Source organism: Pantherophis guttatus, chromosome 2, assembly GCF_059756535.1.
Source record: "Pantherophis guttatus breed Tessera chromosome 2, ASM5975653v1, whole genome shotgun sequence".
In the NCBI taxonomy this organism is placed as follows: Eukaryota; Metazoa; Chordata; class Lepidosauria; order Squamata; family Colubridae; genus Pantherophis; species Pantherophis guttatus.
The window spans coordinates 214,445,962-214,590,140 of NC_142064.1; the positions used below are offsets into that span (position 1 = coordinate 214,445,962).

At 37.1% G+C, this 144,179-nt stretch overlaps 1 protein-coding gene, 1 long non-coding RNA gene and 1 other non-coding gene across 4 annotated transcripts; 2 read left to right on the forward strand and 1 right to left on the reverse strand.

Moving 5' to 3' along the window:
• Positions 1 to 34,311: 34,311 nt before the first annotated feature.
• IARS1 (isoleucyl-tRNA synthetase 1) lies at positions 34,312 to 113,244 on the forward strand. 2 transcript variants are annotated; one of them, XM_034438539.2, is made up of 34 exons: positions 34,312 to 34,823; positions 36,938 to 37,063; positions 37,401 to 37,557; positions 39,149 to 39,268; positions 39,908 to 39,990; positions 42,358 to 42,475; positions 46,275 to 46,422; positions 48,860 to 48,947; positions 50,426 to 50,486; positions 50,695 to 50,790; positions 52,647 to 52,769; positions 53,309 to 53,400; positions 57,574 to 57,672; positions 66,863 to 66,989; positions 67,804 to 67,877; positions 69,780 to 69,974; positions 72,292 to 72,378; positions 73,201 to 73,284; positions 74,152 to 74,299; positions 77,223 to 77,343; positions 78,694 to 78,785; positions 79,004 to 79,081; positions 80,460 to 80,581; positions 82,718 to 82,820; positions 82,955 to 83,038; positions 86,573 to 86,747; positions 89,433 to 89,545; positions 91,049 to 91,144; positions 95,058 to 95,234; positions 98,382 to 98,493; positions 101,279 to 101,404; positions 105,588 to 105,728; positions 106,751 to 106,903; positions 112,761 to 113,244. In XM_034438539.2, the coding sequence occupies exons 2-34, from the start codon at positions 36,945 to 36,947 to the stop codon at positions 112,841 to 112,843; spliced, it is 3,795 nt and encodes a 1,264-aa protein (XP_034294430.1). In that variant the 5' UTR covers positions 34,312 to 34,823; positions 36,938 to 36,944; the 3' UTR covers positions 112,844 to 113,244. The 2 variants fall into 2 exon arrangements, with proteins under 2 accessions (XP_034294430.1, XP_034294439.1); XM_034438548.3 differs by having other exon boundaries at positions 34,455 to 34,722.
• Positions 35,556 to 35,689, forward strand: LOC117660642 (small nucleolar RNA SNORA84). The gene has a single exon (XR_004589755.1). It is a non-coding gene; the product is annotated as a small nucleolar RNA SNORA84 (small nucleolar RNA).
• Positions 113,245 to 138,901: 25,657 nt separating the features above from the next.
• On the reverse strand, positions 138,902 to 141,056 carry LOC117660551 (uncharacterized). Its single transcript, XR_004589692.3, has 2 exons — positions 140,887 to 141,056; positions 138,902 to 139,118 (listed from the first exon to the last, which is right to left on the reverse strand). It is a non-coding gene; the product is annotated as an uncharacterized LOC117660551 (long non-coding RNA).
• Positions 141,057 to 144,179: the final 3,123 nt, after the last annotated feature.

The window sequence follows — 144,179 nt, forward strand, 5'->3', positions numbered from 1 at the left end:
AAGTAATGGAATGTTTACAGGAGATGGAAAAATATTTGGTCAACTCTTAAGGCATGTAAATACTGATACAACAGGAAGTGGGTAACACGGGAATTGAACATATATCAAAAGAAGCAAAAAATGGTAATGTGATAGAGCATATTTCTGCCCCAGTTCTATGGAAATGAGAGTTAGTATGTCAAGAAATGCCTAAAGTGCAGTGTACAAGTAGTCCTCAACTTACAATAGTTCATTTGGTGATAGTTCAAAGTTCCAGCGGCACTGAAAAAAGTGACTTACAACCAGCGGTGGGGTTCAAGTAATTTAACAACCGGTTCTCTGCCCTAATGATTTCTTCCAACAACCAGTTTGCCAAACTGCTCAGAAAGTTAACAACCGGTTCTCCCGAAGTGGTGCGAACTGGCTGAATCCCACCATTGCTTACGACCGTTTTTTACAACCATTGTAGCATCCCCATGGTCACTTGATCAAAATCCATATGCTTGGTAACTGATTCATATTTATGACGGTTGCAGTGTCCCTGGGGTCACATGACCACCTTTTGTGACCTTCTGACGTTGCAAAATGAATGGGGAAGTCAGATTCACTTAACAACCATGTTACTTCTGTAAGTTAACAAATGCAATGATTCACTTAACAACTATGGCAAGAAAAGCCATAAAATGGGGCAAAACTCATTTAACAAATGTTTCACTTAGCAACATACATTTGGAGCTCAATTATACTTGTAACCTGAGGACTACCTCTTTACGAGAAAATACTAAGGTACTGTGTATGGTAATCCAAGGAGAAGTAAGATCAAGAATGAATGTCTGATAAATGAATATGGATTGAATTCAAAGATGAGGATGTGAAAGTATGTTGAGAGGAGATTTTGGCTATGTAAACAACATGAATGAAGAACGGATCTTAAAATAAATGTATTGTTACGCTTCACCCAGATTAAAAGAGTTGCAAGCAGAAATTCAAGGCCATCGTTCTGATAAATGTAGATACTAGAAATGCCTCTAATAATAACAGCATTGCAATTTGCAGGCCATAGCCTTTTGGTTATGATGGATATAATCATTACATCTTTTCTGCCTCTTCATATATAGGGCTCAGGCTTAACACCAAAGGCAACTGAAATGTATTAATGGAAGAAATGGAGTAGAACTAGTGTGGCTGGAAAGAGGTTTCAGGAATCCCTGAAGAATGAACATCTTGTGGTATAAAATAAAGATAAAACAAGCACCAAGTTCCCTGGGTTTTGTTTGTGCTGAAGTGCCACTTAAACACATCTGCTACTATAATGAGAAACTATTAAAGTGAATAGCCATGGTTAATGAAGTTGAGGCGATTAAAGGAATGGAAAGTGCCTCTTACGTTCCTGGCAAATTCAAACTACTGAAAAGGCTTTTTTTTTTTCTTCCATGTCAAAGGCCATAATGGGTTACAAAAAAAAAAAAGCAATTAAATGATAGAATGTCCTTTAAAATGCATTTTTGTTAAGTTATATGAACCCAGCTTGCTTGGTTATTGAGTATGTGTATGTGTATACAGAGTCCTTTTATAAGTGAGGTTGGTTGTTAATTGAGTTGTGCCTAATAATATGATCTTTTTTATGCCATGCCATGGGAGTTAAGCAGATCACTGCAGTTGTTAAATGAATGTTCTGAGGGGGGCAGAACCAGTTCGGTAACATCATATTGTCACCGCTACCGGCTTGGGAGAACTGGGCCGAACCGAGAGAAACCCACCACTGCACCCATCTCACTATCCAAAGTGACTGTATATCTTTTCATGTGTATTGTGGCACATGTAAAAAAGGGGTGGGGCCTTAAAATTCTTTTTGTTTATTTATTGTATATGACATCCACCTCCCTGTCCAACAACTTGGTTGATTGCATGAGTGGGTCTGCTATCTTGACTTTTTGATCTCCTTCCTGCAGACAATTTTGGATGATGTCATTTATAAAGCACTTGGAAGGAGGATGTTGGGCATGACACTGTATGCAAAAAGGGGCACTTGCCATCTTGACTGGTTAACCATCCCTGCAAATCCCCTTGAGTAAGTGGCAGATTAAGGCTTGCAAGTTTGTCAGGGGATGGAGAATCATAAGACAAAATGAATATTTTGACCTCAGGCCACTTTTTTTTATTTTTTTAAAAAAATAATCTTTATTTATATTTGTCATTAAAAAAGAAGACAACACACCAGATAAATGACAAATAAAACAACAAAACAAATAACATACATGCCTATAAGTAGTACCTTAATAACTTAATATTCAGTAATATTTCTTTTAATATTATTTTTTATTATTATTATTATTATTATTATTATTATTATTATTATTATTATTATTATTTAATAAACTTTTAATACCTTGAAATACAGAGCTGACTCCCAAATAACTATGAAGGGGATAGCAGCTCTATTTGTAAAATTTATTGTGAGTTTTCACTCTTTACGTGTGTATGTGCCTTTGAGCCAGTGTTAACTTCTGCTGATTGCTTGGATTAATCCCTGAAGTTTTCTTGCAAGATTTTTTGGGAAGTGGTTTGGTCTTACCTCCTTCCTAATGCTGAGAGAGAGAGAGAGAGAGAGAAAGAAACTGGAAACGAAGTCATCCAGCTGGCTTTGTGCCAAAGCATGATTAGAACTCGTGATCTCCCTTGAGGTTTCTAGCCTGATACATTAACTAGTACACCAAGCTAGTGGTTTGCCTATTATGCCTGCTTTTTTAAAATAGGGATTTAATCAGAATGGTAGCTTGCATGACTATAAAAAAATTATAGGATAAAAATATAGAACATCTTAGCCTGTGACTATGGAATTTCCTTGCAGTCGTCGCTGGGAGAAATACAGGTAATCCTTGACTTACGACCACAATTGAGCCCAAAATTTCTCTTGCTAAGTGATTTTGAAGGCATTTTGAACCTTTTTGTAACCTTTCTTGCCACAGTTGTTAAGTGAAACACTGCAGTTGTTAAATTAGCACACAAATGTTAAGTAAATCTGGTTTCCCCATTGACTTTGCTTGTCAGAAAGTTGCACAATGAGATCACATGACTCTTGGACATTGCAACAGTCATAAATCTAAGTCAGTTGGCAAGTGTCTGAATTTTGATCACATCACCATGGGGATGCTGCAACGGTGATAAGTGTGAAAAACAGTCATAAGTCCCTTTTTTCAGTGCCATTATAACTTTCGATGGTCACTAAATGAACTGTTGTAAATTGAGGACTATCTGTATACTGCTAGGATGTTTTATTAGACTTGATAAAGTTTAATTCCATAAAATATGTGATAACTCCTATTACTGGCAAGCATTTTGTATAGTTCAGTGAAGAATATTAGTAACTTCAGACCCACTTGTAAAGTATATTAGGGATGGAAAATACAAAATTATGATGAGGAGGGGAAGATTTATTTCCTTAAATGTGTGTTAAAGGCAAGAAATAGACTTCTGTGCAATAAACATATTTCATATTTCTTTACTTTCTTTTTGGCATGTAAGCAATAGTTTGCAAGTACGTACAGCATCAAAGTCTTAAAGTCTTTCCTTGTGAAAATAGGGTACTTCCTATTTAGATAGGAAATAAAGCTTCCACTATCTTCTGTTGCAATAATGTTCATGCCTGTTTCTTCTTCTTGGAAGGTTTTTCTTGTGCCATTCCTCATGACCCTCTATAAAATATTAAAATTTATACACAGTTATCTCCTTGCAAATGATACACATGAAACACATTTAAGGTCTCTAAAAGTCAGTTTAATAATGGCAGTATGCCAGCGGTGAAATCCAGCCGGATCTATCTGGCTCGCGAACCGGTAGCGCTGGCGGTGGGAGGCTCACCCACCCGCTGGAACGTCATTACACTCTGTTTTTGACTCTCTGCACATGCGCAGAAGGCTCTGTGCATGCGCAGAAAAGGCGCGCATGCTCAAACTCCTGAACCAGTAGCAAAGGTAAGTGCATTTCACCGCTGCAGTATGCCTTATATGCGACTAAGGTATTATGTCTATGAAATGGTACACTTTACATGAACTAAAGTCAATTATTGTGTGAAAAAGTGTTTGATAATTATGTATGTTTCCTAAAGCAATAATTTGAATTGGCTAGGAGGGAAACTTTCTGCCACCCTAGGAAGGACAAAGGAGATTGTTAAAGAAACTTTTTAAAACTAAGAAGTTTTATGTGCTTTACTCTTGGTTCAAAAATTTGTATTAGGAGAAATACAGCGGGGCTCATAAAATCTTGCTTATGGTCCACATACAGCAATAAGTCCTGCAAAGTCAGGGCGCCCTAAAAATAGATGAGTTAGAAATTCTGTCCTAGATGATGAAAGCGTTGTGGCATGTACTATGTGCCGACCACTGCATTTTGCACCAGGGAGCAAAGGTCTGTCTATTCTACGTTAGTCATTTCAAAGTAATAGCAAGGTACAAAATTCAGCTGTAAGGACTGATATACAACACTAATGCCTTAAAATTGGCATTGTGTTGTAAATGTATTGGACAAATCGTGGGGTAATCTTTCACTTTAGGCATTTTCTATTAGGAAGAAGTCACGTCACATTAGGTTTATATCTGCTTCTGCAAAGGATTTTTCAAAATAGATCACAGAGTATTAAAAAAAAATTAAAATTATCAAGCGCAATTCAAAAAGAAAAAGGGAGGAAAGAAAGAGAAACACGTTTGTAATAATTGGACAGTTCTTTTAGAGTCACACATTTCTAAATCTTGGCAGGGAGCACTGGACTGGATTAGGGCCACATGACAAAGTAGTGGGAGTAATTCTTTTTCTTGATTATTTTGCTTAGGAAAATATTCTTCAAACTGTCTTGGAAGCTGCTATTACCATGAAATGACAAATTTCATACTGTGGAAGCCAGTGTAGCTTTCCCAGGGTAGCTTTTCAGAGGTTCACTCTGAATCCTACTGGAGGAAAAAAAATAAACCTTTTGCAATGCTCTCCTGGATAAATTTGCTTGCCTAGATATTCCAGGTAAGGTATAGCATGCCAGAAACTTTTTTTTTTTGTAAAAAAGCCTCATGGCCAAATGGATGTAAACAAAATCTGTTCTGACTGGAATGAATGCTGCCACCATTCACTGAGATATGTAGCTAGCTTTTGAACCATCTGTTTGAATATTAAGTGAAGCAAACACCCTAAGGGAAAAATTAATATATGTTCCTTTTTTTCTATACACTTGGGCATTTGGTTGCTCTGACAAAGCAAATAATGAAATGTGTATACATTCTCACAAGATGACAATGCCGCGTTACTTCCATTCAGAAGGTATTCTTGAATAAGTAAAGCATCACATGGAAGCAACATTATGGCATGTCCTTGTACCATTCACAAAATCTATGTTTGTGCAAGGCCAGCCACTAACGTCTCTAGAGACGTTAGAGGCTGGCCTTGCACAAACATAGATTTTCTGGGTCATTATCACAAACAGTATAGAAGCTCACTGAATGCAGGAGCCCCTTTATATACCTTTTATAGCTGTGAATATGTTTGATAGGAACCATGCCTCAGTGGTCATTCTCAGCAGGACCTTCTACCAGTGGAGTTGAGCTGATGCTTGATAGTAACCTCTGGGCAGTTGAAATTGAATGTCATTCCCCTAAAGTCAGAAATGTCTTGGATAGCTTGTACAGCTGAAAACTAAGGTTTCTTGAACACCATGGAATTTCTAGAATACCCCACCGTATTATCAGATTACTATGATCAAAGGCATCCTGTGGGCAACTTTAATAATTATTGGAATGGAGGCAAGGTATACTGTGATTGTTCATCTTAGTCATGGAGAAACACGTCACCTAGGGAAAACAATGGTTTGCTTTGGTGCATAAAGGTGGCACTATGCATTAGCTGCTATATGGAACAGTCTGCTGTGAGCGTCCCTCAGCTGCTGAGAAATGTCTTGAACCTTGGTAAGATGAAGTATTTACTTGTAAGATAATTACCATATTTTTCAGAATATAAGATGCACCTTTCCCCCCCAAAAAAGCGGGTGAAAAGCGGGTGAAAATTATACTCCAAATGTAGCCCCGTCCAGCTTCTCAAACGGAGGTTTCAGAGGCATCAGAAATGAAGCTTCAGAAAAGAAGCCCCCAAACAGAGCTTCAGAGGTGTTTTTTTCTGAAGCTCTGTTTCGGAGGCTTTCAGAGGCAGAAAAAAAAAGTTTTTTCTGAAACAGAGTTTCAGAAGTTTCAGAGGCAAAAAAAAAAAAAAAAAAGCTAAGGCACAGAGCTCAAAACCAAGGAACTTGTTGCTAAAATTCACTTCTGGGAACAGCTGATTGGGGGGGTATTCTGGGAGACCGATCCACCTGCCAATCAGCTTTTTTCTTATTTTCCTCCCCAAAAACTAAGCTGCGTCTTATACTCCGAAAAATATGGTATATGCTGATACAAAAGTACAATTTCAGATATATTGTGAGAACCCATAAATATATTGCTACAAAACAGATGCTCCAAGCACTGTACATGTTCCGAATTGTAGCAGTTGGAATATCCAGGGTATTGGATCAAATTCTACCATGTTTTGTATATAATGGACCAATAGTACTGCAAAAGAGACTCAAAAGCTCTCAAAACTTTGAAAAGCAGAAGTGTAGAGGTAGGTCAAAGTTCGTAGTGCCTGCTAAGAGCAACACAACGCCTTAGCTCATGCTCTGTGAATCTTGCCTGCTTACCTCCTTTTGGCTCGGATATGGATTATCTCATCTCACCTTCAGAGAGGATGGCATCTTGAGAGGGGGGTGAATAGTTCTACCAATTAGGATGCTGTTGCTGTCCTTCCTTTTTATCTGCCTGTGTAAAACTGTATAAAAAATAAAGCTCTCTGCGAGAGCGGGAAAAACATCTTCGCACAGAGCAAAAGCCTGGACCTCTGATTTACTACACAGAAGGAGTGTTGTGGTCCGCTGGCAACCTGCGGACCTGGCAGCAGAGTCAGACAGTGAGGAGTTTGGGGTGGAACATGGGCCAGTCCTGGAGTCTGGGGAAGGCTCAGACGACAGCTCTGCATTGGAGGCAGAGAAAGGGCCATCTGGGATGTACGTGCTGCCTCCGGAGCCTCCAGAGTCAGACCTCAGTGAGGCAGAGAAACAGGGAGAGCCAGTTCCCAGTGCGTGCATGCGCAGAGCTGCCAGAAGGCAAGAACAGTTAAAACAAAAGGGATGACTCGGGAGTAGGGCTTGGAGATGATTGGCCCCTCCCATAAGACTTAAAAGTGGAACAAAGGCACATGGGCCTTTACAGGAAGCAACATTGTTCAGTTTAAAGCCTGAAGCTCTGTTTGATTCTGGACTCTGTGTGGCTTTGCCAAATAGGTCTTTCGCAGCGTGTCAAGGGAGATAAAGGTGGGTGATTATCAGCCTTATCCCGAAGGACTCTTTACAACTATTTGGGACTCATCTGTGAATGAACAGAATTCACAGCTGTTGCAATAAAAGTAGTTTTGGAACTACTCATGTGTTTTACTGACTCAGGAAGCCTAGGTCAGAACATCCAGACTCTTGATATGGAATGATCTCTCAACAAATGCCCATTATTAAATTAATTAATATCCCATCTTTATTATTTTTACAAATAACTTAAGGTGGTGAACAAACCCAACACAACTTCCTCCTCCTATTTTCCCCACAACAACAAGCCTGTGAAGTGAATTGGACTGAGAGAGAGTGACTGGCCCAAGGTCATCCACTGGCTTTCATGACTAAGGCAAGTCTAGATCTCATGATCTCCTGATTTCTAGCCTGGTCTCTTAGCCACTAAACCAAACTGACTCTCTTAGCCTTGAATAGTGTGTTATTCAAATGACTACATGCTTATGAATAATTATTTAGTTAGAAGCCAGACTTGCAACCGAAAAGCTGACATTTGACACCATGGTCAAGAATTCAAAGGCCATATGATGACAATGCAATCTCCTTGCATCCTTGAATCTAGATGGACATCTATGCACAGTAAGATGATTTTAGAGGTTATTCCAGGGGTGAAATCTAAACATTTTCGCTACTGGTTCTGTGGGCATGTGGTCAGGTGACTGAGTGGGCGTGGCTTGTTGGTCAGGTGGGCGTGGCCAAGTCGACACTTCTTTGCCCTTTTTTAACCTACAAAACACAGCACAATACAACTGGCTCACCCACAATGTAAAAACAGCTGTGCTAGACCCAAAATGGCCCCTGCAACAAGCAGGAACCTCACAAAGCCACAAAAAGCCCAAAAAACCAACTTTCACACTTTACATACACACAACACAACACAACACAACTGGCTCACCCACAATGTAAAAGCAGCTGTGCTAGACCCAAAATGGCCCCTGCAAGAAGCAGGAACCTCACACAGCCACAAAAAGCCCAAAAAACCAACTCTCACACTTTACACACACACAACACAACTGGCTCACCCACAATGTAAAAGCAGGGGCAAAATGGCCCCTGCAACAAGCAGGAACCTCACACAGCCACAAAAAAATCCAAAAAACCAACTTTCACACTTTACACATACAAAATTCCACATACAGCTTTGTGAGATTTTGTGTTTTTGTGTAGTTAGAGTGAAACACTACAGAAACACACAAAATCTCAGAAAGCTGCACAAATATTATTTTATTTTATTTTTATTTTTATATAAAAGCAGCTAAATTTAAAACTTCCTAAACTTTAAATGGCTAGGTCTAAAAAAAGAACAACTAAAAAAAAACCCAATTAATTATTTTTTTTAAAGCTCCCAAAGGGGAAAAAAACTTACCCAATTGAAGGAACAAGGCAAGCAGGCAGGCAGGCAGATAGAGCTGCTCACCGATGAGTTTGATTGCAGGCAGGAAGATTCAGTTGCTTGCTGATGCAATGGATTGCAAGGATTACAGCAAGCGAAGCAAGGTAGGCATGCGAAGGTAAGCAAGCTGGACGCTGGGGGGGGAAAGGGATTTTTGCTACCGGTTCTCCGAACTGCCCGCCGCCATCACTACCTACTCGCCCGAGCCAGTCCGAACCGGGAGCATTTCACCCCTGGGTTATTCCACCCTTCTGAACAAGTTTTCAAGAGTTGAACATGGTGGAAGGAGAAAAGGATTGTGGTGGGGGCCAGTAATAGCCAGTTGTTCATGTAGAGCAGGGATGTCAAACTGGTGGCCTGCAGGCTGCATACATCATGCGCACCCCAGTTCTGGAAAGGGGAAAAAAACATCGCAAAATGTCACGTGACGGAAACGTGACACCACGAGTTTGACACCAGTGGTGTACAGCATAATGATATAAAGCAGATAAAGATGTGCAATGATTACTGTCATACATTTAATAAACGTTCATGAGTCAGTGGAAAGGTGCAAAGTATCTGCACATTGGAGGGATCAATCGTGCTATGATCAAACTAGGCATCTTAAGGTTCTTCTCAGGGAAAATCAAACTCTTAGTGGAATAAGTACAAGAGTGTCCATCTTGAACTTCTACCTTCGATCGTAACAACAAACCACTTATCTCACAACATCCCACTATTGGTCTATGGAATAGCAAAATATCAAAAATAAAAGATATTCTCTTGGGATGTTGAATTGGGTTCAGTCACCTCCTTGAAGAGTAAGACTATGACTTTTTCCAATTGCTGGGGATAAATAATATTCTATGTTTATATACTCGATGCCAAAGTACATATTAGGAAAAAAATACAAATGAAAATTGTATGATGACCCTAGAAAAGAATCAGATAACTAAACCTAGGTCATTGTCTTTTCTATGGTGGATGGGAAGTCCATCTATAGATAAAATAAAGGACATTTTAAATGTTATAAGGTGCTAGTATCACTAGAAAGGGTGTGCTTGGGATTTCTTTAGATTCTAAAATTTAGAAGAACAGAAGATAGAAACAGTGGGTCAGCCTGTAATAAGGGCACCCAGTGTAGCTGTTATCAGATCCTTCATTCCTGCAGTAAAGGACATGCTGTAATTTACACTGCTTTTGTAAGTCTTGTTATCATTTCCAGATATATATACCTATACCATTGTGGGCTTTGGAGCAATTCTATATTCCTTTGGCAAGGAGCTCAGTAAACACTGTACTTGTGCATGCAAATAAAAGATACTTTCTTGCATCTGTCTCCCAATGTTTTGTCTCCTTATGGTTAAGGATTTGTGTAAAATGTATGCCTTTTACATGCCTGATTTGGTGAGCCCTCCTCTGACTCAAATCTTGCATATCATCTTAAAACAGACTCTATCATGATGCACCCATGGGTTTTGATTATAATAAGCTGGGGATATATGACAGGATTTGTCAGCCCTTCAAGGTAGACCAGATAAGGAAACCAAGTCATGTTGTAGACCAATACTACTTTTATTGTAAAATTATAGTGCAGAATCTTGCAAGTCTGAAAGTGGCTCTTCCCTTTTACTCTTTATCTTTGTGTGAATTAGGAAAGAGTTTGTCTGACACAACAGTTCTGCCCTGGACTAATATTCATTTTATCTCATTGCTCATGGCTCTTACTTCTGTCTCTCAGGGCCATTCCCCCTGTCTTCTACAGGATCACGTTTAAAGTATCTGGGCTAGTTATTAGTAAGCTTCTGAATTAACTTAAAACTGCTGGTTCCATGAGACATATGTCACAAATTGCGAACAAAGAGAAATTTATTGTAAAAGACTTATTGGAAATAATGTCAATTTTGCCATTAATTCTAACAGGAGATGATTAATGTTGCCATTCAGTTTCATATAAAACTTAAAAACGTGCAATTTAGTTGAGGAGAACTACAAGTACTCCTATTTGTGTGTCAGTCAATTTTACTCTTAGTCTAAACCAACTTTGTTCAACTGGGTGTATTTGGATTGCGAAGTTTACAAAACTTCCAATTAATATGGCCACAGTTGTTTGAAAGTTCTGGGTTCTGTAATCCAATATATCCTGATGGATTAAGTTAAAGAAATGTGTTGTAGACAAACAGGGAATGGCCATGCTTAGTAGGATTAGTCATACAGTTAAGGCATTATGAGGGCTCATTTAAGTATAGTGGTTACAGCACCACGTTAGAAAGTAGGAGGATCTGTCTTCCTTTTTTTAAAAAAAAAATATTAAATTGATATGCCACCCATCTTGCAGTTTGAGGTGTCTCTGAGGGGTTTGTATTAGGCACAAAGCCATCTGGGTGACTTTGGGGCAGTCACTCTCTCTCTCTCTCAGTGCTAGGAAGGCAAACTGCTTTTGAAAAAAAATGTCAAGAAAACTTCATGGACTGTCCAGGTGTTTGGAATCAAGACTAATTTGAAGGCATACATGCACAAAAAAAGGCACCATGCTTAAATAATTGATCATTGATCATTTAGAAAGTTAAATATGCTTAGAAAGGGACCCAAACTGCTTTTTTATTTAAAATTATTTGAACTTCTTTATTAATTTAGCAATTTGCTGAGAGCTGGCAAATATGCTTAGAAAGAGACCCAAACTGCTTTTGTTCAGGTCTCAGGTTTCACTCAGCTCTTGAGAAATAATAACATTAATGACAATTCTAAGCAAGGGAACAGAGAAAAATTCCTTCCCACACAAGACTTCCCAAGTTTTATACAATGACTTAATTAATGGTTTAAAACCATTGAAATGATTTCTCTTTTTTTGAATTTCCCAATTACAGTGAGGGGTCTTTCAGATAATTGGAGCGCTACTAGCTTTATTCTAAGAGGAAGTGATAAAAGCAATGAATTATCAAGTTAAATCTATCTTGAGTTTGTAGATGAGTGAATATCTGATTTCCAGTTCATAAAAAAAAATTATATGTGCAGAGATCTTGTACAGGTAGTCCTTGACTTACAACCCTAATTGAGCCCAGAATTACAGTTATAAATTGTGCCAGTTGTTAAGTGGGCCACATGACCATGCCTGATTTTATGACTCTTTTTGTGGCAGTCAAGTGAAAGTTGTGGCTGTAAGAGCCATGGGCAATAAGCGAATGCAGCAGCCATTAAATGAACCCATTGTACCCAACAGGCATTTTTTTTCGTTTGAAACCAGAAGTAAACAAATGTTTCCAGGGGAAAAAAATGTAAATTATGGTCATGTGACTGCGGGATATTGCAAACAGCCATAAGTACAGGCTGATGGCTAAGGGCCCAAAATGTGATTACAGTATGTGATTGTTGGGTGGGGAGAGGCTGTCAGATCTTTGAAACTGAGTCATAAACTCTTGACTTGTGACAACAATTGAGCCCAAAATTTCTGTTGCTAAGTGAGACATTTGTTAAGTGACTTTCATCCCATTTTACAATCTTTCTTGCCACAGTTGTTAAGTGAATCGCTGCACTTGACACAATTGTTAAATGAATGTGGCTTCCCCATTGACTTTGCTTATCAGAAGGTCGCATGACTCTAGGATACCACAACTGTCATTAATATGGGCCAGTTGTTACGCATCTGAATTTTGCTCAGGTGACCATAGGGATGCTGTAACGGTCATAAGTGTGAAAAACGGTCATAAATCCCTTTTTTCAGTGTTGTAACTTCAAACGGTCAGTAAATGAACTGTTGTAAGTCGAGGACTACCTATAAATGTGGGGAAGTTTTTTGTAACTTCAAATGGTCACTAAGCAACTAGTTGAAAGTCAAGGACTGTCTGTATGATGTGCTTACTCTTTCTGAAAAAGTTTGTCTGGTGTTAATCCCTGCTTATCTGGGTGTTGACTGCTGATGTACTTTGATCTTTTTTGTCTCATTAGCTTTTTGTTGTCTCTCTTGAATGATGTGTAAATGCAATATTCCTTGACATAGAACCACAATTTTGGTTGTAAGATGTGTTCATAAATTGAGTCATCATAGGACTGGACTTGGAATTTATGAGTATTTTACTATGTCAATAAGAGCATCATGCCGTCATTAAGCCAATCACTTGAGTGTAACTCCAAATCCAGCTTATCCAACGTTTTTTGCTGGAAAATGGGAAAACAAATCACCGGTGACCATGAGACACTGCAACTGGTCAGAAGTGCAAGCCAGTTGCTAAGTGTCAAAAATGTGATCATATAATCACAGGAGCAACATGGCAGTTGTAACTTTAAGGAAGGATTTTTTTGGAGTCCTTTGAATCCATTATAAGTTGAGGGCTACCTGTATGGTTTATTTCTATTTGTTTTTTGATGGCTAATTTGTCTAGATTCCAGGAATTCCCTAGTGTTTTTTGATTTGGCTTCAACTAGGATGCCAAGTTCACCACTTTTATTGACACCTGATGTTATTAGGCTCAGAATCTGAATGCTGAAGAATACTGAATAATTATGAAAACAAAAGCTCAATTTCAGAGTCAATGGCTTCAATATTGCTTTGCTGCTTGCCAGCCTGTCAAGTAACAGGAAATTATGCAGTACTGGAGAAATACTGGAGGAAAAGGTTATTTGGAAGATGATGTATGCATAAGGCAAGGTAAAGAGGCTCCATTAATTTTAGTGAGATTTGTTAGAACTACACTGCTCAAAAAAATAAAGGGAACACAAAAATAAGACATCCTAGATCTGAATGAATGAAATATTCGTAGTAAATACTTTGTTCATTACATAGTTGAATGTGCTGACAACAAAATCACACAAAAATTATCAATGGAAATCAAATTTATCAACCCATGGAGGTCTGGATTTGGAGTTACACTCAAAATTAAAGTGGAAAAAAACACTACAGGCTGATCCAACTTTGATGTAATGTCCTTAAAACAAGTCAAAATGAGGCTCAGTAGTGTGTGTGGCCTCCACGTGCCTGTATGACCTCCCTACAATGCCTGGGCATGCTCCTGATGAGGTGGTGGATGGTCTCCTGAGGGATCTCCTCCCACACCTGGACTAAAGCATTCCCCAACTCTTGGACAGTCTGTGGTGCAACATGGCGTTGGTGGATGGAGCAAGACATGATGTCCCAGATGTGCCCAATTGGATTCAGGTCTGGGGCCAATCCTTTGTCTTGCAGGAACTGCTGACACACTCCAGCCACATGAGATCTAGCATTGTCGTGCATTAGGAGGAACCCAGGGCCAACCGCACCAGCATATGGTCTCACAAGGGGTCTGAGGATCTCATCTCGGTACCTAATGGCAGTCAGGCTACCTCTGGTGAGCACATGGAGGGCTGTGCGGCCCCCCAAAGAAATGCCACCCCACACCATTACTGACCCACTGCCAAACCGGTCATGCTGGAGGATGTTGCAGGCAGCAGAACGTTCTCCACGGCGTCTCCAGACCCTGTCACGTCTGTCACATGTGCTCCGTGTGAACCTGCTTTCATCTGTGAAGAGCACAGGGCGAAGTTGCCAATCTTGGTGTTCTCTGGCAAATGCCAAACGTCCTGCATGGTGTTGGGCTGTAAGCACAACCCCCACCTGTGGACGTTGGGCCCTCATACCACCCTCATGGAGTCTGTTTCTGACTGTTTGAGCAGCCACATGCACATTTGTGGCCCGCTGGAGGTCATTTTGCAGGGCTCTGGCAGTGCTCCTCCTGTCCCTCCTTGCACAAAGGCGGAGGTAGCGGTCCTGATGCTGGGTTGTTGCCCTCTTAAGGCCTCCTCCACGTCTCCTGATGTACTGGCCTGTCTCCTGGTAGCGCCTCCATGCTCTGGACACTACGCTGACAGGCACAGCAAACCTTCTTGCCACAGCTCGCATTGATGTGCCATCCTGGATGAGCTGCACCACCTGAGCCACTTGTGTGGGTTGTAGACTCCGTCTCATGCTACCACTAGAGTGACAGCACCGCCAGCATTCAAAAGTGACCAAACCATCAGCCAGAAAGCATAGGAACTGAGAAGTGGTCTGTGGTCACCACCTGCAGAACCACTCCTTTATTGGGGATGTCTTGCTCACTGCCTATGCTTTCCACCTGTTGTCTATTCCATTTGCACAGCAGCATGTGAAATTGATTGTCAATCAGTGTTGCTACCTAAGTGGACAGTTTGATTTCACAGAAGTGTGATTGACTTGGAGTTACATTGTGTTGTTTTAAGTGTTCCCTTTATTTTTTTGAGCAGTGTATTTTCTTTACCCTTCCTTGCTCCATTCCAGAATTTGCAACACATATTTTGGCAGACTGTCAGCCCTATTATTTTTCATTCATATCACCTCCCCTTCTCTGTTTATAAAACGATTAAAACATTCCTCATGTAGATATTAAAAAACTAACTTCATTTTCTTTGATATTTTCATTCATTTGTAAGAAGCAACATTTTAATTACTTTGTGTTTTAAGTGTGGCTATTTAAAAACTTAAAAAAATATATTTTACACTGAAAACAAAAGTATGCATCAGAGGTAGAGTTCACTGCTATTTGTCAGTGTGTTTGCTAATATGTGTTTATTGTTGATAATTTGTATTTTTTTCCCTTGGATCTTGGCATGCTGGGTTTTGTTTTGTCCTTTTCATTATATCAACAGGGCTCCATATAAACCATGGTTATAAAAATGGCCACATACAATAAGGCTATTTTCAATCTGAATTAGATCACTTTCTCTAGCATAACATGTGGCATATAAGTGGTTTTATATACTTTTTTTTTAAAAAAGCAGGCTTTCCTTTCTGTACCCAACACCAGTGCATTTACTTGAGTCAATACCACCATTTTCTTTGTTCTTGACTGTCAACATTAATCCTTTTACATCAAGCCCTCATATGCAGCCACATTCCACTGTCAGCTATTGTAGCTTTTATCTTACAGGAGCAGGCACTTAAGTGGTCTATTCTATACTCCTGTGCCAATTTTATTGCTCCACATTGTATACAACCTCCATTCTGATAGTGAAGTTTCTTGTATCTTATTTTAAGGAGTTATCCCTTATTGACATAGCAACAGAACTTTGGAAATGCCCAATTTCCAACATATAATTCCTTCAATATATATATATATATAATGAATCTTGCAGCTTTGGCAATTTTTGCCTACATTTTTATAGTTGTTACAAAAATATTTCAGTCTACATGCTCAAGTCATGGATTTTCCCACAGAAAATAAATCACAAAACATTCATAACCAATTTGCTTTTATTTTTCTTTACATTCATTTTTAAAGAATTTGCATATCAAATGACCTGGCCTCATTTGACAAAAATGCAAAGAGGTAGCAGGCAAGTCTATTTTAACTGCCCCAATAGAGCCTTTTCCAACCATTACTCCCCAACTCAGGCATTTGGGAGTTAAAAGGTAAATGGCATATAGGTGCATTTTTCCTGATTATCTTAAAAAAAACAATCCAAATAATAAAGACCATAATAGTTTAGACTGTTTAACTTCACATGTCAAACGTTGCTCTTTTTAATACAAAACAAATGCAGGTGTTCCAAGTACAGCATTAAATTATGAATTCATAATGGGTCAAATGCACAAAATCTGAGCTTCAGTTCATTCTCCACATCCTTCCCTCTTTTTCAAAATTTAATTTTTTTAAAAATTAATGGTTACAGTTATATCTCACCTTTTCATTTCAGGAGTTCAAATATTTGGTCACCATATTCATTATTTTTTAAAAGATGGCAACTCATTGCAGACATTTAACGGAACTGGGATCAATCAGAACGAACGCCACTTTTTGGCAACTAAACCATAGCCCACAAAATATTCATAGCGATATTCTTTTGCCTTCACAGGAATAACAGGAGATGGAAGATCAGGCAGACAGCCTGTACAAATGGATAGGGGATACGTCCTTTTAATTAACTTGTTGGTAGGGATCATAAGACAATCCTTATGTATTTACATAGAAGCTGTCATCTCACCACTGGTACCGCCCCCTTCTACCATTTAAAATGCAAGGAAATTCAAGGGGGCGTTTTTAAAATCCAGCAGGATTCAGTCTTACAGATCCACTCTCTCCAACGGCGTTCCAACAGTTCCCCACATCCATTCGAAACAAGGAATTAAGGGGCAAAGTAAAAAAAATAAAATAAAAAAAAAATCACATATGATTCAACCACCCACCCACCCCCGCCCGTGTGGGTCAGGCGACTGTCCTACAAAACTCGTGGAAGTCCCTCTCCATGAAGATCTCGCTCTCGATGACATCGTCTTCCGAGGGAAAATACTGCAAGCTGTCCTCTTGGAGGACGCCGGCTTCCCCGCAGCCTCCGAAAAAGCGCAGTCCGGGCGCCTGCTTGGAGGGGTCGGCGGGAAAGGGAGAAAGGGGCAAAGCGGGCGGCGACGGCGATTCCCCGGCGCCCGGACAGTCCATCAGCGCCCCGCGCGCGTTCTCCAACACCCCCAAGTACGAATCCATATCCAGCGGGTCCATCTCGCAGTCCGAGCCGCCGCTTTCCGTGCCCAACGAGTCGGAGCGGAGGTGCATGAGCTGGTACTTCTCGCGCATCAGGAACTGGTTGGTGTTGCGAGGCGCCCGCATGCCCATCATGTTGACGGGGCGGAGGGAAAGCAGCACTCTGGACCGGGTGGGCCGATAGCAGCGGGACCAAGTCGCTTGCTGCCTCTGTTGCTGGTGGGCGCAGTGCTGGCGGCAGTGCGGCCGGGCGAAGTTGGGGTTCCTGCCCCGCCTCCTGGGATGCCCGTTGGAACGTCCTCGGCCGCTTCCGAAAACCCTCTTGGGCGGCTGTCCGTCCTTTAGCTGCTGAGCCCGGTGGTACGCCCCTTCGGAGCCCTCTGGGTCTCTCCTAAGCGGGCTAGTCTCCCAGCGGCGGGTGCCGAGGGCTCCTTGGCCACACATGAGCAGCTCTTCCCTTCTCAGCATAGCAAGGGCTCGCTGTTCACATACTCCGGGCAGCCCGGGCAAGACAGCTGTCAAAAGGACTCCGATGCCAAAACCTTCCGAACTTTTTCCGCGCTGTCCTCCTACCTTCCTTCCTTCCTTCCTTCCTTCTCCGGCTCTCTTTCCTTCTCGGGAGCTTAGAGCCCCTCGGGCAAAATCCCCAAAGCCAGCGGGCTTTTCACCTGTCTCCTTCTACCTTTTCACAATCGGCTCCGATTTTTTCTTGACCAGCGCTTTTTTACAGCGCATAGCCCGACGGAGAGGCAGCTTGATCAGCTTCAGGCTGCCTGGTTTCCGAGAGCTTTCTCTCCCCTTCTCCTGGCGGTTTTATTACTTAGGACCCAAACCCTGTTTGCAAGAATTGGCTTAAAATGGGGTTTGTGCCCAAGATGCGGGGGAGGGAAGGGGGGGGGGGAGAAGAGGGAGAAAGGAGAATAGAGAAGAAAAAGATCAAGACGTCACTGAATTGTGCCTCTCCACTGTTCCACAGACAATTCCTCCACCACCTCCTGCTTGTGACTATTCAACGCGAGGCCTCGCCCACTTACATATATACCATTGGGAGAAACCATTATTGGTTTCTGAGGAGGGGCGGGTCGTTTGCTCTAAAATCAATCCTTTTCCCATTCTTTGAGCCGAATTAAACTAACCAAACAACCCAAGCCATGCCAACGGAAGCTGTAGTTAGTATGAAGGCGGTGCAAGCTCTCTTTTTTAGATCTGGATTGGCGTCAAATATTGGTTTGAGCACATTGTCAGACAAGTGGTTTTTACGGGAGCTCCTATTCACAAACCACCTTTACGACAGCGCTCTGTCCTGAAAGTATTTTTTTTTTCCAGCTCCCCCCCCCCCCATCACACTTAACCGACGGTACAAGCGCAAACAAGTACCGTAAAGTGGGCGGGTAACGTGGGTCGGAGGGGGTGGTGTTCGGCAGAGGGAGAGACCCCAAGGGGCTCCCCGAAAGTTCACCAATTCATCCCGGCAGCCGAGAAGCAGCGGGCACTAAAAAGGGGCGGCCAGTAGAGCCTCGTCTGTGAAACGAGATAGCTGGTTCGCGAAGTCAGTAACTTTCGGGGACAGGATCGTGAATCCGGTATTAAGTCCGAACCCCAATTCTCCTCCTTGCCTCTTGTGCGAAGAAGAGCTGGGGGGGGGGAGGCGGTTGCGCCCTTGCTACGGAATAAAAATGGTGGGTTGTGTTTTTTCATGGCAGACATATTTGCTGGGCTGTTTTCACCCGATCCTATGGACAGGGACGCGCAGCCTTCTTCATTTCACCCCTTAAACGTTTAAATAGGGTGTAAAATGGCGGCATTCTCGGTTCAGAGAATGAAATGCAAGCATGGTTAATTCAAATGCAATCCTTCCCCCACGTTTCTCCGGTTGTTCTTTCCAACAACAGGTAGCCTTTCCCATAGATTGCAAGGATCCTTATACTCCTAAAGCAGAGTAAGCCTACTCTGTAAGTCTATGCAATGGGGGTTTCTCCAGCGAAGCCAAGTCATTTACGTTGCAGGCCTTGGGATTGGTATTTTGGGGGGAATCGTCCAATTGCGTTTAAAGGACGGAAAATGGGCTTCGCTGCTTTCGCCTGGTTAGACAAAAGAGACGTGTCCTTTTTAAAGATCACTGCTCGCCTGTAATGGCGCTAGCAGCGAAAGGCTGCGGAATAGAAGCATCCGCGTTCAGACTAGAGGCCGGGCGAACCCGAGCGGACGTGAGCCTCGACAAGTCTTGTCTGTGTTTATACCCATCACGTGCTGCCCTTCTTGCATACAACCTCCCCCCCCGCCCCCAAAAGAGGAATAAACAAACTGAAGGACCTCGCAGGAGATTGCAGAGTTAGGAAGGCAACCGGGCAGGTTTGCCTTTGCTTCGCTCTGCTGCCCCGCGCTGCTTCTGTGGAGTTCTAAGCATGACATTTCCCACTCCCCCACCGTAGGGACTTCGTATGAAGATTTTGCACATTCTACTACGAAGTCTTCCAAAACATTTTTAAAAATAATTGTATTTGTTGCTGAGTGTTCTGGTAAGTGGCTCGCTTGTTTTAGGATCCTACTGTAGTGATGTTGATAGTTTTTGGAAGATTTTGGGATAGAGAAAGGAGAATAAACCTTTTCCTCAATCTGATTCCTTCCTTCCAATTCCTTATTTTTAAAATAAATGTATTGAAACAAACATAACATTTATTGGGTATGTACATGCACCCTTTTTTTGTACACTAACTCAAAGCCTCATATTGTGCTCGCTCATATTTTTCCCCAGAACGACACTGAATGTGCACTTTGATCAATATTAATATCATAGTAAAACCTTCTTCCCCTTTTTAAGACACATAACTATAATAACAAATTCCTAATTAATTTCATAATATAAATACATAACTTTAAAATGAACTTTTTAAATTAATCCACTGCTTTTGGAATTGTCTGCATTTTGTATGCAATTGCATTAAAAGCTAACAATGGTGCAGACCATAGGTTTTTTTATAAGCTTCGAAGCAAGCATAATTTTATACATTGGGGTCATCTAAATCTCAGGAGAATGCTATTCCCTAGGGGAGACATGGCAACAGAGAAGTCATGTTTCTTGGGTCTTGCCAGATATCACTGTTTAAGTGATTGTTGCCAGACAATGGCAACTCTATCAGACTTTAGGGCAGTGATGGTTAACCTTTTTGCCACCGAGTGCTGAAACTGGAGCATGCGTTGGAGCACTGGAATCCAGAAGAGAGCAGCTGGCCGGTGTGTATGTGCACAGCGGCCAGTTCCTCTTCTGGGCTCCATCACGTGCATGCGTGCCGGCCAGCTGCTCTCTTCCGGGTTCCGGTACACGCATGCGCACCAGCCAGCTGGTCCAAAGACCAGCTGGCACGCTGGAACCCAGAAGAGAGCAGTGGATCGGTGCACAACAGAACCCGGAAGAGCAGTTGGTGATGGCATGTGTGCCCCCAGAGAGGGCTCTGCGTGCCACCTCTGGCACATGTGCCATAGGTTTGCCATCACGGCCTTAGAAGATGGGCAGAGGTAATCAGTGGCAGGTGGTCCTGCAAGTAGCTTGCTGCCATGAGAACCTGTACAGTGACAACCAGCACTTTGAAGTGTACCTGGAATCTGTTGGCAACTAACAGAGTTTACAAACTAGCAGTGTTATGTGGGCTTATTGAAGTGTACCCCATAACTTGTGTCACTACATTCTGGACCAGGTGTAGCTTTTAAATGGTCTTCCAAAGCAAGATGTGCTCTCTGCAGTAATCCAGACAAGAAGTGACCAATGCATAAGTCACCACGAGTAAGGCTCCTTACCCAGAAATGGGTGCAATTGTCTCACAAGATGGGTTTGCATCAAGGCCCTCCAAATCTCAGCTGTAACGGGCACTTTAAACAGGAGCTAGGAAAACTTGGCTCTGTTGGAGCAGTATGGCCGTAATTATTTTTTCCAAGACTAAAAGAAAGAAAACTAAGAGTAAAAGAAATTAGTTAAAAGTTTGTGTGTGTTTTGTGAGATTTACAGGAATTAAACCAGAAAAAACTGCGGTATGGTATGCTTTTACTATTAATTATAAAAGAGTAAATTTGGTCTTTTAGTTAGATTGGAAATTACTGGTAGGAGATTGTGAGTTCTAGTATTAATTTAGGCATGAAAGCCAACTGGGAAACTTTGACCCAGTCATTCTCAGCCCAGGATGTCTCAGACAACAAACTAGTCTGTCAATTCCTATCACTACCAATGGATTAACAAATATTCTTTCTCCTCCATTCTCCCCCCCCCCAATTGTTGGTATTCTCCTCCCAGTAAGTATATTTACCATTTGGGAGAGAATAAAGTGACCTTCAGAAATTGTTTTTCTAGAGATGTTATTATTTATTGTTCCAATTGGAGACAGTGAAACAGGCAAAAGGGAGTGGTATCTTTCTGCCCTATTTATCTGTGCTGGCTATGAGTCAGCTCTCTTAGTGATGGCCTCCTCTGACGCTGTACCTAGACTGCCCTCTTTCTGGGTGTCTGAAGAGCCATGAAAGCATATATAGCTTTTTAGGGAATTCTTTGGAGATGAGAGGTGAGGACTGAGCTACCCCAGTGAATGGTACCTTTAGGTGATACTATTTGATGATCATTATTGTATTTGAATGTTTTTGTTGCTTGATGTAAGAACTATTTGGCATAGAGTGGTATGCACTGCCACAGAAAATCACCTGAAGAAATGATGGATTTGTCAACTGGGGTAGTGTTTTTAGAAGAAAGGGAAAGCTGCTTCTAGACATGAAAGGAAATTTCAACTCTCTAATGTCTCCAAGAGTGGGCAGTTGCCCTTGCATCTAAAATCCTAAAACAGAAAATACAATCTTCGGAACATATGTTGTAGGTGCAAAATGCTAGCTGACTGTGAGAAAGACATCTTTCTTTCTTCTTGTGGAAAGGGTATGTTTTTATACAGTAGGGACCAATAACTGGTCCTTTAATGCCTATTTCTAGGTAGCCTGAAAGGCATCATGTGTACATAAAAAGTGAGGGAAGTTGAGTAAAACTCAAGGCTTGCAAACATAGAAAATCCTGGGGGAAAAAAGTAGAGGGAGTACCTTCTCAAAATAGATGAGTGAAAACTTATTGCATAAGAAAATAGATGATGAAAGGGGATACTATAAGTAATAATAATTGTATAATTGATATGGCAATACCAAGAGAAGACAAAGAATTGGAGATCACAAAGTATCAAGATCTGAAAATCAAAGTTGAAGGATTATCGCAAAAAACGACAATGGTGGTCCCAGTGGTTATTAGCACACTGAATGCCATACCAAAAAGCCTGGAATGACCCTTAGAAAATCTGCACATTGACAAAATTTCCATCTGTCAATTACAAAAGGTCACACTGCTTGGATCAGTACAAATAGTACTATATGCTACGCTGATACATTATGACACCCTAGGTTCTTGGGAAGAACTCAGTATGTGTGAAGGCCAACACCATTAAAGAACTGGCAGCTGTGATTTCATACTGTCGTAAACAGATAATAGTGATAGTGATAACAATAATGAATAAAATGCCAAATCCAGTCTAAGCATCTGGTTTACTGTATGACCTACCATAATAATAATATAGAGATTGATGGCCGCATAAGTGACTTATTTGCTGAAAAAGTGAATGCATTATGCCCCCAAAACATCTTTTATGATGCTCTGATAAGATTATTCTTATAGAAGAGTATATAAAGGTCTTTAAATACCCAATTACTTACTGTGGTGGAAGGTTCAAAGCTCCAATTGCTGTGTCAAATGCATATTAAAAATTATGAAGATTGTGGTTCTGCCTTAGTATCTGGTGCTAAAAATAACAACTGGAAGGGAAAGTAAACTACAAAGAAAGCAACATGGGGTAAAATGAATTTTGCATCAGGGACTCATAATCAACATCTTGCATATGTGAATAAGCCATCATATAAATAACTTATCACTTCAATCACATTGTTTGTCAATAGCTAGTTCACAACACAGCTTCTCATAAATCAAATATATATTAAAAAAAAACAAATGTGAGAACCAGCACTCAGTTACAAAGGGAGGAAGTTTTATGCACACAAAAAGACCATACCCCATTTGCTCTCAATACTAGTATTTAATAAACGTTTCAGTACTAAACTTAAAGTCAGTCCTAGCAATAATTCAGGTCTGCCTTGTATTATAGAAATCGATTTATCATTTTCAGGAGGCCCATTCTGAACGACACCTGTGCCAAGGCAAGAAGTGGGACTTTTCAATGGTAGTATTCTCATGTATAGCTGACACTGTTTTTAACTTTTGACAGGCACGCAAAGATATCTTTATTTTTCTTGGCATTCTGAGAAATTAACGTCTTCTTTTTAAAACAGGTGGGGAACTACGGCCCCTTTATGACCTGCAGACTTCAACTCCCAGAATTGTTCATGGCTGGCTCAGGAATTCTGGGAGTTGAAGTCCACAGGTCATAAAGGGGCCATAGTTCCCCATTCCTGTTTTAAAACATATCTGCTAGTTAGAAACTTTTAAACTGCTCTGACTCCTGATTTATTATTTTTACTGTTTTATTACTTCAGTGGAAAATGTTTTGTATATTTTACTTCTGCAGGTTATTTTTAGTAATGTGAATGTATTGTAAGTTTCCTTGAAGAAATCTCGTTTAGAATGAATGCATACAGATTTTAAGCATAAATTTTTATATGATATAAGCAAAGATATCACTACTTGCTGTGTATATTTGGATCAGCTATCTAAGATTTCCTGTTCAAATAGATGGCATTCAAATGTTATGCCTCATTTTTAAGGCATATTTACATTAAGATTCTAGAGATCATTTTCATGTTTGAGTAATTTGACCAACATATACTATGATTTAAAAGCAGGGTATTAACCTCAAGCTTAATGCATTCTTGGTTTCAAATATTTTATTTGTACAATCCATTATTGTAAATCACATTTTTAAGGATTCTTTTTCTGACATCAACATTGAATAATAAATAGCATTCCTGCTGAGAAAAAGTAGGGCTTTTTCCATAAAAAGTGTTTAGTTGAAATCCTGAAAAGGAATATGCATGAGAGCATGTTCAGATTATTTTATACATTGCTTATCATGGAGCTCTCCCTTAATATATCTTCTAAAGCTAAGTACAAACTTCAAGTAACCTTGACTTCTGTATGACACTTTTTGCAAGTCTAAATTCAGGGAATTTCAGGAGAATTCTTTTTTACTTTCAATATACAACTCCCTCTCCTTTTGTAATAATGCTTAAAACTATCACTTGAATAGTAATAGCATTATTGGAAGACTAATGTTCTTACTGCAAGAATTTGACCAATCTATAGATTTGCTGACAATGCTACCTATGTATTCTGTACATGTATTCTGTATAATATTACAGTTGCTTGCATTCCACATATTCTGTAGATATAAGGTGATTTACAACATTTGAACAAGTATAATATCTTACAACCATAAACACTTCATTAAAAACACAAACATCTAATATTTTGCAAACCCTATGACGTTATGTGATACAGCTTGGCTTTTCCAAAACATGCATTCATATTAATCTCTTTAGAGATGCTGCAACAACTTTCTGCTTCTTGAAATAACAGCAGCTAATATTCTCACAAGCTTTTGTCAGGAAGCAGGAATTATATTTTCCCTAGGGAGCATATTAACATACAGTAATTCCCCATAGATGTGGGTGGGTGAAGAGAACTTTCTGCATTATGGTGTGAGATCCTTTTGTAATTCTGAGTGAGTGCTAGGCTACCAGAATAGAGCAAACATAGTGAAGTATTTCAAACACTGCACATTTGCTATCAAGGCAAGTATCCATCAGTAGGCAAAAATATGATAATTAGCTGTATTATCACTAGTCAGTGCATTTGGGAGTTATATTAAATTAAAAATTCTGCAACACATGTGTTCATAAAATGAAACTATTTGTATAATTGTATAATTTGTATGGTTAGATAATGGGTTTCAAACTATATTACTTGAAAGTGTTTCTGGAAATGTATAAACTTCATTTTAAAATTGGTAGGTTCTAGGAAAAAACATACAGTAATAACAGTTCTGCCTATAATTTGTATAGGATGTGAAAATCATTATTAAAAATTATGAAACTAATTAATTCTACACAGCTCCAGAAATTTTATAAACTGTAAAGCTTAAGTGCTAGATATTTGTCAGAAAGGAAAAAAAATGCTTGTAAACACTGCAATTCAATACCAAATTGAAATGAATATAAAACCTGCATACAAATTGTACTCTTTTTGGGGGGAGGTTAAGTAATATTACAGTATACAAAGGGAAGAAAAAAGATGGAGAAATATTGCCTAAAGTTGTTAGAGGTAGGCAAAAGACATAAGGAAATATAGTTTACACCAGTAGTGGGATTCAAATCCTGTCGCTACCGGTTTGCTCGTGGGCACGCTCGTGGGCATACACAACACTTCTGCACATGCTCAGAAGCTTCTGCGCATGCACAGAGACGTCTGGGCAGGTGGGCAGAGCCTCCCACTGCCACCGCTACAGTTTGCCCAATCTGGGGCAAACCGGTAGGAACCCACCACTGGTTTACACCTAGGTTTTTACTAAACTCCCTAAACTGTTCTGATCTTGCAAATTTATTCCTTTTTCAGGTTCACCAGTGGTGGGTTGCCCCCAGTTCGGACCGGTTCTCAAGAACCGGTAGTAAAACCGGCGGGAGGCCCCGCCCACTGCCCCAGTTGTCATCATCAGCGATCTGCGCATGCGAACCGGGGGTAAAGATAAGTAGAACCCACCCCTGAGGTTCACCATCACTTTCTTGTATGTTTCTCTTAATATAACCAAAGTGGGAGGCACATGGATGATCTTAGAAAGCAACTATACAATAAATACAAACTTACATTTTATATTATTACACAATAGATACAAACTTAAGATAAACCGCTCCAAACTCGATTGCAGAAAATACGACTTCAGCACTACCTGACTTGGTGGTTTCATCCACAAACTCCCATAACTTTAACTTTAGACTGTCTGCTGTTGACCTCACCCCATTCCTAAGAGGTCTGTAAGGGGTGTGCATAAGCACACCAACATGCCTACTGTCCTTGTCCTACTGTCCCCATTTTTTGTATCCTTTTCCTGTATTCATAATCATACTTATATTTATACTTATATCTGTTATCTTATTCATGCTTGACAAATAAATAAATAAATAAATAAAACTAGATTCTTTTGATGCACATTTATTTCTTCTATAGGCTTTAAGCAGTTGTTCCAGGGGTGGGTTCTAAATTTTTTTACTACCGGTTCTGTGGGCGTGGCTTATTTTGTGGGTGTGGCTTGATGGTCATGTGACAATTATTTAGGATTTAGCAGAGGTACTGGTCTACCAGGCTTTTAACTGTTTGCAGAGCTGTACCGATCTACCATTTATTTTTGCAGGCACTGATCTACTCATGTATTTTTGCAGGCACCAGTCTACTCATTTGTTTTCTTTTAACATTGATCAGCTGTAGGGCAGCCCTTTGAAGCCCCGCCGCAAGAGTTTAAACAGTTTTTTCCCCTCTAGCCATCAGCTGGGACTCAGGAGGCAGCAATAGATTGGGGGTGGGGCCAAATAAAAGGTAAAAATAATGCAGGGGGTGGGGGTGTGTGGGGGGGCCAGAACTGGTTCGGTGACATCATATCGTCACTGCTTACCGGCTCGGTGGAACCAGGAGGAACCCACCACTCAGTTGTTCCCATTTTCTCTGTCACAAATTATGTGAAAAAGTATATTTCATTGAACATTTTTGTCCTTTACAACATATTTCAACATACAGATATTTGATTTTCATATCAACTCCATGATAAAGGAAACATAACTGCACCACTCAATTTTTATAATCCATTGTGTAATTTAAATAAACAGAGAAGCAAATTTTGCATGTTGGAAAGGTTAAGTACAGCCCTGCATTTATTACTACCTCAAATATCTAAAATTTGAATCTGGTGTGCCAGATCAGAGGCAAATAATTAGAAAATTGTTGGAGTGGATCCAGCAGGAATCTGTCTATTAAAACCTCAGAAATTTTGTTTGATTTTCTGTTTGTTGTTGAAGTGTATGTTCTATTGTGCCTAAATCAAAAGAGCTCTCTGATGCTTTAGAAAGAAGGCTAGAGAGACCTATGAGTCTGGGAAGGAATTTAAAAAGATCATCAAACAATTGTATATCATTGATTCTACTGCCTGGAAGATCATCCACAAGTGCAGAAGATTTATAACTACTGCCAACTCTCAGTGGCCAGGTCTAGCAAATTCAGCCCAAGAGCAGAATGCAAGATGCTGAAAGAAGAACCCCAGAATTTCATTATGTCACCTATAAGTAGCTCTCACCAGTAATCATATAAAAATGCCTGAGTCTACTATTGGTAAGAAGCCGCACAAATTAAATGTACATGGGAGGTGTGTCAAGATGAAACCTTTGATGACCATAAAGAATATCAAGGCAAGATTAAAGTGCCCATCAACACTTAGGAAGAGTCCAGGACTTGTGGAATGATGTTCTCTGGCCAGATAAGACAAAGGTATCATTTGGCCACACTACCAGAAGACCTATTTGATGAAAACCAAAGATAGTGTTTCATCAGAAGAGCTTGATACTAAATATAAGGCATGGTGGTGAAAATATTATAGTTTGGGGTTGCTTGGCTGCATCAGGATCTGGACAGCTTACCATGGAAGAATCCACTATGAATTCCTCATTGTACCAGAGGATGCTCGAGGATAATGTGATACCATCTATCAGAAGACTGAAGTTCAACTGAAGATTGAAACTTACAGACCTGGTAATGTGACAATGATGCCAAACATTCCAGTAAATCTTATGGTGAGATAGGTAGCATATACATTTAATAAATAGATGAATAAATAAATACACATAACTCTGGGTAGTCTACAAAAATTTCAACATTAATCTTAATTATACAGTCACATCAAGGAAAAAAAAATCAAGAACACATAAAAGATGCTTGTTTTCTTTTGCCATAATTGGAGCATATCATACAACTATTATCTTTCATCAAATTTATTACTTTCCTCTTTTAGTTTCACAAACATAGAGTAAGTTACTTCCCCCCCCCACTGCATTTAATAAGCCATGCTCTAGCACACAGGTGTCAAACACATGGACTGCAGGCCAGATGTGTCACGTGCTGGCCACACCCACATCTGGTTTAGTGAAGGGGAAAAAAGGTGTGATATGTCACGTGACGATGACATGATGACACGAGTTTGACACCCCTGCTCTAGCATGACTCTTTTTTCATTCCATCTTTCCACTTGATTATAAATTTTAGCTTGCAACAAATAGTGTCTGTATGCATAGAATCAAAATGGATTCTTACTGAGCTTGTGGCCTAATGACCAACATTTTTCAAAACTGTCAGGAGCTACCCTCCAACATTAGCCTGGAATGTTACAATTACCATGTGTATCTCTATCTTTGGTAACTTACTTTACTCATTTCTAATCTTACTAAATGGCAAATAGATAACAAATTTAGCCTTCAAAAGACTAGCGAGAAAAAATATCTAGTCAAAGTTTAATAATTTTCCCCTGAAGATATTGCCCTCTGCTGGTTTTTCTTTTTTCTTTAGAACAGACATGTTTTAATAACTCTTAACATTGCAGAATGGCTTAATCAGTTTTATTGCAAGGGGACAAAATACTTTATGAAATTTTTGAAACTGTTAAATTAATGAACTTTCTAGTAACACTAACATCCTTTCTCCCGTGTTTTGATTTGTTTAGGATGTTACATTAAAGTACCTCCATGTTTCACTTATGCTCTAAAGTTATGATGACAATTGGGACTGAGAACTCCATTACTAAGCAATATAATTATAAAATGTGGTCACATGACTGCATCGTGTAGCAATTCCAGCAAGATCAGTTGCTATTGTTAAACAAGGACCCTGCAGATAATTAAGGAAGAACCTCATGTGATTGCAACTTCCAAAACCATGGTCATGTTGCCTGGAACTGCTATCACATGATCAAGGGAACACTATATCAGCTGGAACTCTGAGAATCCTAACTAACCCTAACCTTAACCAGGTGTATTGAGTAGCAAGGAAGATGCTAATTATCTCATTGTAGAAAATACTTTTCTGTGAATTCAGAGAGAGATTTCAAAGCGAATTCTATTGGAAGGTTCTCAATCTTAGGGCTGAACTGAGTAAATGGAAGACTCAGAAGAAGCAAGTTGCATTTTCATTTCAAATGGTTTTGTACATTTTTTTTCAATGGTGTCTTGATAATTATATTTATTATAGGTACTAATTGGGTAATGCAATGAATATAGATCAGTTACTCAACAGTGTCATAAAATTGGGTTGATCCTTAAAAATGACAAAGATAGACTTTTTGTAGGATGATCTGTTCTGAACCTAGTCCTTCAGATCTTCCAAAGATGTATCGATCACTCCTGTAATCACATCTATCCACCTGACTGGCCGTCCTCTTCTTTTTCCTTTTACCTTTTCCGGTATTAGTACCTTGACCAGAAAAACTAGGGTTTGCATAAGGCAGGGGTGTCAAACTTGTGGCCTGCGGGCCGGATGCATCACATGCTGGCTCCACCCCTGCCCAGGTTTAGCGAAGGGGGGAGCCTTGCTGGTGCAGCAGACTAAAGTGCTGTTAAGTAGCACTGAGCTGCCAGCTGCCTGCAATTACTGCAAGTTCAAATCTCACCAGGCTCAAGGTTGACTCAGCCTTCCATCCTTCCGAGGTAGGTAAAATGAGAAACCGGATTGTGGGGGCAATAAACTGACTTTGTATTAAAAAGAACACCGCTTGGGGGGGGGGCAAAAGCCCTACTAAGCAGGTATATACAAAAGTATGAAGGCTATTGCTTAATGCATTGTAAGCCGCCCTGAGTCTCTGGAGAAGGGCGGCATATAAATCGAACCAATAAATAAATAAATAAATAAAAGTCCTGATATGTCACATGACACTGCCGTGACGACACGAGTTTGACACGCCTGGTATAAGGCATCTGAAGTATGATAATTTGAGCCTGGTCATTTGTGCCTTGAATGAGAACTTTGGGTTGAATTGTTTGATGATCTATATGTTTTCTTAGCTAGATTAGTCATGTGAATGTTATTTAAACAATGAAAAATAATGGGCTCAAAAATTGCTTTCAGGAGCCAGGAGCCCTAGTGGTGCAATGGTTAGAATACAGTATTGCAGGCAAACTCTGTCCACAGCTTGGAGTTCGAGCCTGACAGGGCTCAAGGTTGACTCAGCCTACCATTCTTCTGAGGTTGGTAAAACGAGGACCCAAATTGTTGGAGGCACTATATATTGACATTGTAAACCTCCTAGTTGTGTAAAGCATTATGGGGCTGTATATAAGCCTAAATGCTATAGCTATTCTGTCTTAAGCCTCCACTCACATTTATAAATCCTTCCCCAGAGTTCACCACTGTACTCTTTATCAGAAAGAGACTGGAAATTAAAATTTGGAAGGCCTTTTATGTAACAAAGCAGCTTTCAGCATTTTCCAAAAACTTAATGTTTCCTGCTGTGCTCTTACAATTATATACCTATGTACCTAAATTATATGGCCCTGTGCAAAATGTTAAGTCCCTTTATTTATCAATCAGAAAGTGGAGAATCAAGTATATGCCTTCCGTCCCCATCTCCTACTGAGAGATGTCTTCAAACTGGTTGAATCTAAAGTATGCACTGCCACGAAAGACTGCTTATGCTATTTTATTTTGTACATTATCTATACTGTATCTCAAAATACATGGACAGAATGAACCACAAGCAAAGAAGTTGTTTCAGGGTTGCATTCTTCATGATTTAACTTTCTGCTGCTTGCAGGAAGAAGTTAACAATGATTAAAACATGTGACTGCTTGCTTCATATTCAGTGACTCCTCTTGTTTTTATTACATCACTGCTTTAACAGTTCACTTACATACCTGACGTTTTTAAGTACATTGCCAACTTCTCTTGAGATTACTCTTCTAAGATCTTAGATATATTTATTTTTAAACCACTTATAAGGCAAGAAGTATCCTCTCTTTTTATTGAACCAGTTCTACCACAGATTAAAACAAGCAAAACTTGCATCAAAAAAATTAAATTTAGCATGGTGCATTTGCACCATTGGCTTGGGAGGTATAGTAGTTAAGGTATAGTCTTGAGTGTCATATTAAACCATTTTGGTTGGACAGCAATCTGAACGAAGAAAGGGAGCATGGAGCACTTGAGTACACTCCCATAGCACCTTACAGAAATTGCATCTTTTCCTGCAGCAGCTTAGGAAAAGCCAAATTTAATATATACCTGCTGATAGGCATATGTTGTGCCAAATGCTCCACCTTACCATTAAAATGTTAATCATGCCCATCTCTATTAATCACCCTTTTGCCATTCCTTGAAGGAGACAATTTTTTTTAGTAAAAATGTGCTCATTTTTACCTCATTGTGTTTGAATTGTGATGATAGCATTTGAAACAAAAATATTTTTAGAAGAGCTAAATATTTTGAAAATATTGCAAATGGAAATAATTCTATGATTTCAAGACTTCCTTGTCCTGAAATGAGAAATGATGATCAGGAAGTGCTGAGATAAATAAGGGTATGGCAGGTAAATAATATAGTCAAATGTTAACTCTTAAGATGAGTGACAGTAGCACATAGCAACTCTTCAGAACACACCCTCTATTGGTAGTTCCATGTATGTGCAAGCACACAGGAAAAAAAATGCTCTAATGGTGATACTAGACACACATCCAGTAATGCAGTTTACTTTTAAATCTTTTAATATGTCACCTAATCCTGATAAAAGAAAAATTTAGAGCAATCAGCAGAGGTGTAGTGCAGGGAGGGAGATATAAATTCTGAAGTTTATTTCGGAACAACTCCAAGTGCCAATTTAACATATAGACTGTTTGCTCCAGCAAGTAAAGTAAAATCAGGAAAAGGTAGCAAATGTATCCAAGTAAAAGCATGGTTTAAAGGATGTCAGATGAATTATAAAAATAAGGAAGGCTAGATTTATTTTTTATTTGACAAGGTTCCTCCAGTACTTCATGCTGATAGTTAAATTCTCTACAATATTGTTTGCATTCCCAATCAAATAAGTGTTATATTCCAGGACAGATTTCCCCCCCCCTAAATCTCAGTATAGTACTTTAAAAACAAAAACAAACTGAGCTTTTATGGTTAGAAGTAAACATTGACACTAAGTAAAGGAAACACTAAGAGAAGCTTATTTGGCTACTTTATGATTCAAGATAGTATGCTAGCCTAAAACTGGGTTAGTTGAAACAAACTATAGTTAAGAACCCTAGATAAGTGTGTGATGCAATGAACTTCTTGACCCAAGTAATCACACCAAAGGAAAGACAAGAATTGTGTTCTTTTCACAATTTTTGGTGAAACAAAATTCACCAAAATGGTAATTCAAACAAAAGTTTTGAATAGTTAAATGTTTTGAAAATTGGTACAAAGGAAAATGCAGCCTCCCTGTATCTTCTATATGGCAGATTCCCTCTTAATATTATTTTCTTGGGATTATGGTGTGTGGTTTTTTTTTTTTTTTTGCTTTAATTTATATGCCGCCCTTCTCCGGAGACTCAGGGCGGCTTACAATGCGTTAAGCAATAGCCTTCATACTTTTGTATATTTATACAAAGTCAGCTTATTGCCTCCACAATCTGGGTCCTCATTTCGCCTACCTTTGAAAGGATGGAAGGCTGAGTCAACCTTGAGCCTGGTGAGATTTGAATCTGCTGTAATTGCAAGCAGCAGTTGTTAATAACAGTGTTTTAGTCCACTGTACTACAGGCTCTTCTCTGAATACCGAACAGAAAATTGACACCTTATACAAGTGGTCCTTGATTTATGACGACAAATGAGCCCCAGATTTCTGTTAAGTGAACTTTGCCCCATTTTACGACCTTTCTTGCCACAGTTATGTGAATCACTTCAGTTGTTAAATTAGTAACAAGGATGTTAAGTGAATCTGGATTTCCCATTGACTTTGTCAGGTCACAAAAAGGGACCACGTCGCCCTGGGACACCGCCACTATCATCAATATGAGCCAGTTGCCAAATATCTGAATTTCTATCACGTGTCCGTGCAGATGCCATAACAGTTGTAAGCAATGGTTGGATTCAAATAATTTAACAACCGGTTCTCTGCCTGTAGTGGAATGGAAGGACTAAAAAACATTCCCAGGCCAGTCAGAGACAGCTTTATTGCGCAAGGTTCAGAGCCAGATTTGTACCTGAAGCTTTGAACAAAGAAAGAACTCTGATACAATGGTTTTTATACATTTCTAAGACAAAGGATTCAGTGAGATCATACATTTTCCATATATGGTTAATCATGAGATCATACATCCGATTTTCCTTCTATGGTTACATACACTGTATAATAAGTTCATCTAATTACTTAAAGCATTAATCTTAGTTTACAAAATTATCTTAGCCACACAACTTTTCTTAAGTGCTCAGAGTTGCTAATGGGAGAGTTACTACTGTCCTTGGGTAAATTCATTGGATTAAGTAACTCTTTGTAACATATAGGTCTTTGTGTCATTCACAGTCAGGTCACTCAGATGTTTTTCCATATAGCAGTCCTTTCCGTGACATCTAGGTCTCAGAAGATATATTACCACTTAAAGGGGTTTAACTGTTTGTTAATGTAATTTCCAACAAGCACTTTCCTCTCTTATAATAATGTGAATAGATAGGGTCTCTCAGAGTTCATGTATCCAAGCACGTCTTCCCCTTATAATAATGTGAATAGAGAGGGTCCCCCAGAGCCCATATATCTGACTCTGTATGATTCCTATTTTATTCACATTATTTCTTTTATCTACATTATTCTTTATTTGCTATTTACCTCATGCCCTAATGATTTCTTCCAACAACCAGTTCACCAAACTGCTCAGAAAGTTAACAACCGGTTCTTCCAAAATGGTGCGAACTGGCTGAATCCCACCACTGGTTGTAAGTGTGAAAAATGGTCATAGGTCACTTTTTTCAGTACCGCGGTAACTTCAAACGGTCACTAAATGAACTCTTGTAAGTCGAGGCTTCTCCGGTGAGCTGCAAATACTTTTATTTTATTTTTTCTCCCTTGGAGGCATTCGGGATACATCTCAGAATTTAAGACTTATCCCTGGATCACTGGTAATCGGGATTCCGAAAGGATCGTAACCGAACGTTCGGAATTGTCTCCAGGTTCCATTCGCCACATTCTACGCCTCTAACGCGGCCTCCTCCGCGCCTCCTCTTCAACGCCAACCGGTTTTCCGCGGCGAGCAAAACGGAAAGAGCAGCCGACGCCTTTTAGGTGCGAAGCCGCCGCTTGACGCCCTTCTCCCTCTTGGCTGAGAGGAGTTAACAGTTGCTCGGGGCCGGCGTGTCCTACCCAATCCGGGGCCGCCTTGTTTGCAGCCTATGGACGGGAGAGATGGGAGCAGCCGCGAGTGGATAGGCGGTGGGTTTCTTTTTCGACTTCCTGTCATGCTTTCTCTTGCTCTGGAGTTGCATCATTTTTCTAGCCGGTCGCCGGGTTGCAGCTGCTGGGCCTAGAAGCAGGTGAGGCGATCGGTGTCTTAATGGAAGAGCGTTTGGGGGAAGCAGAAAGAGAGAGGGGTTGGCGGGGAAAAGGGGCGGCGGCGCCGGCTTTCTTTATTTTGTGCCGTCTATTAGGAAAAACCCCTAGTCGAAAGGTAGGTGGAGAACTGCTGATGAGGATCGAGAATTTTAGAAAAATTCGAACACTCCTTTTGAAGAAAAGCTGAAATGTCATTCCTTCTTCAGAATCCAATACAGCGATAACCTTCGGCGCTCTTCAACCGGCTCCTGATTCTATAATCGTGCTGATTGAAAATTGTGGGAATTAAATTCTGACGCATCAGATCGGGCAAAAGTGGCGCAAGGGTGTTAAATGGATACAGGGACAGCCACGCTCATCCACGCCCATGCATAAAACGTCAAGTGAAATATTCCGCTAAAATACATGCAAAATAGTTGCCTCTGAACTTACGGTTTTTTATTGCATTGTCTTAATATTTATTATATACTGCTCAAACAAATAAAGGGAACACAAGCAGAAGACATCCGAGATCGGAATGAATGAAATAGCCTTATTAAATACTTTGTTCTTTACATGCAGTAGTTTACACACTGCTCAAACAACTAAAGGGAACACAAAACTACTGTATGTAACGAACAAAGTATTTAATAAGGCTATTTCATTCATTCCGATCTCGGATGTCTTCTGCTTGTGTTCCCTTTATTTGTTTGAGCAGTGTATTTAAAATACGTGCCCTGTGGTTCCTGAATACTGTTGTCTCAGTGCAGTGTTTCAGGTGGTAGAAATGGGCCAAAAATAAATACTCTGGCATATGCATGGAGTCTGATATTTTAGCAGCCTCCATAGCCCGGTCATTGTTACATTGCTTTCTTGCTACAGGTGCAGTTCTTTACTGCAGCAAGAATAGTGAATCACTTAAGAGCGGTGCCTGTGTGTGCTTGGTTGTTTTTTTTTTCCAGGAGGGGAAAAATATCCTTTCAGTAAGCAATACGGGGATATTTGAGACCAAACCAGTATATCTAAAAATTATAATGAAGGGGTGCGGTGGGAAGAATATCTACATCGTGTTTGCTTTGCAAATAGGCAAGTGTGCTTTGGCATGCCAAATGATTGCCTCTGTTTGGTGTGTCTTTTGCTGATGGTACTTAAATAAAACAGGGAATTTCCATTGCCGGTTTGGGATACGTTTGGCATTCAACTTAAATCCTTGGCTTATTTGTTTTCTAAGAAGTTGGAATGTGAAGTCAGCCTTTGGCTTTTGCTTCCAATTTCTGGCCAGTGACAGGCTTGGAATTCTAGTTTGTATGACATAATTTTTTTTAAGAAAATAAGTGCTTAAGATTTCCTGGTTTTATTTAGTGAAATGTGCAGCTGATGCCTGGACTTGTTTTTGTTTGGGGGAGGGGGTTGGGCATCATGTAGAAGTGGATGAACCTAGCTAATTTTCAGCATGTGCTGTCATATTACATTCATACATACATACATTCATTTGGGGGGGGGGAATCTATGACAGCAACCTATCTGAACATGTTGGTGTTGAATGGTGGAAAATTATTTAAGCATCTAGTAATACATGAGGGTGGAGCTCTAGAGCTTCATAAAATCATTAGATGGGCAGAGCATTGTGCCTAGGTTGCGTTCCTAGACAAGCCAAGTTGGAGAGACATGCAGCATGCAACAGTACACTTGTTCATTCATAACAAGTACAGATTCTGAATGGAATGGTGCATATTTACAATGAATAACGCTGGCTTTGTATTACAGTACATGCAAATAGATTGCCAGCAGAGTCCTTGTAACATACAACCAGCATTGTTGTCTTAAGTACTCATGCTTTTTTGCTTATAATATTTAATCAGAAAGCTATTAACTGCTAGCTGTATATTAGCTCATTTTGCCCACTTTAGGAATTACAGTCCTAAACATTAAGGAGAAAGATAATTGAGCAAATAGTCAATAATTAATTCCATATATATTAGGACTCATTTCTGACTAGACATGTTCTGTGATGCAGCAGTTTTAAATACACGTCTGAATTATTGTCAATTTACTTGACATGCAGAAATTATATAATGATATTTTAACCTTTTGAGTATTGCTTTGTTTCGGGTAGGAAGAGGATGATTCAGCAAGTCCCAGAGAACATAAACTTTCCAGAGGAAGAAGAGAAAATACTGCAGCTTTGGAACACACTTAATTGCTTTCAAGAATGTCTCAAGCAGTCAAAAAATAGACCTAGGTAAGAAAGTACATTCCCAGGAATGTAATAATTCTTATAAACAGATGACAGTTATTATCCTTATTCATAGATCTTTTCTTTTGAAGCTTGATATCTGAATTGTGTACTATAACATTTCTCTCTCTCTCTCTCTCTCTCTCTCTCTCTCTCTCTCTCTCCCTCTCCCTCCCTCCCTCCCTCCGTGTGTGTGTGTGTTTATATCTGCCTGCCTGTCTGCCTGCCCGCTCATCCCCCCCCACTCTCAATAAAAACCAAAAACTTCAAATAATCAAAAAGCTGATTATAATGTGAAGGATGTTGTGCTTTTAAATTCTATGCATTTTTTTTTGTTTCCTAGGTTTACATTCTATGATGGTCCTCCATTTGCCACAGGGCTTCCGCATTATGGCCACATACTTGCAGGAACCATTAAAGACATAGTAACTAGATTTGCTCATCAGAGTGGGTTTCACGTTGACAGAAGATTTGGCTGGGATTGCCATGGTTTGCCTGTGGTATGTTTAACAAACACATATCTTTGTTTCAATATATTATTGTTTTGGTTATCCGCTGTCAATCGATTGAAGCTTTGCAACTACACTGATAGAGATCACTGATCCGAATTGCTTTCATCACAAAAAGGGTGACTTAATTGCTTTGATGTCAGTTCAATCTATAAAAATAGCAAAGGCAACCCAACAAACTGGAGCCAGTTCAATCAGAGTTTGATTCTTCATTCAAATAATAATTTTGTAGGTTGGAAAAAATAAACCCTTTAAAGGACTTCTTTGGAATTTGTTTACAATTAGTGCTTCAATCTGTGTCTCGAAAAATAACCTCTGAAGGATCAGCTACATCCAATGCTTCATAATTGGGCTTTTATAACTTTGTGGAGTTGTTGGTGCTCTTTGAGCTTGTTTGCTTGCAGACATTTAATTACTAGAGTGGGTAACATTTTCCACTGCTTTTGTGACCTTAATATTTCTTTACATTATCCTCCTACCCACTATGCCTAGGTGTTACTATCTATGCCTGAGACTTTACCTACATATATGTATACACACGCACACACACACAAGTTGTACATATAATTATGTAAATAATATATAGAGGTGACATGAAGAGGGTGATTTGTTGCCAAGCTCTGCAGACAGTCCTCGCTTAACAATAATTGAAACTGGAATTTCTGTTGCTAAGCAATATGATCATAAAAGGCAATGTCACATGGCTGCCCTTAGCATAAGCAATCCCAGTAGTTCCTATTGTTGTCATTAAGTGAGGATCATGGGATCTCCTTGCAACTTTGCCAACTTCCAACAACAAATCATGGAGAAGATGGCTTGGGGCCTGGATATTTGCTTATATTCAAGTCTGCCTATTTCCGATAGAATCTGCCCACCTAATGCATACAGAAGGATATCTGTATTACCCAGAAGCGAGCTCCCTTTGTAGAAGAATTTGGCCTCATCTCCCATTTTGAAACCTTGTAAATACCTGATTGTTCTGGAAGGCCTCTGAAGATTAGTGGAATGACTGCTGAATAAGATACTGCATGTTGAATTTCATATTGTCGGTTGGTGTACCATTGTATCTATGGTACTAGATTAAGTTTATTAGTGTTACGGTATACTGTGTTTGCATTTATATGTTGTTGACTAGAGGCAATTTTAAAATTAATCTGATTGAAGTAATATACCTTTGTTAATAAATGAAGTACAAAATTTAATAATTTAATTTAATAATTTAATAATCTAGAAACCGTAAACATGAAAACCCATTTTAGGACATTGTTATATTTGTTATTAGAGTGTAAAGATTACTTTTAAAGGTCTTTGGATTGCAAAATCAAATGTTACTGATTTTGTAGTTATTTCAACTTTGTAGAACTGTGCAATCTGAACTTAGCTTAGTCTTTTATAAAAGTTATGTGCCAGATGGCCTGTGTATTTACAGCCTTTTTTTTTTTGCAAAAAGCAGTAAAAACATTTTGCTTATACTTACCAGTTTTTACTGTCTGTCAGACATCTCCCTCTCCCTCCCTCACCTCTATTAATTCTGTCTGTGCCTATCTGATTATTCTGTCTGTCATGTTTTTGATTTCCTTAGGAATATGAAATTGACAAAGCACTAGGCATCAAAGGACCAGAAGATGTTGCAAAAATGGGGATTGCAGAATATAATCGCAACTGTCGAGGAATTGTGATGAGATATTCCCAAGAATGGAGAGTAAGTAAGAAAAAATATTGCTGGTTCATGCTTTTTATTGCAGATTTCCCCCCCTATTCTTTACACTATTTTAGATGTTTATTAGCTGATTCAAAAAGCATGGCTTGTTAATGTTGAATAGGAGATTGATTACTTCTGTAGTTCTCCTTGCTTTCAAACGTGGCTAACTGTAAGCTGCTAAATTTTAAACATTGTGCAGGCACACACGCCTGCACGTGCGCACACGCACGCACACACACACACAGAGAGAAACCAAAACCTCTGGTTGCATAGAATTATCCAGTTGTTAAAAATCCATTTTCAGTTTCATTGAGGTCTGATTGTTGGGTATTAATTATTATGGCATCAGAATGCTATTTGCAATAGTTTCAGTGGGATAAGAGCATGGGCACCATTCTGTTCCTCTGTCAAGAATTATGCTGTAATAAAGCACAATTCTGCAAACACTGCATACTATGTGAATTTATTTTTTAACATTTCAAAACAAAGTTGTTCCTGAAAATATTTTTATTTTACCACCAAGGAAAATTGGTCTCCCCCTTTTTCTTCAACAGAAACAAACAAACAAACAATTAATTGTACATGCTGTGTCCATGCTATGTTGAGCTGTAATGTATGTTGTATTTAATGTCTTTTCAGACCAGTGTTACAAGACTTGGGCGGTGGATTGATTTTGACAATGATTATAAAACTCTTTATCCAGAATTCATGGAGTCTGTCTGGTAGGCATTCTTTAACTTCTTGAACTGTTTATGTTGTATTTATGTGCCTTTTAAAGCCAAATTCCTCCATCAGCTATGTTCTGGGGCTGGTTGCTTGATGGTTTTTCCTTTAAGGGGGAATAATATTAGCAGAAGAGTCCAATTCAATGATGTTAGTCATTTCCTATAAAGCCCTATATGGCATAGGGCCAGCTTACCTACGGAACCAGCTTTGCCCCATTACATCAGTCCGTCCCACTCGTTCAGGCAGGGAAGGCATGCTACAGACCCTGTCAGTCAAAGAATTCAGACTGGCAGGGTCAAGGAAGCCGTTGCCCCTGCTTTGTAGAACATCTTGCTCTCAGATACGAGGAAGGCCCCAAATCTCTTGGCCTTCTGTAAAAGGGTCAAAACTTGGCTGTGTAGTCTTGCCTGGGGGCCACAGGGGCCACACAGTCATGGGGCTATTTGGCCCCATGAGACCCTCCCCCTGTCTGTATTTACAACTCGGTCTCCTCATCTTGGATATCTCCATCTCTTGCAATTTTATAATGTTACTTTACCCTTTAAACATTTTTAATCTTAAATTATTCGGTTTTCAATGTTTTATTGTATTGATTAAATAGTGCAACTCCCAGAGCCTCTCTGTGTGGAAGTTGGCTAGTTAAGTTTAATATATAAACAAACAAATAAATTACTTGTAAATTGAAACAAATAAGAAGGCAGTGGCAAACTTCCAAAAATGCTGCCAAGAAAACTGCAGGGATAGGCACAAATATGTGTGTCCCCCTTTGAGTCTTTGTTGATTCCTGCTGCCTGCCTGGACAAGTCCCTTTTTAGCAAGATATTGGAAATGGTTTGCCTTTGCTTCATTCCTAGGACAGTGTCTGGTCCAAATTCACCAACCTGTCTTGGGCCTAAGATGGAACTAGAGGGCACAGTTTCCTAATTTCTAGCCTGCTGCTTTAATTACATTAAACTGGCTCACATATCTCTTTTTAGAGATATGCCAGAGTTATGCAAAACGCAAGCTTATTTTTGCAAATCTGACTTTATTCTGGTATTGTTATACGTATATACAGTATTACAAGTGAGTTCAAATGTTAAAATAATTGAAAAAGGTTGGTGTGGAATTTCATGTTCTTGTACTTGGAAAAAATTCCACAAGAGGGACTAGTTGGTTTAAATTCATGCGTTGCTAAGGGTTCAGTCTGTGAGTGTCCTATTATATTATGCCTTTATTTTCACCCGATTAGCCATTTATTCTTCGGAAAAGGGACATAAAATCACCTTCATATTTCATAAATGCATATTGAACTATGCTGATTATATTGCTTTGGCATGGTAATTTACTGCTGCAGAGTGTGATTAACCAAATATAAAACAGGTAAGTGTGCTTTTAGGGGGAAGCATTTTAAATGCAAATAGCATTAAACAGTAGGAGGCTTATCATTATTTGGATTACAACAGGTATGGAAAGGGGATTTAATTTCTCCAGCTATGGTCCTAAGGGGAAAAAAAATGAAACAGAATTTGAGTTTGTAAGATCTTTATTTTTGGGAGCATTACACCTGGAGAAGAAACAGTCGAATTACCTTTCTATGGTTGGCAGTCATCATCATCATTATCAGCTCTGTGTAATTAAATAAAATCTATATAATAAATGCAAAGAAATGTTTAATCTAGTGCTAAAAGTGGTTTATGCAGATTCTATCTTCATTTTTATGTGTGCCAGCAATAAAAGCCACATTTCCAGCTTACCTCACATACAGTAGCTTTAAACTGGAGGCCTATTAACAATGTGCTCTGCTGCCTTAAATTTGGCCAGGTTATCTTTACGATTAATTCATTCTAGGATGGCTGCAGAGTGCAGATGGGAATACGCTTTTCTATTTAAGAAGAACAAGGCAAAAGATGAAAAAGTAGCAGAAAACAAATTATAAGGGTGAAATGAACGTTCAGATATGGATGGCAGAGCAATTCTGCAAAGGGATGTGATAGGACTCATGTTGAGGTATGAAGAAAATTGAAATAGGCATGGACTTGACAACACTTTTATCCAAGGCTACAGAATTAGCTCAGAAGAATGAGGAAAAGCTTTTACGTTCCTAGTCCAATGCCTTCTCTACTATACCAACCTGGCTCTTATATACCCAATATCATGATTGTTCTTTCTGGGAAGATATGGTACTGAAGATACCATATATATACTGCTCTGAAGATACTGAACTGAAAGATGCAGTTTTAAAGAAAATCTTCACATTAAAATCTATTGAGAAAGAAACTTTTTCTTGGAAGAGATTATGAATTTGCCTTCTGTATGTTCTCTTTTATTTCTTTTAAGCTAACAAGTCTATTTTTGAATACTTCAATTATGTTGTTTTGTAGGTGGGTTTTCAAACAGCTGTATGACAAAGGATTGGTATACCGAGGAGTTAAAGTTATGCCCTTCTCAACTGCATGTAATACACCCCTTTCCAACTTTGAGTCTCACCAGAATTATAAGGTACAGTGCTTTATATCTTGGATGGAACTGTATAGTGGCAAAATTACATATAAGTTTGAAAATATTAAATAGCCTTTTAAGGATGGAGAATATATTCATTCCTATTTAACAGACTTGTGAAAGCATTGTGCCTGACTTTAAAAAAAAATTGAACGGGAATACAGGTATGGCGTATTCAAACCAAAATGCCAATGTTTATTTAACATTAATACACCTTTATTTAAAACAATGCCTTGGGGTTCCTTACCGACCCCAGAGGCTTTATTAGAGAACATTATTAAAGTGCTGCAGTCCAGTGATTTGTTTAGAAGTATGCCTATTCATTTATGAAGAAAAAAAGAAAGATAAATAGAAGGTGAAGAGAAAGAGTATAACAAGCGAAAACAGGTACTAGGAAACAAGCTTTACAACTGTGGTTGTGAGAAGCTACCTGTCATGACAGCCATTTTGTAAATCCTCTCACAGTAGCTGTAAATATCTGCCTTTCTTCACATGGAAGTTGTGTGCAAATATTCATAACACGCATATCTGGAACTTCAAGGGCTGATTGTAAGCATTACTTGTTCAGTTCTGTCATAACTTCAAATCGTCACCGAACAAGTGGTCAGTAAGCGAGGACTATACCAACCAAAGTTTGTTTAATGTAAGATTTCCTGTGAACTATTCCTATATGACTCAAGTGTTTGAACTGAATATCTTAAACATTTTTTTTTCAATTAATTTTGGGAGGGAAAAAGAAATATTTTATTTGCTTAAAAAAGATGCTCAACATATCCTTCTGACATAACCATCTCCAGCCTTTGGAGGGCTTTTCTTGTAATAACTGGAGAACAGGCTGAATTAGTCCAGCTAATTCAGCAAGTCCTGGAGGGAAAGAAAAGAAAAAAAAAGGGGGGAAGAAAGGGTTCACCTGATTGCTGCCAGGTTTTTCTTCCATGAAATGAGTTATTCAACAAGCTTGTGATGTCTTTGACCTTCCCAAAATGAGTTATTCAATGCCTTCTTGGGTTTTTTCCCCCCTCAAAATGGCTTTTGTTGCAATATAATGTGCACAAATGACTATTGTCTTATTTTGACACACTCTGTGTTCTTGAAAACTGGCTTATTCTGGAAGGAGACATGCAAAGAGAAAAATACTGTAGCTCATAGATATTGCTACAAAAGTGGCATTTATTGTGCAGTATGCCCAACAAATGCCCAACTATACTTGGTGTTTCCTAAATCAATCGAGTGCTGGCAGTTTACAACATTGCTGAGAAGCCCATGCAATTGGAAATCATATAACAACCAGAAAAGTGTATTGGCATCTTGGTTGTTGATTTTGCTTTGAGTTCACAGAAACCTCTTAAGGAAGTCCTCAACTCTGCCATGAATAGATTCAGTGTCAAATAAAAGTTACTTAAAGTTAACACACACACACACACACACACACACACACACACACACACACATATATTTATATTTATATTTATATTTATATTTATATTTATATTTATATTTATATTTATATTTATATTTATATTTATATTTATATTTATATTTATATTTATATTTATGGAGAGCTTGTTTGGTATAGTGGTTAAGGTACCAGTCTAGAAACTAGGAGATGTGAGTTCTAGTCCTGCATAGGCATAAAAGCCGGCTGAGTGACTCTCTCATCCCAACTTACCTCACAGGGTTGTTGTCAGGAAAATAGGAGGAAGGAGGAGTATTAGGTATATTCACTACCTTGGCTTAGTTATAAAAATCAAGGTGAGATTAAAATATGTATATCCAGAATCAGGAAGAATCAGCAAGATGACTACATTCAAAGGAGAAAAGGACTTCTTCATTTTTTTAAAGTGTAGAAGAAGGAATTTCGGCAACAGCTGTTGACGTGCCTATTTTTCAAAAACCATTGCAAATGCAGAAGTTGAAGCCATGATGTAACTTGCTTGCCGTTCCCTTAATATCATGTGTGAATATGATGCTTATTCCTTGTTTGGTAAATGTTTTAAAAAAGCCATGGCTTGTTGCAACCAAATGCATTTGCCTTAGATATTTTTTATTTTTTTATTATTAAATTTATTTGCTTTCTATCTCACGGTCCAAGGTGACTCTGAGCAGCCAGCCTGATAACTGCAGCTTGCAAGCCTGAGAAAAGTCACAGCTGCTTAAAGGAGTTGCAGACAAGTGATAGATTTACATTTTGCATGCAATGAAACATTTTTGCCTTTGTAAAGCTCCAGTGCTTATATTTTGGCCACAGTTAAGATCTGATATAAATGATAGAGATGCTGGACAAATTTGGATTTTTGGCCAAATGTTTTTTCCTCCGCCAATTTTACTTGTTGGCAGATTTTAGTTTGAAGAATTTTGAATTATTGTGATTAAATGATATTAAATTAAATTTATCTTTTAGGAGAAACATACACTTGATTTCTTAGTGTTACATTAGATCAAGGATAACAGAAAACACATGCAGTTTGGAAAAGGGGAACATTGTTGCTTTTGTAATGAATGTATTCCCTTATTTATAAATACATTTATATGTTTATATGCCACCTGCTTTGAAACACTTGAGTCAGATTATAAGGAAAGAAGGAAATACAAATATATAAACAACATATATACAACTAATAACAAAAATCTATAAGAAAGGCCTACCACATAAGATTGCAAATATTGTTATACTAGCTAATCTCTTGGCAAGAAATAGGAAAGGAGCATTTCTTAATTCTTTTCTTGATCTATTATGGGATTTATGGGATAAAAAACCTGGTGGATTTACAGCTCAATTTGGGAATTTAAAAATAAAAATAAAATGTGTGAAAGGAATAGAATAGAATAGAATAGAATAGAATAGAATAGAATAGAATAGAAACAGAAACGAAACAGAAACAGAAACAGAAACAGAAACGAAACAGAGTTGGAAGGGACCTTGGAGGTCTTCTAGTCCAACCCCCTGCTTAGGCAGGAGGTTTACACCACTTTACACCACTTCAGACAAAAGGTTATCCAACATCATTTAAAAAATTTCCAGTGTTGGAACATTCACAACTTCTGGAGGCAAGTTGTTCCACTGATTAATTGTTCTAACTGTCAAGAAATTTCTCCTTAGTTCTAAGTTACTTCTCTCCTTGATTAGTTTCCACCCATTGTTTCTTTTCCTACCCTCAAATAATAAATGTATTAGAAAACATAGAAGACCCTCAAAATAAGAGTTGGGATTTTATTAGATCTTGGTATATGACATCTATATACATTTTGAGGTGCTTATATGCTTTCTTGACATTTTAGGATTTCAGAAAATGTTTTCCAAACCTCAATTCTAATTGCTAGGGACTCGGCAAAAGTAGAATTATTTACATAATTATTTGAAGAATAGTGGATCAGTTTTTGATTAAGGATTAAACACAACAATTGTTTGTAAAATATATTTTAGATACATTGGATTTTAAAACTGCATTAAGATTTCTTGGGTTTATGTTGTCGGTCAGAATTAAATCAATGCAAACTTCTGTGCCTGTAACTTAAATTATTATTTTTGCTTCCAATTTGAAAATTCTATCAATATTTAGATAATTAACATAGAAAGTTTTTATTTTACCACAGGGCCATCAGTTTAATGCAGTTTTAAAAACTTTGTTTGCCTTTGATGTGATTCATAAATAGTCATAAATAATGACTATAATTATATAGTATAATAATGAAATATTATTGGTTGTAACAATACTATTTCTTGATTATTTCTGTAAGTGTAAAATAACTTTAATTTTTTTCTGTTTGACTTCACCTTTCCCAAATTTTTATATTGAAGGATGTTCAAGATCCCTCAGTTATTATCACCTTTCCATTGGAAGATGATGAAAGTATATCTCTTGTTGCTTGGACAACAACTCCATGGACTCTGCCTAGCAATTTAGCCTTGTGTGTTAATCCAGATTTGCAGTATGTGAAAGTGAAAGGCAAGTGTAAAACATGAGATGGCATATAATTATTGGTTTTGTCTGGTATATGCAAATGATTTTTTAATTTGAAAAAATATCCTACTTAGTTCAATGGATGTTGCTCATCAAGTAAGAGAATATAAGATTCTAGATACTGTATTAAGGACAGTAATTTAATAATCCAGTCATGTGGAATTTTGAAATATCTTGCATTTAAAATCCACAAGATAGTTGTTTCAAGTTTGAAATGGACTGTTCCAACCTTAACCAGCACTCAGATGCTATGCTGACTATTCTGGAAGTGTTTTAAACTAGAAATGGTCCTGTTTCTAATTTGATTCAGGTATTTCAAGCTTAAAATATGGTTGTTTTGAGCTCGGAACAGCTGGAATAATTGGAACAGCCCTGGAATACTTCTAATACAGTCAGTATTGCTATTTAAATCCCTTGATTTTAAAATATTTTTCATCCTTTCTTCCATGGGTAGCTGTATTCCATGAATGAATAGTTACTGTTTGGCAGGAGGACAGGCTGTCTATAGGCACATGAACAAGTAGCTAACTTCAAGGCTGATTGTATATTTGTTTTGTCATCTTCATTTAACACCCTTTCTCCCAAGAACTTCTAGCTAATGCCATAATAAACCTTACGAAGAGTAGAAAATTAGTAATAGTTATATAAAGTGCTTTCTTTTCACACCTTCTGATTAACCTATACATGATGATTCAGATGGCATTGTAATGACACAAAGATGACTATTTGTAGGAAGCAAAGAACTTTGACTTCTTGTCAAGTACAGTTGTTTTTTTGTCCACTAAATGTCGTGAGCAAAAGAGTGAACAGCTGCTATTCAACATTTTCCTTTGCTAAATCCTATCATTCATTTCATTTCACTTTAAGTACTCGGAAATTATAGAACAGGAATAAGCAAAATAGAATTACCTCCCATAATCGGACTTAGAATGCATATAATTGAGTCTAGACATATGAGTGGTAAGGACACTTGAATTTGCAAAAATGAGAAAAGGTGTTAGATATTTGAGGAGCAATGTTTGTATTGCAGAAATTTAAAGCATTTTACTTTTAAGCTTTCTCATATTGGCTAAGCTTAAGGCCACTCTCCTGTTCTTCTATCCTTGGAGGAAATATCACCAATTTCTACAGGTGAAAACCCCTAATCAACCTTGGCTGATCTTGAAAGCTAAGCAGAGTCCAGTCTGGTTAATACTTGGATGGGTGACCACCAGAGGGCCAGAAGAAGATTTCTAAAAATATTTCAGAGGAAACATAGCAAATCATTTCTCTCCTTTTGCCAATTATTGCATGAAAGGAAACTAAGAATATAGTAAAACATTCTCAGCAAATAATTAAAAAATTATTCAGTTTTCAGATCAGCTGTTACCTTTGCTTTCTTGAGTTTACATCTGAAATTCTCTTGCCCAACTTTTGTTTACTGCTTGTATCCACTAGTAAACTGGCCTTCTTAATTCCTAACTCTTCATTGTTCTTCACATCCTACATCAAGCACTCCTTGGAAGTGTTAATGTACTTTCGATTTGTTTAAAGCAATGTATTTCAAACTTAGCAATTTTAAGATGTGTGGACTCAGCATTCTGGTTAGGTAATTCTGAGAGTTCAAGTTCACACCTTAAAATTGCCAAATTTGAAAAATGCTGGTTTAAAGGGAATAGCTTTTCCTGATAAATACATGCTTAGTGATTTCAATGCACGGCATTGAATTCAGAGTGTTGCTATACCTTGACTTCTATCCAGAGGTTTTCTGAAGGGAAGTAACAACAAGGTGTCAATCCTGGTTAATGAGTTAAAGAAGCCACCAACAAAAATCTCATTCATGTGCTGCAAGCATGTAGAGAAAGCCATTCATTAAGTCAGGTGTCAAGGCTGGTTATATCTGCCCGAAATAATAGTTTTTGATTAAGGAATAGCTAATAAATCAGTCACAGCTTTTAATATCATACTATATCACAGTAATTTTCTTTTTCCAAAACTGTCTGCATTGATTGTATTTAGTCAACAATATACCAAAGATGTTGCTACTTTTTAGCAACAAATCTGAATTTGAAAACATGTGTTACTCATTTTAACTATGACATACAGAAATATCTTGGCTCATTTCTGCTTTTTTAGTGGTCCTAGCCAACTTTTCAGTTCCTAGAAGTGAAGACAAGAGTAGCTAAAAATAAAAGAAAAACAAACTCATTCTTTGAATGAGCATGACAAGCTTAAAGTTTTTGTTCATACCTGAAATAGAATAAAGGTAAATTATTGCTTAAACTTAGATATAAATATAGTCCTGATGTTAGTATTTACACTTTCATTTTTTTTGGCCACTCTGGGATTTAACAGTATTCCATTATTAAAACTAACATTGCATATTTATATTGCTATTTCTATTACAGTGCAGAAACTGAATCTTAACATTATTTTTTTTCAGACCAAAATACTGGGAAAAAATTCATATTGATGGAAGCTAGACTGGCATCTCTCTACAAATCTGAAAGTGAATATGAAGTACTTGACAGGCAAGTCAATAGAGTATTGTGTGCTTTTTTAATCATGTAATTTATAAATAATTGCTATGGAAAAGACAAGAAAAGCAAAAAGTAATGATTCATCTGCTCTGTAGATTGACATATGAAAGTACATGCATGTTCTATACTCTCAAAGGCTTGTTTGATACTCAGAATTGAGGGTTGCATTAAGTTGGAAATGTTATCTGTAGCAAAGTGCTGACTTCACTTTATTTATTTGTTAAAGTGTTGAAATTTCTTTTGGAAACGAAATAGGAACTGTATTGTCTGCAGCAGCAATTAAACTTTTTGCTTTCATCAAATCCTGATGCTTGCTCTTACAAATGGATTTCAGCATGTGACAATCTCTGTCATTTTGAACCATCTTCTTCCCCCTTCCTCATTAGATGTTGCTGAAGAACAATATTGCTGAGCACATTGTAAGCCGCCCTGAGTCTTCGGAGAAGGGCGGCATATAAATCAAATTTAAAAAAAAAAAAAATCTACAATTTTGATTCTATCTTCAATAATACTTTTGTGGATCTATCTTGTTCCTTTGAGGCAACATTTCTTTTAATGAAGGAGTCTTAGGTACTATCTATCAAACCAAAGTGAGGCTCCCCCTGCTTGTAAAGAATAACAGCAGCACTATTTATTTGTCCTTCCCAGTTATGTTAAAGCGCACGTGCGCGCGCGCACACACACACACACACACACACATGAACAAACAATATTTTGCAACAACTGTAAATTTCACTAATCTGTCAACTTTGTGGGATAGTTTCTTCCAGCATGGATCTGATTCATGTTTATTTGCTTTTCCTGATAACCGTTTTCTCTGGTATTTATAAGACAAAATTGGGATGTAGTCTCATTTTAAAAAAAGGAAAAAAGAATAAAAAAAACCTGCATCAAACAGACCTCTGGGTTTCCTCTTTCTGCCATCTTTGTGCTTTTTTTGTTTCGTGTTGTTTTCTTGTTTAAATGTTTTTAGCACTCGTTAACTACTCAGAGTTACGGGCAGTTATACCGAGAACATATCAATTTAATAACTAAATAAGTAAATGTTAAAAAAACACTATTTAAGTTGTCTGCTACAAGTTCTGAGTTCATATTTAATTGTTTGGATTTCACAAATATCTCAATCTGAGCTAAAGAGCAGTCATTTTACTTTAAAGCATGTACCTGTTTTTATTAAGAAACTATATAGTTTAATTTTTCCACGAGCTTTCAGAAACTTTTCTATAATTTTATGAGCCATTAACTAATCCATATGTTGCTGCTTCAGTAATTAGACATTAATGTTATTGAATTTAAATGTATTAAGACATATACTGTACATGTATATATGTATATATATAAATGTCTATTTTATTATAATTTTTATTATCTGATGGTTTTGGTGATCTCTTGTTGCAGAAAAGCATTTATAAATAATGGAAAGACTTAAAAGTTGTAAACGACAACTAATTTGACATACTGTATTTCAGGTTTCCTGGTGTTACACTAAAAGGGAAGAAATACAAGCCTCTTTTCAATTACTTTATAAAGGTAAAACACTTTGATGTTTAATCATTTGCTATTTCTAATGACATAGCTAAATATATAGAAGAGTTCATATTGGAAAAAAACTAGAATTACATTTGCAGCAAGGAAGGGAGAGATGGAGAAATCCAGATCTTAACTTTCTGTGATATTTTTATATCTTTTCCATATTATTATTTTCTGCATTTTGAAAATTCCTGTATTTTTCTTCCAGTGCAGAGAAAATGGTGCTTTTTCTGTAGTGACTGACAACTATGTGAAGGAAGAAGAAGGTACAGGAGTTGTACATCAAGCTCCTTACTTTGGTGCTGTAAGTTTAGAACTGCTGATGACTTTATTGTAGCTCTCCTTCTGGTACTTCCTTATTGAGATTCAGAATTTCTTTCTGAACTACTAATTTCTAACCTGTTCTGTCCGACTCTTTTCTATCTTGTACTGATACTGTACAAAAAGTACCCATATTTATCTTAGCTCTATAGATATATGCTTATATGTCATTGAGACTCGGCCTCTTTTAAGAAAACTTGTGGTTAGCACTTTATGAATGATTCCGGATCTATTCCCTGTTGATTACAAGAAACCATGTAGCAATGGGATGTGTAAAATAATAGGGTGGATCTAATCCTGGAAGGAGGGAAGGAAAGAGAAGAGGACAGCTAACAGCATAGTGAATAGATTCAGTTGCAGTGCTAATTGGTGCACAATTGGAATATCTGAAGGACCAGATCATCAGAAAATCTATGTGGTTGCAAGGAATCAAAAGCTACTTGAAGATATTTAATCAAAACAGCCAGTTAAATCAATTTTGTATTACCTGGTACATGTCAAGGGTAGATTTTTGGCGGAAGGGCATTTGCATAGAATAGTGTAGAATGTGGTTGTTGATCTGACATGTATTTTAAATTATAATGGTCAAATGCTATACTCTATATGCTTTACATGTGCATGTCAAGAAGGATAAACATGCATGGGACATCTAGAAGGAATGTTTCTTATTCTCTTGATACATAGAAAGGTAGTTTAAATTAAGTTAGTATATCTAGTTTTATCACTGGATAATCTGATTCTTAAATAGTGCTGGGAACCCAGTTCAGCTTTGTTATTAACCCATTCCAGAATATAGGAAGCTGAACATCATAAACATCTCAGGATTGTTTAATGAGTTCTTTGAATAACTACCGTGTTTCTCAGAAAATTAGACTGAGTCTTATTTTCTTTTAGACTTGAAAATAAGCACTTGGGCTTATTTTTGAGGTGGTCTTAGTTTTTTTGACGGGCGGCAGGCCAGACTCGGTGAGCTGGACGCACCGTGGACACACCACCGCCTCCATTCTGAACCTTCAGTGTTCGGAATGGAGGCTTTTTGGCGAACGGGAGGAAAATGGGAAGGGGAATTTTCCTGTCTGTCACCCATTCCTCAAGCTCAGCACAGACTGAGGGAAGGATGGCAGGCAGGAAAATCCCCCTCCCCATTTTCCTCCCATTCGCCAAAAAGCCTCCCGTTTCCCTCCCAAAAAGAGGGAAGAAGCAAAGCTGCTGGCTGCGGAGCTGCTGACTTCAGCTCCAACAAGCAGAAGCGCTGTGCCCAGAAAGAGAAGGGAAAAAGTGCTATTTGCGCTGCCCCAAGGGGCCAGCAGGCTGCAGCTGCAGCTGCAGCCGGATAGTTGCCCCCCCCCACTGCCACTCGTGCTGGCCATGCCCATCCCTCCAGGCTTATTTTTGGGGTAGGGGTAATATTAGGGCCACCCCCCCAAATTAGGGTTGGCCTTATTATTGGGGTGGGTCGTGTTTTCGGAGTAACACAGTATGATGTTTTTACATAGTAAGGTAAAACCAAGCAAATCATAAAATGTTTCACTGTATTATGTTCAAACAGTTGTGGCTTCATTGTGATAAGTTACTGACACATCCAAGTCACCAGTTGATACTGTACCCCAAAAGCAATAAATGTGCATGTTGAATCAATTCTTGGTATGATTAAATATTGGATATATAGAACAGAATTTTCACAAAAAATATTTTGATTCTACAAAAGCATTTCATAATGTAAAGAAAATATTATCCATGATTGTATTAGATAATTTAGTTAGTATTCTGAACTGTAAAAGTCTTATCTCAAAAGCCAAAACAAAAAAGCTCAGTTATTTTGTATTTCTTTACTCATAGGATGATTACAGGGTCTGCATGGATTTTAATATTATTCAGAAGGATTCAGTACCTGTTTGTCCTGTTGATGCTTCAGGATGTTTCACAGCAGAAGTGACAGACTTCTCTGGACAGTACGTCAAGGTTAGTGGTCCTGAATAAGCTAGGAATTTTGCTTGAAAAATTCATCTATAATCTTCTGTGCTGTTATCTATTCTGTGTTTTCATATTTAGGTTCCATATCCTAGTTCCAGTCTAAATGACCAGGTCTTTAAGTCTCTTACTCTTGAGACAAACTACCGCTATGCAACAATAGCTTCATAAATGACCCTTTACATTCACTGAATTTGCACATAATGTTTCTTTTTGGTCTACTGGGGTATTTAAATTCATTCACAGTAATGATGTTGACTTTATTCAACCTAAAATAAACCATTAAGTATGAACCCAAGTACTTTGTGAGGAAATAGCTGGGTGAGGTATTGTGCAGTTTACCTCCGTTCAAGAACTTTAAATTGGCTTTAAAGTGTCTATTTTTCAGAATTTTGTTTTTTAAAATACAGTATTACTTTTCAATAAGTTTCAGGTATATTGTGTATTACAGTGGAAATGGCTACCAATTTACAAATTTTCTCTGTGAGATATTTTGGTTTAATGTTAAACTTAACAACTTGTTTTGTTAGGATGCCGATAAAAATATAATCAAAGCACTAAAGGAACGAGGAAGATTGGTCCAAATCAGCACTTTTAAGCACAACTATCCTTTCTGCTGGAGGTAAGAGGTTTTAATGCAACACAAGTTTAAAATGAGTGCCCTGCTTAATCACATATTTTTGAAAAAAACATACTACTTTATTCTTATTCAAAAATTAAAAATTGTATTCAAATATATGTACCCGTCTACAAGTAAGATACTAGTATAGGTGCACATGAAATGGAAAGTGAGTTATCTCAATAGGGGATGGGGAAAATACCTTTCAGCCAGTATTGGCTCCTGGCTGGATGAATCCCTACAGTTTTCTTGACAAGGTTTTTCAGAAGTGGTTTGCCATTGCCTGCTTCCTAGACTGAGAGTGAGGCCAGGGTTACCCAACTAGCCTGATGCCTTAACTACTACATCCAACTGGCTTTCTTCCACTTTTATCTCAAATTGGCTACAAAATATTGCATTTCAGAGGTGCCAACTTGTTTTGGGCTAACCATAGTCTCGGCAGAGGTAAACCTAGAATGATTTGTTTATTCTTGCTTCAGCTGAAACAAAACATCAATCAGTTTGGAATTCCCATTTCCTATATGAAACATAACCTTGGCTGCAAAAAACTGGATGATCACAAGATAGAAGCAGAGGTACCAAAAAAAGTCAATACTTTCCAGCCATTTAATGGTCATCTGGAATTTTACAGCCAGTTGATTTTTAAAAACTGGAGATGGGATCATTCAATAAAGCAAAGATCATGTAAATTCTTGAAATCAAAGAATATCATCTAAGCATACAATTATGTAAGTCTTCTTATACATTTAAAGTTAGATCTTTTTTTAAAAGCTGCTTTCGGTCTAAACATTATGTATATTGTTGGGTTCTCATCCTGCTTCAGCTTTCAAAATACTTCGAAAATAGTAAACTTTCTGAATTTAATGTCATAGAAATATTGAAATGAGATCCTGATGAATAGGGCAGAGACACCATCCCCACCTGCAAACTAAACACACGGAATCTAATTTTTTTACATCCCAAATCTGATAGTGTTTGCAGTAGACCAACCAGGGAAATACAGATATAATAACTGAAAGGACTGTGAGGAGAGGACAGATAAACTGGCTCTGTGTTTTTGATTTCTAAAACAAGAGATAACCTTTTCAATCGGTTACCTTCTCCAAGGCATGAAGTTTTCCTGGGAAAAAGCATTACATTAATCCCAGTTATTAAAATGTAATTTTAATAAATGGTAAAAATAAAACAAACTTCCTCTTCTAAAACTATGCTTAAAGCTAACCTTATAAATAGTCAGGAATATGCTGTCTCCCTCTACCATTCTATTTAAGGATTTTTCATTTTATCCTTGTTGACTGCCAACCCTCCCCCCCTCAAAAAAAATCCTGCAGTTTCTTCCTCCTGGTACAATAGAAAAAAAACCTGCTTATGCCTAAGAGAGAAGAGGTCCTGAGAAAATAAAATAAAAAAATTATTACTCCCTCCCCTCATGGCTTCCAGCATTGATGTTCTAAATGTAAATTGCATGTACGTCCTCAATACTCGGTGGCATACCCGGGAAAAGAGTAGTGATGAGTCATGCACGGACTCTTGCTGATCAAAACAACTCTTCTTTTTCTATTTGCACTGCTAAAGAAAACTGCAGCAAACAGAATCGGGGGGGAAAAAACCCCCACAGTTCCTTTCTAGTCTTTGTAGCACTGTGCTCCATAGAATGCCACAGCGAACCCACCGAGATCAGCAGGATAACTGGTATAGACTCTGACATTTTTAAATTTATTCTGATTCTGCCACAAAAGAGCAAAATGTACATAATGAAAACAGATGAACAGAGACATTTTAACGTCAAACATAAAGTACCATATTTATTGTGTTAATGATGGGTTAGTCAATGTAGGTGTACATGGGTAGCTAGTGCCTCTGAAGGTTACCTCACAGAGTATCTGTGAAGGTTACCTCACAGGTCACCTCACAGATATCCTGAATTTCAGCATCAAAAGTAAAACAAGACTGTGCATCTGCACTGCGCAAATGCTGTAAACCAACAGACTAACCAAATCAACAGAGGGTGTTACTTTTGCGATTGCATCACACAACAAACACAAAAACTTTTAATGTAATGTTGAACTCCTTGGGCTTCATATTTAACATTAACATGAAATCGTTGGGTGAGATCATCTGTCAACATGGGGTCAAGTATCATTAGCATAATATCTCAGGTCTGGTTCTCAAGTGATGCCATTGAGGCATTTTTCTCCGGTGTCTAGACCCTATTATGTGGGTCTGGATATGGAAGAATCCAACTGACAAGTCTGATTAGCTGTGAGTTTTAATGTGTGGTGTCGTTTCCATTCCCCCTTCCCCAAATATCTAACGATTTTTCATCATTGATTCTGAAGGGGGTATCAATCCTGCAGGGAGAGTTGGTGTGCTATTTGGGTATTGTCCTGGATATGCGATTTCTGTTCACAACAGCCATGGCTAGGAAACTATTTGTAATTGTAGCTTTGTTTTGCCTTCCGTGTTTCCCCGAAAATAAGACCTTGTCTTTTTGAACCCTGAAATAAGTGCTTGGCCTTATTGCCATGTGCTTAAAAGCCAGATTGGGCTTATTATCAGGGGATGTCTTATTTTGGGGGAAACGGGGTAGATCAGGAGGTACTGCTCATGGTCAGTCAAGCATTTGTCACCTCTCATTTGGGCTATTGTCACATATTCTACATGGGTCTGCCCTTGAAGAGCATTTGGAGGATTCAGCTGGTCTAGCGTGCAGTGAAATGTGCCATATAGGGCACCTATGAACTGCACTGGCTTCCAAAGGGGTTCTGGGTGCACTGCACAGTCCTGGTTGTCATGGGTGCCCTTTAATGGCTCTACTTGAAATGGGGCTATCTTCCCCTGATAGTTTCTGCCCATCACGCTAAATCAGGCAGAATGGGCATGCTGTAGATCCCATCAGGGAAGTTGTATTAGCATCCTAGGTGGAGCCTAGGAAGCATGCTTTCTCTGTCATGGCACCTATTTTGTGGAACCACTTCCTCCCTGAGATACAAATAGGCCAATCCTGTTGGCCTCCTTGAAAACTGTGAAGATCTGGGCATTCTCCCAGATTGTCAGATCTGCAACCTGGCATTGGGGCCAGGTTGCAGATGGAGCTCTGATTTGATTGCAGGTGTAGCTGTTATACTGCTAGTGAAATAATTAAGGGCATGTTTAATATTTTTAAGGACAGATTATTATATTGTTCTATCATCTGTTTGCTGTCCAGAATTCTTTTGAGGAAGGGTGTCTGTATAAATATGCTAAAAGAATAAATATTTGCTTTGGAGGTGTGTGCACTATTGGTGTATCTGGGCCACCACTATCACTGTATGCCATGGACTTCTTGCCCTCAATTTTTGGACTGCTAAACAGAGGGAAATGGTCTGACTGCCTGAAGTGTCAACATGATGCTTGCTTGCTTGCTTGCTTACCAACTCTTCTCCCCAGCGCTAGCCCTTTCTCTTATCCTTAGGCAGACACAAAATGATTATCAGAATGACTTCAGAGCCAGTTTGAACAATCAAACTGATTGTTGATGAATGAAATAGAATGCAAAGTTAAATATTCCAATAATGTGGAAGTGAAAGAAGGACAGGAAAGACTGTGGTTTCTTCTAACTCATTCCAAAGTTAACATTCATTTTTTTTTTCTTTATAAGGTTCGTTCTTTTGCCTGCAATATTTACTGCTTCTGCCTCCAGTATGCAAGTTCCATTACTGATTTTAAAAGGTTTAGAATTATTCATGAAACAAGTGGCAATTTAAGAGCTTTTTGTCATTCATGCCCATCTAGTAATAACATGTAGCAATGCGAATGGAACTGAAGATAATCATGGGCAAGACATAGAAAAGTGGGGAACTGGAGTGTGTTGGTTTATGTGTGGTAATAAAATTAAGTCAGCTGTAGCTAAATACATTTGGTTGCAAGATATAAAAACTCATGAATATTTCTAAGGTTGGCATAATGAATCTAGCCCTTTGATAGATTTCATTAAAAAAGTATATGATGATGTACTAAAACGTTTATATAAGCAATTTAGTTAGATTTGGGTGCAACAGGTACAATAATATTCCACTCAAAATCACTTGGAATCTATCCAGTAACTTTTAGATGGAAACCAAACACGGTCATTCAAACTTTGCAGGATAGTTAAAAAAACAACAACATTTTTTCTGTCTGTTCAATTTCTTTCAGGTCAGATACACCTCTGATATACAAAGCAGTTCCAAGCTGGTTTGTTCGTGTGGAACACATGGTGGAAAAGTTGCTGGAAAACAATTCTCTATGTTATTGGTACTGTGATCTGCTCTTTTTTTCATGTTTAACAATGAATTGCTTAAATATCTAGTTAAATCTAAAGTCTGGTTGCAATCAGATGCCTTTTTAAAAGATGCATTGCCGGTGGTTCATTATGATCAGCTCACAAAGTACCCAGATGTCATTCTTTGGTTTTTAGCTCATGTTTTATCTCCTTTCATCTTGTTTTTCTGTCTTAATTAGTATAATGTGCTTTGAGTCATAAAGATCGCTAACAAAATCACCGTTCTCCAAAGGTGCTGATGTTACATCATGCTTTATTCTTTTAAGATCTGAAGATAGTTCTGTGTTCATTGATTCCCCTTTGTTCATTGATTGCCCCCCCCTCCAATATTCTTATGAGTGTGCTTCTTAATAGTTTTAGCAGGAATTTTAAAAGGGTTTAAGTGTTGCATTTTGGCATCGGTTCTCTGTCCTTCTTTCCTTTTAAATTTCCCCTGTAGATTAGAAATAATATTTTCTATATCTACAGACTTAACAATATAGCCATCAACATGTATTATTTATTTTTTTAAAAAACAATGTATTGACAAAACTGATTCCAAAGAAGGAAAGAGGTGCATTAATCAATAGGTAACGCTTAGTTCATAAAGGCCAACCTGTTGCTCTTCAAAGATGATTCCTGTGACAGATTGTGGGGAGACTAGAGAAAGACTGGATCTAAAGATGAACAAAAGAATTGGTTAGAAATATTTAGCCCACACAGTTTTGTAATATCACCTTGATATTCTTGTGAATGCTGGGATGTTAAGAGTTGCCTTATAGTGTGATGGATGGCATATACATTTAATGAATAGTCATATAGATATTCCCCAAAATAAATAGGCATTTGACATTTCTGACGTCAATCTTATTAGAAAGGAATCAGAATGAGTTTCAGGACTAGACAACATCTAAGGTAAAGATAAAGGTTTCCCCTGAGCAGCCATGTACAACTCTTAGGGGGTGGTGCTCATCTTTGTTTCATACCTGGGGTGAATTTGCATTGTCCAAAGACTTTTCTGTAGTCATGTGGCCAGCATGACTATACGCCAAAGTGCACGGGACAGCTGTTACCTTCCCACCAAAGTGGTGCCTATTTACTTGCATTTGGCATGCTTTCAAACCCCTAGGTTGGTGGGAGCTGGGGCAAGTAATGAGAGCTCACCCCATTACACGGCACTTGGATGTTAAACCCAGGCTAGCAGCTTCCCAGCTGACAAGCTCAGCGACTTTAACCACTGAGCCATCATGGTCCCAGACAACATCTACAACACTATAAACCACTTTCTGTACTGGAAGATTTCATGTTTTGGAAATTAAGGAACCATCCCCCAAAAAGCCAAATAGGAACATTATGGGAGAAAAAAACAAAATGTTCTAAGGAATGCTGGGACATTCTGAGTCTGCAATCTGCATACAATAAATCAGCATTCATGCATTCAGTTAATAGGGAGGGGTTTTTAACCCTTTAAAAATACTTTCATGATATTGCATCTTATAGAACTATATAAAGCTTGCTGCCTTTATCTCCCCTTTTTTTTTTAACGTGAGTGGCATGGGAATGTGATATGTGTATTTTGCCAAGTGAACTTAAACTTTGCCTTATTTTAATTTTGTGCAGTTGAATTCTTGGTAAAGCCCAGTAGGATGTCTTTTACCAAACTTGGGAACCATAATCTTTGTTTTGACAATTCATAATCTAATAAAAACAAAAACTATTTATCAAGAATATAAGAAATAAATATAGGCAATAGTCTTATTGAATAGAACTTGTTCAGTGATATCTTGCTGTTCAAATCTTTTAGCAAAATGCTTGTTTTGGATCTGGAAAGATAATCAATTTAATGCAAGAGGATCAAATTGCAGTTTATGCATCATGACATTAAGGATGAAGTTTTTTTTTTTAATCTAAAAGTTCATCTGTGGATGAGGATAGCATCTTATAATGATAGAAACTTTATTCAGCTAAATGTAAACAAATCCTTTGTGTCAGATTCTACTCACTGGCTTATGATAAGCAGATGGATGAATTTAAGATTTTATAAAGAGTCTATAGAAAGTAAACTTTATATTTACTGCAGTGCTAATATGCTAACGGGAAAAGTAACAGTATTAAACTATCTTGTATGTTAATTGGCATCGATACCATGCTTGAAGGTATAAAAATATTCTGTGATAGCAAATAATATTTTTGCCATTAAGGCCTTAATTGATGAGCATCTATTTATATGAGGAATATATACAATTATATGTATTTGGTTATGATTTGCAGGCTACTTTGATCAGAAAAGACTTATTTTGACACTTTAATACGGTATTTTTAAATGTGTTTTATGTTTACATGGTCATTTTAAATGTGTATATATTGATATTTGGACTATATGCCATAAAATTTTTTGTAGATGTTCAAAATATCTACAGTTTGTTCCACTTTGGCACCATGTAAAGGTACAAGGCCATTGTCTGTTAATTCAGTCAAGACTCTTGAGGAATTTGCTATGTTCTAAGTATAAAAACTCTGGACAACCAAAGACTTCTGAATTCTATAAAACCTTTGGAATTTATTGTGATGCTTGCACTGAGTAGAATAATTGCTGATTGATAGGACTTAATGTCTCTTAGGAATCCTTTTTATTCCTTATAGGTATTTTCTGTGATGAAATAGATTGAATATGATTTGGCAAATTTTATAACATAATTGAATAGCTAATTAGTTTTTAATGAGATAATAGCTTAATACTAATGTATTTTTGAACTGACATATTTTAAGATTTAAGAATAGCTGATCTTAAACTATGACGAACTATGATCTTACTGATCATTCAAAAATGAATAACCATAAGTTCTAGTAATAAACTACAGCAGCATCATAAAATTTGTGTTTTTTAATATTGATTTCCCCCCTAAATTATATTTAGGAATTTACTAACTAAAAATTGAGATTCCAATTAACTACTAACTAGAACAATGATGGCTAACCTTTTTGCCGTCGCGTGCTAAAAGCAGGGGTAGTGGGGGGGATTGCACGTGCGCGTGCCCACACCCATAATTCAATGCGCCCCTCCCCCCATGCATGCATGCGTGACCCGCCCACCCTCCCCCTGCTTTTGGTACACAATGGCACGGTGGGCCCGGTAGGCCCATTTTTCTCCTCCCCAGGCTCCAGAGCCTTTCTAGGAGCCACTGGAGGCCCTCTGGAGGCCCTGAAACAGCTCGTTTCCCGACTTCCAGTGGGCCCGGAAGGCCCAAAAATCAGCTGGCCAGCACACACATGCGTGCTGGACTGAGGTAGGGCAACACTCCCGTGCGCACAGATACGGCTCCGTGTGCTACCTGTGGCACCCGTGCCGTAGGTTCGCCATCACGGAACTAGAAGGAACAAAGTACAACTAGTCTGTAATCTTAAATTAAATGGAACTGTCATTTCTTTAAAATGGCGAGTTTAAACAATCTGAATAAACAAATTGGAATACATAAAATGAGAAATGACATACAAATGCTTTACATAAATAGTGTTTATTTTATAAATGACGCATCTCTGAAGTTCTGTTTCCTTATCCATAAGAGCAACTGTGCCTACAATTCTAAAATTCTTTAGAAAGTATTAAGGTGGACATTGATGGAGCAAGGCAACAAATTTGGGTTAAGTTCATACAAAGATAGAGATTTATGAAACAACTAAGATTCACATTCCCTAATTCACAAAAAGATGAAAGAAAGAGAAAGAAAAATAGATGGCTATTAGATTAGACATCTAATAAGAATAATTTTAGGTCTATGCAGCATCTTGTTTCTTGATCTTGTCTACCTTGAAGGACTGAGATATTCCCTGAGTGGTGTCCATGGGCTATCTCAATAACCAACAGTATGGCTGCCCACTTTCATTTTAAAAAATTCCTTCTAATTTTTTTCTTAAAATGAAGCTATCCTCCTCCAGAGCAAAGTGTCATCTCCAGTATTTTTCTCTCCAAAAAGGCTTGTGAGCTAATAGTTATACTTAGAAAACAAAAATGGAAACTGGTAGCAATTTACTCCTTTACTTGGGATTGCTCCTCTCCTCCCAGAAAAGAGAGACAAACATAAGTTGAGGAGGTCAAAGCGGTTTAAAAAGAAAAAGAAAAGGGACAGGCACGCCTCATCAATTGTCCTGCTGATTAATGGGCGTTTTTCCATTGGACATGTGTCCATTACAGTCATTTGGTGAAAGGGCAAATTTCTCCAATGGCACCAGTTTTGGAGAGTTGTTATAAAATGTTTTCGGCTTCCCAGATATGCCATTATCTAAGAAAGGTTGGAGTTCTGTACTGTGATTTAACTTAGCAAGGATTCCTAAACTTTACGCCATCACACCTCCCATTAGTGCAGTCTAAATGTATGTACCTCCTCTAAATTTCCAAAGAACAAAACGAACCAGGAAAACAATACAATGAAACTTTGGGAAAAGTGGATTTATTATACCAACGTACAGCTAAAATGTTCTGTTGGCACCTCCCTAAGGGAGATACGCCTCACAGTTTGGGACACTCTGGTCCAAAGCAAGTTGTAAGTGGTGAGTTGACAAATAGGGATCCCATCAACTGAGTGCAGATTGAACTAGTCAGGTTTTATGGTCTAATACTTCAGAACTGATTATAATTTTCCCAAAGAACAAGCCATAACAAGACGGTAAAACTAGATGGCAGTATATAATAATTGCTTTTCTAAAGTATCTCCTGGTGGGATATAAAACCAGAAGTGCATATAAATTCCTGATGTATGTCCCTGTAGGGCTAAGCAACTTGCAAAATTTGTATAGTTAAATACAAATTCCTTTTTAAAACTTTTTATTTTCTTGTTTGGTTGACTGGTTATTATTAAGAACAAAGTATACACTAACCACAGTTATTTGGTAAGGTACAAAATTTTGTTTAGTCTTTTATGTTCTGTATAAATGAGTCTCATCTTTCATTATACTTGTCTATACAAAGTCTGTGTCTAAAAGCAATATGCTCGTGAGTGGCAACTACAATCAGGTCTTCAAGCCATTGAATAAATGGAGCCATACATTTATCTTTCCAGTCACAATGTCAGACTTTTATTCATAGTAAGGGCACAGAAAATCAATTTATGTTGCCCAGTTGTCAAATTTCATATATTAGGTGTATAGTTTTTTTAAAAAAAATCCTCTGAATATTGTAACTTTTGTAACTTTTGTTGCATAACCATGTTTATATAATCCATAACTTTCTCACAAAACTTGGTAAGGACATTGTAGAAACATGTTTTATTTTTATTTTTTTTTATAAATTTATAAACTTTATTAATACAGATAAAGAAAAAAACACAGTAAACACAAATGACAAAAAACAAAATATACATTATAAAATAAACAGTTATAAATAGTTAATCATGTTTATGTTTTAAAGAAGCATTATCCTTATTACATTTCCAACAAAGTGCTGCTTTTGATAGTCCTTTCTATATAAACATAATTGCGTACCATCCATCTAAAAGACTCTGGGCAGTTTACAAATAAAATAATAAAAATACAATTGACAAACAGATAAAAGCAAGGATAAAAGGTAAGTTAAAAGGCAGAGGGAGCAATCTCAGGCCACCAACCGCCCCAGGGTTGCGTGCCCATCTTTCATCCTCGCATGAGTTGGCAGAGTTAGGTCTTCATGTTCTTCTAGAAGGCCCAGGAGACCAGGGGCCAGTTTTGCATCTGGGGGCAAGATATTGAAATGGAGTCCAATAAATGTATTAGGAATGTATATGTATTTGAATAGTATTTACATTAGACAAGTGTATATATCATTGATGGCGAATCTATGGCACGTGTGCCGGAAGTGGCATGCAGAGCCATCTCTCCGGGCACACCAGCCATCACCCATTGTTCTTCCGGGTTCCAGTGCGCCAGCCAGCTGCTCTTCATGTACGCTAGAAACCGGAAAACCAGGTGACCAGTGCACATACACATGCTGGAAATTGGAAGCTCAGCATGTGTGCGCCGGGGAGCTGCTGTTCCGGTTCCTGGCGCTCCTGCTTGTGCACACCAGGGAGCTGTTCTTCCGGTTTCTGGCACTCCCCTGTGCGCGCGCACTCCCTTTTTGGCACTTGGTGCCGAAAAGGTTCGCTAACACTGCTATATATAGAATTCTAAGTGTTTATGTTATAATGACACATATTTTTACTTTGTCATATTTCTTTCACTTTTTTGTTAAAGCACTTTTTTGTATTTTTTCTCTTTTTGTTATTAATTAAAATAACAAGAAATATAAAGGTAGTATTCTGAAAATAAGAAGAGCATATAAAACTTTGGCCAAGATACAGATAAGTATAAAAGGGGGAAAATGATTCTAATGAAGGCGGCAGAAGTCCATATGGCTTTTTCTGTTTCTGTCTGTCTGTCTGTCCCTCCCTCCCTCCCTCCCTCCCTCCCTCTCCTTCCCCCTCCCTCTCCATCCATCCATCTACATTTTTTCTTGGGCTGCCTCTCAGACTCCCATTTCAGGTTTACTAAAAGGAAACAAATAGGAAAAACTTCCAGCTTTAAAAGGTAGATAGGAATGTCTGCACCAGAGGCAGTGACCTGCACTTCACTGGGTGGCACTCTTGCATCGAATGCCAGAAAAGGAACTATTGCTATATTATGAAAAAAACTGTTGTGAGCTTCCAAGCAAATCTGATTCGTGGCAGATTTACAACTGGGTAAGACTTTGAGATTTCCCAGAGTTCTTGTCAGTTACGATCCTTCTGGGATTTCTTGTTGAAGTCTCAGGAGCTTGTTGTTTTAAGACCCAAAGGGAGAAGAGATATAAAAAAGAAATGAACGTCTGTCAATGTCAGGCTTGTATGCAGGGATTCTCTTGCTCATTATTGTAAGGGTTTACCTGCCTGTCCATTTCTCCCATGCCTTCTGAAACATTTTTTGCCCATACGTGTTATATATTAGAGGTTGCTCAGAGTTGAACTAGTGAGTTCTGGGCTTAGTTATTTTCCTGCAGTTATTTCATTATTAGGCTAGGTAACACTTCGTATCAGAAGAGTTTTGTCTCATGCTAGTTGCTTCTAACATTGTTTGATCTAGCCCTTAGAGTCAAGGTAATATTCCTGAGTATGGGGAGAGAGAGATGAAAGAATATATTCAGTGAGTTAGTAGGCGGCTGAGTTCATGGAACTTGTTAAAACAGGTTAACAAAATACAGTGGCCACATTCATGTAACATGCTGTGCCCAAACAAAACCACGTTACTACTATTAATAGCCATGATAGATGGCCAGGTTCACATCATGCCATCATACCAGTGGTGGGTTGCCCTCTGTTCAGACCGGTTCTATAGAACCGGTAGTAAAACCGGAGGGAGGCTCCGCCCACCGACCCCAACATCATCAGAACACTTCGTGTGCGTATGCGTGGCTCCGTTCCGAACCGGTAGTAAAAGTAAGTAGACCCCATCCCTGCATCACACCACACTGCACTGCAAACTACCCAGCGTCATTTCAGTATGTAGTGGATGAAGGAGATGGAAATTATCCATGTGATTTCATTACATCTGAGAATAACTAATGGAAGTTACTCTAATAATTGTATAAACCAAAGTTTATAGGTAAGAATACCACATGTGACATGCAGGCTATAGAATTCCTGGATGATACCCACTGTACTTCTTTTTCTCATTAAGCCTAGCTATGGCAGTGGATATATGAATCAGTAATTTGAAATTGGTAATAGACTAGATGACAGCCCATAGACCAAGTGATAATCAACCTCTATTGAATGATACAACCCTATGTCTTAAAGCACAGTTGATTTTTTAAAAAGCTTTCTTAAGATAGACCCATGTTCTAAGTGGGCCCTTTGGGACAAAGGCAAGTTGCATTTTGAAAATGCTCTAGAAACTTCAGCTGGCTCAAAATGAGTCTGAAAAAATAATTAGCTGGGAAAGGCTCTAGTAATTATGTCATGGTGTGGATTTGAATTTTTTTTTAATGCTGGTGGGACTTTGTATCTTTATTGTTGTTACATGGGGGCAGAGATGTTGCCCAGGCATGTCTTTGTATATTAATAGTTACTGTACATTCAGCATCCTTTCTCTTTTGATTGTTTCTAGAGAACAGCCTATGTGGTTGCTAGGAGTTGAAAACAGCTTGATGACACATAATCAATTGATCAATCAGAGAATAGCAATCTATTCTCTACAGTGTCTTATGGGAAATTTCTCTATTTCTCTATATTTATATAGAGATATTGCAGCTGTTCAGAAGTTTTCTCTTTGAGCAGGGAATACAATTGCTATATATTTTGCTTTTAATATTTTTGTGTTGTATTCAATGCTTGATTTAAAAAATATGGATGTTCAAACTCTGAAAAAATATAAAGCATGTTGTGAAATAATATATAATTTTGCTTATATTGTTTCCTTTCTGAATTTCTACTTAACAAATTAAATTGGAATATATTTTTCTATACTCAAAAAGGAAGATACCACCCATCCATATCTTGAAGCAGAAAGCTACTGTATCAAATAGCAAGGTTGCAAAGTTAATTTTTCACATTAACAGTGTGCTCAATTACTCTTTTATCTTAATTCAGTATTCCATTTATGATTTTAAAGTTTCTCCTAAGATCAACATTAAGAGTGCAATTTAATAAGTTCATATTCTAAAATATTAGAAAAGAATTACATGGGCATCAAAATGAATATGGTCAAAACCTGATTTTTTAATATGAACCCTTATTTTATAAAGTGAAATGTGGAATGAATTTCTGTTTTGACTGATTCTTGTCCAAGAAAACTAAATATTACTATTTAATATTCTTTGATTAACCATTGAAAAATGGGGGCTTTCAAGAGATAAAAATAAACACTCAGGCATGCATTAAGAATCTTGCATAGGGCCACAGAATAGAACAAGATGCCGCTTACCACTGAGTAGCCCAATGAAAAAATGAAATGTAAAAGAACAACAAATAGTGCACTGGGTGAGGGATAATGTTCCTTATGGGCCAGTGCTAAGAATTAAGGTTAGTAGAAATGTAAATCTTAATGGCTGAGGCAGCTGGGATGAGATTTCATTAGGAGTAGGAGAGAAGATTTCTCCTGACAGTTAACTATGGTTAAATGAACAGAAAATGTCAATCAACCCAGTAGAGAATGTACGCATAACAGTGCATAATTAAGAATCTTTTTAAAAATGATTAGGGTTCCTGACTTCGTGAGAGAGAAGCGGTTTGGCAACTGGTTGAGAGATGCACGGGATTGGGCTATTTCACGAAACCGTTATTGGGGAACACCGATTCCATTGTGGGTCAGTGATGATTTTGAAGAGGTAGGTAAAGAAAGGCGATATGAGAATGAACTTTGTAATGATTTGTATCATAATTCTTATGAACTAAATAACTTTTTTTTTTTTCCAATTTGATTTATATGCCGCCCTTCTCCGAAGACTCAGGGCGGCTTACAATGTGCTCAGCAATAGCCTTCATCCTTTTTGTATATTTATACAAAGTCAGCTTATTGCCCCCACAACTGGGTCCTCAATTTACCTACCTTAGAAAGGATGGAAGGCTGAGTCAACCTTGAGCCTTGGCGAGATTCGAACCCTGCAGTAATTGCAGGCAGCTGGTCTTAATAACCAGCTTAATAACAGGGTGCCTTAAACCACTGTACTACCAAGGCTTATAGCTTATATTTTATATTATGTTTTATATAAATATATTTTGTATTTCTTGCTCATGTTCAGATATGAGGTTCTTGCTGATTTGTATTAACCTAAATTGTTTTATAAAGATAAGCAACCCTACTACAAGTAGCTTTTTGGGCCCTTAATTTCTGAGTCTTGTCTGAAAAAAGGCTCATTTGCAATGAATATGGCATCCATAGGCTAACTTCTGCATGTAATATCTTAGCCAGCCTTTGTCACTGCAGACTATATAGTCCTCATTAAAAGGTTACAGTATTTGATTTTGAAAAATGATGTTTTCACATTTAAAATTAAACACACATTTAAAACATACTGGTTAAACCCACAATATCAGTTCCTATTTTTCAATCACTGCTTCTACTTTAAATTTAGAGAAATGTTTATTATTATTATTATTATTATTAATCAATAAATATGCAAACATATTGAATGTTGACAGGTGGTTTGTATTGGGTCCGTAGCAGAACTGGAAGAACTGTCAGGAGTGAAAATCACTGATCTCCACAGAGAAAGGTTTGTGATTATTCTAGAAGCAAGTAAAGATTCATCAAGCTTATTATTTGTCCACTTTGAATCTTTATTTAACACCCCCCCCCCAAAAAAAAACTTCATTTTAGAACATATATGGGCCATCATGTGTGAATTACCCTGGGTGTGTTCTTTTATCAGTTTGGATATACTGGTGGAAAAAGTGTTTGAAATGTTTGAAAAGAATCTTCTTCGTGCTCTTGTTCAGTACAAATGAATAAGGAGATGGGCAAGATTAAAAACTTTCCCCCTTCCTCCAGAAGTTATGATTGCACTGCTTCTGTCTTGCTAATTACAATCTTTCCTATGTTGGAATTGCTGCTGTCACTTTGAAGAAAAGTCATTAACTGTATCAATGGAGGAAAGTGAAGATTTAGTCTCCCTTTCCATAGGTTTTCCACAAACTGGCATTATGGGAGGAAGCAGCAGCTTTTGTCTACTCCCATGGTAATTTGATAATAAGAGATGAAGAAAAGCAAGTTTATAGGTTCCAATGGCAACTGTATGCTGTGATCTCATTTACCAGTGCTTCCTCTTATGTGGTCCTTGTTACCAACCATTCAGAGGGGACAGTATGGCCTTCCTTCCAAAAATGATTGCCTGCTCCTGTTTTAGATCCTACAGTTCGGCCGAGTCAATATTGGCTGGTATTCATAGTAATTAACTGCTGCAGTAGTGGATTCCCTCCCTGGGCAGTGGATGAGACTAGATCATCGGTAAAGTACCTTCTAAACCCTTGCACTCTATGGTTAATTCATTGCCAGTCTACAACACTTGCATTAAGTCTGGTGTTACCTTCAAATAAATTCAGATAATTAAAGTTAAGAGAAATGCTTATAATTGCATCTTAAAAATGGATATTTTAGTTTTTGGCAATTTTTCTGGCAAAAAAACCAAAACATTCTAACCTGTATTATAATAATATCCTGATCGTGGACCACTGTGACAATTTTTATTTGATGATACAGATTGATTCTGGGCTGAGTTGAACTGTGTAAGATTGCATAAGAGGGAAGTTCTCATGTAATATAAAATATATATGATTCAGTGAAAAACGTTTATTTCTAATATGAATGAGCCAGCATGATACCTTTCAGCGATCATTCCTGTTCAAGGCTCACAAGGAGGAATGAATTGGTGTGTTGGTTTTAAGGGCTTTATTAGTTTAGCTGTGGATCAGTTCAATGTGAAATAGAGATGACACTTGGGCTGAAGATTGTAAAGGGGACTAGGGCATCCGTACAGCAAAAGTCATATTAAGAGAATTTTTGCCTGCAGACTGGAACAGAGAGTAAGTCAGTAGGTGAATTTATAATGGGAGATAAAGCCTGAAAGTCTGAAATTTCAGAAACTGAAATGGCACATAGTCTAAGGATTGAAAGCTGGGGATAAATCCATAGCTCAGAAAGTCAAAAGGAACTAAGATCTTGAAGATCTTGACAATACAGATCAGGAAAAAAAGAGAATTGTTTCTGACAAAGCAGGCCTTCAAGGAATTCTCCTCCTACAAGAAGCCCTGGCTTTGATTGATTAAAGAAGTTGGTGCTTTTTCCTCTTAAGGAGTCCCAAAAACTCCACTGCTCAGCTTTATCAAGTGCCGTCTTGCGTTAGGGCTGACTTTAGGGATTGCCATGCCATTATTTATTTATTTATTAAAATTAAATAACACAGATTTCAATTAATTGGTTCACAGCAGTTTTCCGCAAAAGCAAACATCAACAGTATGAATAATACAATATCTACATTAATTGAAACGATAAAACCACCGAAACTGATGGTGTCTATACACTAGGGAAAAATATTATGAGAAAGCTTTAGTGAGGGCTACATTACCACTTCTGAAATAAATATTCAGTATCAGTTACTGGACTTTTTTTCTCTCTTTAGTGTTGATCATATAACTATCCCTTCATGCTGTGGCAAAGGTGTCTTACATCGTGTTTCAGAAGTGTTTGACTGCTGGTTTGAAAGTGGAAGTATGCCTTATGCCCAAGTCCATTATCCGTTTGAGAATAAGAAAGAATTTGAAGATGCTTTTCCTGCTGATTTCATAGCTGAAGGCATTGACCAAACCAGAGGATGGTAACAGTTTTATTATTTATTCCATGCAAGACTATCAATGTAGCTGTGTGCTAAGAATTCTTATCTTAAAATAGTGCTGCTTTTTATCCAAAAGGGAGATCCCGAATCTAAGACAATATTTTCAAAAGGATGTATAAATAATAGTATCAAAATATCTGTGTCTTAAATACTGTATTGCCAAACTCACCAATTAATTGCAAAAAGCAGCTTTGCAGCTGAACATCTTGCAACAATATATTTAAAACCATCACACAACATCTACCTTTCCCAGGTCCTTGTGAAGGACTAAGTAAAAATGAATAAAAATGTCAAATCCAGTCTGAACATTTGTTTGATTGTGTGATCTACACAATCTACACACCTATACAAACCAAATCCTGCATATTGCTTTTAACTTAGCAAATTCCAACTGAAAGCAATCCTTAACCCAGTGAATGTGTCTTTGTAACAGACTTGTAAATGTGTAGATATTAGTATTATGAACATGTACTACATATATATCTGCCTGAAACCACAGTACCCAAAAGGACAAGGATAATACAAAATTAATTAATTAATTGTATTTTGTCTCAATATTAATTGCTTGTAAAATAAAATACATATAATGAATTGGTTTCACATCTGTCTTTATCAGCTATACTCGTGATGGCGAACCTATGGCACGCGTGCCACAGGTGGCACGCAGAGCCATATTAGTGGGCACGCCAGCTCAGCTCTGGGGCGCATGCGCGCGCCGGACAGCTGATTTTTGGGCCTTCTGGGCCCACCAGAAGTAGGGAAACAGGCTGTTTCCTGTCTCTGGAGGGCCTGGGGGTGGGTGGGGAAGGCCCGTTTTTCTTTCTTACCTGGCTCCAGATCCTTTCTATGGATCTGGGAAGGGCGAAAACAGCCTTTCCCACTCCCTCAGAGGCCCTACTGAGGCTGAAAGGGCCCATTTCCCGCTGAAAGGGCCCATTTCCCGACTCCCGGTGGCACAGGAAGTGATGTTTTTTTCTGTCCCCAGCCTCCAGAGACTCCTGGAGAGGCTCCTACAGACTCCTAGAAAGGCTCCTAGAGACTCCTAGAGAGGTTCTGGAGGCTGGGGACAGCAAAAAACATCACTTCCTGTCGCACCGAGAGTTGGGAAATGGGCTCTTTCAGCCTCCGTAGGGCCTCCAAGGGAGTGGGAAAGGCTGTTTTTGCCCTTCCCAAATACACAGAGAGGATCTGGAACCAGGTAAGAAAGAAAAACGGGCCTACCAGGCCATCATGTGCCAGGAGCGTGTGGGGGAAGGGTTGTGTGCGCATGCGCGTGGGCACGTGCATGCGCGACCCTCCCCCCGCCCCCTCTCTCCTGGCACGCGATGGCAAAAAGGTTAGCCATCACTGAGCTATACTATAAGAAAAACCTTTCTCCTTCCAACAGAAACAGGAAAAGAGAAGAAAAGAAAAGGAAAACATGCGATGGATTAGATACACTGATAGAAAAAAGAGGAAAATAAAATTGAAGATGAGAGTAGGGGAAGAGATAAGAAGACAAGTATTGAAAATAAAAATAGAAACCATACCTAGATATTACAAAGGTTAGATTTAACTAGGCAAGCAACAAGAATTAATTTCACCCATCACAAGTTGGCTGGTTACACAGGCACCATTGTTCAGATCATTTACATTTCCCACTAATTTGTTTCTTTAAAAAAAAGCATCTTCTTTCTGAGCCAAAGTAGGACAGCCTGCATCAGTCGTAGTATTATGGCGGGTAAGGATTATTGATTTACACTTGATAGGCTGTCTGACTCTCAATAATTCTGGGCAGTTTACAATTAAAAGTATAAAAGAAAAAAATTGTGAATGGCCCGCAAAACAACACATAGCTAAAGAAATCCAACAGGCTGAACTTCACTTTGGCTCTAGAGCTAGGAGAATATGATAGTTAGGGTTTTACTAGCTTCCTGCATAGCATCAGTGGCATCAGGATGAAGTCATCTGGATCTCTGGGTGAATATAATTCCAGAGAGCAGACAAGCTTCCTGGGTCACACAAGTTGGGTAAAATACAATGGTTTAAATATTTAAATATTATTTATAGTCAGCACATAACTACAAATGTTTCAGACACGTATATTGTAAGCCAGTAATTCGAAGATAATAATTCAAGTTCATATTTTCCAGAAGTTTCTGTAATTTTGGGAAATGGAGAGTTCTTAATATCTCCATGCTTTCAAATGTACTATAAAGAATTGGCTTGGTTTAATTAAAAATTATAAGTTTACAAGAATGTAAGTATATTATTTTAACAACAACCAGCCTAGAGTCATCTGGTATCATTTCCCCCTCAGGTTTTACACTTTGCTGGTGTTATCGTCAGCTCTCTTTGGAAAGCCTCCTTTCAAAAATGTAATTGTAAATGGCCTCGTTCTTGCCAGGCAAGTATAATAATATTTTATTCCTTATTAAATTTCTCCTGTCTATATTGAAAATTTTTCTATGGGTAATCCGTGGTGTCATTATTATTATTTATTAAATTAGTTTCTGCCCATCTGACTGCAAGGCGATTCTGACCGGCTTACAACATCTGTAAATAAATTAAAACTGTAAATAAATAAATAAATAAATAAATAAATAAATAAATAAATAAATAAATAAATAAATAAATAAATAAATAAATAAATAAATAAATAAATAAATAAATAAATAAATATACAAATGTATAAAGTCCAATAAAATTGTAATGAAAACACAAATTATAACTAAAACTAAAAGGTAATAGTAGTATGAATGTGTACAAAAGGAGTAGAATGTACACTGGACATGGTTAATATGGGAACTGCTGTTAGTTGATCAATCATCTACACTGTGGTACACCCCCCCCCTTGGGGCCCGAAGCCAATTGGAAGAGCCAGGTCTTCAGGCTCTTGCGGAAGGTCAAGAGGGTGGGAGTCATAAACTATGTATTCATTGAGCTCCTTAAAATGAAGTAACAGTTCCTTCAGAACTGTTCAGGTTCAACTATAATTTCAGAGGAGTAGAACAAACTGAAAAAGATTTGGCTAGTGAGATTTAACCATAAGTCTGAACTATTAAATGTGGATTGCCAAGGTAATGGTTGGTTTTTTCCATCTGTATTTTTATCAATGCTTTTTGCCTTTTGCCAAATGTTGAACAGATTTCTCATGGGGAGTTGAATTAATGTGAAAACTTCCAAAAATGTGTGTTTTGTTATATTTCTTATGTTTAATCCCTCCTAGTGATGGGCAAAAGATGAGCAAACGAAAGAAGAATTACCCAGACCCAACAAAAATTGTCAACTCTTATGGAGCTGATGCACTGAGGTACAAATGTGCTGGACTTATCTTCCTTTCGCATTAATTTCTGTGAGTCTTTGATGCCCTCAGGATGTATTGGGATAGCATGGCTGTCAGCCATGTTGGCTGGTAATAATGAGAAGTTCTTTATATTTTAAAAATATAAGTTTACAGCAGTAGAAAATTGAAAAAAAAATACATATAGTTAACTAGAGGAGTATAGATTGCATGCTGTTAGTGCACCAAGATGAATCAGGTGACTGAACACAGGATAGCTGGGTCAGCTTTGTCATATAAACACAGCTAGTAAGTTTATTGAGCATCTTCTGAATCAGTGGTATGCCTTAATCAGCAATTAAGAACATTTTGGGTTGTTTTTTTTTTTTTTTTATTTTAGCTAAAATTTGTCTTCATGGTAATCTTGCATAATTATGTTAGCTGGAAATTCTGGGAGTGTGCCTGAAAAAAAACCAAGTTGGGGAAAGCTATTGCCTGAGAACATGAAAAAATACTTGAAAAGAATGAAATGAATGAAATTGAGTTGACAACAAAGTCTTTTCAAATGAGTTTCTAAAGTTGCATTCAGCAGATAAAATAAGATTGCAATTAATAAAATATGCTAAGTCTATTAGGCTGTTCTGTAAATGCTAATAAATTTTTATGTAGCTAAATTTTGTGTGGGGAAGGCTTGTAATTAGATTAACACCATTGATTAAGGCTGCTGTTTTAATAGGGAACATTGCATGTTAACAAAGTTGCTAAGCAACATCAACCCATCTTTCCTGGGTATGAGTTAAAGAATTGTCAGAATGTTAAAAGTGCACATGTTTAAAGTGGCTGCTGAACATTCGAAAGCAGAAAAAGATTTCTCTATATTTCTATTTGCTGCTATAGGTTGTACCTTATCAATTCTCCAGTTGTAAGAGCGGAAAACCTAAGATTCAAGGAGGAAGGTGTAAGAGATGTGCTGAAAGATGTCTTCCTTCCCTGGTATAATGCCTATCGCTTTCTGATTCAGAATGTTGTCATTCTGCAACTCAAGGTATAAAACTTTCAAATATTGCCAGTAAATGCAATGAGGGGTGGGGTTTCTGCCATTATTAAACAGCAATTTTAAATATGATCTTATTTCTTTTTTAATGGTTCCAATTTATATTATTGTTATTCAATTTATGTGCTCCTTCGGGCAGTTTTCTTGACTTATTTTTTTTATCAAACAACACTCCATATGCTTCAGTGCAGTTTTAAAATTAAATGGAAATGTAGTTTATCTTTGCTCTTATTGGAACCATTGTCAGAATGATTAGAGTATCAGACATAATGTATGGAGATCTACATTTAGATACACACAGTTGTAAAGCCAACATTATATACTTGGATCTGAGACTATTACTTTTAATACTCTGTTCTATTTTAAACATTTAATGTCATGCTGAGTTCCTCATAGTGGTAGCTGTGGGCATCTCTGTTGGGGCATAGCAGACTACTTGTGCAAAATTTCAAATATATCTAATGAAAAAAGTTAATGAGAAGTTAAGAGAGCAAAGCACTAGTCCCCAATGTCACTTTTATGTCTTAAGAAGAACTCTGGGCCAGGAACATAAATAACAATGAAGGCTAGTTAGAAGATGAAAAACCAGTAAAGAATTATAGAATCACTGAATGTATGAGTTTGAGGATCCTGCAAAGTCACCTAATCCATTACTTTCCCCCTTTCTAGTAGGAGGAAAGACATGTTAAGAGTGTATCTATGCAAGTGATAAAGTGAGATGCAGCTCATGAAAGCTTATTAGTTGGACATAACGAAAATATGTTAGTTGGAATAGGTGCTACCATACCTGGTTTTATTACTCTGTGCAGGAATCCACAAAATCCAGCCTGGCATATGGCCATTCAGTCTCTAGTTGAGAGCTTCCAGAAGTGGGAGTTACAACATCGTCTAATATTCTATAATACTGATTTTTAATTTTTTAAAAAATCTGATGGTTCTTGCCTTGCTCTCAGTTCAACAAATATTTAAGTCCATTTTCTCTTGCGTGGGACACCTTTTTTTAGATTTTTATAGACAACCATCTAACCTTCTCTTAGTCTTGTCTTAAGCATGGCCACCTCTTTTATTATTCCTAATAGGACTTGGTTTTTAGACCACTTAAAGGTAGTCTTCGACTTACAATCACAATTGGACCTAAAATTTCCATTGCTAAGCAAGGTAGTTCTGAAGTGAGTTTATAAACCAATATTATGTTAATAGATTTTTTTCCACCATCAAAATGGCTTCTCTGAACACATACATGCAACAATCTAAATAATAGAAGCACCCTTGAGAGCAGAAAATCAGAAGTAGTACTTTGGATTTAAAAGTAGTTCATTGAGTTGCTTGAGAGTATGCCTTTGGAATAATTGCTTTTAGGCTGTAACCCTGTGCACAGATATTATAAAATACTGTAGGGTTTAAATTTAAACTTATCTGTGTCCTAGATTGGTTAAATATAATAATACAGCAAGGTCTTCAGAAGTTTCTGAAACTTCATGATCCAAATTCTGATGGCCGAAACTTTTGTTTATCTACTGAATTCAAACTCCTTTCTGTTCTTGTCAAAGTCCTTAATTGATAATTTTGCCATCTTTGAATTAGCATAGCTTTGTAATATCTTTTGTTGTAACCAGTGAGATGAATTTATTTTTAAAAAACTATCATAAAGGAAAATCACTGCCACCATGAGAAGCCAATAAGACGTGTAAATGGCAAATTGCCTCCCATCCCACTAATATCATAGGTATATGATCCTCGGCCTCTGGGATCAATTTTTGGAATTTAATAGCAACAGCAGCAGCAGCAGCAACAATAACTCTTTATATCTATCAGAATTTAATAAAATATTGGCTTCACTCTCACTGTATTTGAGAACTTCATTGATGATTCCTGGTATAATGAATGTTTGTGCCTGTCGCAAAATTTAATCTGTGCTCTCAGCTACTATTGCATTTCAGAAAAGTCATTGCGCAGAGAAACTAAGAGATGGTTATTTGGTAGGGAAAACTTTATCACAGATATACTCTCAAATACATGATGTTGCTTGTGGGAAATTGATCATTTGAGGAGCTTGTAATTATACACCTCTTATAATATCTGAGCTTTCAAAATAACTTTGGAGACCTTGCAATAAAGGCAGCAGATTTCAAAAAGTAGAAAACAAAATTGCTTTACTTTTTTAGCAGTCACCTTTACAGGCAGATCTTCAAAGTTTTATAATTAACTAGCTATTTCTGAGTCTCCCCAGGCACTGTTCACAATAAGGCAATTCAGGTTTGCCCTAATATTTCACTTTTCTTTTTCTTTTATTAAGTCACTGAACTGCATTTTGGTACCAAAATATTGGTCTCATTATAGTTGTGCTCATTGCCTAGAAAATGTATTTGTATAAGTGATGTGCTTTGGCAATTATGCCAATTAAATTATTTATTGATGAATAAATGTTATAATGGGAGTGAAGTCCATAAAAGGTCCTTAAATGAGAACCTTGAAAGCATCTATTTCTTATGAAACTAGTTTTAAAGGTCTCTAGACCTATTAATGTAATTGAAACTAAGATGATATCCTTGCCAAACTATTTGAACTGATGGACGATATAGAAAATTTTTATTCTCTTAGCATGGCATGATGGTATAGTTGTTAAGGTAAACAGAACTTTTGAATGGCATTCAAGGGATGTCTTTTATTCTCAGATATACAGGATAATCTGCAGTTGTTTGCATATAGAAGAACTTGTTCTAAGAACAATTAAATTTATTACTGGCTCTACATGAGTTGCAAGAATCAGGAGTCGTATTTTTATGTATATTTGTTGCAAAAATCTGTGTCAGCATTCAACCCTTGGTTAAGCCCCCAAAAAGTTCTAATTAAGAACATTTTCCATGCAACAAAACTATATTCCTTGTTTTATTTTTTTAATCCATGTTCATAGAAAGATGGGAAGGAATTCCTTTACAACGAGAATGCAATTAAAGAAAGCAACAACATTATGGATAAATGGATCCTTTCCTTCACACAATCACTGATTCAGTTCTTCAGGGCTGAGATGGCTGGTGCGTACATTTTATCAGTGTTTCAGCAGAAAATTAGCCTGGTGACTTGTATGCATGCTCAATCTATTTAGACATAAGATTATACATGTTTGTTGAATGTTGAGTGAAATTGATCAGCTTTTTGTGCAGTTTTTTTTGGGGTGGGGGGAAAGAAAGGAAATAATCACTGTTGTAGAAAGTTGCTCTGCCAGTTACTGATATATTTTATGCATCTGTTGCTTTTAAAAAACTCTTTTGCCACCCTAATGGACACAACCCACTTCTGTTTAGCAGCTTCGATGTTGTTTTCCTCTGTGTGCATCTAGTCCAGAGATTGGGAAAGGAGATGATGGTGTAAAAATGCATCATTTTCATTGCTTCCATTTCCCTCCTTTCCCTCAAAACATCGCATTTTAATAGGGAATAGACTAGACTAGACTAGACTAGACTAGACTAGACTAGACTAGACTAGACTAGACTAGACTAGACTAGACTAGACTAGACTAGACTAGACTAGACTAGACTAGACTAGACTAGACTAGAACAGAACAGAACAGAACAGAACAGAACAGAACAGAACAGAACAGAACAACAGAGTTGGAAGGGACCTTGGTCTTCTAGTCCAACCCCCTACATAGGCGGGAAACTCTACACTACTTCAGACAAGTGGTTATCCAACATCATCTTAAAACCTTCCAGTGTTGGAGCATTCACAGCTTCTGGAGGCAAGTTGTTCCACTGATTATCTATCTATCTATCTATCTATCTATCTATCTATCTATCTATCTATCTATCTATCTATCCATCCATCCATCCATCCATCCATCCATCCATCCATCCATCCATCCATCCATCCATCCATCTATTATTTGGATTTATATGCTGCCCTATCTCCGAAAGGATTTAGGGTGGCTCACAACAATAAAACACACAGTACAATTTAAAAAAAAAAAAACCCAATAAAATTATAAAAACCATTAAAATGCAACATAGACATCAATAAAGAAAATGCTTTGGATTTGGCAGAAACTCAGGGGAGTATCTTCTCAGAGACTGCTGCGTTTTTGGAAACTGCCTGTAAATGAAACCCCATATTCCTGTTCAGTGTAGATTTAATTCCTATTCTTCTGTCACTAATTTTAAGCAAAAATTAGCTTTGGGTATATAACTATATCGACAATGATTGTTAATACAAGTTTGAATCTGGGATTGGTAATGGATTTACAAAGTTAAATTAAAAAAAATGGATTCCTCTATTTTAATATTTTTGTCACAAAATTGTTGCAGTATTAACCAAATCATTCTGTGAGAAAAAGAGACTGAAATGAAAAAAAAAACCCTATTACACATTTTTTTCTTTTTAATTTTTAGCCTACAGACTGTACACAGTAGTTCCTCGACTGGTTAAATTTGTAGACATTCTAACCAACTGGTATGTCAGAATGAATCGAAGGAGGTTAAAGGTAAATTAATTTTTTCCCAATGTACTGTATATATCCATGACATTCATTTTTTGCTTTTATGTTGCTTTATTTAAAGAAATAATAAATCCAAGTGCTTAAAAATAGATGCTTTTGATAGAATTAATATTTTATTCAAACCTGATTGCTATTTTGCTTAAAATATGTGAATAAATCAGAAATAAAAATGTCTAATTACTCTTTTGTCTCTAAATGGGTAGGGTGAGAATGGAACAGAAGACTGCATTATGGCCTTAGAAACCTTATTCAGCGTCCTCTACTCCATGTGCAGACTTATGGTGAGAATATATTATAATCTGCATTAATTCTAATAATAGTTTAGATAGGAGATTGTAGCCAAAGCTATATGTATTCTGATGGAGTATGGCTATACGACCAAATTTATTTTTTTAAAGAATTTCAAATTTTAAAAAACCTGCACTCTTCCTAACCAGACCATTATTTATTAATAATAATTATTACTAATTATTAAATTATTAATAATTTCCCTTTCTACACATGCCAACATTCAATATAGATATTTCTAAAGCTAATAATTGCATTTGAAGTATTCTTTACTGCACATCATTTAACTCCTATTTTGTTGTTAATGTAACCTTTTCTTAAAATTGAGTTTTATTTAAACACTATGACTTGTAACAATCGAATGCAGAACTTCTATACTACAATCTAAATAAGCTATGCTAAAAGGAAACTAAATTGCAAAGAAAGGATAAGGGAAGGCAAGAAAGGCAAAATGTTGGTTATGTCAGAACTCACTGGAGAACAAGAACAAATTGCATTCGTATTTCTAATATCCAAAGGAGAAACGGCAGTTGTGCAAAAGATTTCTGAGTGGGAAAAGTTTTACTGTTATTTTCTCTTCCCTTTTAGTGGGAATGTAACTATATGGTATGAGCCGTGGTGGTGCAGTGGTTAGAATGCAGTACTGCAGGATACTTCTGCTGACTGCTGGCTGCCTGCAATTTGGCAGCTCGAATGTCACCAGGCTCAAGGTTGACTCAGCCGTCTATCCTTCTGAAATCGGTAAAATGAGGACCCAGATTGTTGGAGGCAATATGCTGACTTCTATAAACTGCATAGAGAGGGCTGTAAAGCACTGTGAAGCAGTATATACATCTAAGTGCTATTGCTATATGTGTGTGTAAGTGTGGAGTAGTTCTGGACATCTTGTTAGGCAATTGAAGGCCTCTGCAGGAAATATTGAGGCTCTCCAACGTAAACTGAAGTTAGAGGACCAGTCCTCCTCTAATATATCTTATCTGACACAAAACAGAATAAACACACATCCTGTTCTTACTGATTTCTCAGGATGATTGCTTGTAAAGCAGCTGTAGAGAACCAGGTACTATCAGACAAGCTATAACATTTTGTGTTCTCATGCTGTTCATTAGATTGAGACTTGGAGTCCAGCCATTGGATGGAAGAAAGATAATGTAATATAGCTCCATCTGTGTTACAGTTTCTGATAGAGGAAAACAGATGAATAAAGTACAATTTTGATTGCTGGCACAATTGTCTTTTCATTGTGTAAATTCTGTTAGCATTCATTGTAGAAATGACATAGATGAGATTCAGTAATCATTTCAGTAAGATTTATAATCAGTCAAGAATTTATGCAGCATAATGTGAGTTAAGACCATATTGTCATTTCAGGCACCTTATACTCCGTTTATTACCGAACTAATGTACCAGAATTTGAAGACTCTTATTCATCCTGCTTGTGTTCAGGAGAAGAATACTGATAGCATTCACTACCTCATGCTTCCTCAAGTTAGGTGAGCAACTGTATAATTATCAGCTTAGTAAAGTGTTTAACTTGCATTCATTCTCTTCTGTTGGAATTCTCTGCATTTGTCATAGATAACCTGAAAAAAAACTTTGAGGCCTTTTAATTCTTTTGAAATAGATCATTGCTAAAGACGCTAGCTTAACAGTAGTAATAATATAGGCAATCTTGAGGGTTTGATAGATTTTGGATTGGATTGATTTAGTTTTTACTTTTGGTATTTCCTGTATCAGCTGTGCAACCTAGTGCTAACAGATTGAGTAACATGCGATGTTGGTTGATTAATTATTTTTAAAGCTTTATTGCATTTTTATCAATGTATAGTATGTAAATCATCAACAATCCGTTTTGATTGGTAGAACACAGTTTCAGTTAATAAATAATCAAGTACAGTAAATTATTGAGGATATATTGCAGTGATATAGTCAAGGACAACCTGAAAATGAAAAATAAATATGTTAAAGCTAATCATACCCTTTTATTGATTACATCTTCCATATCTAATCCTGATGGCTATAATGGAGATAGTCCCCATATAACAAATGCTTTGTTTAGGCTCAAAGCATCAATTTAGAGAAGGTGACCATTGGTAGTACCTGGGAGCTTGGTTTATTCATTCTTCTAGCTCTAGTAATTGCCCTTTGGGACCTGAATAGAAGTCAACCAGCAAAACCAGTAGCCTTGAAAGGTGAGGCTGAACTATATCAGTGGCCAAGCATTATGTTTGGTCCAGATATTTAGACTTTATTTGGCATTTTTATTCATCTATCGCCCCACCCAAGGACCTGGGATAGACAGAAGTTTTTGTCGGATGGTGTTAAAGGTGTTGCCGCAGGATGTTAGCTGTTTTCAAGTAAAGCTATTTGGAAAAATTGCCTGAAACTTGATACTTGTTTTATTGATATGGTTGGCAAAAAGGATTTGTTTGATTTGGATGTGTCTCATTCTTACTTGGGCTATTTGTTTTGCACATCTAGTCTGTAATGAAGGCTACTAAAGGAATTTTTCAAGATAGTAAAAAGAGCTTATTGAGAAGGAAAATCTCTTCTTTCAGTGTTGTGGATTTTTAAAGCATAAAAATATAGTGACGACTGCCACACCGCATATAGCTTGTGCTGTGTAACTTGTTTAAATGCCTTTGAAATATTATTGTATAATGTGTATTAGAAAGCTGTATGGTTATTTATAGAGTAGCAAGTTAATTTGTGGAGTTCCAGTTGCCTTATTTTTTCAATTAATGATACCAAATATTATTACCATTTGTGAATATAATTAAAAATACTGTATATTGACTGGCTTGTTTTCAACAGTCCTCCCTCCTTATTCTTATTATGATGATAATTGGGTATATATCCCATTTCTCTTCATCTCCACATTTATTAATGACTTGGCTGTAAAGTCTAGGTCCATGATGGTGAACCTATGGCATGCATGTCAGAGGTGACACACAGAGCCCTCTCTGCTGGCACGTGCGCCGTCGTCCCAAGTCAGATCTCCATGGCGTTTCTTGCATGAGCTTCTGTTATCCTGCAAATGACGAAACAGAAGCTCACGAAAGAAAAAGATCTTATCTCTTGCTGCGCTGCCGGTGTTGGGATGCCCCGCTTCCTGCCGGCCAGCTGGTCTTTCAATCTCTGCTGCGCATGCGCGCGTGTGAGAGCATGTGCGCAACCATATCTGTGCCTGTGCACATTTGTGCATGTCTGTGCACATGTCTGTACATGCACACATGTCGCACACACACAACTTTCAGTTTGAGCATGCATGCATGCATGTACAGTTTGGGGACTCGGTGTCTAAAAGGTTCGCCATCACTGGTCTAGGTCCTTGGTCCTGAGCGTGTAAATCTTTGTTTTACTTTTGTAAAACATCTTTAGTTTGTCATTTTTTTCCTGTGCTATTTCAGTGAAGAATATGTCCAATTTATAGCAATTGTTTGATGTATGTATATAGTTGGAGAATAAGTGATCTTAAATTTGGTAGTTTTGTTCTATTGCTTTAATGTGTGATCTTTTTTAAATATTATTTTTTCAGTTTGTTTGTACTATTTTAATCTTACGTATTCTTGGTTTCTGGAACTCTGCATATATTGAGATAAAAAAAATTGTTTGCTCTTTCAATCTAGGGAAGACCTGATCGACAAAAACATAGAAAGTGCTGTTTCTCGGATGCAGTCTGTTATTGAGCTGGGACGTGTAATCAGAGATAGGAAAACCATTCCAGTAAAGGTAAGATGTTCTCTACTTTCAGAAGTAAATCAATGAGCTCTAGAAAGAGGATTATATAGAAATACATTAATTGGCATTTTGCAATTCTCCTCACTTTGCTTCTTTGGGATTGAAGTTCTTGAATTTGATTTTAGTATCCATTGAAAGAAGTGGTGATCATCCATCAGGATTCTCAAGCACTGGAAGACATCAAGTCCTTGGAAAAGTATATACTTGAGGTAAGATGAACAAGTATATTAAAAACTCTCTCATCTCTTTTCAAATTTGCCAAATAATATTAATAATTTTATTGTCATTGTATGGGTATACACAGTATACCCATACAACGAAATTCACTTAACACCCAAAGACCAGGTCCAACACACATAACAATCCCCAAACACATCCACACCCACCACAAATTCCCCACCCCTAAACCACCCAAACATCCACACAACAGACCAAGTAATGCTGTCCAACAGCTCACTGATGATGGCCCTTTAGTTCATTGTTGAGTGCAATTATAGCTCTGGGATAAAAACTTCAGAAAACGTATAGTCCGAGTTTTAATTGTTCTGTATCTTCTGCCAGAAAAGCAAATCAAAAAGCACAGAAGGTGATAATGATAGTTCACATGCAAAAATAGCAATGGTATTATTGTAGTTATTCAGTGACTATTAAATGCTTTGTCCATATTGCACATGATGGTAGAAGTCCAGCTTTAAATAGGTTCATGATAATTAAAGAATTATCTAAATGTACATAGCATGTCCAAAATGACAAATCTTACCTGTTGAAAAGTTTGCTGGATCAAAAGGATGAATATGTCCCAATGAACTTTTGTTTAGATTAAAATAGATGGTTTAAAACAGAAGGAGAATGTCAAATCTTGATTGAGGAGCAATTAACAGTGTTGATTAGAAGTTTAGTATAACATGAACCTAACTTAGAATTTTCTTCTCCAAAGATAATAGATTAAAAATAATTCTATTTCAAGAAATAATAAAATGATATGTCTCAAGAGAAGAGCCCTTGTCTGTAACAGTATTGTTGAAAGTGGCTGCTAATTTTTTGTCCAAGTTTAAGATTCTGGTATTAATCTGTGAAGCCCTAAATATTTAAAACAACAATACCTGAGATAACTCCTTTTCCCAAATAAATCAGCCTGACTATTCTGATCTTCATCAAAAGTCCTGATGATTATGCATATGACGTAGTTCTTAATTCGGCATTGATCAGAAACAGGGCTTTTTCAGTTATATCACTTAAAATGTTGTTCCCCTCAGAACATATATACACTAGCACTAGGTCCATGATAATAACATTCCTATATATGGTAACATTTGAGATGGTATTAGCAAATCAATTATGATTATTATATTCAATTTTATTGAATTTTAATACTATACAATTGCTGAAGATGCTCTAAGACTGTGATGGTGAATCTCTGCCGCGCATGCGTGTGTGTGCACGGGAGGCATGTTTGGGGCCACACATGGATGCACAGGGTGAGGTTTATGACCTAAAATGTGATGTTTTCACACAATCCCTAAAACATAATAAAGAGCACTTAATCAAACAAATGAGTCATAAACATTGTCCTTGTTCATTTATTTATTAAGAAAATGATCCAAAGTTACACAAAGTATGTGCAATATGGATTTTGTGTGTATATTGTGAAAAAATGTATCTTGTACATTATTGTACATTAGCAGGTTAGTAGGCTGTAGCTGTTACATATATAGGAGTCCAATAGGAGAGTAGAAGGTTTAAGCTAGCAGGTTAAAATAAATTCTGAGGTTGATATATACCATGTATGATAAGAACACAGATACTTGACCTCATTCCCCCCCCCTTCTCCAGAACTACCCATTTATTAAAGGGACTCTGATAGTACCATTTCAGACCAACAAATGTAAATAAGAGGCAAATGAAAAAGGGCTTCCAGATTCCTTTTGATTTTTGGCTGCAACAGCCTGTTTTGGCTCTTTTTCTACATTTCTGAGACTTGTGCATGCTTTGGAAATTATTTGAACTAGTTCTCTGGGGATTGCCTGAGCAAAAGACCTTTCTGGTTTTCATTAAAGGAGCCTCTTTTTTTCATACTACTGCAAGAGTTGCATCCATCCATGTCAATGAGTAGACTCTTAATAGAAGCTGCTCCTTTTTCTTGGCTCCCGTAGAAAGCTAAACAGACACTGTCTTAACGAAAAGAAGGGTTGTACTCGACTTATGCAGTGTTTCAAGCACTTCTCCAAATTATTTTTGAAGTATGCATGTCCCTACAATGTATAAATACAGATCATGAATATTGTGTCAGAATTTTTCGATATAATGTAGATTTAAGAAGTTCTACAGAAATTTAAAGGGACAGATTAGCTACATCTGCTGTTGAATTTTATTTTTCAAACAATACTTCCATATTCTTTCTGTGTCTTTTCATTTAAGGATATTTTCTTTGGTGTTATATATATGTAGCCCTCAATTTAACAACAATTCGCTTAGTGAACGTTTGAAATTACAACGGCACTGAAAAAAGGGACTTATGACCATTTTTCACACTAATGACACAGCTTCCCCATGGTCATGTGATTTACGTTAGGATGCTTGGTAACTGGTTCATATTTATGACAGTTGCAGTGTCCGGGGTCATGTAATCACCTTTTGTGACCTGAGCAAAGTCAATCGGGAAGCCAGATTCACTTAACAACTGTGTTAATAATTTAACAACTGCAGTGATTCACTTAACAACGGTGGCAAAAAAAGTCATGTGGCAAAAGCAGCAGCAGCATTTTAGCATAAATATACTGTGTTTCCCCAAAAATAAAACTCTGTCTTATATTGTTTTGAACCCTGAAATAAGTGCTTGTCCTTATTTCCATGTGTTCAAAAGCCTGATTGCGCTTATTATCAGGAGATGTCTTATTTTGGGGGAAACAGGGTACTTGAACAACTTTGGGATGTAAAATAGGAAATGCAGTATATTTAACAGACAGCTCCATTTGTAATTAATAGTGTTATCAAATCCGTTTCACTAGGCTGAATTAAATTATCTCATATTATAATATTGTACTGTATATAAATCTATATATTTGATTACAGCTTAGTTGCAGAAGACTTTTTTTTTAAAATTTGATTTATATGCCGCCCTTCTCTGGAGACTCAGGGCGGCTTACAATGCGTTAAGCAATAGCCTTCATACTTTTGTATATTTTTACAAAGTCAGCTTATTGCTCCCACAATCTGGGTCCTCAATTTACCTATCTTAGAAAGGATGGAAGGCTGAGTCAAACTTGAGCCTGGCAAGATTCGAACTTACTAATTGCAGACAGCTGAAGTTAAATTACAATGCATTAGTCTGCTGAGCTATCCAGGCTCCTTAGTTATTAAGGTAACTAATTACTTTCTAGATGATCATTGCCTTTCTAAAGTGACTAAAGACTGTACAACCTGAAAAAGGAAGATCTAGTCTAATAGAGAGATGTCTAGTACAAGCAAAGTTTAATTCCAGAATTAAACTGGAAGTAGGTATTCATCAGAATGTTTGGTTAATATTTTGGTAAAAGTTTTTCTTGTATTGAATAGGTTGAGACTCCCTTTCTTTCCTTAAATATAATCACACAGGGTTAGAATTATGCCCAGACATTTGCTTGATATTCTTGTCTTGTCTTTTCTATACAACATATGTTGCAATTTGAAAATCATAATAACGTATTCTTCTTTGTTCTTTTTATTTCCTTGGGGGGGATATGTGTATGTTATTAAACACGAAGGAACTTAATGTCCGCAAAGTGACTTTATCAACTGATAAAGATAAGTACGGAATCCGTTTGAGAGCAGAACCTGATCATATGGTGCTTGGGAAGCGACTTAAAGGTGCCTTTAAATCTGTAATGGCTGCTATCAAAGAATTGCCAAGTGAGCTGTTGGAAGAATTTCAGAAGACAGGTTGGTAACCATTCAGCATTGTTATAAAACTGTGATGTGCTTGGATTGCAAACCAACCCATTTCTTTTTTATTTTGATTTATATGCCGCCCTTCTCCGGAGACTCAGGGCGGCTTACAATGCGCTAAGCAATAGCCTTTATCCTTTTGTATATTTATACAAAGTCAGCTTATTGCCCCCACAACTGGGTCCTCAATTTACCTACCTTAGAAAGGATGGAAGGCTGAGTCAACCTTGAGCCTGGCGAGATACGAACCTGCAGTAATTGCAGGCAGCTGGTCTTAATAACAGGGTGCTTTAGACCACTGTACTACCAAGGCTCTTTAGCTTCTTGAATATATTATAACCTACTAATAGTAAGTTATAACCTACTATTATAACCTACTAATATTTAAAAGCTACAGTATTCCTTTCTATATAACAACTTAGCTGCTCTCCTTGGAATGGGGCACTTCAGTGGGAAGCCTCTGTCGTTTGTATTTTATGTTACCAGGATTGTGTTTGTAACCCATCCAAAGTCATTCTTTGGAGTCTGCCTGGAGTCAGGCAGCCCTCAAAACTCATATATAAACAAATATCAAATACTTATAGATTATATATGTATTGGAAATTGGAATGCATTGGAAACTGGAAATGTATTGGAAAATAATTGCAAACAAGGAAACAGTTAAAGTAATCACTGAAAGCCAGAAAATGTCAGGGGATTATTTAAATTGGCAGAGTAGAATTTGTTTTTGTATTCTTTTTTGTATTTTTATACTAATTTTTTACAACTTTATATGATGCCCATCTAGGGGCTTGACATAATTAATTAAGCTCAGTTCCCGTTAACTACAAATTCTGTCCCTTCTAGTACTTTATAGTTTTTCATTCCCATTATTTTTATTCACCTTTCTTCTATTTCCATCAATCTTGCCAAGGAAAATGATATTTTATAGTTAAAAACTTGGAATATTTTGTTTTAAACTAAAAAGTTAAGTGCTAGATATAACATTTATTAAACATTATAGCTTCTTTGGTCTTGCCTAACCCTAACCCTAACCAATACAGTGAATTCAAATTTTCAGTTCAAGTTAACATTATCATCTTCAAAGGTAGCGTGAAGAGCCAAGATTTTCTCTTGTCTCTCTGGATTTTGAGGTTCACTATCTAAGCTTAAGAATATTTTGGAGTATGCCTACCTTTCGAGACTCTATTGGCCTTTCCCTTTGTCTATAAAACATACTGAATGAATATAACAGGAATTGTCTTATGTAAAGCATCAGGCTGGAGAGGCTATGCAAATGTACATTGTAGCATCCAGGATACCAAAAACCATAGGATCTATTTCTTGGATCTCAGGGTCTCCAAACAAATCTATCCAAGTCTCAGGATTTCAGGTAATAGACGCCTGTGAATTTGCTATCCCTGACTGCTAAAAACAAAAATGGTTAAGAGTCTTAAATTTTAAAAAAATGAATAGAGAGAACCTGCAAATTGTTAATGCTTTTAACAAATAAACTTCTAAAAGGAGACCTGCACAAAATAGAAATGTCCAAGCATGCTGAGTTTAGCAGGCACTGTTGAAAAGCATTTAGGTGTAATGGGATAGGATTGCCTCATAAATGTAAGCTTAAATACAGAATAAGAGAATGACAGAATAACAGAGTTGGAAGGGATCTTGGAGGTCTTCTAATCCAACCCCCTGCTCAAACAGGCAACACTATGCCATTTCAGACAAACGGTTGTCCAATCTCTTCTTTAACACCTCCAATGTTGGAGCACCCACAATTTCTGGGAGCAGACCATTCATCTATTTGTTCTAACTGTCAGGAAATTTCTCCTTAGTTCTAGGTTGCTTCTTTCCTTGGTTAGATTCCACCCATTGCTTCTTGTCCTACCCTCAGGTGCTTTGGAGAACAGGTTGACCCCCTCTTCTCTGTGGCAATCCCATAGATATTGGAACACTACTATCACTACTTTCTTTCATTAAACTAGACATACCTAATTCCTGCAACCATTCTTACAACAAACATAAACCTAATGTTCTGGATTTTAACATTAATGTTATTAATTTTCCAGCACAGGCAGTCCTTGATACTTAGAACCTGAATCTGAAGTTCTAACAATCCAACCTCCTCTGTGGTCATATGACTGAATGTCAAACGCTCTGCAACATAGCCTCATTTACAGCGTTTGCAATATCCTGCAGTCACATGACCACATTGTAAACTGTGCCAAAACTTTGCACTTACTTGTGGGTTTTGGCAGAATTGCACCCATAGTGGACCACTGGTTTGCTTAATGACTGCAGTGTTCACTTTACAACCACCATGTTCACTTTATGACTGCTATGATTTTACGATTGTCTCTCTTGCTTAACCACCACTGTAAAAAAAGCCAAATTGGCCAGGCACTTGATTGACCCATTTTACAACTGTCATGACATAGACCGTAACGGGCAGACTCCATTAGCATCATCATATGTCAAGGACTACCTATTTCCTGAATGACGCCTGTCTAATGCTAAATAAACCAAAGTATTTGGATGAAAAAAAGTGAACAATTTATTAGAGGGATAAATACAGAGTCATATTGATACATATGTTTATCTTTCAAATGAAAAAGAGAATAATTAAAGATTATTTTGAAATTTAATGATCATGTTTAACATGCCATACAGAATTCTCTTCTTTAAATGAATTAGGCACAACTGTTGTAGAAGGGCATGAATTGCATGAGGAAGATCTCCGTCTGATGTACACCTTTGACCAGACTGTAGGAGGATATGGCCAGTTTGAAGCACATTCTGATTCTCAGGTACTGAATATAAAAAGTGGGTTTTGTTAAAGTCATTTTGTTAACTCAACTTCTTGCAAGTTGTTGTCTCTTACATTACAGTGTAAAAGTCATTCTTGAATAGTTGACTTAAGATAACAGCACGAAAAAGTTTTGCACTTTTTAAAGTTAATGTAGAACTTAAAATAGGGAAGCAGGCAACTTTCCTACCACATAGTATGGATTCTTAATTTTATTTATTTTTTAGAAAAATGTATAAAATTTATATAGCTGTCTACTCACTCACAGACGAGTAGGCTGCTATATAAGAATCTAGGCAGCTTACAAACAATAAAAACACAGTGGACAAAAGGTAGGAGGGGAAAAAGACCCCCTTCCGGTGACAACACATGGTTAAATGATAATAGCAATTGCAGGAACATAAAATTGAGGCTCATAAGGTGGAGAGGAAGAGTAATGATTAAAATAAGAAAAAAAGTTTCATTTTTTTTATATTAACTGTATGATGTGGGAGGGTGTGAAGTTCCTTTTTCTCTAGGAAGCAGTCTGTACAGATAAGTGTCCTGGTCCATGCAATCTCTACAGTTTTATTAGTCTTATACTATTGTAGCCCATGTAGTAAAAAGAGATGCCTATGTGGCAAATGTGATCTGTGCTGCTCCATCAGATGAAACAGGTGCTACTATGGTGGTATAATAAGGTCAAAATAATGAAATTAAAAGCACAAATGGTTATTTTTTAAAATTTTATTTTAAGTAAAATAAGCACTTTTATTTTATTAAAAAAAACACAAGTCACCATTCCAACTTTTAAAGAGTGAAATATAAAGCATCTGGAAAAAAGAAAATATAGTTTGACCTCAAAGAGATATCAAATGGGCTTCCTTAATTGGGCATTCAGTGAATATAATCCCACAAATGAATTCTTTGCCTTAAACAATCTCCCTAACTTCATTTGGCAGAGGCATCAGAAAATGATTTTGGAAGAGTACATTATAGAAGTATGCATTTGGGTCAGGGATGGAGGGGCACATTTTTAAGGCTTTGCCTTTGATTACATGTTGGCCACTCCAAACTATAAGTAGAAAAAGGTTTAGATATTCTGTTCTTGACACTACCATCATTTTCAGAAACACAGTGGAAAATGCTGTAATTAATGAAACACTGGCATAATTTGATCCTTTTAATTAGCCCAAACTTAGTATATAGCTATATTTTAACCCAAAAGAGAAGGAGTCTTTGAAATTTTAGAAACATTTCAAAGATACCACAAGATACTGAATATGAGTCTAATTAGGTGTATGCAAAACTAGCCCTTTTCCCTTGGGACTGTATCCACCTAGGCATTTTCCAAAAGTGAAAGGAGAAGATTTTGCTGGAGTTGTAGGCCTTTTAAAAAGCAATGAAGGATAAACAATGAACAAGTAACTATGGTTTATAATTAGCTTGAATTTATTAAAATTCCATTATTTTAATGATGTAATTGTTAAGGTTTGTTCTTTTTTTTTGCTGTTTTTATCACCAGGTTTTAGTTCTCCTAGATGTTACTCCTGATCAGTCTATGGTTGATGAAGGTGTTGCACGGGAAGTAATAAATCGCATTCAAAAACTTCGAAAGAAGGTAAGTAAATCGGGGGACGATAACAAAGAAATTTCTCCTAAAAATGTCTCTGGGGTCATATTTCTTGATTTCTTTCATTGTTAGTAAAACAATATTCAAACTAACCCTAATCTCCAAATGTATATTTTAGAGAGGACACTTAGGTTATGGAACCCCACTTTCTGCTTTGTGCAGAGATCCTTGTTATAGCATCTCTGTCTAGCTTCTGCTGAAACCCATCCAGTGTTCCCACCTTCTCTGGCTAACTGGTTCCATTGTCACACTGCTCTTACTTCTAGGAAGTTTTTCTAACATTCAAGCGGATTCTGACTTCTCATATCTTCAATTCCTTATTCTTTATTCAGCATTCTGAGATCATGGAGAACAGGTCTAGATCATGCCCATCTGGTTTTATTTCAAGTCCTTACAAAAATACTATCATATTCTCCTTATTTTTTCTCAGGTTTAACATTCCCGCTTACTTCGGTGTTTCTTTAGAGGATCTAGTTCCTAATTGCTCTTTTCTGAATTGATCCATTTTGTCTGAATCTTCCTCTTGACAAGGTTCCTCAAATTTAGACAATATTGTTAGTGAGGGACAATCAGTATACAATGAATGCCACTGTTAATTTTCATGCTTTGGACGTTCTACTGATATGAAAACTTGGTAATTCACAAAAATACCCAAAGCCTGAGTATTCTGGGGGAAAAAATGTTGTTTTTATTGCTTTCTTCCTCTTTGGCCTCTTGGGACATTATTCCTTCTCAAGAGCAAATTTGGCCCGACCCCCTTGGCCTTTTATAAAGCCTTAAAGTCTTGGCCCAAAGATGCTTTTTTTCAAGAGGCAACTGGACTTTAGAAAGTCCAGTTGCCTCTTGAAAAAAAACACCTTTGGGACAACCATGACCTGGATGACTAAGAATTTCCATAGATTTAAAGCCTTGGATTTAAAGCCCATGATTGTGGGTAAGGAGGTTAGGCTGAGCTCGCCTATTTCCTATGCTAATTGTGATTGATGGTTCTGTTTTTACCACAAATGCTTTTTTATTTGCATTGTTTTAAGTTCTGCTTTTTTCTGCTTACCGTATATGTTTTTAACACAGCTACCCAGAATTATGAATGTAGCATGGTCAAATAAATTGAAATAATAAATAAGACTCCCTTTCCTAAATCTTTTCCTGAACATTTCTATGGCACTAATTGTTGTTTAAGATACTTATCAAAAACTATTTGTATACATAGATTACTTTATGCTATTTTTAACCTTTATTTTAAATTAGAAGTGAAAGTTTTATAAAAATACAGCAAATAATAGAAAAGTTGAGGATCACCAGATGTTGTTGAACTAGAACTCCCAGAATCCCATATGCCATTGAGAATTTAAGTTAAGCTCCTTCCAAAGGCTAAAGTAATTATTTACTCTAATTTTGATCGTAATTTTGTATGTACTGTAACAACTAATCTTAAGTAAATTTGGTAATATTTAGGGAGTGACTCAGATAAAAATATTAATGTAATATTAATGTATAAAACATACATTATCTGAAAGATGAGTTTTAAATTTAGATTAGGTTTAGGATTTTTGAGATTCCCAAAGCCAACTAAAAAATAACTGAATTAGAATGACAAAAGATGGATAAAATACTATCTGCCACTGGTTACTATGGCTTAGGTTGAATTTCTCTGCTATAAGAAACAAATCCCAGTCATTTCCATGTCATGACATGATAGTCTATTTAATGCACAAATGCTGTTCGCAGCTGAAGGTACTGTGTGCAACTGTATTTGATATTACTTGCACCCGAATCAAAAAGTAAAATGTAAATAACTTTTTGCAACTGGCTGACCAACCACACTCAACGTGTAATCCTCAATGGAACTGCACCTACATGGAGGGAAGTATGCAATGGGGTACCCCAAGGCTCTGTTTTAGGCCCAGTACTCTTCAACATCTTCATCAATGATTTGGATGAGGGAATAGATGGGGAACTCATCGACTTTGCAGACACACCAAGCTGGCAGGAACAGCCAACACTCCAGAAGATAGGCTTAAGATACAGAAGGATCTTGACAGATTTGAACATTGAGTGCTATCTAACAAAATGAAATTCAGTGGTGAAAAAAGTAAGGTTCTACATTTAGGCAAGAAAACCAAAATGCACAGGTATAGTACAGGTTGTACATTGCTCAATAGTAGTAAGTGTGAGTGGGCTCTTGGAGTCCTAGTGGACAGTCACTTAAATATGAGCCAGCAGTGTGCTGCAGCTGCCAAAAAAAGCCAACACAGTCCTAGGTTGCAATAACATTGGAATAGAATCAAGATCACGTGAAGTGTTAAATACCACTTTATAATGCCTTGGTAAGACCAACTCAGAATACTGCATCCTGTTTTGGTCGCCACGATATAAAAAAGATGTTGAGACTCTAGAAAGAATGCATAGAAGAGCAACAAAGATGATTGAAGGCTAAAACATAAAGAACGGTTGCTGGAATTGAGTATGTCTAGTTTAATGAAAAGAAGGACTAGGGGTGACAGCATGATAGCAGTGTTCCTATATCTCAGGAGTTGCCACAAAGAAGAGGGAGTCAAGCTATTCTCCAGTTTGAAATAATTTTTATTACAATTTTCCTTTACACAACTCTAATACATAATCAACAGACTGTGTCATTTTCATATATTTCGGATCAACATTCCATACAACCTATACATTATATACATTCAGTATCTAATCAGTCAAGCTATTCTCCAAAGCACCTGAGGGCAGGACAAGAAGCAATGGATGGAAACTAATGAAGGAGAGAAGCAACCTAGAACTAAGAAGAAATTTCCTGACAGTTAGAACAGTTAATCAGTGGAACAACTTGCCTCCAGATGTTGTCAATGCTACAACACTGGAACGTTTTAAGAAGAGATTGGACAACCATTTGTCTAAAATGGTATAAGGGTTTCCTGTCTGAACGGGGTTGGACTAGAAGACCTCCAAGGTCCCTTCCAACTCTGTTATTTTGTTCTTCCCTATCCCTATCTTGTTAAAAACCAGAAAGGTTTATTTAAAGAATATTACCTAAAATAATTTGGGCCAAGTAGCCTGCTGTGCTGATTAATATTGCTTATGATCAAGCCAGCCACCATGAAATTAATTGGGAAGTAAAAGGAGCATTAAGCAAGAAAATATTTCTTTAAACTTCACAAGCCTGCAGTTTGCTTATCTTACGTGATGATGACCATGCATTTTGGTTATTTCCTTGTAAAAAAACATATATAACTATTGTTAAACCAGCTGTAATCCTGAAAGAAATCAAATCATTGTGCCCGTTATAACAACAGAATGCTGTTGAAGGAGAGAAGTCAATACTTTAAATATCAAAATAATGTGTTTAAGGGAAATATCTTTGAGCTTGTTGGGGTTGGAGCGCATCATGGAGAACAGATGGCAATAAAAGGAGAGAATAGAACAGAGGAGAAAAATTGAACATGACACAGGTAATTGTGCATGAAGGTGACTTTTCTCATTGTTTAAAGATGACAGCTCTATAAATAAGAGTAACCTCTACACACAAAGTAAGCATAGCACTCCCAAATAACTTTCATTAATTTTGTTAGTACTTGAATCTGAACTTTGTGTACTAACCATAAATTCATGAAATGCTTTTTCCCCATGAAGGCCAATGATACATGGCAAAACATTTATTTTCATTTTACCTAGCAAAGAATGAGTGAGTTATGTGAATGGGGGATTAGAAAGAAAATCTGTGACAATTTAGGCATTTAGATACTTTTATTTGTAAATTACACCAATAGGCACAGTTTTATTGCTTTTTGGAACGTTTAATACATTAATTTCTTCTGTTAACACTGACAAGAGAATTTATTACAAAAATTGGCCATAAGGTAATATTTGATACTCACTAATGTTGCTAATTTTATTTCAGCGCAATCTGGTTCCTACAGATGAGATTACAGTATATTATCAGGCATCTCCAGAAGGTGATTATCTTGATACTGTTATTAAGGAACATACAGATTTTATTTTTGCCACAATAAAAGCTGCTTTGAAGCCATATCCAGTGTCTCCCTTGGAGGAAGTGCTTATTCAAGAAAAAACTCAGGTAAATACAAATATGAAGATCACCTTCACTGTGATCTAAATATTGCACTACTTATATTTAATGTTTGTAGGTCTAAACTATTCATATAGTATAGAAAGTTTTAAATTAAAGTCAATCTGAATTCTTTCAAAATTAAGTTACACAGCTACAGTTGTAGAAACTTGCTTTAAAAGAATATGAGACATATACAATAACTACCATATTTTCGGAGTATAAGATGCTCCGGACTATAAGATGCACCTATCTTTTTTGGGGAGGAAAACAAGAAAAAAAAATCTGCCTCTGCCTCCCAGCAATTTGTGTCTTTGCAGCAAACAGCCTGCTTTAGTTTCATTTTCATTTTCAGCACAGTCTGATTAGCACAAGGAAAAAAAAATCTGCCTCTCAGCAGTTTGCCTGCTGAGAGGCAGCGGAGGCCCCCGGGGCAATAGGCAATGGCAATCCCTGCAGCCTGAAACAGCTGAGGGTCGGGAGGCCGATCCAACGGACAATCAACTGCTTGTGCTAATCAGGCTGTACTGAAGTTGAAACTTGCTGTTTGCTGCAAGGAGGTAAATTGCTGGGAGGCAGAGGCCAAAGGGTTCGAGCCAGCGGATGGGCGGGGCTACATTCAGTGTATAAGATGCACCCAAATTTTTACCATCTTTTAGGGAAGAAAAAGTGTTTCTTATACTCTGAAAAATATGGTAATATTTGCAATATAAAGATTGCATGTTTAATCAAGTGTATTCCCATGTGAATTTTAATTTTAAACCTTGACATGTTGGTCTTACATGAATTCAGGTTTTTCTGAATATCTTCATTTTAGTACATTTGGTGTTATGTTGTACATGCAACATAACAACAATTAGATTTGCAAAGCATACATGCAATAAGTCTCACGACAAATTTAGATTCATATCAATCTAAACAATTGTTAGAAGATAATATTACAAAATCATAAAAAGATAAATAATTCAATAATAGTTTCTTCTCCCTTCCCCGAACTGGTTTTAAACAGTTTGCACATTTTGGAATGAGTCTATCAGGAAATTGGCTGACTTTTAAAATAGGATTTGACAACCATTTCTAAAGTTGTTGTTGATAGGCTTTTATGTCCAGTTCTAAAATAACTTGAAGAACCAGATTATGGAAAGTAGATATGTAATTAAAATGAGGAGAAATTGAAAGTTGTTGATGTACCTTTTCATGGATATGAATAAGATTATAGAGTTATTATGTATATAGTTCAAGACCAAATAGCAGACAAATTAAAAAAAATGCAACATACAAATAAGCTAGACACTAATTTACATTTAAGTGGGAAGTAGACTGCTTCTAATGATAGATATTTTACCGCTGTTTATGAAAAAGATTTACATTCATTTTATGGGGAACATTAATGTTTGGTATAGTAATACATTCTATATTAATTTAATAGTTTAGATACAGATAGTTGACCAAAATGAGATAAACAAGTTCTTTTGTCAAAAGTTAACTTTAATATCTTGATTATTATTATCAAATTATTATTATTATTATTATTATTATTATTATTATTATTATTATTATTATTATTATTATTGTTGTTGTTGTTGTTGTTGTTGTTGTTGTTGTTTTTGTTGTTGTTGTTATTGTTATTGTTATTGTTATTGTTATTGTTGTTGTTGTTAAATTTATCTGCTGCCCATCTCGCAGTTTGAAGCAACTCTCAGTGTTTTGATAAACTTTTACTTTATCAAAGCAGTCAAAAGTTCACCATAACTATGACTGCTTTCTAGAAAAAAAATGATATAGCAGAAGATGAGTGTTATATCTGAATTTGTGTGGTGTCCCCCCCTGGGGTCTGTCTGACCCTCCCCCCCTCCCCCAGCTAGTTTTGTTACTGGGAAATTGTAAGACAAGTATTTGCTGACTGTTAACCTTCTACTTAGTCATTAACATTAATTTTTGTTAACATTAACATTAGTTTTTGCCAGTGGCCATAAGAACAATTAGCAGTTAAGACTAAATAACAAGGGGCTGTGTTAACATCATCTTAGTTTTTCATTTAATATACTATTACTTGTTGTTTTTTCTTTCCTGTAGCCACTACTTGGGATATTGTTTGTCAGCTTTCAGGTGGTTGATGGTTGAAACAATTGCCCGTTGGGGCTCATAATGGCAGGGACAGAAAGGAATTGCATGGTATTTGAAAAACATGTTATGCTTTAGTTAACTGAACCATAATTTACTGAATTAACTCTTGTCTGCATTCACACAACACACTTAACACTATCAAACCACACCAACTAGACTTGACAGCACCCTGAATGAGAAACCAGGCAACTACATTTTAACCTGTACACCGATTCGTAATTTCTATTTGTAAATTTCAAGTCTTACAGTTACCAACTTGTAAAAATCTGATCGAGGCTGGTGAGATTTAAAAGAATATAACAATTAAAGTAGAATAGCTGGGGCCATACCAGGGAAAAAAGGAAGCCAAACATTTCCATAACACTCAGGAGCCTGAGTGGCGTAGGAGGCTAATGCCTCCTACTAAGGCAGCATTTAACATCCAGCTGCCTGCAATTACTGCGAGTTCAATTCTCACCAGGCTCAAGGTCAACTCAGCCTTCCATCCTTTCTAAGGTGGGTAAAATGAGGACCCGGTTTGTGGGGGCAATAAGCTGATTTTGTATAAAATATTCAAAAATATGAAGGCTATTGCTTAACACATTGTAAGCCGCCCTGAGTCTCCGGAGAAGGGTGGCATATAAAAATAAATAAAATAAATAAAAATAAATAATAAATAATAGTGGATTCCCAAACATCCTTGCCTGTTCCTGAGTAAAGTCCCTGTGTTGTGAAATCTGTCCTCTATCTACATGTATAGGCATTACTTCTCTCCATTTTTTTCCACTGAAAGTGCGCTTGATATTTGTACTACATTTCTAGTTTGTAGAAATGGCTGGTTTAGAAGGTACAAATTATGTGTTTCTAATATGCTAGATACTAGTTCTAGTGAAGTACTCTGCCATGTTATTTTTATGAGAGGTTAATATCCATCTATTGCCAGTGTGGTTCCTGGCAGTATTTCCAAATTGTAGCAGCTTGGAGAGGAAAAGTGTGCGTAGACCTTGTCTTAGAAGAATAATTTAAAAAATTTAACTGCTGTTTGTTTAGCTGAAGGGATCAGAACTGGAAATTACAATAGCCAAAGGAGCTGTACATCACTGTACTGAGCCAGTGTGTGCTTATGTCACTCTGAACATCTGCATTAATGGTAAAGAACAAGGTACGTCTGTATTAATCTACTTTTTAATTTGTCATTCTCTCCTTTTACCGCTGCTGCAAAACATGATAAAGGCTATGCTGGCGTAGCTAAAACTATTTGTACTACTTGTAAAATGGATGAAGCCAGTAGTTAAATGTGATGGTGAAAAACATAGTATATGGTCTTTGTAGCACTAAATTGATTTTGAAGAATCTTGAAAAATTAAGCAGGATCAGACTTAGGATTTGCCTGGGAGATCATTAAGAAATCCCAGCTCTACATTACACTGGGAACTTAAACTTCCTGGAAGAAGGCAATGACAAACTACCTTTATGCTATTAGAAAAAAAACCTATGTGGTTATATTCAAGAAGTAACCAGACATAGAACTGCATTATTTTAGAGTCTGTTGGAGAAATATGCAATGGGTATGTGTAGCACACGGATGTCAAATTCAATTGCGTCATGTGACATTTTTTGCCTTTGTGGAGCCAGGGTGGGCGTGGCCTGTGCATGATGCATCTGGCCTGCGGGCCGCCGTTTGATACCCCTGTTGTAACAGATGGCAATGAAAATTATATCATTCTCAATTCCGTATTTTTAGGAATTAGCCACGCAATATTTTATCTAGTATAGTTTATTTTAGAACTGACACTGACCTGGCATTGTTCCAACCATTTCTTTGGTTACTTGAATTGAGGTTTACAGTTCTTTGGAGCCTAATCTACAATTGAAATGTTTGAACTATTTTTTTTTTTTTAGGTTTATAAATGTATTTAAGATTTAAATTATTTGAATCATTGTGGCTGGTTCCTTATTATAAAATTTTAAAAATGGAGGGTTACTTTTTATTTTTGATTGATATACTGTAATTAAGGTGTAGCTACTTAGCTGATTCAGAATAAGAAGAAAGAAATTGTGATCTTTGGTTAATATTGAGGATACATTTTAGTATAAATGCGGTAAACTTGATAATAGAAGTGTGCATCATATTCACTTAAATCCAGAGTTGAATTGGTAGTTTAATAGTTTCAAAAAGCAACTAGAAGCACATATTTAAAGGAAGCTTACGCCCAACTCTTTTGCACCTCACCAGTAATTCGAAGGGCTGTTTACTAATAGGTTCCTCTATGCTTAATGACCCTCTAAAAGTATGGAAAATAAATTGGAACAATTAGAAATTCCAACTCAGAAGACAAATGTGATTTGATAGGTGATACTGAAACCTATTGGGATATTACTCAGATTGGCATGTAACACTGGACGGAGAAAACTAAAGATAGTTTCCAGAAGCTGTAGGAATTTTGAAGCTTAGAGTTGAAGCTTATGAGAGATATGCAAATTCCTGTCTGGTCTATTAAGTTATAATAAGGACACAACTGCTTATGGATTTTCCTTGGTGGTTATGGAGAGTTAAGGAAATTTCAGTTTTTGAAGCCTTGTGGGTTTGTGCTCAGCCAAAGCAAATTGAACTATTTTCTGAAATGCCAAATTCATAGAAATATAGTGTTGAAGGAGCTCATTAGGGAGAATTTGCTCAGGACAAAAATCAGATGAAGAGATCCATGACAGATCATTAGACAGATGACTAGTACTAGCACTGATGATGTTATCTGGTTGGGTAACGAAATGTCTACAAGTAACAACCAAGCTCAGAGAGCACCTGGCTCTCCATAGATGACTTCCAGATTCTGTTAATAACCTCAACTGAAGGCCTGTCCAACCACAGTCTTTTTTCCTGTAATAATAAATCTGATATTCTGTAACCTGTACTCTGGAATGATGTAAAATATATTTCTTCTTCTTCTTCTTCTTCTTCTTCTTCTTCTTCTTCTTCTTCTTCTTCTTCTTCTTCTTCTTCTTCTTCTTCTTCTTCTTCTTCTTCTTCTTCTTCTTCTTCTTCTTCTTCTTCTTCTTCTTCTTCTTCTTCTTCTTCTTCTTCTTCTTCCTCCTCCTCCTCCCCCTCCCCCTCCCCCTCCTCCCCCTCTCCCTCCCCCTTTCATGTATTTGATGAGTATCCTCTCTTCAAGGACAAATATTTGTTCAATTTTTCCACCTAAGACTTATTTTCTAGCCCCCTCACCAAACTTATTCTCGTTTGCCTGAATCATTTTAAAAACATGATGCCTTTTACGATGCACCATATTATATAATTCATAATTAGAATGATGGCTAAATGGAATGGAATTTAGGGACTATACTTTTGTTGAAACACCCTAAAATTTGAATTCCATTTTTTAAAGGTAGCTCACACTGCAGTTATATTTTATTTGTCATGACCTACCATTCCAAGATCATTTTCATGAATGCTATTTTTGGATGAGGTACTCCTGAATTTTTATACTCCTGTGCCTTTAATTTCTGTTCCTTAAGTGAAAATTTTTGCATTTAACTATTTCTCTAATATAGTATAACTGTTTTGAATTTTATATTACCTTTTTTATACTACCCAATTTTATGCCATCTGCAAATTTGATTACTATTACTCCAATAAATTTGTTGAGGAGTGCAGGATCAAGATCAAACATTGTAAAGCCCCTGTCAGTACCTCCTGCAATCCAGTGAGCAGTCATTAAAGAGCATTATTTGGCTACAAGTTCCAAGCAGCCACCTAATTTTCATGGCTTCCTGCCCACATTAACTTGCTTATTAATAAGAATATTACAAAGTATTTTATCAAATGCTATGATGGAATCAAAGAACCCCAAAATAACTAAGAAGTTATATTGCTACATACACCTATTGTTAACTGGTGAAGAAAACAAAATTAGATTATTAGCATTATTGATATATATTTCACTCTCTAGATGGAATGGTGTTGCTGGAAAATCCGAAGGGAGACAATAAATTAGACTTCACCAAACTTGTTACTACTATTGCGTGCATTTTTGGTCTTGAAAAAGCAAAAGTAGCAATTTATAGTGGAAAACAAGGTAAGTAGAATTTCAGAATGATAGATATCCTACCCCAAGTGTGACATTTTTTTAAAAAAAAATTGCAAATAGGTCTGTTTCACAACTTGCTTTTTACCAAGTCTGAAAAAAAAATTGTACACTCTTGAAATAGATTTATATGCTTTAAAAAAACCAATTATGCTAGCTGTTTTCATGATAAATTTGGTATATATTGGATAGAATGCCTTTTAGAGTGCCATCTATTTGTTGCTTCTATCCAGAAAGAAGATGACTTTGAATTTAAGGCACCTCACCACAGAGGAAGATTAAACAGAAAAGCCTATTTTGCCTCCGTTTCTATACACTGTGTCATTCTAAGACAACTCTTTTTTCTTAAGAGTCAATTCATTTTAAAAGCACATTATTTTATAGTCAATACAGAAAATAAATTATGAGAGTATTTCAAATGTTGATAACGTTGGAATGCTTATTTATTTCCGCATTGTCTCTTGGGAAGATTTCACTTTGTACTGGTGACAAAGAACATTTTGTGTTGAGCCACTTCATTGATTTTAACATTGGCACTATTTTTTCTCTTCAAATCAATTGTTTTTCCCAGCAACTGAGCAAATCAGATTGCCTCTGTTGATAGACAAAGCATAAAATGAAAATAGTACTTAGTTGTCTTGTATAAACATGGCAAAGACTAAGTGTTTCTTTGGCTGCCAGCATTTTTGGATTATCCGGTTTTGTTTTGTTTTTTTAAAAGCAGTATGTCTTGCTCATAATTCTCGTTTAATGCAAGCAAAAGTAGGGCACAGGAAACACGACAGTTAATAGACTCTTAAACTTTTATGACTTGTGTCAGCTTATCATAACGGTGTAAACAAATTAAAACAAGAATGGGCATGCCACAACTCATTTTATCAATTTGATATTACTATCTTTGGTTTGCAGGAAAAAAAAACACATATAAAGGTAGTCCTCGTTGTGACTGTAATGGAGCTTTCCCATGGCATGATGGTCATTAAGCGAGGCATCCATGTGATCACTTCACTTAATGACCTCCCGTCTGCCCTCCCCAATGCAGTCTAAAAAAAAGGGGTTTCACCCACTCTATCTGAAAGACTGGGAGAAGAGCCAGGTCTTTAAGGCTTTCCTGAATACCATCAAGATGGGATCGGTCCAAATTTTAGGGGAGGGAGGGGCACCTCATTTCTGAGGTTAGACAGCACCGTAGAGAATATGCGCTTCCTGTGTATCAAAACGGGATATTGTTTGATTGCGAGGGCCTGGAGCATTTTTACTGTTTCGACTCTCACTGGACAGTCCCTCAGATAACCAGGCCCCATGCTGTGTAGGTTTTAGAGATGATCACACCATCTTGAATCACATTTGGAAGCATATTGGAAGCAGCGCAGCTCATGAAGTTAAGGAATCATGCTGCATCATGGTGCTGCATCATTCTGGATTGGGTTTTGTTCCAAAGTGGTCTTCATGTGAAGTGGATTGCAGTGGTTGAGCCTTGAGGTGACAAAGGCATGACATAGGGAATATTGGAGATTGGATGAAAATCATTCAGATCTATTGATCTGCAACAGCTGCTTGAGAAGGAGGTGCATCTTTTCTTGTTTCTCTGGAAACATTTCGTTACTTACTACTGAAGATTCTGTAGTATGGATTCAGTAGATTCCTCCTCCTGAGAAAACTGAACAAGCCAGGCAGGGCCAGGATCTAATAAAGAAGTGACTGGGTTAGCAATCCTAATGATGACTATCAACGAACATAATAAGAGTGAAAAATGTACTGTATTTTGCAGTTCTAATTGCCACAATATAACCCCTGATGTGGACTCTTGTCCATGTTCAGCTAGACTCATTCTTTGTCTTATTATTATTATTATTATTATTTATTTATTAGATTTCTATACCGTCCTTCTCCCGAAGGACTCAGGGCGGCGTACAGCCATATTAAAACACATATAAATATACAAAATTTAAAACAATTTAAAATTGAATATATAAAAATTTTGCCCATAGATTCTTCCTCCAGTAACAATAGCAATAACAATAGCAATAGCATTTAGATTTATATACTGCTTTACAGTGCTTTACAGCCCTCTCTAAGCTGTTTACAGAGTCAGCATATTTCCCCCAACAATTTGGGACAGCATATTGCCCCCAACAATGATGCTCTAGGAATTTCTTCTGGCCTTTCATCCGGAGTTGATCTCTGGGATCAACGGACAATGAGATATCATAGAAGAGCAATCCAGTCTAAGGTCTTTCCCAAACACTGCCCATATTAGCAGTGGCTAAGGTCTCAGCAAAATCACTCTTCAAGGTCTCAGAAAACACTCCAAGTTCCCTTCGAAATCCTGCTGGGTCCATCAGTTGCCTGGGCTGGACTGATCTAATTCCCCCCAGCAGCTGACCAGATGCCTAGATGAATGAAAGGAATAGGCCTAATACTGAAACACATTGTGGCTATGATCCTAGACCAGGATAAATTTATCAGAACTGGAGATCATTGATAATGTTACCATCTGCAGCATCATGTACAATAAGCAGCACCAGAGGTAGTTTGGGACAAACAAATACTTTCTAATCCAACTATAGGATTAGTTTTGGTATCAATCTAGAACTATGTTTCTCAACCTTGGCAATTTTAAAATGCATCGAGTTCAACAGTCCGTTTATATCTCATTATAATTTCTGTAGCAATTATCTATTGCCAGCTTGCTGTTGCCTACTCGCAACTTCACCAGAGACCTTTTGGCCAGGCATTTCAGGGTGACCCAGGATGGCCTTCATGGCTGTCGTAGTGGCATACTTCGCCCAATTGTAGCAATCCCTTACTTTGTTCTGTTACCATCTTCCACAATGTGGATGTGGGGTTGCACTTTGAGAGATATTGGGACAGCTTGCTCTATTCCTGCAACATAAGACAGTACCAATCAACACAAAGAAGCATCTCATGCAAAACATATTCATCCCCATCCTATGTTAACAGTGCCAAACATGGACACTTACAACAAAACATAACTGAAAAGTTAGTCCCCATGGAATTGAGATGTTTGAGGAAAGCTGCTAGACTGACCAGAAGAGATAAAATCAGAAATGAGACCATACGAGAAAGAATTGGCATAGAACCAGTCTTAAACTATGTACAAAAACGGCATATAAAGTGGTTTGCTCACCTGGAGGGGATGTCATGGGATTCCATACCGTACAAGGCATATACAAAAGAGAAGAAGGTCAAAGAACATGAGGCAAACCCAAAAGAAGACGGAGAGATCACATCAAAGACACACTACAACAACATCAATTAACAATGGTTGAGGCTGCCAGAAGAGCAAGAACTAGAACTTTGTATGAACCCTTGATACCTGAAGTAGTAAAACAGGAAGAAGAAGAAGGACTTCAACTCACAGAATTTCCCACCTAGTGGTTCCCATGTTTTAAGATTGCCAAAGCTGAGAAACACTGATCTGGAAATATTCAGACCAGTTCAATACTCTGCAATACTAATCTTCACTGTTCATGTTTCTAGCTTGTGTGTAAATCTTCAAGAAATAGAATCAAGATCACGTGAAGTGTTAAATACCACTTTATAATGCCTTGGTAAGACTACACTTGGAATACTGCATCCAATTTTGGTCGCCACGATGTAAAAAAGATGTTGAGACTTTAGAAAGAGTGCAGAGAAGAGCAACAAAGATGATTAGAGGACTCGAGGATAAAACATATAAAGAATAGTTGCTGGAACTGGATATGTCTAGTCTTATGAAAAGAAGGACTAGGGTTGAAATGATAGCAGTGTTCCGATATCTCAAGGGTTGCCACAAAGAAGAGAGAGTCAAGCTATTCTCCAAAGCACCTGAGGGTAAAACAAGAAGCAACGGATGGAAACTAATCAAGGAGAGGAGCTACTTAGAACTAAGGAGAAATTTCCTGACAGAACAATTAATCAATGGAACAACTTGCCCCTAGAAGTTGTAAATGCTCCAACACTGGAAGTTTTAAGAAGATATTAGATAACCATTTGTCTAAAGTGGTGTAGAGTTTCCTGCCTAAATGGGGTTGGACTAGAAGACCTCCAAGGTCCCTTCCAACTCTGTTATTCTATTTTAAAAATAGATCCTACAAAGGAAAGTTCAGTTCATATCTGTAGTGTAGTGATATTATTCAAATGTTTATTTCTAACAACTTTTTCTTTTCAGAAGTAAAAAAACAAACAGATTTGCTGAGTCTTAATGGAAAGAAGCTTCATGTAACTGCAGGACCATTGCCAATTATAAACAAGCTTGATGCCTTTTTATGTCAGTATATCAACTTACAACTAGTGAATGCAAAACCACAAGGTATGTCACATACAATGTTAATTGTCTGACGGTAGATCATTTTATTAACATTTGAAATCTTGGACCTTTCCTGAAGTCTAGCTCGACTTAACCCTATCTTGAAGATAGTTTTCTTGCTTCAGTGGTAGAGGCTACACATCTCTGAGCATCACAGTCCACAACCTACACCAACCTACACTACTTAAAGAAACATCTTTTATCTTAATCTTTTAATAGAACGAATGCAAAAGCTGTTTATAAAACAGATGCTTTTGTAAAAAAACAACACTTTAGTTAATCTCTAAAATAATTGCAGTCTGGTCTTGCAATAAGTATTTAACCAAAATTAACCAAAACCTGACTGGGTCTGGAGAGGGTTCTTCCTCTCTTGGAACTGTGCCCATCTGGGTTTCTAGTTTTAGCATCAGTCGAGACCCCAGGGAGAGGTGATGTTGTGGCTGTCATTATCCATGAGTCCTCCAGTACCAGATCCTATGCTCTGCAGATAAGTGGCGTAAAATTGGATTCTAGGAAACAGTTGGGAGTGGTGCAGGTAGACCAGTGATGGCTAACCTTTTCTGGATTGAGTGCCCAAAGCGTACATGCGCACCCGAACCCCCAAAATGCAATGCATGCATGGCCCCGACGCATGCATGCATGGTCCCCTTCCCCGTGCATGCGCAGCAGAGATCCAGTGACCAGCTGGATGGCGGGAGGCGCACATGCATGCACGGCAGAGCTGAACTGGGGTGACAGCTTGCATGCCCACAGAGAGGGCGCTGCCTGCCACCTGTGGCATGCATGCCATAGGTTCACCATCACAATGGTAGACTGTCCTCTCTGCTGCTCAGAGGCAGGTGGAATTGAAAAGGGAAGGAGGAATAGTATATCTTATTGAGTCCAGCTGGGCTCAATCCAACAGATGTAGGTATAGGATTGCTTTGTAAAGAAAGAAAGAAATCCTCCTTATAGGGCACAAGGTAAATTATGTTGTGGAATTGTAAGGTTTTTTGCTAAAAATTAAGACAATTCATTTTCTCCAGAGTGTCTAAATGGAATGGTGGGAACCCTTCTTATGGAAAACCCTGTTGGTCAAAATGGATTAACATATCAAGGGCTTCTGCATGAAACAGGCAAAATGTTTGGACTCAGAAGCAGGAAGCTAAAATTGTTCTTGGATGAAGCATTGACAAAAGGTAAGTACATAGATTGAGAAAAAAAACCTACGTTGTTAGTGTATTAAATTACAACCTGTTTAGCTTCTAAAATGAGATTGTAAATTAAGGTCAGCCTACATTTTATCTTTAAAATTACAACAGCTTTTTTCCTATTTAAAAAATAGGACAGAAATATTACTTAGAGGAGATTGTATCATGTGATGTAGAGCCTTTTAACAGCATTCTACTTAACATGGATCCACTCTAGACTGAGGATTCCATTTTTTAAAATTATACCTGAATGGCACCCTCTCTAGATGAATTTAATTAATTGCTACTTATTACAGATAATATAGCTTTTGACTTGATGTTTGACTTACTGTTATCCTGAAATTCTTAAGATTTGTGTGTTTTAACATCATAATATAAAACAAGGAGTCTTTAAACTATAAAGGTCAATAATATATAACTAATACTATAATATTAGTATTGTTCTGTGGAGTCCTTAGTGCTCTCTGAGCATGTTGGCTTGCAGATTTTTTATTGCTTGACTAGGTAATATCATCAGTGCTGGTGACATAGGCGTTTGCTTCTTGTTTATATACAGTAGTTTGCCCTGCCAGTGTTACAAGGATGTGGCTTTAGTTCTTGGTAATTCCTTGATTTTGATTCCTTGATCTCTGCTTGGTTGTTTGTCTGGTGTTAATCTTTGCTTATGTGGGTGAAGACTGCTGGAGAAGATGTGTTCTGGTCTTTTTCTTTCCTCCTTAGCTTTTTTCTTGTCTCTTTTGAATGGTATGCAAATGTCATTTATCTTTATGTGTCTATTGATGACTGATTTGCCTGAATGCTAAACTTCCATGAATTCCAGGAACAATCTTCTGCCTGTTGGTCCTATGAGGCATAATAAAAACTCCTTAATCCCACAACATGTGGACAGATGGGAAACTCTGAGCATCCTAGACTAAGCTAAATAAAAAAATGCTGGGAAATTCTTGGAAGCTTGGTATTCAGCCATCAATGGATTCATATTGCTTCATTAGTTCTGTTTCTGTTCTGTTAGTATTGTTCTGTATGGTAATATTGCCAAAATATTAGTAATTTGCAGTAAAGCGGCCACCACATTCTCCAGACTTATAAAGAGAGTATGGTTTAATAAGAAGCTGGCGGAACATACAAAGATCCAGGTCTATAGAGCCTGAGTCCTGAGCACACTCTTGTACTGCAGTGAGTCTTGGACCCTTTATGCATGGCAGGAGAGAAAGTTGAACACCTTTCATATGCGCTGTCTGATGTATTCTTGGCATTATCTGGCATGACAAAGTTCCAATTAGCGCAGTCTTGGAACGTGCTGAAATTTATAGCATGTATCCACTATTGAAACAATGACATCTACGCTGGCTGGGCATGTCATGAGAATGGCTGATGGTCAGATTCTGAAAGATCTCCTGAATGGAGAATTAGTGCAGGGAAAGCGCCTTATAGCTGCGATATAAGGATATTTGCAAGAGGGATTTAAAGGCCCTGGGAGTGGACATTAACGACTGGGAAACCTTGATCTCTGATCATTCAGCTTGGAGGCTAAAGATGCATCATGGCCTTCTCCAGTTCAAAGAGACACTTGTTCAGCAGGCTGAGGCAAAGAGGCAGTCCCAGAACCAGCGAAATCTGGGGGCTGGGCAGGGGACAGAATATATCTGCCCTCAGTGTGGAAGGGATTGCCACTCTCGAATTGGCCTTCTTAGTCACACCAGATGCTGTTTTAGGACCTCTTTCCAGAGCACGATACCATAATGTTTTGAGACTGAAGGTTGCCAATGAATAACAATGAAATTGCAGTATTGTCCAGAGAAAAGAAAGGATTCATGAAATCTTAAACATAGAACTAACCTTAGAAGTAGAATAAAAATTGCTTCTGTTGCAGATTATTATCATTGCTTTTTATTTTATTATCTTATTATTAAAACATAACTGAAAAAGAAGATATTATAGACTCATGTAAGGTTTCATCCAATCCCAGTTCTATTATCATCAAACAAAGCCGTTGCCTAAAGTCTAAAGCAGCATATTGCCTGTTTCGTAAATCTGAAAAAGATGTTTTTGTTTTATATTATTTTAATAATTGTAATTTAGTAATAATTTTATAATTTACCTGCTGTTAAGATTAAACAGGTTGCTAACATGGAATGATCAGATATTATTTTAATACATGCTGCATTAAATTCTAGAAAGCTTTGTTTTTGGTATTGCCCTAATTTCTAGGGTTTCTAGATTGAATTAGAAATCCTAATTATTGATTATTGATTTAGGATATGTAATCTGGTTTAAATCAGAAGTATTAAAACCCAGCATTAAATTGAAAGAGGTTGAGAATGCTAACAGGGATATAACTTGTGATGCATTTTACTTCAATTTCTTTTTAAAATATTTCATAACATTTTAAAACCATAACAACCCATTAAAATGAAGAAAACATTTACAGTATAGTGGATTGAATATCATTTATAAAGTGAAGGAATGGCAGATCAGTGATTTGCAGAAATGGTCTCTGCTAGCAAACTAAATATAGGTTCAGTCCCGCCAAATTCTGCTTGCCACTATTTTAGCTGTCAAGCAAAAAGTGAGAGATCACCTCCAGTCTCCTTTGGTTGAATATCAAACTTCCTGAGTAGTTTCTTACTCTGATTGCTCTGTACTTCACAGAGAACCTAAAGGGCAGATTGTTCAAGTATGAATAATTAACACAGAATTTTAGGGATATATGTGTGAAGAGATGGAGCAAGTACTGGGAACGATCATTTCAGCACCATGATTGCTATTTATGTCTTTCTCCAAAGCCGAGCCCAAAGGGAGCCTGAGCCTGCCCATAACCTACTTAAAGATGGTTCTAATTTTAGATACTCTTGCATTGACACATTAAGTATATTTGTCATATTGACATTTTTGTAAATGGTTTAGACAGCAGATCTGTAATAACTGTATCATCTCAGATAATAAAAACGGTATTTTCCCTGAAAAAGAAGTATAATAGAGGAAACATAATAAGCAGTATTTAGGAAATTGTTAATAATGATTGAGTTCCACAGATGTTCTCTTCCCCTCCCCTCTCCTCCCCTTTCCTTCCCCTTCCCTCTGCCCTGTCTCCCTTGCTAAGTTTCCAAGAGTTACAAAACAATATTCTTGGCACATCTATTCTGGATTGATAGACATTTGCATTGCAAATAAGAGATAAAATGGGAAAGATACAGCATTACGGTATATCGTGTGTGGAAGGGGAGAGGATAGGATCTTAAATATTTAACAGCTCAAGACTTGAATGCTCATATCAATCATGTGATAAACTTGTAAGCATATGTTATTTCAGATTGTGATTTAGAAAGCCAGAAGCAAATTTTAACGCATGAAGTTTGATTTAACAAAATACAATGTTGACATGTTTTATGCTGGGCTGACCTTGAGGGTAACTCAGAAGCTGCAGTTAGTTCAAAATTCAGCAACCCAACACTGCCAAGAAGGAAGCAGGTTCAACAGTGTAAGAACCTATGCAGAGGTCATGGCATCGCTCACCAGTCAACTTCCAGAACCAATTTACCTTCACCTTTTCAATATCTGAGCAAATATTATTTCCTGCTGTGTCAGTTTTGATAGAAAACCGGCTTTATGCATGGAAAAAATTGGGAGTCTTAGGAAAAATTGATGGTGGTTCCTGACTCTTTTTTATATTGTAGGATGAAAATAACTGTTCTTCATAGCAGATAGATTTCTGTGTCATTGCTATCATAATAATAAGAAGCAGGATGATGTAATTTATCTGTTGTAGATGCTGTGTCTACTCAATATGACAGAACTCATTAAAGCACAATGAAATAAATGTCAAAACGTCCAGCTTTGCTTTATGAAGCAATTGCACATGTCCTACAATGCAAATTATTTGTGACCCTGAGTGCTCTAGGTCTCCTCCCTCCGACTTTCCTGCATTCTAACTACAATTTTTGGATATACTTATATAAAAGCTAGTCTTACTTAACTACTGCAGTGCTATTACAGTTACTCTGTCTCAACTAATTTCTTGAGTAAACATTTTAATATCTGCATGGTATAAACTCCAAATTAACTGAATATAATTGACCCAGCACATTTTGTATAGCTTTTTTTTTTTAAGGTTTAATTTTAGCTGTCAAGATCTGATCCCTTTATCAAGAAACTATGTTTTTTCATTAAAAGAGAATCCAAGATAAAATTAATCTTGTAATCCTAAAACAGCAGATCTTTCAAACACAGTAAAATGGCATAAACATATATATATGAGGTACTTCTCCGTTCCCCCTTCCCAAATCTGTTGATAATCTGCTGGGAATAGTGAGTATATGAATTTATACCTGAAATAATGAAGGTCTAAGGAGCCTTTTGAAGATCTCTGTTAGCTATGATTGGTTATAAAAGAGCAGATTCTTCCATCTGCAGTACTTGCTCTCCTTCAACTTTTAGTAATTCACAGAGGTTAAGATGAAACTTTCACTTATTAGAATTAAGAGAAAGTTCATTGTCTGAGATATGATTAAACAAATTTAGCTGCAATGCAGAGGCACAAGGTTTTTGTATAAGCTGTAGGAGCTATTTGCTGCAAACCTTCCTTAATACCTTAGCTGTATTTTGAATAGTGCCTGGAAGCCAACTAGAATTTGTTCCAGGCCTTGCAGGATAGGTGTAACCCTTGAGCAAGTTTCCTTGTAGCTGCAATCTGATGAAGCTATGTTATATATAACATAGCCTGTCTGTTATCTAGAGAATGTTTATAGCATATTAGATGTGTAAAATAAGTAAAGTATAGCCAAGTAACAAATAATAATCTAATTTAGAAATACAGTAATTGTTGCCAGTAATGAAGCTGGAGCTTCATTCCCAGACCAGCATTATTCATGTACTTCCTATTCTTAAGGCTATGAAGGGAATGGCCCAAATTCGTGACCCAAAAAATGACTATTGTTTAAATCCTGGAGTATAAACCTTTACTTTACATTGACTTTCACTGCAGTAGGTAGATTTTTCTGTATTAGATGGCTTCATTATTGTCTGCAAACCTTCTATAGTAAATCAGTTCCTGGTAAGGGGTTAAGAGATAAGTGGAGGCCAGATTTATAGTGACACAGGATACAAAGCTTGACAACTGTGGTAACAGTGCTGAAAGATAGGCAATTAGGGGAGAAAGTGGGATCTAATTGTGGATGCTTAATCCTGAATGTGAGAATGAAAGCTAGGTGTCAAAGTGCAGATAGCAATAGCAATAAGGCTTATATATCGCCCCATAGTGCTTTACAACACTTCTGAGTGGTTTACAGTGTCAGCATATTTTCCCCAACAATCTGGGCCCTCATGGAAGGATGGAGTCAACCTTGGGCCGGTCAGGATCGAACTCCACACCATGGACAGAGTTTGCCAGCAATACTGCATTCTAATCACTGTGTCACCAGGGTTAACGCCATGAGATAAGGACATTCTAAGGCTGGTACACATGACAGAGAAGCTCCTTGGGCTATATAAGGTAGCTCTCCCAACTGTGGAATACTGAAATACTGTCTTGCAGAGCCTAATTATCCTAATGTAACTATTATCAGGTTACCTAACCTAAACCAATATAAGGTTAGTTCTCTTGATGTAATTAAGCCGTGTAACTCAAGTATTCCACAAAACAATGAATAAAGCTATGTGCCACCCACACGTTGGTGACAAAGTCCTTCAGATGCTTCTGTCTTTCCCAGCAATTGCATTTAATCTGATAAACAACATGGGGAGGGGAGAGCAGAGTGTTATTTAGAAAAGAATCCACAGTGTTACTTGTGAGGCATAATAAAAGTATGGTTGCTAATGCTGTTAATGTTTTTTCTTCTCTTTTTAGAGGTTACAAAGGAGACTTCCATGAAGTTCTTAAATACAAAGACTCTGTATGTTCATGTTATACCAACAACAGCTGAATGCTAATTGAATTCATTGCCAAGGCGATGGAGAACCCCAGTTTGAAGTTGGGATATTTTCACCAAGAATCCTCACGTTCTGTAAGATCAGCGCATGTGTAATATGCTGCTTTTAAGTTAAATATAGTGAATTTTCATGAAGTTATGTTATAAAAGCTATGCAGAGTAATAATCTCAGAAATTTGGAAGGATCTATGCAGTAAGAAATTGAGCGTGCCTCAGTGTTGCTGTTCTCTACTTGTTCAGTATGGAAAGCTCATCGTTCGCTTTTTTTTTTTCTTCCAATGTTGATGGTCCTGCATTATTCAGATTTTACATTTACTTTAAACTGAATGAAACTAGTAATTTGGCATTTGTTTAATGTATCTAATGTACCTAATTTTGAACAATAAATTACTTTATCTAGAAGGCTGTGTTGGTTTTGCTTTAAAGTGCCAGAAAAGAAACGAGTGAGAAAAAAGGAGGAGAAAAGAGGTGGAAGAAGAAACCACAGAAGAAATAAAAATATACTATATTACATAGAGGGAATCATGCAACCTATTTTTTGAAGGCATTGTTAGATATTTACCACATGAAAAATATTTTTAATTGTTTCCATGATGTAAATAGCTAGTTGATAAACACAAATCATATACAATCTCATGTCCAGGATGATAAATCTGGTGCCTTGTCATTGTTAAAGAATAAACATTTTTGATACATCTCCATGCTTGAAAAATCTATAAATCTTCACATAGTGATAATTTCTCAGCTTTTGATGTATAATTAAGCTGTTTATATCTTTAAATTATATTCAAATCATATTGAAATGATTTATAATCATATGCATATTAACCAAAATGAACATGCCTCTATCATGAGTAAAAAAAAAATAATCTACTATATTCCAACTGGGATTATCTCAGAATGCGGTTTTATCATATGAGTAATTATAGAAAAATTATACCTCCATCCTAATATCTTCCAAATGTGTCTTGATTTTTTATTTAGGAAATAAGATGAATATTTGCCTAAAAATAGGTCCAAGCTCTTACCTGATGCCAAAGAGATTTCATACTTTTTAAAATTGTGCAGAAAATAGTTTACTGATTTGATCACTTGAATTCTATTCATGTAAAGTGAAAATATATGCCCACTAATGGAGCTGAGACTTGGGAAAATTAGATAAAATCTAGGGTTCTGCTACGTTCTTAAAGGAATTAGCAGCTTAACATGGAATGCTTCCAAATGAATCAAATTTGAAATAATCATAATTGCAGCATTTATCCTTCCCATCAAATCAATTGGGTTTTAATCAATTGTGTCAATTTTAACCACAATTTGTAATGTGAATATTTATAGCCGCAAATACAGTAAAAAATAAGATTCCTTGATACAACCATACTTAGATATTTTAAATAATTCAAGAAATAATTGGTTTGTTGTGAGGCTAGGAACTGGGAGACCATGAATTCTATTTCTATCTTAGACGTGATGTCCACAGGACAGACCCTCTCTCTCAGCCCTAGGAGGAAGGCAGTAGCAAACCATTTCTGAAAATCTTCCCAAGAAAACTTCAGAGACTTGTCTAGATAGCTTCCAAGAATCACCACTGACTCTTAGGGATAAATATATTGCCCTGTTTCCCCCAAAATAAGACATCCCCTGATAATAAGCCCAATCGGGCTTTTGAGCGCATGGCAATAAGGCCAAGCGCTTATTTCAGGGTTCAAAAAAATATAAGTCAGGGTCTTATTTTCAGGGAAACGGTAATAAACTTACACAATATCAATACATTTTCTAATTTTTGAGACACATTAATGGGGTTGTGAGAACGGGGAGGAAGCAGAGAAGGAACACAATTTAGTTGAGAAAAGTCAATCCAGTTCAGATGATAGAACAGTGGCAAGACAGTGTTTTAAAAAGATTCCCTTTTAATTAACTTACTACAGGTCTGGCTGGGGATAAAGTTTTTAAGATTAAGGTTTTATCTGAGGCCAGCATTAAAATGTTTTTCTGAAATCTGTGTAGTTGTGGCTTCTTTGGCTTGCCAGCTTGACAGATATTTTAAGAGTATAAGTATTCAGAAATGTTCTGTTTGTGTGATAAAACAGGCCAATAATTCCAAAAGTTAAAAATAGGAGAAGATAAAGGACATTTTAACGCGTTCCATGAATCATCTTGAAAAATACAAAAGTCCAATCCTTTTGTAATAAACCTAAAGAAAGGAGTAGAGTTCACATATTTATACGCTTATTAAAAAGGTAAGAAATTCGAACTGAAGCAACATTTATTTCAAAATTATCATTGAACCATATCAAAGGCCTTTTCTGAACCACCAGAAAAGCGTTGACCTTTTTTTTAAAAAAATGCATCAATTAGATAACAGTTAATATACTAGTATCTATCTGATTATGACATTTTACAAAAACCATATTGTGCAGGACATAGGTTGGAAGGTAATAAAATTGCATGCCAAGATGCTGATATTTTTGCACCAACATTTAACAAAGAAAATTGTATGGCAGCTTGGAGATTCAGCAGGCTCTTTCCACCCTTCAATATCATAGCACTAAAAGAGGAAAATTTGTTTAAAAATGCATTGTATTCCAATAGTCATAAGACAAAACAATATATATCTTACACCATTAAGTGGGATAATCACTTGGATTAATTTTGTTCTTGTTTACTACAGATTCAGTATTAAATAACAGAAAAAAATAAAAATGAGCAAAATAATTAGATACTTTGGGAATCAAGCCCACTCACCTCATAATTAACTGAGTAGAATCACCAGGTATCTGAAGGAAATATCCATAAATAATTGAAATGGAGGTATAGCTATTTTAGCTATATCTGAAAGGATGGTTTAGAATATTTAGATGAAACATTCTTTTGTTTCGTCTATTTTTCTTTTGACTTTGTGTGATGAAGTGTACTATTTTTGTCAAGTTTTATCTAACTTGAAACCTTTTTACAATCCAGAGGTTTACTGAGAAGGAGTTTTGAGAACTCTGCTTTGTAGTGTCAGCAGTGCCACTTACATCCCTTTTTATTTAGCTACTTGACAGTTTTTAAACAACTTTTGTGGAAGAAGATCTGGAAAAATAATTACCTTTTCTACTTTCTATTCAAAGGTTTCTGCTTGATAAGGCTTATGTGGAATACAATCCCATGTAATAGATCTCAGGAACTTCACAACAGCAAGACTAGGTTTTGAGCCAATTGGAAACAGAAGCGGCTTGAATAAGTGGCTTGAATTTTAAGTTTCTAGTCCTGTTGCTGTGATAAAAAAATTATATATATTTTCCCCAGGAAAGTTACTGTTGATTGATCCTACTCAACAGTGCAAGTTATATTTGGAAAACATGAATTATTTCTTTAATATTCTGCAGGCAGTTCACTTCACTTCTCAAGTGCGGGGCTGCAGGCTTCACTCCAGGGAGCCTCAATCGGGGCCAAGCTCTTGGCAACTGAGGTAAGACTGTTCTTGAAGAGGGTGTGAGACGTGTGGGGCCTCCTGCTGCTTTTGCAGCCTCAATCGGCTGCAAAAGCAGCCGTGATTCTTGCCGTCTCTTCTCCCACCCCCCTTGCCAGGCATGGCAAGACTTCCTGCCCCTCGCTTCTACCCCTCCCTCCCCCTCCCCACCTGCCACCCCCAAATTGTGCCCCAAAATAATAAGACCCCCCCAAAATAAGGCCAAGCTCTTATTTCGGGGTTCAAAAAATATAAGACAGGGTCTTATTTTTGGGGAAACACAGTATCTTATCTATCTATCTATCTATCTATCTATCTATCTATCTATCTATCTATCTACTATCTATCTATCTATCTATCTATCTATCTATCTATCTATCTATCTATCTATCTTTCATTTTCCACCCAGCTTGTGTGCGGCCCCGCTGCAAACAGGTAGTAAAGGTAACCCACCCCTGTTGTCAACCTCAAAAATAGAATAACAGAGTTGGAAGGGACTTTGGCGGTCTTCTAGTCCAACCCCCTGCTTAGACGGGAAACCCTACACTACTTTAGACAAATGGTTATCCAATATCTTTTTAAAAACTTCCAGTGTTGGAGCATTCACAACTTCTGGAGGCAAATTGTTCCACTGATGAATTGTTCTAACTGTCTTTCTAAATTTTCTTTCTATATTTTCTAAATCTTTCTATATTTTCTGGGTAATGTAAGTGGTAGATACCAGGTTTGAGTGATGGCATTGAGTCCCTCAATCAGCGGTGCAGAAAATAGCTGTCTCTGGATTAAAGATGTCTCAGAGATGTCAAATTCCATGTGAGTTTTAGATGTCAAATTCCATGTGGCTTTTAATATTTACTTGGAAAACATGGCAAACTTGTCAGGAGGTTTGGGTTAAATGATTTCTATCTGTTGAAGAATCTCTTGGTTCTTATATCATACATCATATAACATCAGCAAAAGAGAGATGGAAAGGTGCATTGAAGCATTTTCTTGCTGCTTATGGATGAATATGCTTACTAAATGTTTATTTGGACCTTGTCTTTCAATATTTTTTAAAAAACTGCTTAATGTGTTTATTAAATTGCAGTGTTAATAAACCTGCAATCTTGTTTAGATAGAACATTTTCTCTACATAAAAATTGAGGTATTCCTTTTTCCAATGAAATCTTTTTTTGCAGATCAAGAGAGTTCAGGCTTACGTTATTTATTAAGGCAAAACTGCTTCTTAGCAGCTTGATACTGTTCCTCCTATTGAAAGCACATAAACAGGGCTATATGACTTTCTTCTTGGAAATGAGCAGTGAAGCCTATTTTAATGATTTTTAAGGAGACATTAAACTTAAGATTTTTAAATTGCAGCATTAACCATACAGTGCTATTAACATTCAGAATTGTTGTATACTGAGCCCGAGTTCAGAATATTGCTGTATTAGAATGCCAGGGTTACAGCAAAAAAAGTGAAGATAATCTGAAATGAAAACTGTCCCTAATTCAAAGTATGCGTGATACTACCATGTTCCAAAAATAACATCATCACACATCACACATACTCTGCCTGGTAGAATGAATACCTTAAATGGACCAAATCCCATCATCTTCCAATTTCTATTCAGTATAAAATACATCTGAACTTCGCTTGTCAGATTTTCACCCTAGATATATAGCTGTATGTTCTGCAAATGAAAAATAGTACATCTGTTTTGTATTGTTTCCATAGGCTGACTCACTGAAGCCTTGTGAATTGACGAGGATACAATTGTATTTCTAGAACTGTAGGGACTCTGGAAAAAAAAAAGGGTGTGTGTGTGGAATTAGCACATATCTGAAATCAGAATGGACTGAGGGAACCGTTTCTAATACAGCACTGGAACTCTGCAGATCGGATTCTGGGGGCCTTTCCTGCTCTGCATTTCACAAGTAGAAAAATGCATAATGTTAAACTGTAAGGTTAACAAACAGCAAATTTTCTTAAATGAAAAGCTTTATCCACACACAAAACATACTTTCATTTGGTGTAATGCAGGGGTGAAATCCAGCAGGTTCTGACAGGTTCTGGAGAACCAGTAGCGGAAATTTTGAGCAGTTCAGAGAACCGGTAGCGGAAATTTTGAGCAGTTCAGAGAACCGGTAGCGGAAATTTTGAATAGTTCGGAGAACTGGCAAATACCACCTCTAGCTGGCCTCGGAGTGGGGTGGGAATGGAGATTTTGCAGTATCCTTCTCCTGCCACACCCACCAAGCCACGCCCATCATGCCACACCACCAAGCCATGCCCACATAATTGGTAGTAAAAAAATTTCACCACTGATGTAATATAAATGGTAAATGATCAGAATGTTAAATCTGGAGCACGGCAGGCCTCCCTGAGATGACTGATGAAACAAGGAGTCTTGAGATGCAGTTTGGACATTTTAAATAGTTTATTTATTAGATTTCATTAGATTTTTATTCAATTTTTATTATTTTTATGAAAAACTCAAAGTGGCAAACTTGCGTAATATTCTTTCCTCCTCCTCCTCCTCCTCAGAACAACAGCCCTGTGAGGTGAGCTGGGCTAAGAGAAAGTGACTGACCAAAAGACACCCAGCCAACTTTCATGCCTAAGGCAAGACTAGAACTCACAGTCTCCTGGTTTCTAGCCTGGTGCTTTAACCACTAGACCAAATTGGCTCTAGTTGTAATTGCAGTTGTGGTTCTTCATTTTTTAGTGTTAATTTGCATTTTTCAGATACATTTCAAAATACACTTAGCTGTTGCACTTTTATAGTACGTGAAAATTAAGCAACATATATATATTAAGAATTGTCCTAAAGATGTGAGTTCCAGGTATAGTTATAGACCCATCACAAGATCATGGGTAAAACAAATGGGTTTAGAGGAGGCAACGTGTGTGCCTAAAAGGGAAAGGAATAACAATGAGGGAGAGAGAGCCGGGAGAAATACCTTCAAAGCAATGCCTGATAACCCTGCGTTACCCCCCAGGGAGAGAAAGAGGCAACATACAATGGGGAAGGAGGCAGGGGAAAGTGCGTCGTCATCGGTCAGCATGACTAAGGCAGAAAAAAAGATAATTACAGGGGGAAGGCAAGGGTGTGGGCCTGTTACACGCGCAATGACTAAATTGATCAGCATCACATAAAAGCAAGCAGCTTCTCAAAGGGGATTTTATACTCTGACAAAGTCGGCAGGGGCCGACGAAAGCTTAGCACAAGTTTTAAAATAATTTTTTTTAAACTTTTAAACATTCCGGAGATCGTGATGTCTATCACCTCATATATATATGTGTGTGTGTGTTTGTGTGTGTGTGTCTATCTATCTATCTATCTATCTATCTATCTATCTATCTATCTATCTATCTATCTATCTATCTATCTATCTATCTTTGTTTTCTTGTTTTTAAAAGGAAGAAACAGCTGCGATCACACATTGCTCCTAGAAGACGAAGACGAAAACACCAGATGAAGATGGTGAAGATGAAGATGACGAATGAGACTTTGTCGAAACGTCGCCAAGACACTTCCAATTTTACGCGGGAGAAAACCCGAATAACCAAAGACCGACGTATATATATATATATATATATATATATATATAGAGAGAGAGAGAGAGAGAGAGAGAGAGAGAGAGAGAGAGAGAGAGAGAGAGATAGATAGATATACACACACACACACACACACACACGCATACTTGTAAATGAATTACAAATGATGAAGAACTTGGACAGAATCAGATTTAATGACCGAGTAATAGAATTTGACACAGATCAGCAATAAGTGTTTTCTTTTGCTTACAACTTGTATCACAGTATTACGTTATTATAGTTGACATTACAGTACGGCGGTCGGCAGTGATTTTGCACTTACTCAAATTTATGAATCTGTTACACAGTAGTGAGATATACAAGGCAGGCATAATGATTGTTGAGTTGAGAAATTAGGAGAGATATTGAACTCCCACAGCATGGAGAATATAACTAAATTGGGGCTTGGAGAAAGGATTGGAAGTTTTAATAGATCCTGTAACTATATTTTAGTTATAATATTGACTGTATTTGCTATAGAATATGATGATGTCTTTCCCTTTCTTCTATTAAGTAAATATTTAAACATTGCTGTGCTGACAAAACATAAATGGCAAAGAATAGAATAAAGCTCATCTAAATTTTATTTAGCTGTTACTTTTTCTTCTTTGACCTTGAGACGATATTCCTCTTTGAAGCTTGTAGAATAGCTGCTAGCTGCTTTTTTTAAATGGAAAGATATTGCCCTATTTCTGTTAATAACTTTTTGATCCTTTGCTATAGGGAAGAGGTAGAATTAATAAAATAGAGAAAAGAAATAATGACTGAAAAGAAAGTGATCTCTGCCTACTACGTTTATGTCTGCTACTGTAGCTATAATGCAGTAGCTACCCACTCTTCCCCCCCTTACAGCCTCAGCTCAGTAATAGAATTTAATACTGGCCAGCAATAAAATAGGCTCTGAGGCTGGCATTGCTCGCTAAAGAAAAATAAGGAGAGCACCTTTCATGAGATGTGAAAATAGAATTTAATGAGTCCTCCTCCAATTGTGTTTCCTTTGCATGACTTTCTTCACCCTGGGACTAAATAGAGTAGGACCAGTAGATTTGAAAGGAGGTTACAGAAAATAGACACATTATTTATAATGTTCAGGTAGAGATCTATGCAGGTGTTACACAGAGGGAAAACATCCTTAAAGCTAGTTGGCATAGCTCCTGCTTTGATAATGAGGTGTAAAATTGCTTGCGAGACACACACACACACACACACACACACACACACACACACACACACACGGAAATGCTGGATTTTGAGATTTTCCAATTCTTTTGATTGAAAGAATGGTTCAAGCCCTGTGCTGTGCTGTGGTTTTCTATGCTGTAGGACAGGGGTGTCCAACTCGTGTCATCACGGCAGCATCATGTGATGTATCGGGACTTTCCCCCCCCCCCTTTCCTAAACTGGGCGTGACGTGGCTAGTGCATGACGCATCCTGCCTGCGGGCCACGAGTTTGACATCCCTGCTCTAGGAATAATTCCAGTCATTGGTGTATAAAACCCTGATATATTATTTGCCAAAAGATATTCAAAGGATAGGTCAACCTGATTTTCTTAGGAAGAGAGTTTCATAACATTTCCAGAAGGAGGTGTGGGTCCCCTATGTCTTGAGTGTATGCGTGATTGTCTAAAGACAACCTGGGACTAGGCAATACTATTCCATGTCTCCATTAAAAAAAGATGGATGGTACTTCCAAATATGCTCCTCAAGAACTCAACCAGCATTACTACCATTCTTTCAGTGGCAGTTTGAAGTTGAATTAGGGAAGTGATGAGGGCTACACAGGATTGATTCATTGATGCTTCTTCATGCAAAATTCTGCTTTTTAGGCTAGACAGATTGGTGCACCTGAGGCAGTCTCCAATTAGTGTATAATTATAACAAAGGTATAATAGCAAGAAATAAAGCAATTGAGAATATATCTTTAAAATTAATGACTAACCAAGAAAGTACTGTACATTAGTCAACCTAAGCACCATATTAAAGATTTGGGGATCTGCAATTACAGCATGAAAAATTGAAGAACTTTTATGAACTGAAAGTTTTATGGAGAGAGAAATTCCTCTTCCTTCTATTATGACAATAATAAGGGGATTACTTTACAAGATATTAAGCCTACTAGTACAATAATTTAACATTTTCCACAGCAGAAATGAACTGTAGCTTCCTAAAAACGTAAAAAGCTCACAGTTTTAGTACATAACTACAAGTCCTTCAGCTTTTAAAGCTGGGCTGGGGGAGTGGCAACTTCAAGATCACAGTCATTTCTTTTGCACTAGTCTAGCAGGGTAAATATGGATTCATACATTTGCTAAGCTATTGTTTGCTTAGTATTGGTTTAGTGAAACCACTGCAGCTGGCTGGGATCGCACAATTTCTTATGCCATAAACCGTGGTTCAGTTTTATAACAAGCCAAGTTAAAAATTCAGTGCCTGAAAATGGCCTAAGACAGTGGTTCTTAAACTGTTTGATCAAATTACCTTTTCTCCTTGTCTCAAATAATGTCATCACATCTCCCTCCCTCCCTCTCTCTCACATAGACACACACACACAAATAGTTTATTTATTTATTTATTAGATTTATATTGCTGCCTATTCGCCCATGGCGATTCAAGGTGGCTTACAGAATATAAAAAACCACATTTAAAAAACAGTAAAACTCATAAAAAATCAAATAAATTAATGTAATAAAATCAACCCTGACCTCCATCTCCCACCCCAGCGACAGCTGATCACATGAGCCATTTAATGGGCTCCATCCCGCTCTGGGTTCCCCAGGCCCGCTGGCAGAACCAGGTCTTCAGCGCCTTCCGGAAGAGAATCAGGGTGGGGGCCGTTCTAATCTCTGGGGGAATGATGTTCCAGAGAGAGGGAGCCATCACGGAGAAGGCCCTTCTTCTGGGTCCCACCAGGTGTATCTCCCTCGGGGATGGGACCCGCAGCATTCCCTGCCTCCCCGCTCTAATGCATCAGGTAGATGTGACTGGCAAGAGACGGTCCTTCAGATAACTTGGTCCCAAGCCATGAAGGGCTTTAAAGGTGACAACCAGCACCTTGAATTGCACCCAGAAGCAAATTGGCAGCCAATGCAGCTCCCACAGGAGAGTTGATATATGTGCACACCGGGGTCTGCACAAAACCATGTGGGCCACTGCATTTTGCACCAACTGGAGCTTCCGGATGCTCTTCAAGGGTAGCCCCATGCAGAGCACGTTGCAATAGTCAAGATGGGAAGTGACTAAGGCATGAGTGACTGTGAGTAGGGATTGCCGGTCCAGGAAAGGGCGTAACTGGCGCACAACTTGCAGTTGCGCGATGGCCCTCCTGGCTGCGTCCGTCACCTGCTTTTTAAGCAGGTTGTTTTACAGAAGTACCACCAGCAGCAGTCCTAAACTGGATCCTTGATTCACAAGCAAGAAATTATGAATTAGGATAAGTCCAGGTTGCCCCAATAGGGGTAACTGCCCACAGTTTAAAAACCACCAGCCTAAGCTAATGCTACTAGCAAAGGTTTCTTTCTGAATGATCAGATGTGGCAACTAAAAATGAACATTTATTTGCTCCACCCTTGAAAGGAATTTCCCAAGGTGTTTTATAGTCTCATAAGAGTCAGTCTCAGAAAGAGGACTGGGGTACTTGCATTTATCTTTACAGAAATAATCCTCCTATTATACAAGATGAACCCTCTGTGAGATGAAATAAAATCTTTTCCATGGATGACATGCTATAAATGTCCTTTTCTTTTGAAAAATGAGGTTGCTGACCATTGGCATACTGGATCTAAAAGAGAAATTCATTGGACACTATAATTGTTGGAATGGATGGTTAAAACTTTGCTTAGTCTCCATATTTAAATGTTAATAAAACAAAGGAGATCATTCTAGATTTACTCTACAATATACTCTGCTCAGTATCAAGGATGCAGCTGTAGAAGGGGTCAACGGTATTAAGTATCTGGGGTGCAAATAACTAACAATCTGAACTGATCTCTCCATATGTCATCCTTAGTGAAATGTGCAAACCAGCATCTGCATTTCCTGTGTTGGATGAGGAGAGCACATCTTTCTCCTTCTGTCCTGGCTGCTTTTTACAGAGACACGATTGAGAACGTCTTAACAGACTGCATCACTGTTTGGTTTGGTGGTAGCAGTGCCTCAGATAGAAAGTCCATACAGAGAGTGGTAAGGACAGCCAAGAAGATTATAGGAAGCTCTCTTCCTGTCATTCAGGATACTGCTTATAAGTGCTATGTGCTCAGAGCTCGAAACATTTTTAGAGACCCCACATATGCACTTTACGGTTCCTTTCTGTTGTTCCCCTCTGGGAGGAGGTTTTGAAGTATTTCTAGCAGGACTAGCAGATTCTGTAACAGCTTTGTTCCCTATGCGTCTGGTAAACTTGCCAGATTCATTTTTGTCGCCATGTACATGTATACATCTGAACTAGATTGAGTTGTTTCTCTGTGTCATATATGTGGGTATGTGGGTATATGCTTATTTGCTTACTTGCTTGCTTGCTTACTTACTTACTTACTTACTTATTTATTTTTGTTTGTTTGTTTGTTTATATTTTGTCATGTCTCTGTAATGTATATTGGAGGTGGTGAGACTTTGAGAGCTGTATGTAACGAAATTTCATTTTAAATGTATGCCTATTGGTGTACATTTAAAGTGACAATAAAGTTATTCTAAGTCTCTATGGTTTGTTATGCTGATTCTTTCTGCATGGCCCATTCCCAATTACTGATTCTGCAAAGATTAGGGGTTTGGATTGTTGGCCTATATGGTGTCTTCCAATCTAATTATTCCATGATAAATAGTAGACTTTCCTGTTTTAAAAATAGAACCTAGCTGGTTAAGGCAGACTATTGGGCCAAAACATTCCAGAAATAGGTTTGTAAATAAGTAATTTTAGATATAGCAAAATTATGAAGTCATTATAAAAGATTTCCAGTGGCCACTGCTTATCAAATGCAAGCTTCATTTAAAAGAATCATTGTGCAAATTACCTGGTCCTTTTTGTCCTGCCCGCTATATTTAAAGAGCTAGAAGCACATCTGTTTTAGGCAGGACAGTTTCCATCTGTTCTTATTTTGATAACAGCTTGATCTAGTATCAAGTTGTTTACTTTTGACGCTGTGAGAACTAATTTCCACACTTAGTGGCAGAATCCATGGGGAAATTTCATATTCAGTTCCAAACCTCTGCAGGCTGTGTTGTATTGTGAAGAGTCTCCACCACTCAGGATTGACAGCCCTGGGCAAGATAGCTTAATGGTCTAATTTGCAATAATGCATTCATCTATGTCCCAAATTGATCCATGATGGGTTGTTGTGAATATGTTATACCATCACTACTAGATTTGGCAAGAAAAGGTGATAACTTGCTAGTTGGATTCCCTCTTCCTTTCTTAAATGTCTCCTACTTTTTATGGGCATGGGAATATTTTCTATCCTGCTATAATATTTTGATTTATTTACTTATTAGATTTTTATCATATGCTTATTTTCATAAGTAACATGGCAAACATAAATACTATTCCTTCCTTCCTCATATTTTATTTTATTTTATTTATTTATTTAATTTTATTTTATTTATATACCGCCCTACTCCTGAAGGACTCAGGGCGGTGAACAGCCACAAGATAAAAATACATCATACAAAAGTTAAAAACCATTTAAAAGTACATTAAATAATTTTGGCCCAAAAACAAATTTAAAAACACCCAATTTGTATAAAACTTAAAAGCAAATTAAAAGGGAGAGTCAAGCTAGACCAGCCTGCTGGAATAAAAATGTTTTGAGGGCGCGGCAGAAAGTGCGTAAATCTGGGATCCTCTGTATCTCCGGGGGAAGCTCATTCCAGATGGCAGGTGCCCCCATAGAGAAGGCTCTCCCCCTGGGGGCCGCCAGTTGACACTGTTTGACCACACAACATCAATCCTGTGAGGTGGGTTGAGCTGAAAGAGAATTACTGGCCCAAGGTCACTCAGCCTAAGATATGACTAAGGCTAACAATCTCCTATTTTCTAAACCAATACCTTAATCACTACACCAAACTAAATAAAAGAGTGACCATACCAGGGGTGTTAAACTGGCGGCCCGCAGGCCAGAGGTGTCAATCACAGGCCACGCCCACCCAGCTCGGCAAAGGGGGGAAATGTCATGAAACATCACATGATGGCAATGTGATGCGGTGAATTTGACACCCGTGCCATCCTCGCAGAATGACTACAGTTGGGACCAGCAATTCCATTACTAAGCGGTATGATCATTAAGCGAGGCATCATGTGACCACAATGGATTTACAACCTCACTTCTGCAATAGTCACTAAGTGAATCACCACAGGTAATTTAGTGAAACATCATGTGACTGTGACTTGTGATTCACTGATAACTCTCCATTATGGACTTTGCTTGCTGGAAGCCGGAGGTGAAACCCAGTGACTGGGTGTGGGATGCCGCCATGGTCATAAATGCTTGCTGGTTGTAAGTGTTTGAATTATGTGACCACAGGGATGCTGTGATGGTCATCATGCAAGGACCAGTTCTAGAGTTATTTTTCAGCACTTTCATGTTAAGCAAGGACTGTCTGGGTAACAGTTTCAAGGGCAACAACAGAAGAGAAATTTTTAAAGAGATTTATTTAAGACAATTGTAAAAATCAAGAGAAGCTTTAATGCGAGGTGGACATGATTAAAAAAAACAAGCAAAGATCGATTATTGAAGATAGCAAAAGGGGATGGATATAGGATATATGGAGAACTGCAAAAAAAAGATCCTAAAAATTATATGTATAAGTGTTTGATTACTAAGCCAGGTATTTTGGAAAGTAATGTTAAATGAACCTTAGAGAAGATTGCTACAATAAAGTGTAAAAAATGATGAAACTCTAGCCTGTTTAATTACTACAAGATGATGCAGTTAAAGTGTTACTTGCAGTTTCTGCACAGCATGAATATACAATGTGTCCAAGGAGAAATACCAGTTTATGTTCCAATAACACATGAAGGCATTGCTAAATAGTGGTTAAATTACAAACTGTTTCATTTATTTCATATGCTAACCAAGATAATGCTTGAATTAATGCTTGAATAAATAGGTGACAAATGTCTAATGTATAGTTGCATTCAGAAGAGGCAGGGAGATCACATCGTTAACAAGTTTGGGGTAACGAAAAAGGCCCTGAGGCACCATGCTCAATCACTGGGCATGATAGTACATTTTATTTTTATTTTTTTTAATTTGATTTATATGCCGCCCTTCTCCGGAGACTCAGGGCAGCTTACAATGCGTTAAGCAATAGCCTTCATACTTTTGTATATTTATACAAAGTCAGCTTATTGCCCCCCCAAACTGGGTCCTCAATTTACCTACCTTAGAAAGGATGGAAGGCTGAGTCAACCTTGAACCTGGTGAGATTCGAACTTACAGTAATTGCAGACAGCTGGTGTTAATCACAATGCTATCAGTCTGCTGAACCACCAGGCCCTTTTTAAGGGCCTGGTGGCCCTCAAAATTTTTGAGAAAAAGACAGGAATATTCAACCTCTGATGGACTCCATGCAAATTATGCCATGAAAAATATACTGAGACACACTAATGGCACCAGGAACGGAAAATGTCACAGAACAGTTAGGCAGTTGGGCCACCTTACCAATTTGGTAAATGGCAGCTTAGATATTATGGCAGCAGATAGCTTCCTCTAGGTATATATCTTAAAGGAGTTCATACACCCCAAAGCACTAGATGGACCATCCCATCATTTGGCCCATCTTATTGTTTTCCTTTTTTGTTAGTTTCAATCATTGTTTTACACTTATGCACAATTGTAGAGCTTCTACTGCTACAGAGCTTGAAACTCCAAAGAATACCATGGACAGTCAAGTTGATATCATGGACAGTCAAGAGCTCTGTTGGCACAGTGGTTAGAGTGCAGTACTGCAGGGTATCTCTGCTGCCTGCTGGCTGCCTGCAATTTGGCAGTTCGAATCTCACCAGGCTCAAGGTTGACTCAGCCTTCCATCCTTCCGAGGTCGGTAAAATGAGGACCCAGATTGTTGGGGCAATATGGTGACTCTGTAAACCACTTAGAGAGGGCTGTAAAAGCACTGTGAAGCGGGATATAAGTCTAAGTGCTATTGCTATTCAATGTTACAACAGCACTGAAAAAAGTGACTTATGACCATTTTTCATACTTATGACCATTGCAGCATCCCCATGGTCATGTGATCAAAATTCAGATGCTTGGCATCTGAAGTCTAAGTGCTATTGCTATAAAATGATGAATTATTGAACAAATTAACCCAGAGTTCTCACTTGAGGTACAAGTGACCAGTCTCAAATTATCATACTTCGAACATATTACGCAATGACCCAGCTCTTTGGAGAAGATGGAAGAGAAAAGAAGATTCCAGCAAGATTCAGTTACAGTTACTGTGGCAATGAATACATCATTGGGAGACCTGAAAAAGGGGATAGATCATTATGTCATTTGTTTTCATTGAACAATGTGCTAAATTCACTACATGCTTCTTATAGGTAGCCTTAGTTTAGCAAAAACAATTGGGGTCAGCAACTTGGTCATTAAGCAAAGCAGTCTCTAACCGAAGCTGTGAGTGGGCTTATGACCTTACTTCAGCTTTCCTTTGTTTAAAGATCTGCAAAACTCATAAAAATCAGGATTAGTTACAAAGTTACTTTTTCATCCTTATTATAATTGCAAGTGGTTGCTAAGTGAGGCAGTTGTTAAATAAGGACTACCAGTATTTGATTGCTTTGGGTGTTAGCTAAGTTTGTTCTTTGTACTTCATTGTCAGCTGATTGCTTTTTTAGCCTTAGATATTAGTTAATGAATTAATTGGTTATGACAGTTTTTGGATTTCTGGGATGTACAAACTTTGTTTAGTAATCTGCAGTTTAAAGATGCCAACATAATGGCAAACTGCAGTGTGTAATACAAGCCAGTGAGTGGAACTGATGAAAAGTATTTGGTCCTATGGTGACAGGAAGAGCCTGATGTATGAACGTGTTGAACTGTAATTCCTTCCACACCTTGGAGAATTTCTGAGGAAAGAGTTTATCTAAAGCTTTTCCAATTAGGAGCTTGGCAGCTGAGTAACCACAGCAGTTGTTAAGCTATACTGCTAGGAAGGAGTGCATTATTAACTACATGTGGTGCCTTTTCTGAAGCAAAATGTAAAATGTCACATGGCAGATTTTGTGAACTAAATCTCTAAATATAGTAGCATGCCTCCCAGAATTTTACTAGATGAAATGGAAAAGGAGTTCTACAGAACAAACATGACCCTAGTTGGGAATAAGTATATTCCACAGTAGGCATGGTCTATGCTATGTTTCCATTCAAAGATAACCATCTTCTGTCCTGGTTAGCCAAAGTATTCCTACCCTTGGCTGTGGGAGGGGCAGAGGTTTGTCTGAGAAGCATTTACTAAAAGAAGTTCTGCAATATCTGAAAGCTCTTTTGGGAAGTCCAGATCAAGATAAAAGCAAAGCTGAGCCTATGGCCATGACAATTTCTATTGCAATTCCTAGCTGCATATATGAATTCAGGAACATATAGATTTGATGTATATCCATACCATCATGTTTGCCCTTCTTTGGCAATCAGTACCTTAGATTTGATGATTCTGGGATAAATGTGATGCTATTCAGTGTAGGGATTATACTTGCATAAAACAACCTGTTATCTAGCATTCAGATAAAAGCCAACAAAGCATCATAACAATAATAAGGCTACTAAAGTACTTTTGCAGCTGTGATGAAAAATGGAATAATTATTGAGAAACTTTCCTGAATTTTTTTTTTATAAAACCATCACTTTTTGCAAAAGGTTAAGAAAATGACATGGATACATAAGAAACTTAATATGGTGTTTCTAATTTTATTCCTCACCTGTTCTGTTATTGAAGATGTGTCTCTAGTTATCTTAGGATTTATCCTCTATTTAAAAATGCTTACATATTGAATATAATTATAGTGTTTATGTAACTGATGAAAGCTGTCTTATTTTAGTGTTCTTTGGTTGCAATTAATCCCCATATTTCTCTAATTAGAGGCTATGAATGTCCACAAAAGACAAGAATAAAATGCCTTATAAATGAATTAATATTCAAAATAGTACCTACGCATACCCAGTAAGTTTCTTGACAGTCCCCAATATAATCATTAAGAACAAATTAGTAATACAATTAGATTACAGAATAATAAACACAACAACATACTCTCCACAAACCCCCAAACTCATGGTGTCATTTCATCTTCAAAGGTTCTTTAAAAATAGTTTGTTTTATTAGATATTTCAAAATCTCAATCTGCCATTCTTTTAGAGTGGTAGTTGTTCATGATTTCTAATAATGACATAAAATGACCTGGCATCTGCCACTACATTCAAGGGTATTTTGTACATTTGTGAAAATAGGAGTTTCAGAAATATTTAACAAAAAAAAAAAAAAAAAAAAAAGCAGGTTGAAAGACCCTAATTTGTTTCATTCTATTGTAAATCATTTCCCAAAATTGGAATTAAGTTTTACAGAACAGCATTACCACCAAAATGAAAAGAAATTCAATCTGATTATCACAATTCTAGCAATTTTTAGCAACAGTCTCTCCAGTGGTGGGTTTCAAATTTTTTTACTACTGGTTCTGTGGGTGTGGCTTGGTGGGCGAGACTTGGTGGGCGTGGTAGGGGAAGGATGGGGGCGGGGCCAGTCAGAATTTTTACTATCGGTTCTCCGAACTACTCAAAATTTCCGCTACCGGTTCTCCAGAACTGGTGAGAATCTGCTGAAACCAACCTGTGAGTCTCTCAATGCTTTATTGGAACATTGATAGCAAGCATCTCCTATACTATACATTAAATTGTAATGATGTACAATTGATCTTAGGTATCCAACGTAAGAATGCTGTTATATATCGTCACAAGAGTAAGCAACCAGTTGTGAAAAATCCATAGCTTTACTGTGATATTTTCTTTGAGGGAGACCTGTTTTTTGCTTGTGTTTGTGTGTTTGTGTGTTTGTGTGTGTATGTGTGAGAGAGTCTCATCATCCACAACAATTTATATTTTTGGATTGATCCCATGAACTAGAAAAATAATTGCTATGACTTCTCTGATGTAGAATTCCAGATGATGAAAGAACAGTATGAAAAAAATTAAGATGCAGCTCCTGTTTTCTTCTCTGCACTTTTGCAGAATGAAGGAAAATGTCTGTGTTTCTTCTCATCTCAGGTTGCTTTGGATCATCAGCACTGCAGAAGCTCATTATCATGGGAAGATAATTTCCATTGTTCACTGGTAGTTTTTCTTTCACCAACTGCATAATGCTGAGTATCACATTACTATTGCCATAGCAGGCAATTGTATCTCATCAGCAGATGAACTTAATAAAGCTTTTTCTGTAGGATTTGATTTTTTTTTCATTGTTCATAAAGACCATGTTGGACAGAAATTGTACTTCTTTAAGTTAGCATAACATGAGAGCCTGCAGATGCTTGATTCCCACAGATCATTTGACTTATGCAAAAGGATATTTTGACGTTTTCTTTTCTTTTCTTACCTGATTCCCTTTACATAGTAATCTTGCCCCTGCATTTGGAAATCTTCAGGAACCAAGATCTTAAAGATGAATTTAGAAAAGTCAATATAATGAAGCTGAACTATCATCTACCTGAATCCTTACATTTTCCACACTACAAAATCCACCTTATATTTAAATTCTTGTTGTTAGTATTTCAACTATTATTACTGTGTTTCCCCGAAAATAAGACCCTGTCTTATATATTTTTAACCCCAAAATAAGCACTTGGCCTTATTTTTGGGGAGGTCTTATTATTTTGGAGTGCATGGAGCAAGATGGGGCTCCTCTTGCCATCTTACCTGATTTCCAGCTCTGCGTTTAAATATTTTCAGGGAGGGCTTATTTTCAGAGGGAGGTTTATTTTAGCGCATGTACTCAAAAGCCCGATTGGGCTTATTATCAGGGGATGTCTTATTTTCGGGGAAACAGGGTATATACCATTACACAAATCTTTACCACAGGACTTTCTGGGTTGCAAAAATAATGTGTGGCAGATATACATTCTACAATGTTTTGTTTTCATTAAAAATGGATCTAGACCTTATGATTGTTTCCAATTGGTCTACAGAGCAGATCTTTGAGCTTTCCAAATGGCTTGAGATAGCCAGTGTGTTTCCAGAAGACTGGATAGATGGGCCTGTGGCCCGATTTAGAAGAGCTTCTCTGATTATAAACTGCCCAGAATTGCTTTATATAGTAATATGGGCAGTATATAAATTAAACAAACACACTGTTCTTAAGTACCTACTGGAAAAATGGTAGAAAGGATATAGAATATAACTGAGAAAATCCTAAGAACCTCAGAATAAACAGACTTGGAAGGGACCTTGGAAGTCTTCTAGTCCACCCTCTGCTCGAGCATGAGATCCTATACCATTTCAGACAAATGGTTATCCAATCCCTTCTTAAAAGCCTCCGATGATGGAGCACCCACAACTTCTGAAGGCAAGCCATTTCACTGGTTAATTGTTCTTACTGTTAGGGAATTTCTCCTTAGTTCTAGGTTGCTTTTCTCCTTGATTAGTTTCCATTCATTGTTTCTTGTCTTGCCTTCTGATGCTTTGGGAAATAGATTGAACCCCTCTTCTTTGTGGAAGCCCCTCAAATATTGGAACACTGCGATCATGTCAGCCCTAGTCCTTCTTTTCACTGGACATACCCAATTCCAAATATATAGCCTCCAAATATAGTCATTACTTAAAATGACAATACTTAACCTGAGCTTTTCTTAAATAAGTGTGAGTTATGTAGATAGAAATAAAATGTGCACAGTTGTATATAGGTAGGACATACAATCTGGAAATCTGTGAGCAAAAAAGAAAAGAATTGACTTGTTAATTTTGTCCCATTTTATGACTTTCTTATCACAATTATTAAATGACCACTGCAGTTGTTAAATTAGTAACACAATTGTTAAGTAAATCCAGCTTCCCCATTGACTTTGCTTGTCAGAAGATCACAAAAAGTGATGACATGACTCCTAGGACACTGCAGTATCAAAAATGTCAACCAGTTGCCAAGCATCTGAATTTTGATCACATGACCATGGGGATGCTGCAATGGTCATAAGTATGAAAAATGGTCATAAGTCACTTTTTTCAGTGCTGTTGTAACATTGAATAGCAATAGCACTTAGACTTATATCCTGCTTCACAGTGCTTTTACAGCCCTCTCTAAGTGGTTTACAGAGTCACCATATTGCCCCCAACAATCTGGGTCCTCATTTTACCGACCTCGGAAGGATGGAAGGCTGAGTCAACCTTGAACATGGTAAGAATTGAACTGCCAAACTGCTGGCAATAAATTGGCAGTTAGCAGAAGTAGCCTGCAGTACTGCATTCTAACCACTGAGCCACCGTGGCTCTATCACTAAAATGGTTCTTAGTCGAGGACTACCTGTAACTAAATAAATAAAGTTTTCACTATTTACTCTGCTTTTTTTTTTAAAAAAAAGTTTCAGTTTCTTTTTCTGGCCAGTTTCCCCCCCCTCCCTTTTCTTTTCTTTTCAAATTGAGTTGTTCTCACCTTCTGATAGATTTCCTTGGGACATTAAGAAAGGAATTTATCAAAAGTTTTCCTAAATGTATAGTGACTACTAGATATGGATATGAAGCTATGCAGCTAAACTACAGTTCCCTCTGCCATTTTGTGGAAAATGTGCATCTATACTTCATCTTTTTTTTAAAAAAAAATCTTACAGTACTGATGACCCCGAAGATTTATTGTGGAGTATATACTCCTTTTTGTTCCTCCTCAGGAAGTTTTATTCTTTCCTATGTTTGATCATTCTAATTTTGATAATTTTTAGTTTGATAGCCTTGTAATTATTGCGCTCCAATTCTGAATCCCCTTGGCTTCCTTCCACTTTTTAACTAGAAGGATAGTTTAAAAATGTTCTGCTGTCTAGAGACAGCCCAAAAGGGAGTTGGTATAGAAAGAAAATGTGTTCTTTCTGAACTCAGTAATTTATGGGAACGAGGAGGATCTTACATGCATGGCAACGGTGTTCGTGGGAAGGGGAAAAAAAAACAAAACCACAGAAGCAACAGAATTAAAAAAAACCTGAGTAGAACTTCAATCACACAGTTGTAGCTGCCATCTTGACTTTTTAGATTCTAACTAGGGGTGACTTGGAAGATGGACTACTCTTCATGTCTTGTATGTATGTGCATACAAGTATGTATGTGCATTGTATGTGCAAAAAAAATATTTTAACATGTACAGTTTTCAGCACTTGAGATAGGCCAGAAACACATTTCCCAACTGAACAGAACTATTGAACTACTGAACTGACTACTGAAATTCTATTATTGCATGGTATAATAACTGAACCTAGAAAGCCAGGAAAAATTTCTCTCTCCTAATTCTCATATAAAGAGTCAGACGTGGCAATCTTGAGTCTCTTCCTCACTTGCTCTTCCCTTTTGGGGCTAAGTTGGTGTTTACCTAACTGCTAACATTTTCAGGGCCAACTCCAAAGTCCTGTATAACGTGAAATGTTATAAAGTTAATATGCAAAACTGTTGGTAAGTTTTAAATAAACTATAACTATGCTAATTTAATATTATATATTTATCACTATTTTACCTCAAGATTGTATAGCATGGATCATTCTGACCATAACCATTTATAGAATATATGGCATATCAATGAATCAACAATGACTACTTAATTTTCTCAAAATGGCAAGCTGATAAATATCATTATGACACAACTAATATTCTTCTAATTCAGACATCACACTGGGTTAATAATCAAAGGTCAAAGGTCAATATAACTTTCTTACAGTGTTATGTCAGCATATTGCACTAATATTAATTTATGCATGATATTTTGCATAAAGATCTCAGATATTATTGCATTCTAGTAAAATAAATCAAGCCATATTAAACAAAACTAGTAAGTTTTCAACTTTTTTAAAAAGTCTATGACTTTTTCTGATCCATGAATAATGACGTGACTGTAATAGTAAGTTAACTGCAAGAAGAATCAGATTAGAGGCCAAAAAGTAACTTTTATTACTACTCATAATATTTTGAACAATCAATACCTAACTTTATTTTTAGTCCAACCAAATAATAAAGCTTCCCTATTAATTAGAACTTTGAAAAGATTTAAAGCTGTTACTACTCCTACAAAAATGTTCTCTTTACAGCAAATGCACCTGACATTTTAAAGAGTAAAACATTAAAAAAAATCACATAATTAGTCTTGCAAATTAAATGTAATATTTTTAACATTTTACTTAGAGTTATGTAAACATGGTTTTAAAATAAAGCATTTACTTAACAATAAAGTGGAAAAAAAATTCCTATCATTGCATGGGAATAATTTTCAGAATTCTTTTAAACTCTATATTTAGAGTTGATACTAATTTTACTAGTTATTTTTTTAAAGTGATGACATGATTTTGGGAGACTAAAATGTTTTGCACTTTAAAAAATGGAGGGAAACACCCAGTATTTAATCAATAATTATGTCTATTCCATTTCTGATCGTGTTTGATCGTTTGTAACATTTGAAATTGTTTATGTATGTAGACATAGTCTAATTTGGAAGGAAGTACACTTTAAGAGATGAAATTCATTGCTTGCATATTAGAATATGTGCATCACTCAAAAGTTTTGTGAATTTATGAAATCTCAGATTTAGCATGTGTCTGAGACTTCTTGCAGCAAGCATATTTAAGTTGTAAGTTAAGAGCATTACGTTGGGAAAATATAGTATTAAACTAACAATATTTTTAATCATTTCCCTTCTCTCACTTTTAACTTCATTTCAGCATATTTTAATTCATTTTGCTTACTCTACTATAGTGCCGTTTACTATTTCTTTCTGTTTCACTTTGCAATATTGTATCAGAATACTGTATATCATCACTTAGATGACACATCTGAACCACCTAAATGTGGAGGTATCCTTTGCTCAAGTATTTGCAAATTTTTTTGCTGAGTCTAATCTAGTTTGGGAGTTTGAAATAGGGCAGAATACCAGTTAGAATGAAGCAAATGAGAACAAAGGATGGATGTTTCTAAAGAAAATAATAGATCCTAATTTTTGGTATTATATTCTATTAAACCAATGAGGCCATTCTGTTGATTGAATAGCATTACAGGTGCAGAGAGAGAGAGAGTTAAAAGAAGTATTGTTATGCAGATATAATTATCCTGGTATGTTTGATATAGCCTGGTGATTTGAATCTAACATATTCTGAGGATCATATGAAAAAATATTGAATAAAAACCAAGGACAGTGATTTGATTATAGATTTGTTTTCTGAACCTTCCTTGTTTCTATTATGATGTATATATCTTGGGAAATCCTATTGTTTACACTCATTATATGAGGTTGTTTTACTCTCTGCTTCTGCCTATCTAACTGATTATCAACTCATATCAATCAAACTTATTATAAATCCATATCACACATATTAGAACATTTTAAAAATGCTAAATTTGCTTAGGCAGCTTTGGTAAAAGCCTCTGGAAATTCTAAGGTCTAATGGATCTATGGCAATTCACAACCATCCAGATCATGGTTGTCCCAAAGGTGCTTTTCCAAAAGGCAACTGGACTTTATTTATTTTTTTTTCCTTGAAAACATTTTGCTTCTAGAACTGAAAAAACTTCTTGGATGAGAAGTGAAACATTTTCAAGGAAAAAACTCCCAAGAAAGTCCAGTTGCCTTTTGGAAAAACACCTGTGAGACTCTGTCAGGATTGAGAGATGGTGAGGTCCTACCCTATGGAAAGTTGTACAGGCCCTGTTTGGTAACTGCTAACAGGGCCCGTACATACACATAGATCTATCTATCTATCTATCTATCTATCTATCTATCTATCTATCTATCTATCTATCTGGGGTGGGTTCTACTTACCTTCGCAACGGGGCTGCGCGTGTGTGCTTGCTTTGCTCACGCGTGCGTGCATGCGCTCTTCTGCAAAAGCGCAGAAGCTTCTGTGCATGCACAGAAACATTTTGATGACATCGGGGTCGGTGGGCGGAGCCTCCCACCGGTTTTACTACCGGTTCTATAGAACCGGTGCGAACCGGGGGGCAACCCACCACTGATACACACACATACACACAAAGTTTAAGTCCACACATTGTAAAGTTGCCAAGTCTGAAAAACACTGTTCTGGAAGATGATCCCTTTAACTTTCCTTTTCAACTATTTCCTCTTCTCTTTGTCCATTTGTTTTTGGAGAACATTTTTTCTTTTCAAAGTCAAATGGAACTGTGATAGATTTCCCTGGCAATTTTCCAATTATATAAAATTAAATTAAATTTCCCTTGGGTCAGTGTTTCCCATCAATTTAATAACAATCAAATATTGTGCTAGATCTTAAGTGCCACTGAGAATTAAGAAACAGGTGAAGTGGAATGTGATCCTAATCAGTGATTAGGAAGAGGAGGAGAAGGAGGTTGCCAAGATTATATGGAAATAGAGAATTCAGAAAGAACAGAAACATGAGAATTGCGGCAAGTTAGATTAAATCTCTTTGTACCTCTTTCAGGCTATTTTGACTATTGCTGTGTCTTGCCTCGCCTGACCTACTGCTAACAAAATGTGTCTGTATTTAAGAGCAAAAGAAATTATTGCTCTCTTTTCTCTTGCATTTTCCTCTTCTCGACATAGATAGAAGTGAAGCTGCTCTGTTTTATATTTACTAATAAATTTACCACATATAATTAATATTAGTGAGTCTTCACTGATATCTAGGTCAACATACAGAGCAGGCCAACAATATTATGAACATTTTGCTATTTCAGGAGAATATCTGCAAATTAATTCTTCAATATTCTTATATCCACATCCTCTAAGAAGGCTTCCTTCTGCACTCATTTCTCCATTTTTATGAGAAAAAGTAAAGGGCTTTGGACTCTACTGTTTTTAACTGTTGTCTCCATTAATGCTGCCAGTGGAGAATCTCAGGTTAGTTTATAAAGAACAAATCTCTGATTTTCTTTTCCTTTAGGCAGCTGCGTACTAAATCCTTTTGTGGCCAGCCAGTCATTGTGGAAATTTAGTCCTTCAGTCCTGAATCTTAAAATAGAAACACATTCTAATTTATATGAAGTTATTAATTCCCAAACCATGTCTGATACCTCTCTGATTTCATTTGCCATTTCCACAACATCGTCTAACCCAGGGGTCTCTAATCTTGGGAACTTTAAGACTTGCGGACTTCAATTCCCAGCTTTGCTGGCTGAGGAATTGTGGGAGTTGCAGTCCGCAAGTCTTAAAGTTGCCAAGATTGGAGATCCCTGCTCTAACTCTTAATCTAAATAACAATACATACCTTCCAGCTTTTTCTTTTCATGTTCTTGGCTAATAATCAGGGCAGAGTTGGAACAGGAATAGTGGCTGTGTGGTATCTCTGTTGAATTTTTGAGTAATTGTGTTAATTGAGGAAATGTATTTTGTAAAACATGTTTGATAGTTTAGCATGCTATGAATTCTATGTGATTTATTCAATAAAGCTTTGTTAAATGATGATTTAAGGTTACATTCTAGACCAGGGTGTCATCATGATGTCGTAACGTGATGTATTGCAACTTCCCCCCCCCCTTCACTAAACCAGGCCTGGGTGTGGTCAGCACATGACGCATCTGGCCTATGCGCCACGAGTTTGACAGCTCTGTTCTAGGCATACTAGACACAGATTATATCTCTGAAGGAAGTAAACCAGGCTCTGCAGCAATCATATGATACTTTCCATTCTATCATGGCTCAGGTTTCTTCTGCTGCAGTGACGTTGTCTCTGATCCATGCCCCCACTAAGGAATTTGTGTGAATGAGACAAGAACATCAGTATTCCAACCCTCTTTCCATTGCTTCATACAGGAATCTGGTTGTCTACAACCAGAGGTTATGTAGTTCAGCTGTGAAAAGCACCATTAATATTGCTGAATGTAGTAAATCATGGAAATTGTGCTCTACATGATATAATTGAATTAGAGAAATGGGACTTGGAGACAATTTTTCATAAATATTGATCCTTGAGGAAGGATTGTGGATAAAATGAAGGACTGCTTATCTTCTTATATAAAATTGTTATACTCTGTACGCCACATTCTTCCTTTTCCACCTTCATTCTTGGGGATCAATGGCTCCTCAAATTGTTTCTAGCTTCTTTCAAGGAACCCCTTCAAAAGAGTAAAAAAAATTATAATAGTGAGTTTATAATATATTTCCTATTCAGATCACATCTTCTTAAGATATTTAAAATGTTAACCAACCATCCAAGTAGTTTTGTACTATTTACTGTTACATTTACATTTGTATTATGTCAATTTTATGAAATGAGAATTCTTCTTTCTGTATTGTTTCTAAAAGAGGTAATAATTGAAGAAAGTGTGTGATGATATTCTGACATGTTTTCCCACTACTGAGGTATTTATAAGTTTCCTAGTTTTGACAATGAGGTAGGGGATCAGTTGATTATTTTAAATATACATTCCATCACAACTGTAATTAAAAAGAATATTAATCTGCATAAAATTCATTTACCGTAAAGAGAGTGATCCTTATAGCTATGTAATTATGGAATAACTTTAATCAATAATAAGATGTTAATCCATATTGATGTAGGCCACTAAAATAATGTGAATGTGACAGCTTTGGAAAGGTTTAACAGATAGGTTAATATGTATGTTGCTTTATTCTGTTGCTAAGTGAAGCTGTTTTACTATATGGGTAGAATGTTCTCCTCTGTAATAAATCAATCTTTTTCCTAATATGGTATCTGACACAAGTACTACACAGCTGGAGTTTTGTTCCTTTCTTTTCTTGTCTTTCAGCATGGAATGTTTGTAGCCATATCCAGCCCTTCAGTTTGTTTTTAATCTCTCGGTGTTCCTAAATGTTTTTACTGCCCCATCTTTCAAAAAGATCACTTAGAATTGCTGTAAATGATACTCTTTCAACGCTATAAACCATTCACTCGAATAATCTATACCGCTGCAAATTCTTCACAGGAGAAGTTGGTTATTTTTTTTCTTTTTGCAGGACCTCAGTAATGGTTTATTGATTATCCACTATAGAAATATGCTGCAAGCTAATTGATACACTGAAGCTGCAGATACGTTCTTATGGATCCTTTCCATAAAACAGAACACTTCCATTGTTTTTGGGAGATTGGCCAAGGTGGGCTGTATTTGCTCCCTAAATCAACTGCTGTCCTATTCTTTATCTCCCTGGCTGTTAAAAAAAATATTTTTTAAAAAGGTACAAAGTTAAAAAATAAACAGAAAACGATAATTTGAAAAGGATAAACTCGCAGAAAGGAGAATGAGTAAAAGAGAAGAGAGAGAGAGAAAAAGAAAGACAGAAAAAGAATGACTTCTGACTTTTTTTGGTACAGAGATAGATTTAAAAATACATATATAAAAAGACTTGGACAAATTTTATTTCTGCTTGGAAACCACTTTTAGCATTATAGAACTATGGAAATAATCTAGACAAATTTTAACACCAACTCTAGGGTTAAAATTTGTCTAGATTATTTCCATAGTTCTATAATGCTAAAAGTGGTTTCCAAGCAGAAATAAAATTTGTCCAAGTCTTTTTATTCATCAGGCTGCCAATTTTGCCATGTCTGTCAATTCTATCAACTTCACCATCCATTCTTCAGTTGTGAAGCCAAAAGTATATCAGAATTCCTAATAATCAGAAAGTAATTTCTCAAGCCAATGGTCACCAAAAATACGAAATCCTATTTACTTTTTTATATCATACTTCAGTCTCAATGCAATCAAAATAACTTGTAGCATCTTATAGTCTATATAATAAATAAAATTAACTGAGATTAAAATAATATAAAAATAATCACTGTGACCATATCAGCTTCCCCATCCCCTTAAAGAACAAAGTCAGTGGAGACAGCAAAAATAAAGAAGATAAAATTACCCTCACCTTGTTAGTTTAACCAAGGATCAAAGCCAGGAAGATATGTGGGATTGCAATTACTATTGCAATTTATTCATTAAATGTATATTGTGGCTTTCTTTCAGGAGCTCAAATCAGTGCACACTGTGCTCTCTACTCTTTTTTTTCTTCCCATAGAATCAACCCTGTAATGGACTGAGAGAAATCCATTAGCTCAGTGGTGATCAACTATGGTCCCTTTATGACTTCAATTTCCAGAATTCCTAAGCCAGCATGATTGGCTCAAGAATTCTGGGAGTTGAAGTTCACAAGCCATAAAGGGATCATAGTTGCCCACTCCTACATTAGCTCAAAGTCACCCAGGGAATTCCCATGGCAAGAGGTGGATTAGAATCTGGGATCCCCCCACTGTGTCCAACATTTAATCATTACCTTACTTTGGCTTTCATTTAAAATATTTTTAAGGGAATCAAGATAAACAAAGATAAAATGAATCTATAACATTGCCAGGTTTATATTTGGGAGAGATACTAATGATAACTTCAGAAATTTGCATACAAAAGCAAAATAAAGCATTTTTAATGTACCTGTAAAGTGGTCTGTTCCAACGACCTTGGAATAGAACAAGCAACTTTTGCAGGAAAAATGCTGATTAAAAACAAAACTATCAAAATAAAACCACATAAAATCTCATACATAACCAACATTGTATATGTTGAATATTATCTTAGTTAGACAATAACTGGTTCTATCCATCTATTCTTTTCCTGCTTGCACTGATTTGCAGTGGAGACTCAATCATTTACCCAAATCTTCCTATATGCTTCATTAAGCAAAATTAATCTGCTTCTTTTCTCCAGCTTCCTCCCCTTTGCCAAGCACAGAAGATCTATTACAGTGCTTATTTCCTCTCAATTCTCTTTGATCTCACACTTAATTGTAACGGGACAGCATGTATTTTGCAATCAGTAAAATTGCATTTTTTCCATCCAAGCTGCATTCCTGATTTCTCATCACAATGGGTCCTTTGCAAGAATAGAAGATATTTGGGAGGTGCAGACTTGGTCCTGACCCAGAGTGAATGCATAGGCTTAACATTAATAGCCAACATGGCACCCAAGAGGAAATTCAGGCTAAATACAACAAAATAATTGGTTATCAAGAACTAGACCAAACCAGCTAGATTACAATCCATGAATACTGTATATGCTTTCATGTATCACCAACCCTTCATCACATGCATGGAATATTACCATGATTCCGGATAAATATCTATTCATTTTTCATTCGAAAATAAAATTTGAATAAATGTAAATGTATTTATTGTTTTATTGGTCCATTAAATGTCTTCAATAAAAATTGGTATTTTAGTAAATTCTTTTATAGTAAGGAAGCTACTTATTCAGGCATTTGTTATTGCTGCGTATCAGGACATGGATATTATAAAAAAGTATTACAGTAAAAGATGGATTCATCTTTCAACAAAATGAATGGAAAGTAGAAGTAACTATGAGAAGAGTACACCACTCCTCTGCTTGCAATAGAATACCTTATGCCATGAGGCATAAGGACCTGGACAACCTAGAACTACGAGGCCTATGTTCTGACCTAAGCTTAGTACACAAAATTGTCTGCTACAATGTCCTACCTGTCAATGACTACTTCAGCTTCAACCGCAATAATATGCGGGCAAACAATAGATACAAACTCAAAATAAACCGCTCCAAACTCAATTGCAGAAAATATGACTTCAGCAACAGAGTGGTCAATGCCTGGAATGCACTACCTGACTCTGTGATTTCATCCCAAAATCCCCCAAATGTTAACCTTAAACTGTCTACCGTTGACCTTACCCCATTCCTAAGAGGTCTGTAAGGCGCATGCATAAGTGCACCAGCGTGCCTACAGTCCCTGTTCTATGGGCCCCATTTATTTGTACTCATTTCTTATGTATATACAGTACTTACTATACCTGTTTATACTTATATGTTTTATGTTATATTCATACTAATACTTGTTTTCTCATACATGCTTGACAAACTAAATAAATAAAAAGAAAGAAAGAAATAGGATGTGGAAGCGGCCTGTTAGAGAACAGCCAGAATTATGTTACAAAATACCACAGAAGTATATGGAATTATGTTAGTGGGAAATATGAAATATCAAAAGAGTGTTACAATGAAGTGAAAGAGGCTGTGAGTCAGGAAAAAGCATAGAGAATGATTGCTGCAAAATGAAGATTAAATTATTGTACAATGGGTAGAAAAACCAGTTACAAAGCATATTGTCTAAAAGAAGAAGGAAACGTGAAACGAAGAAAACATGAAGATATTTTGATAAAAATAAGCGCTGATTTAGAAATGAGGGTAAACAAGAAGCATCTAACAGAGTGAATAGAATTAAAATTAAAAGTGATGAAATTTTAGGGGAACTGAAATTGAAGTAAAAGAAGGCTGGAAGGACTGTTTTAGGGATTTGTCTAGCAATGAGAGAAGAACTGAAACGAATATTTACATTTTTTAGAGTCCAAGAAAAAAACTGGAAAGGAAGCTATATGCTGTAAATTAAAAAATGGTATAATTGGATAAATATTAAAATATGGATGATATGTATTCTAAACACTGCTGTTCTCTTTACACTTTTGTACCAGCTTATAAATCCCCACCCCTGAAGTCTAACTTGGTGAATTTATGAATCTTTCACAGGTGTTTAAGAAATTAAGAAATCAGGGGCGAGGCACCATTGAATGGTGATTTAACTGAAGGCCTGGTAATCTCTGAAGAGCTTTAATTCATCCTACTTTTTCTCTTAAAAATGTGCAGAGCTACTGATGGCTATGTAGAAGGATGGATTAACCCTCTTTAGTTTTTAGGGTTTTTTTAAAGATAAATTTCCTCTGTTGTAATGATGCTGCCTTCAAAAAGGAGTGGTTGGAATTACCAGGGTAATCATAGGGATAATGGAATAACAAAAGCTGGACTGCCTCTTGTTTTCTGAATATCTCTAGGAAATCAGTGTATTTAGAATAGAGTAGAATAGAATTTTTCATTGGCCAAGTGTGATTGGACACACAAGGAATTTGTCTTGGTGCATATGCTCTCAGTGTACATAAAAGAAAACATACATTCGTCAAGAATCATAAGGTAGTCATAATGATAGTCATAGGGTTTAAGTCTTATATTACCTCTTAATCTTTTCGACTTCTGGAATAGAAACTGAATGTATTCTTTGCAATGGAGGGATTTGAAGCTTATTGGGCTGTTTAATCAATTCTTTAAGATTCTGAGTACCATGCCATGCAATGTCCAGATAGCTCACGG

Excerpts from the sequence above, each read along its gene's own strand:
- IARS1 (XM_034438539.2), top strand. The coding sequence starts at position 36,945 with ATGATTCAGCAAGTCCCAGAGAACATAAACTTTCCAGAGGAAGAAGAG. Across the intron at positions 73,285-74,151 it reads TATGGAGCTGATGCACTGAG|GTTGTACCTTATCAATTCTC; the intron begins GTACAAATGTGC and ends TTGCTGCTATAG. Across the intron at positions 89,546-91,048 it reads AAGCACATTCTGATTCTCAG|GTTTTAGTTCTCCTAGATGT; the intron begins GTACTGAATATA and ends TTTTATCACCAG.